We start from the raw sequence: 133,853 nt of genomic DNA on the forward strand, positions 1-133,853 counted from the left end.
ACACCAACTCTGATATTATTGCAAAAATTGCTGCTTCTAACGATCAACTTGTTCTATTTTAACTCCCCTGCAACTTTTAATGTAGCTGTCCACTCCTTCTGAAATCTCCTTTCTTCCTTTGGGTCTGCACTCCACATTGAATTCTTCTTAAGATTCTGCCTAGACTGTCTCAACATTTCATCTGTTTTTTCTTTCTTCTTGCCCCCTAACTATTCACAGTTCCCAAATTCCATATTTTCACCTTTCCTTTCCTAACTCTACAAATCTCTCTGAGTGAACTTTTCTACCCTATAGATTTTACTAATGTATGCATTAAGGTCACTCGTCACTTATAGACTTATACAAACCCCTGGAGCGTTCTAGTGAAGATTCTGTCATGTGATACTAACCTATCCAAACGTGCTTTTCGCCTATTTCACTACCATTCAAACTGATTACTCAAATTCTGACTCTTCTACCTCCCAAATGTCTTTTTAATCTATTTTTCCTCTCCTAACTCCTCCGCTCTTGCCTAAGTTCAGAATCTTTTAATCTTTTACCTAAACAGTGACCACATATAAATTGGAATGCATAGCTTTTAATCAACTTTAAATGGACTTCCCACTTTGCCATTTCTAGCTTTCCCACTATGCCCTTCATTTTCTCAGCAAATACAGATTTCAGGTACACAATTTCATTTTGTTACTTCATTTCACTAAAACTTTTATTATCTCTTTATGGCAGTAGGCTTAAGTTCAAGTGGCTGAAATATGTATACAAAACCTTCCATAATCTGATTCCAGATTACCCTACTTATATTTTTTGCTATTTCTTTTTAAGATCTCTCTTGTTGCTGATGTTTCAGATCTTTACCCAATATACCACTTCCATTCCAGACTTTATGACTTTGCACCAAAGAACTTTTCTTCCAGCCATGTACTTCTCCCTTTTATTCTGACCAATGAAATATCACTCAAACTTCCAAACTGAGCCCAATTACCATACCCTTTAAAGACTATTTCCGACTTCTATAAGAATTGTTATGCTCATCTTTATTGTATGTAATTTATTAGCATATCTATATATTTATAAAAATTGGATTATTTATTGCATTATGAAGTTCTTTCTGGTTCATGTTGTTTACTTCTCATACCGCAAAACAAATTCTTCCAAGAATCTGGTCTGTGTTTCAGTTATCTTACAGTCCCAGTGGATAGCTTATTGCTAGACCCATAAGCACCCTCTATGATGTTTAGTTAATGAAACAATTAAAATATTTAATATTAGAAAAACGCTTTATATTTTCTCAATAATTTTATATATTATTTCAATTGATTTAATTAGTACCTTTCTGAAAGTTTATCTCCATTTTACAAATGGGAATATCAAGGCATGCAAATGTTCAATTGTTTCATATTGTTCATACCAGTAGGCTAGGTCATGCAAGTCAACACTCATGCTGAAAAATAAAATCTAAAAATAATGAATGAAATATTTTAATAAAATACTTTTAATTTTGTAAGGGATGACAAAACAGGAAACAATTATTAGAGGCCATGTAAAAGGAAGAATAAAACAGAGAGGTAACAAACTTGTCAGTGATCTACCCTTAAGAGAAATTAGCACCTTTATATTGACAGTCTTTGAAGTTTTAATTATTTAAAAAAAAAGAAAAAAAAAAAAGACACTACTCAAATCAGGTGGATAAAGGGGCAAAGTCTCACAGCAGACCATGCCCATAAAAATAAGATACCAAATGGCTGCTCTCACAGGATCAGAGTAAGTCAGAAAAAAAAAAGCCCTTGTGAAATTACTGTCTGGTATTAATCTCCTGTGTATATTGCCTAATTCTAATCCAGTAGAGATCATCCAGGGAATTTCAGTCTTTGAACTTGTTTTAAGGTAATCTCGTTCAATTATAGGCCTGTTGCCCAAACTAGAAAAACATAATTCTCTCTTAAATAATATATATCCAATATAGTTCTGAAATAAATTATTTGTATGTGTAGTTATATTTGTATTAGTAGCTATATACAGCTATTAAAGTATAATATCCAGCACACAGTCAAAGATAGCTATAGGGAAAAGAAAATTGAACTACAAGATTAAGACCTAACAAAACTGGCTGGACACGGTGGCTCACGCCCGTAATCCCAGCACTTTGGGAGGCCAAGGTGGGCAGATCACCTGAGGTCAGGAGTTTGAGAGCAGCCTGACCAACATGGAGAAACTTCATCTCTACTAAAAATACAAAATTAGCCAAGTGTGGAGGTACATGCCTGTAATTCCAGCTACTTAGGAGGCTGAGGCAGGAGAATCACTTGAACACAGGAGGCGGATGTTGCAGTGAGCCTAGGTTGCGCCATTGCACTCCAGCTGGGGAAGCAAGAGGGAAACTCCATCTAAAAAAAAAAAAAGCTTATCAAAATCAACAAACTGTAGAAATAGATCAGTGTTTTAATATTGACTAGAGACATGAAAACAACTGTCTTTACTGTGTTTAAAGGAACAAGAGACAGTCTTGAAGGTGGTAGCACTATTGAAGAATGAAATAAAATTTTTTAAATTAAAGAAATAATAAATAAAATTAAAAACTTGCTGAATGTTTCAAGCATGAAGATGTGGTATACTAGACTTGCTTCTCCAGGGAGAGAGAGAGAGAGAGAGGAAGAAAAAAAAAAAAAAACAGAGGAAAGAAAAGAAAGAGACAAGATATTTATATGCACTAAATTGTTGTGTCCTCTTAAAATTTATATATTAAATTCCTAACACACAGTATAATGCTATTAGTGGGTGGGGCCTTTGGGAGTTATAGAGGTCATGAGACTAGAGCGCTCCTGAATGGAACTAATGCCCTTATGAAAAGAATTTCAGAGACCTCTCTTGCTCTTTTTCTGCAAGTTGAGGATACAAAGAAAGGAGCAATCTGCAACATAGAAAAGGTCCCTCACCAGAACTGGACCATACTGGCACCCATTCTAGCCTCCAGAACTGTAAGAAATAAAATTCTGTAGTTTCTAAGCCACTCAGTCTATGGTACTTTGTTATAGTAGCCGGAACTAAGACAGTATTTGCCACACCGGTTTCGGAAATTAGGCAACAGCAACACAAATTTCCAGTTGCTGACAGAAGGAAAACAACCCAAGTGGACCCTAAAATGTCCCTGGTTTACTGACTTGAGTAATTTTCAGACACCAGGGAGAAGAACGTAAGTTCTGCACTGAAGAATCACTGAATTAAGAAGTCTCAGATCACAGCTCAAAGAAACAGAAGAAAGCTTGAATTTGCAAGGCAGAATAAAGAAGAAAAAATTATTCTGTAAGTGATTCCAGAAATTAGCATCTCTGACCGAACAGCTTAATCGAATGCCTTTGGTGGAGGATCTCTCGTAAGCCAAATAAAAGCCTAATAAAGATGTTAAATGAGGATGCAGTCATTTTAAGGTTCTCCTTGGGGAGGATATACTTCCAAGATCACTCACATAGGTGTTAGTAGGCTTCAGGTTCTCACTAGATGTTGCTTGGAGATATCAGTTTTTATACCATGTAGACTTCTCCATAGAAAGCTCTCAAAATTGAAGTGTGCTTTCTCTACAGAGAGGGTCGAGCGAGAGAGAGAGAGAGAGGGAGAGAGAGAGAGACAGGAGGGACAGAGACGGACACAGACATAGACACACACACACATACACACACACACTCGTCATGGTATTGTTGCAAACTAATCTTGGATATGGTATCCTGTCATTTTTGTTATATTATATTCCCTAGAGCCAGTCCACACTTAAGAAGAGAAGATTGCACATAGGCAGTCTTTTATATAAGGAAGTAGGGATCATTGGGAGTCTTTTTATAAGCTGTGTACCATGAGCTGTCCCCTGGTTTCTCAGTGATTCATTCCCTCCCACATGTAAATACATTCTGCCTTTTCCAAGTTCCCCAAAGTATCATCCATTATAGCATCAGCTCAGTGCCTGGACGCTCATCATCTAAATCAAATTCACGTGTAGATGAAAGTCATTTCGTGTGGTTCTTTAAGTACAGCTCCCCACATATGTTCTTTATAATCTTTAGACCTACGAAATTAAAGAGATGTGTTAACTGTTACCCACAAACCTAACATTCAGTGGAGGGACAGGCATATGTAAACCACTGTAGAGATTTCTTTTTAAAAGGAGGAAAAATGAGAGCCACAAAGAATCACATGGATTATACTTGTCTATGGAAAACATTCCTAGAAAAGGAAAACAATAGAATATTTACTTCATCCTAAGTTTTTAAATTTTGTGAAATTTTCAACACAGGAAAAATTTCATTATTTTTCTTCACTATGCCTAACACATACTTTCCAAAAACTCTTTCAAGTCACTAAAAACTACCATGTTTATTTATTGTTTTAGAGTACTTTGAGAACAAATTAATTACTAGAAGATATTCAAGAGATAATTATTCTAAGTTTATTTCTACCTAAGGCTGTAGGTATACCACAAAGTGATGGCATTCACGGCCGTGTGGATTGGCTGCTGGGAAGACGCCTGCTGCAGTGGGGAAGGCACAACCTGGACTGTGCACTCCGCGGAGCCCGCAGGAGCTGGGAATAGGTGGGAGCCCCACCCCCTTCCAAGTTGGCGGGGTGGAAGCCTCGCCCTTCTGGACACAGCTGCAGCTACCCAGCTGCTGTGAACCAAGGCATGTCTGCACTCTCCGAGTCTGGGGAAGTGCCCCCCGACCCCATGCCCCGTGCAGGCTCAGAAGTGTCTTCTTCCACTTCCTGGACTCTTACCAAGTCCTGGTGCATGCTCCAATTTCAGAGCAAAGTTGAGGCCGAGACCGGGTGCTGTCCCAGCCGGGTGTGCATGTGCTCGGGCTGTTGTTGACATGCCAGCCCCCTATCACCTTTGTGCCCTCTGGACTATGGGCACTGATGAACATGGAGGGGAGGCTGAGGGGAACTGAGGCCAGCTCGGTACAGGCCGGCAGGTGCCTGTTGGCATGAACAGCCTGGGAACCCTGGATGACATGATGGATGGTGGCAGGAGGCAGACAGGCTTCTAGGTGAAAAGGGGTGGGTCCCCAGTGAAGTCCCACCTTCAAGCCATGGACGGCCTGAACCCCACCTTCAAGCCATAAACGGCCAGAAGCATGCGGCCAGTCTGTCAGTTCTGGGTGGAGTCCGCAACTTACGGTGCTTTTTCTAGATCTGCCTCATGGCTGCCCATGGATCAATCAGAATGCACTTCTTCCGTTATGAAGCCTATAAAAACTCCGGACTCACCCAGACTCACAGAGAGACGTGGGAATGACCTGCTGTGGGAAGGATCTACCCAATTCAGGTCTCCTGGACGGCTCAGGATGACCTGCCTATTGAAAGGAGCTACCCACTTAGATCTCCTCTCCACTAAGAGCCAGACGCTCGTTGAGACGACCTGCTCCTGTGGAAAGGAGCTACCAGCTCTGGGTCTCCTGAGAGCTGTTCTGTCATTCAGTGAAGCTCCTCTCTGCCTTGCTCACCCTTCAGTTGTTCACATACCTCATTCTTCCTGGATGCAAGACAAGAACTTGGGACTTGTCTTGGCGGGACTGAAAAAGCTGTAACACAAGCAGGGCTGAAACCCCAACCCGGCTTCCCACGTTGCCGGTGACAAGAAGGATGGAAGAGCTGCAGCCCTTCAGGAAGCCGAGACCTAGGAGCTCACTGAGCTAGGGCTGTGACACCCTTTTTGGGGCTCTGCAGTTCCTGGCATCTCCAAGCTTCTGGGTACCACCATGTTTCCCTCCTCCACAGGTGTGCACAGTGGAAACCACCTGCGGTACATCTGGTCCAGCTACAGCCTCGCATGGAGCTGGCACCTGAGCCAGCACCTGTGCTGGTGCCTAGAGCTGCCTGCTCTGCCGCAGTAGCTACTGGCTATGCACAGTGGCCAGACCCCATGTTAACTCGCCCACATAACCCTTACCACTGCGCACCTGTCTCGCCCTTGGCAGGTGTGGGGTCCAGCATGGTAGTTCGAGCCGAGCGCAGCCTGCCAGGCGAGTAGGTGGAAGAAGCCCAGCATGCCTGAGCAACACCCGCTCGCCACAGAGGTTTCTGGCTGGCAAAGTGACACCTCAAGGATCCTGTGACAAAAACATTTCCTTAGAATTGTTAGACCTCTCAAATGACATGATATAATTTAGCATTTAATTGAATACATCGTTTGTTGTATTGTCATTGTTTCTTGATATATCTCCTGTCAAATTTTATGTTATTGATAATAGAGCATACATTTTTGCTATTTCTCCCCTCCCCCAAAACTCTGACAAAGTCCGTATGATTCAGTAATGAAAAAATATTAGGCACTCAACAACCATTTCCTCTGTTATTACTTGAGGCTGTTTATAATCAATTTGTAATGTGGTGAAAATGGCCCAGAAGGTTAAAAAATGTTGAAAACCTTGGTGAGGTCAAACCTCTGAGTGAAAGAAGAGGGAGTTTATCCTGGAACCTGATGAAAAGACCAGGAAAGAGAATGGAGTGTTTGCTGTCTCTGGGCCAAGCCTTAGCAGCCAGCTCTGTTGGAAAGCCTGAATCAGCAGCCTCATGGACCTAAATTAAACATTTTGCTAATATATAATTCTCTTCATTTTATCTAATTTTACTCGGGTATTAAGTAAATCAGATGTGGGCAAACCTTTTGCCAAATTAGTGAGTAGCTTTTGAATAACAAGAAAAATGATCATTTGCAATATTCATTGAATCTTGTTAACATGAATTATAGTGAATGAAGACCTGCAGCAAGATTTATTAAAAATTCAAACTTTTAACAATTGCAGCAAGGATTTGGCTATTGATACAGGAGAAGCAATACAAAAAGAACACTTTCAACTTTGCAAATTAACTTGGTTAATCACTGCACAAGGGAGCAGAAAAAAGATCCAAATGTTTTCTTCCACTTAATAAAAGATTTGCAAAATAATTGAGCCAGTACCTTGGAGCATTTTTTTTTTCTTTTTTTGGCATATGTAATTTCCACTTAAAAACCTAGCAATGTAGAAATGCTCACAATTTGAAAATTATTGATTTTTTTCAAAAAATTGGTGAGGGAACCAAGATTATTGTTATTGTTTTGAATGTCTGAGAAGAGATAAATCCAAGAGAGATAAATCCAGGTTGTATATGTGATACTTTTATTTTAATAGACTTTCTTTTTTAGAGCCATTTTGGGTTCACGGCAAACCTGAACAGAAAGTACATAGACATTAAGCAAAGGCATGCATGTATACATATGTATGTGTATACATGTGTGTTTGTGTGTGTGTGTGTGTATATATATATATGTATATGTATTTCTAAGGTCAAAAGTCAATTTTAGCCTTGCAGGTATGTGGGTATGTGGTCACTGTGGGGATTACAGGTTATTGTATTTCATATTGTGCTCAATTGCATTTGCAACTTCCCAGTCTGGTAAACAACTAATTCTCCCAACAGTGTTCGCAGTGAGTTGAAGCTGCTGCTCTTGCCTATTCAGCATCTCTTTTAATTTGTAAGCAGTTCTATAAATCTTTCTTGGCTTCTAGGGACATAAAGACTCCTATGATGAAGTGGCCCGCATGGTGGCTTAACAAGCTGAAGGCTAGCTTTTTCCTTCCATGCATCCTAGGGACTACTGTCTTATTCCTGGCAAAGTAGATCAGATTTTGAATTCCAGCCAGGGTAATTAGCACATTTTAGAATCTCAATACACAAAGCAGAATGGTCAGCATTAGCAAAGATGTCTTGAGAGTGTTTTCCGAGTGGTAGAAAAAAGGAATGTCCAGCTGCTACAAGTCTTTGGGACTCTAATGAAAGTGACCCACTACATGCATTTGCACCTTAGAAAGGTTGTGTATATCAACACATTAAACTGTGAGGCAGTGTCTTCATTACCTGTTTACAAATGCATTCTAAAAATTAGAAACAAAGCAAGACATGGGGGTGTCCCTAATATTCCCCAGAAAGCAAATTCTCACTGAGAAAGTTACACTCCCTAGAATAGAAATATCACAAAAATTAAGTTTAAATTTCTAATAAAAGCAATTTTCCTGGAAATCAATCAGTTTAACATATTCTGAAAATGCAAAATTGCAAACTATCCTAAAATAAGTTTAGTGGTGGAGCTAATATGGCTGGATTTTTGACATATTCATTATCGATTTGTTATAAATGTGGCATTGTCTAGGTTTTTTGCAGCAGTATTTTGGAAACTTGACAGCGGTGATGAAATATGTTGGAATTTTTTAGGGAGCTTCAAGACCTGTAAATAATATTCCAAGTTGTAAGTTTCATGTTAGAAGAAATTCTCTGGGAAGTAAAATCAAATATCTCACTGGATACACCATGCCTTTTTTCTTAGCCACTCAGGAGGCTGAGCAGAAGAAATGATTTGAACTCAGGACTTTTAAGCTATAGTACACGATGACTGTGCAAACCAAGTGAAGGGCCACTTCTCACTCTAGCCTGGACAACACAGCAAGACCCTGTCTCTTAAAAAAGAAATCATATGCTGTCTTCTACCAAGCTGTGCTTTGAGAGAGATAAATCCAAGTTGTATATGTGACACTTTTTATTTTAATAGACTTGCATTTTTAGAACCATTTTGGGTTCACAGCAAAATTGAACCGAAAGTACATAGACATCCCATACATTCCCTGTTCCCACATGTAGGTAGCCTTCCCAGTACCAACATCTCGCACCAGAGTGATACATTTGTACAACTGACGAACCTACATTGATGCATCATTATCATCCAAAGTCCATAGTTTATGGTGGGATTCTCACTTGATGTTGTTCAGTATGGGCTTTGATAAGTATATAACAAGTACCTACATTATGGCATCATGTAAAGTAGCTTCACTGCCCTCAAAATCCTCTGTGCTCTTTTTGTTCATCCCTCCCTTCCTCCAACCACTGGCATCCACTGATCATTTTACTCTCTCTAGATTTTTTATTTTCAAGAATGTCGTATATTTGGAATCACAGAGCATGCTGCTTTTCCAGATTGATTTCTTTCACTTAGTTATATGCATATAAGTTTCATGCCTTTTCATGGATTCATAGTATTTTTTAGCACTGAATAATATTTCACAATATGAAACAACATTTTTATATTGATTTTATTAAATATGGCAATATGTAACATAATATACCACATATTATGAATATTATACATGTTTAAGTGTGTACACTGTATGTATGTAGGTATCTGTGTATGTATATGTGTGTGTCTATGTGTGTTTATGTGTGTGCCACGACTTTAAGTCATAGCGTTCTTGAATATTTAGCCATACAAAATAAGACAGAAGATTAATTTTTTTTTTTCTGTCAATAAAAAGTACCTGGTTAAGTGCACATTGAAGAGAGAGAAACCTGTAATTCTATGGTATATTTGGCAATAGGTAACATACAAAGGGAGTTTCTAACAAAGCAATCTCATGATGGCTGTCTGTCATAAGTTATAAATGATTTTCTTCACACATTGGCATTTCGCATAGCTTATTCTCTTTCAAGAAAGTGCTTGATAGATGCTCCAAATTATTATTTTGGATGAGGAGAAACAGGACAAATCCTCTTGGTATATTTTTTGTTATTACTATCAATTTCTCATTAACCTCTTGGCTAAGTAGTGGGAGTTACTGATCCATGTAGTCAAGATTAGAAAAATGTCAGTCTATCAAATTAAAAATACACATAAAAATTAATTTGCAATGAAGGTTAGAGGAAGTCACACATTTTTAAATTCTTCGGACTCCTTGAAATGGTGATTTTCCCCCATTTTTCTCTTTTATAAGCAGTCAGAAGACTAAAATCACACATTAAGATTAAGGCAAAATAATTATTCAGCCATTCTTTTAAGTATGACTCTAAATGAAAATTAAATGCTTATTATGAGACCATACAAAGAATTATTGAAGGATAAAGGTAATAAACTCTAGGACTGGTTTATTTCTCTAGCTTAAATTCTACTGACTGCTTTTCATTAAAATAGACAGGGATGGTGCATTTCTGTGTGCATATGTGTGTATTATTTGGGATATTTGAGTTACTTCTAATATTCATTTTGTTAAGCGATACTCTCAGAAACATACAGCTAAACTTTAAAAAAATTTTAATTATCTCCATGGAATTATTATATTAAAAAAGCGATTTCTATAAACTTGATAGATACTTCAGAATACCATCTAGAAACATTATACCAATTTATACCAATTTTTACCAATACTCCAGCTGTGTATGAAAATGCCCAATAGTTCTATCATAGCTATACGGATAGTTAAGACACTTAAAAACTGATCTAGCTAGTTGGTAATACGGATGCATATAAAGAACTTCTCCAATTTCTCAACAAAGTCAGTGTCATTGGATAATCTGGAATTGACAAATATGGGTTTGATATAATCTTTAAGTTCTTGTGTGTGTGTGTGTTAAAGGTGGCTGATTTTCAGTTTTAATTCATCTTGCATTCTATTTAATACCCTATGTATTTTGTTTGCTTTATTCTGTTTCTTGTGACTTTCTTTCTATTTCAATACCTTATATTGATGATTCTTTAAATATTAAAATATTAATTTTTATTTGTATAAAAATTGTTTTTAAATTTTTTTTTTGTTTTTTATTGGTGATTCTCTAAATGTTAAAATATTAATTATTGTTTTATGCTTCCTTTCAGAAACACTGCTTGCTCCTGCTAGGTCAGAAACAGAGAACTGGTAATATTACATGCCCAAACCATATTCACCTCTGAGTGAAATTGGTTCTTAGCCTCCATTTTCGTAAGAAGACTGTATTTGATTTTGTCAAGTCCACAGTAGAGGCTCAGCAGGTTAGGCCAGGATACTGGGCTGATTACAGTCAGATGTATCATGTTATATGTTTGTTCTTTGGACACATCAGAATAAAGAGATTGGGCATGAATATTTGAATGATAGCTAGAAAAATAACAAGGCATTTTATGGGGTATACATTTATTAAAACAACATGTATGTGGAGGAAAATGTGGTAGTAATTTCACCACTACTGACAAATGCTGAAAGTGACGAATATGGTAAAGGAAAAGAAAAATTAAATCAATGATTGGGAATAAAAATAGCGTATGTGTAGGCATTTAGAGACCCCAATGAACTCATGTACATTGTCACTGTTGTTTTAATAACCCTTATTTTTTAATAGAATATATCATTATTTGGTCAATATACACCTGGGATGTTTTACACATCATTTCTTCTTTGACTATTATCTTACCTGTATTCTAGATACCTAATCTCTTCCTGTTTTCTCATAGGTTACTATTGTCTAATATTTGTATGCTCCAAAAATTCATATTTTGAAATCCTAATCTCCAGTGTAATGATTTCAGGGGACAGGGTCTTTGGGGTGTAATTATGTCATGAGGGAGGAGCCCTCGTGAGTAGGATGAATGCCTTTATTAAAGGGACCCCAGTGAGATGCCTTGCCCCTTCCATCATGTGAGAACACAGCAAGTAGGCACCATCTATGAGAAAGCTGTCCCTCACCCAATGTTCTAGAGTCTTGTTCTTGGATGTCCCAGTCTCAAAACTATGAGAAATACATTTATGATCTTTATAAGTTACCCAGTTTATGGTATTTCATTATAGCAGACAAAGATACAGATTTTTACACTGAAATATACATTCTCTCTCTTTAATCTTAACTTGTCCATTCTCTAATCTCTCTTCTGCAATCATTCAAACATAACGTGCAAATTTCTACCATCTAAAAAAATAGGAGGCTGGAAGAGGTGGCTCACGCCTATAATCCCAGCACTTTGGGAGGTCAAGGCAGGAGGATCACTTTAGCCCACAAGTTTTGAGACCAGCCTGGGCAATATAGCAATACCTCATCTCTACAAAAATTTAAAAAATAGCCAGGCATAATGGCACATGCCTGTAGTCCCAGCTACTTGGGAGACAGAGGCAGGGGTATGGTTTGAGCCCAAGAATTTGAGTCTGAAGTCAGCCATAATCACGCCACTGCGCTCTAGGCTGAGTAGAGCAAGACCTTGTTAAAAAAAAATAAATAAATAAAAAAGAAAGAAAAGAAACAAATATATCTGAGAAGTTTCACAAAATTCCTGATGACTGATGATATGCATTATCATTAACATTTCGTCAACGAAGTCAACAAGACTCAGAGATGGTAGATGCACAAAGTCACAAGTGGCACCATTGCCATTGAAACACTAGGCATGCAGAGACCATGTTCTTTCCAGTAGGTAACATGGTACATTGTCTCTCTTAAATGCAGTACTGTCCTACTGATCATATAAAACATAAGATTCCGAGGTGCTTGTTTTTCTAAGATAGTCCTGAAATTTGCCGAATATATTTACCTTTTCTTAAAGAGACTGTGCCAGTATGGCACTACCTGGTTCAATGAGCCATATTTTTCTGTAGTTCAGTGGAGAATTAAGCCAGCTGCAAATACATTGTGCTTGATTTTTGTGAATTAGCATGAAGACTAAAATTCCTAGAAAATTGATGGTTGGTAGAATTTACATAATTTTGGTCATATTAAGAACTTCCAGTTATTGAAATATAATTTGCCCCTTTTTGCTATAATATCATGCTTTTTTTGTGAAATGAAGATAACAGCTGAGGCCTAATTTATTTAAATTCTATTATACAGTCAGTGAGCAATATGATAAGTATCTCTTCCATAAAAAAGATCTTTTAAGCATGAGTCATCTATGCTAATGTAACTTATTAATGTATTCAATTTTTATAGACCACTCAAAATTTCTTCACACTTTTTTTTTCATAATAAATTAACTGTAGATTTTTTAGTCATTTGGATACATGCATTATTTCATTTTAGGCTCTAGTATATTCCTGTACACGTAACATACAGACACTTCCAATTATGCATTCCTGACTTTCTGAAATCTCATCAAAATTCGCTTCTGTACCTGCGATATTATCAACATCAAGGGGGTATAAATTATCTATATACACCCTCATTCTTACTATTTTTTCTCCAATTTTGGTGGAAACATTGTTTCTTCCACATAAACAAAACACTTCTACCAGTATTCTGCATCTCAACCCTTCCTCTATCTCAGGGACTTGGATCCATCGTTTTCTCTGACAACTGAATCTTTAAACTCTACCTGTCTATTTTTGTTTCTCTTCAATACACAGCCTGTTTCCTCATTTGAAGTAACACATGCACCAAGTCTACTCTTATAGAAAATTTCAATTATACAATACAGTATTATTAACTATAGCCCCCATGCTGTACATTAAATCTCCAGAACTCATTCATTCAGCATAACTGAAACTATGTGCCCTTTGACCAACAGCTCCTCATGTTCCCATGCCCTAGTTTCTGGAAGCCACCATTTTACTCTCTGATTCTGAGTTCAACATTTTTAGATTTCACATAAAACTTACATCATGCAGTGTTTGTCTTTCTGTGTCTGACTTATTTCACTTAATGTATACTTTTTAATTTATCAGCTATACTTTGTTAAAGTGCAAATAATTTAAAAATAAAGTAACAAATACACAAAAATCTCTATGTCCACTTTATATCTCTTTCTAGATATTACCCTATTTCTAGGCTTTTTTTTTCATTGTCACTTTCCCTATTTCCTTCTATATTCCTCCCCTATCTTTTTCTATGCATAATGGTCTAACTTCTTAAAATGTCATGCACAATTTACAATCTCTTCCTCTATTGTTTGTATTTTCTGTCTACTTCCATTACCCATCTTCCACCTATAACACTCCATTGAAAACATGCTCCATAGATTCACCAATGACAATTTAGTTACTAAATATTTCATATTGCTTAATCATTTTATTATTAAAAATATCTCTCTTTCTTTCCTTTGCTCCACATTCTCTTCCTTTCCCATTCCTGGTGTTTTCCTTTTGTGTCCCATATTGGCTCCCTTACTTCTGCCTGCTTTTTCATTCACACTTCCCAAAGTCCTTTCCTTGGCCCTCTTCCTACTCCTCACAGTCTCACTGAGGAATTTCTATGTGTTTCATAGTTTCAACTACCACCTATGGGCTGTTAGCTACCAAATGGATTTCCAGGCCAAATATTCCTTCTGAATTGCAGACCCATAGACTTATCCCAATATTTCTATTGGACACATTGATATATACATGTATTATGTTACATTTTTCTTTTCTTTTTCTTTTTTCTTTTTCTTTTCTTTTCTTCCTCCCCTCCCCTCACTTCCCCTTCCCTCCCCTCCCCTCCCCTTCACTTCCCTTCCCTTCTCTTCCCTTTTTCTTTTTTGAGACAGAGTCTCACTCTGTTGCCCAGGCTGGAGTTCAGTGGTACAATCTTGGCTCACTGCAACTTCCGCCTCCCCCTGGAAGGGAGGAGATTCAAGAGATTTTTCTGCCTCAGTCTCTGGAGTAGCTGGAATTACAGGTGCATGCTATCACGCCAGGCTAATTTTTGTATTTTTTAGTAGAGACAGGGTTTCACCATGTTGGTCAGGCTGGTCTTGAACTCCTGACCTCAGGTGATCCACTCACCTCTGTTTCGCAACGTGCTGGGGTTACAGGTGTTAAGCCACCCCACTTGGCCCAAATGTTTTATATATATATATATATATATATATATATATATACACACACACACACACACACACACACACACACACACACACATACCTCCTTTATATCTCCCACCAAATCTTTCTATTCTTTCTATGTTTCTATCTCTATAAATAAAATTAAAATCCATCCAGTAGCAAGAACGTGAATTTGTAAATCATCCTTGCCACTTCTTTTTCCCTTACCAGGTTGACTATCAAATTTAATTAGATCGAATTCCTTAGTTTCACCTGAATCTGGCTCTTGTTTCCATTCCCACTGTTAATTTCTTAAAGATTACATCATTTAATTTATTTTCTTATTTTTATTTTTTGGCATCGAAAGACTCCTAAATAGCATCTGTATTTCTAAATTTTGTGCCACATCCTCTCCCCTCAATCCATTATTTATATTGCTTTCAGTATGATCTTTTATCAAAGTAATTTTAGTGGATCATGTCAGTCTTCTACTTAAAACCTTTTAATACACCCCCCACCCCCAACCCCTTGGACAGCTAACATTTAGGAAATAGTTTACCTTTCTCAATGTGACTTTTTAATGACACACTTCAGCTTATCTCTGACCTGAATTCTCATCTCATCTCCCCCATAGTGTATTTTCAAGTCATTTTAAGGACTTGCATTTCTTCCATGTACCATTTTACTCTCTTTTTTTTTTTATTTTTTTATTTTTTTATTTTTTGAGACGGAGTCTCGCTCTGTCGCCCAGGCTGGAGTGCAGTGGCGCGATCTCGGCTCACTGCAAGCTCCGCCTCCCGGGTTCACGCCATTCTCCTGCCTCAGCCTCCCGAGTAGCTGGGACTACAGGCGCCCACAACCGCGCCCGGCTAATTTTTTGTATTTTTAGTAGAGACGGGGTTTCACCGTGGTCTCAATCTCCTGACCTTGTGATCCGCCCGCCTCGGCCTCCCAAAGTGCTGGGATTACAGGCGTGAGCCACCGCGCCCGGCCACCATTTTACTCTCTTATCACAGTGCCTTTGCAAATGTTACCCTCTCTGGTTTTATCAGCATCCTAAACTAAATTTTACCTGGCTAAATATATGTGTTCTTAGAAGAAGTCACTCAGGTATTGTATCTTCTAATAAGTATTGTGTGAGCCTTAAGTGTAGCTTTAGTTCTTCTCCTCCACACATGTTGTCATTCTTTCATTATTATTGGATATGCCTCTAATACGTATATTACTAGGTAAAATAATACTTAGTAATGACATATTTTCCTGTCTGTTTCCTCCATAAGAATGGAAGTCACTTGAAGTAGAAACCAGTCTTATTTATGTCTTAGCTATACTTCTTGTCACAGTTAATGCTATTAATAATAATAAATAGCAATGAAAAACCGATATTTATAAAATTTTACTTGCAAAGCTGACTTTACTTACATACACGAATCCATTTTATCCTCACAACAACATTATAAGATAGATATTATTGTTATTCCAGTTAGAAGATGAGAAAACTGAGGTCAGAGATGTGAAGTAATGGATACAGAGCTAAAAAATGTCAGAGCTGGTATTTCAAAAAAGGTAATAGGGTGTAAATGATAGGCTTTTGACTACTATACTCTACTAGTTCTCTAAATACAGAAAGACATTTTTAATAACAGAAGTGTGATATAATTGACCAACACAGGGAATGCATTAGATTTGGAAATAAATTATAAACTGGCTTTAGGACATATTGCTATTAAAAGAAATAGTAATGATACTGCTAAAACACAGCTACCACTTTGGACAAGTTACTTAACCTCTACAAGCCTTAGTTTTATCATCTGTACATTGAGAATAATGTACCAATTACGTTGGGTTGTCACACACATTTAAATAATGAATTAAAGGGCTTAGACAGACATAAATTATGACTTTAATAAATTTTAACTCCTTCATTATATCTTCACTGTCATTACTTATATTAGACAATATCCAGAGAATTACTAAAAGCTATTTCTAAGATCCTAGATTTGCTAATTCTAAACTGAATGCTACCTGACTGACTGACACAAAGGCAAGCAAGCTTGACAAAATTTTATTATTAAGTGGACACAATTTATAAAGATAAAGTCTTCAAAACATTCTAATGTCTTAATTAAATTCATGGATACCCTATTTGGGGTACCTTTTGTTGCTGTATCAATCTTTTTTTGGTACAAACAACAGCAGATTTTGCATAACTTTGGTTAAAAAGTAAATAAATTAGAAGGATACTTAATTACATTATAGAATGGAGTTCTAAATGACTAAGTCAGATGTAGGACAAATCACATGAGAAGTTTATAAACAATTGTTTGAGAAGTAAAACAAGTATGGAGGCTAAAGAATGCCCCCATAAATGTTTCTTTTGAAAGATCTGGATTTGTTAGCCTCTTTCTCTGGCCTCTCAGCTTCCTCGGATTTTGGGTATGTTTGCATAGACCTTCCCCCAGTGAATACAAGTAAAATCTTGTTTACCAGAGAAATGAGACATTCAGTTGCTTTCATGTTCTTATCCCTGAAGATACCTGTATATTCTCCCAACTGTTGGCACTTTGCTTGAAAAGAGAAGTGGCTTTGACTTAGAAATTACATGGATTCATAGTCAACGTTTAGTAATCTGGCAGAATGGAGTACGTTTGGTGAAATAATTTGGGGTAAGTCGTTTCTGGATAGATTACTCTGAATAGACCAAGATCTGAATATTATTATTTTCATGTAAAAATTGCCGCTGTTGATAATAGTCTTAAATACAGAGGATGACTTACCATTAATTTCGGTTATGGTTCTTCCTCTAAGGGCCTATTGCTTGATTAATGCATATACCATCAAAATGGTCATGGGGCAGGAATATAGACTATGGTAGACTTAACAAAATGGCATGTTACTCCACACAGATGACCTGAGTTATCTTTCTGAATTCTTAATTTACTAAGAATAGTCCCCAAATTAGCATTACAGCTCAAATTAACCACTGTAGAATATTCTAGAAAATTGATTACATGGGATCCTTTGCATCATAGGTGAGAGGCAGTAATTTGTTCTAAATGAAATAGACATTTATTCTGCATCTAGATTTGCCTTTCTCTCCCTCATGTTATTTGTCAATGCTACCATCTACGGGCATATCGAAGGTTTTATATGATGAACTCCTCAAGATCATCTTAGTACAAGGAATGTGCTACAAAGTAAAATAAGTAATCAGTGATTTTATTGCCTGTAGAAGTCCTCTTCCTGACTCAGGTTGTGAGCAAGTTAAAAAACATGTAAGCTAAAGCAACACTTAATTACCATTAGAGGTCAAATTGAAGATATAACTTTAGGCTGACTAAACAAATGAGCTTGCTAATACTGAATTCTACCCAGTCCGGGACACAAAAAATTAGAGCAGGGGGAATGATCTGTCCACATATGATATAAGGCATGGAAGAGCAAAAGAGAACTGTGATTTCTATAGGTACACTGACTCTCCAGAAACACAGACAGATTTTGGCTGCACATACACGGATATTACTCAAAATTTACAAAACTTGCCAAAGGCAGTGAAGAGAATCCTAGAGTTGCATTAATTGATGACTCTTCATAGGAAGAAACATCAGAAGTGCAGAATAATATTTTTTACTACCATTTGCTACTAATATATGAAACTTCATCTTCCATATCAAAGCTATGTTGATCAAAATTTAATAGACTGTTCTAATCACTGTAGAGAGAAGAAGTTATTCAGAGGGCTAGTTTGGAGCAGGGAGAAAAGTAATCTAGAGATGAGGTGATGATAGCTTTGAGTAAGCTAGTGTAAGCAGAGAGACAGAGAAAAAATCATTCCATTTGGGATATATTTTAGAAATAGGATCAACAGACTAGTGATGTGGAAGAAAGATACCAAGAAGGATTTCCAATGTACTAGTACTAGGAGGATGAAAGTGACTTTTATTAATAAAATCTCAGGAGAGCACATTTGTGGTAGAATATTAAGAATTTGCCTTTGTTCATTATAATTTTAAGATATCTAAGACAACTTCAAGAAGAATCACATTCTGAAACTCAGAAAAGAAATCATATGAGGGGTCATAGTTCATGGAAATATGCATTATGGAAAAACTATGAGTGAAGTTCCAGTTTTTTTGCATCACAATTAACTTACAATAACTTGTCATAACATGTCTGAATAAAATCTAGTTTAAGGCACTCAAAAGAATAAGATATTCGTTTTAAAGGAGCCCTTTAGAACAACATGAATTCTGCTAAAATTGAAGCAAGACAAACATGAAATTTGTAGTAAAGCTTCGGTAGAAGAATGGTGAAATCACTGATGCTTTATGATAAGCTTATGGAGAAAATGCCCTAAAGAAACCTAAAACAATACAAGTGGATAACTCATTTTAAGAAAGAACTAGACAATATTGAAGATGAAGCCCACAGCAGCAGGCCATTCACATCAATTTACAAGGAAAAAAATTCATCTTTTTCATGACCTCACTGAAGAGGAATGATGATTAATAGCACAAACAATAACCAACACCACAGACATCTCAGCTTGTTCAGCCTACACTGTTCTGGCTGAAAAAATAAAGTCAGGCAAACTTTCCACTTAATGGGTGCCAAAATCATTACACCCAGATTGGCTGCATACAAGAGCAGGGCTTTCAATGGAAATTTGAAGCAAGGGGGATCAAGATCCTGAACCATTTCTCCAAAAATTTGTAACAGAAGATGAAACATGGATTTGCCAGGACAATCTTGAAGACAAAGCACAATCAAAGCAATGGCTATCAAGAGGTGGAAGTGGTCTAGTCAAAGCAAAAGCAAAGGTCATGTCAACAGTTTTTGGGGGGATGTTCATGGCATTTTGCTTTTTGTGTTTCTGGAGGACAAAAGAAAGATAACATCTACTGATTGTGAGAGTGTTTTGAGAAAGTTAACTAGCGCTTCAAAAGAAAAGTGCCTGGAAAAGCTTTACCAGAGAGTCTTTCTTTACCACAACAATGCTCATGCTCATTTCTCTCATCAAACAAGGACAATTTTGTAATATTTTGATGGGAAATCACCAAACATCCACCTTACAGTCCTGGTTTGGCCCCCACTGACTTCTTTTTGTTTCCTAATCTTAAAAAATCTTTAAAGAGCACTCATTTTTCTATATTCAATAATATGAAAGATTGCATTGACATGGTTAAATTCTCAGGAACCTTGGGTTTTTAGGGATGAACCGAATGGCTTGTATCATCACTTAGAAGTCTTAAGCCTGATGGAGCTTATGTTGAGAAAATTTATATTTCTTATTTACATTTTTTAATTCTATTTGCCAAGTACTTCTTGAAGTCTCCTCAAATATTTGGGAGATGTGAGGACTGATATAGTTCTTAAATCTTGGAAATAGAATGGCTCCTTAAGGCAGAACATACTGAGTGAGAACAGAATTGGTCCTGGCACTGGTTCATGAGAACTTCTTCATTTATAATTTATGTTCTTGACATAATATTTATTTATTTCCATTTTATATTTATTTTGTGAGGGTTTTTTTTCTATTTTTGTTTTTGAGACAAGGTCTCACTCTATCACTAGCTTGGAGTACAGTGTTGTGATCATGGCTCACTGCAGCCTCAAATTCCTGGGCTCAAGCAATCCTCCCACTTTGGCCTCAGAAATAGCTGGGACCACAGGCATGTGCCAGCATGACCAGCTAATTTTTAAATTTTTCTGTAGAGGCAAGGTCTCACTATGTTTCCCAGGTTGGTACTGAACTCTTGAGTTCAAGTAATTCTCCCAACTCAGCCTCCCAAAGTGCTGGGATTATAAGTGTGAGCCACTGTACTTGTCCTATTTTGGTTTTAATATCAATTTATTTGAGACAAAAAATAAAAGCTCTTATTTGAAAAATGTCAAAAATTTATTTGGCCAATAAGTATATTAGACTAAAACCCTTCAGGTCATCCACTGGCCCTTTCCTTTCTCTCACACACCATATTCAATCCATCATTCAATTCTGCCAAGTCTCCTGTCATCCTCATTTCAACATCTTCACTGTTACCCTTGTCCAAACTACTATGACCTTTTCTCCAAGTAGAAGTCAGAGAGTCTTTTAGAATAGAAGTAAAATCAAGTTACTATTTTACTCAAAGTTCTAGAATGATCCCATCCCACTTAGATAAAATCTAGATTCTTTTGGAAGCCTGAAAATCGGTGCCACTCTTCCTGATTATGGCTCTGATTTCATCACCTGTGACTTCTTCATGCCTCGCTGCATTTCAGGCACACTGGCTTTGTAAGTATTTCTCTAAGTCTGTTGCTGCCTCTAGGCATTTATACTTGCAGTTCCTTCTGTCCCTAAAGCTCATCCCTCACATATGCCCAAGGCTTACTCTTCATTCCTGTTTCCGCTCAAATAACTTCTTAGAGACCTTTTCCATCCACCATATCTATAACAGTGCTTGTTCTTCTCTCTCTACTATGTATACGTTTACCAGGTTTTTATGTTTTCTGTATTTCTTATTAACTGGTTCCATATTTACATGTTTATCACCTCTTTCTCTCTTAGGAATATAAGCTTTGTAACATTAAGATTCTGTCTGTTTTGATCACTCTTACTTTCAGTGCTAGTATGTGTCTAACACACAGTAGGCATTCAAATATTTGTGCAGAAAAATACTATACGTATGTAAATGAATATATAGACTTTAAATTAAAGTCACTTATCTACTCAGTTAATAAATATTTATTCATCATTTACCTACAGTGTTTTCAACATGAGTTATAAAACAGAAGATTTTCAGCTTTCTTAAATCCAATGTGGGAAAAACAACTCAAAACATTCTTATTGACAAATAATTTAGTGATTTCACTAAATACTTCTCTCTAGTATTTCAGATGCTTGTCAAATCAACTGAGACAGGTTTATTTTTAATTGTTAAGAGATGAACTTCTGGGAATATGTGTTCTATTTTTCACAGATGTGTCTACATGTAGTTAAACTTACAATATTTACTATCTGTATTGGCCTGCACTTTCCTTTTGCATTAACAAGAATTTCTCCTTGGGAGGGTTTTGCTCCATTGGATAATTCAGATGTTCATTAAAATACAGTGAGATTTCGCTGAATCCATTGAACACTACTTATGTTTTAATGAGCATTAATGAGCTTTGTGATTGTCCTGTGGAGCAAAACTCATATCTCATTAGGTGGATTCCCAAAATGCCTAAAGGTGAGCAGACACAGCTTTAGATATATAAGGTAATTTCATACTTAATTAGTTCCTTACTTGCCACACCACAGATACACATTCAGAACTATGGTTTGAAATGGCAAACTTGTTGTTTGCTGTGACAAGTCAATGAAATGGTAGAATTCATGGAGAGCCTTTGTGAGTATTTTAAGGCCAATCTCTATTATGTTAATAAATTGGAATGTTATGATTCAATTCTCAGAAAATACACTATGAGGAAAAAATGTTAAATGATTCTAAACTTGACTTGACATTGCTTGGTATTTTATACAGAATATGGCATTGGGAAATACTTACATTTATATGTTCAGATGTATGTGGCAAGGAATTTACATATAGTATTTTTCCTTCTAATAAAAACTCTGAAAGTTGGATCTGTTATTTTCACTTTGTGAATAGGAAAACTGACATATGAAGTGTTTAAGTTACTTGCTGTATTAGTTTGCTAGGGCTATAAAAAAATACCATAGACTGTATCTCTTAAACAACAGAAATTTATTTTCTCAGTTCTAGAGTCTGGAAGTCCAAAATCAAGGTGACAGTAGGTTTGGTTGCTTTTGAGGTCCCTCTTCTTAGACTGTAGGTGGCCGCCTTTTCTCTGTCCTCCTATGACCTTCTCTCAATGAGTGAACATCCTTGCTATTTCTTCTTCTCCTTCTCCTTCTTCTATAAGCTCTTGCTCTGTCTCCCAGGCTAGAATGCAGCAGCCTTTACCTCCCGGGCTCAAACAATCCTCCCACCTCAGCTTCCCAAGTAGCTGAGAATACAGGCACATGCCACTATGTCTGGCTAATTTATTATTTTTGTAGAGATGAAGTCTCTCCATGTTGTCTAGGCTGGTCTCAAACTCCTGAGCTCAAGCAATCTTCCTCCCTCAGCCTCCTAATGTGTTGGGATTACAGGCATGAGCCACAGCACCTGACTTCTTCTTAGAAAGACACAAGTCCTATTGGATTAGGGTTATATTCTGTGACCTCATTTACCTTAAGTAACTCTTTGAAGGCCCTATCTCCAAATACAGTCACCCTCTGTAACACTAGCAGCTAAGGCTTCAACATACAAATTTTGAGGGAATGCAATTCAGTCTATAACATTTGTCAAATTTGTACTGGTAGTACATGGCAGATGTTGATTTGAATTCATCTCTCTGACTTCAAGGTCCAGGTTCCTTTCTACATATTCTGTAGCATAAATTTGCATAGGATTTAGAGTAATGGATGTTATGCTATAAAAGACTGATATTCATATGCTCGAGGTGTCAAAAAGTAGTTCATTGTGTCATTACCACAAATAAAAACAATTTTGCTTTATCCAATGGTTTTTAAGTTTTTCATTTACTTTCAATTTTTTGCTGTGTGTTATATTTTTAAAAACTTCAAACCAGAGCACACTGATAAATCCAAGTTGTTATACATAGATTATTTTTACTAAAGAAGATTAATCTTTAGTAAATTATTGAAGATCGTTGTTTTAGATTGGGTTATGTAATATGACTCCCAACACACATTTTCAAAGCTGATACTGTAGTTGCTATTATCTCTTGGAACGAATAAGAAGTAGAAAGTAGGAGTAAATCCTTTTATTTCAATGTTTATTGTAGCATGGCTGATAATATGGCAAACAGATTTTTGTAGAATTGTGCTACTCTCTTAGGGTAGGCTAATGGTGCATCTGATCTGATAAAGTAGAAAGATAGCCTCTTTCACTTTGACCTGTAGATTCTGACTGCATAGAGCCTGGATGTCATATTGTTGCACACACATGTGCTCTCACCTACTCACCAAATTAATAGTGAACATCAGTGAAATGTTTGGCAGAATTCAGGGAGTTTTGAGTTTGAATAACAACTTTCCAATCAAATATGAGGTTATGCCTATGGAGTTTATCTGAAAATTGAAAATGCCTTTTATGTTTTACTGTGGCATAATAATTAAGATGGACGTTTGGACTCAGAAAACTGTGGGTTTGAATACCTGTTCTGATGCTTACCACACTGTTTCCAGCTCAGCTACATAGCCTCCCTAAGCACTGGTCAATTCATATGAATAATGAGGAAAATATCTATTTGCCTAATAGGATATGACAATTAAATCATGGCTGGGCGTGGTGGCTCACACCTGTAATCCCATCACTTTGTGAGACCGAAGTGGGCAGATTAGGAGGTCAAGAGATCAAGACCAGCCTGGCCAACATGGTGAAACCCTGTTTCTACTAAAAATACAAAAATTAGCTGGGCATGATGGTAGGCACCTGCAGTCTCAGTTACTTGGGAGGCTGAGGCAGGAGAATCGCTTGAACCCGGGAGGCAGAGGTTGCAGTTAGCTGAGATTGTGCCACTGCACTCCAGCCTGGGTGACGGAGGGAGACACCATCTAAAAAAAAAAAAAAAAAAATTCATATAGTGTTTTTATGTCACCCAATGTGGTTTAAACATATTAAATGCCTGGCTTACTCAACGATAAAATAACTTAACCTTTATGACTATTTACAATTTAATTGTATAGTTATTTATTTAAAGTTTGTCTTTCCTTTTGGTGTAAGTTCCACAGAATTGTAGAATATGTTGTATTTTAAAATCTTTGTATAACTAATTCTGGATACATTGACATACAGAAGCCCCAGTAGATATCTATTGAACAAATGAATAAATTAGTAAATTGAGTTTTATGATTTTAATGCTATGTTCAGTTATCTTTGTAAAATTGCAAATCAAATGACTTAGAAAAGAAACAAAAAGAAACTGGATGCATATTGAATACTGTAATCAGTACCACACTATTCATTATATAAGCTACAAATTTTGCTTCTCTTTAGGGCAGTCCCTGTTCATTGCTGTGTTCCCCGTTGCATCTGCCATAGAGTAGGTGACATAAAACTTGGTTGAAGTAAGCCATTGGAACTGATTATGCAATTTTTGTACTAAACAAAAAAGATATTTCTAAAATGGATAAGCTAAAACATATAATATTTTGTTCAATTTATAGGTTCTTTTTGTACATGTTGATAGCTACATCTTTGTTATTTTTATAGGAAATATCTCAGAGATAGCTTGGCTGAAGTAATAGAGAAAAAATTTCCTATGAAGTAGAGAGAGAGAAAAGTGGGGTATTTTGTCAGTTGGTAGCATACATTTAGTGTTTTGTTGTATGAGTTTTCAAATTTCAAATTCCCAGAATTTAGAAACTTATTTACAATAACCTGTTTTTCATCTTCAAGTAGATTTGTAAAAATGATGTAACAACAGCAACAACAAAAAATAAACAGTCCAGTTTGTTGTATTCCTCAATCATCACCAGTATTTTATGCCCCCAAAGAAAATGGGAAAATTTCTTTTTCCATTACTAGATGCATATCCAGTGTCCACCACGACTAGGAAAAAAGACAACTGGTTATATATGTATATGTATTTGATGAATTGAAACAGATTATTGTGGTGTGGGAAAATATAATTTTTTGTCTAAATATAAAATACTCCTATAATGGCAAAATTCCTGGGACAAATTTAGTCATTTTCCTGTACATAGATAGTAATAGAAATTATATATTTATAAAAACAGATAAATTCTTCAATAAGTTTAATTCAACTTTATAATATTAGATGTTAAATTATAGAATACCTGAAAAAGCTTTTTCTATGAAATTAGATAATGTTAAGATGACTTGGGAATATTGCCATTTCAGAGTTTCTTTATACTTGATAGATTTCCTCAAATACGAAAGTAATATTTCTTTGCCAAAAGTTACCCTTTCCCTTAAGAAAAAATAGAAAACAAATGTCTACTTATTTCACATATGTATATACTTATGTGCTACAAAAATGTCACTTAAATGTGCATACATCTCTATGTTGCAGGACTTTTTCAGTTCAGCTAAGGATGGGGTCCTTGTCACAAGACCATGAAAGATTAGGCTCACAGACACTTAGAAGGGTGAGAAAAATGGAATTTATTAGGGGAAAAGGAAAAAAAAAAAAAAGAAACAGGAACTCTCAGCAAAGCAACAGCCTGCTAGCTGGTTTTCCCACCTCATGGCTTGAATCCCAGATACTACATTGGATCGGGAGAGGTCAGGCTCTCCCTCTCCCGCCCTCCCCCCAACAAAGGGTGCAAACTTTCATAACTCCACCCCATTCTCCAAGTACACAGGCTGGTTGGAGGTTCTCCAGTGACCCCTTTATACTTGGCTGTCTCATCTACATGTAAACTTTATAATTAAACCTCTACAATATACTCAAGATTATAATGTTTTCACCTCTGCACTGTGAGTACTATAAGACTAGAGATTACTACACTAATTATTCTTGTTCTTAAATAGTAAGATAATTACTGAAGCAATATTCTATTCAAAATGAAAATTGGATCCACCCCCTAGCACGCTTAAATTAGGTGTCTTTTTCTTTCATTTTGCAAAATGTTCTCCTTTTATCCTTTTCAAATGCATATAATAAAATTAGAAATAGAAGCTCCATTAACAGGAGAGTCCATGCTAGGTAAGAATGTCATCAATGTAGTTACTCTGCCTATGCTCCAATTCTAAAGGTATTCCTGTACAAACAATAGTTCTATTAGATACTGATTCTGCTGATTTCACCTGGCCAAACACACAAATTAGGCGAGGACAAAAAAATAGCATCAGTTAAGGTGTAAGTTATTAACACTTATTCAAAATATTGGATGAACTAAACCACAAAGGCAATTAATGTTTTGGTGAAAAAAATGTTTTGTTTTGTTTTGTTTTTAAATTAAGAGATTATTTTTCTGTACTAGAGGGTGACTCACACAATCCCAGGCATAAATGAATATTACCTACTTAGGGCCCCATTCTATGCTGAATGCATTTCAATAAAATGCCCTTAATATTTTATTTCAACTCATTTTGCTTATGTCTCCATCTGTCCTTGGAGATAGCATTACATATTACTTTTTTGGTATCACTAGTTTCAGAAAAATCATGGCACACAGAACGCATTCAACTAGTTTTTTGCATTAATAAATAATCTGTGTTTTAAATGTAAGTTACTTGTTTCTGTCCCAGACAAGTTAGCACATGATTATATGAGACTTTTTAATTAGTCAACATACCAATATTGTCATCCAAAAAGACAAATTCCAAAATCTCAGTGGGGATTCTCAGTGAAGAATTTTACACTCATGCAGACATATATGTATTATATGCTTAAGCCACAGTTAAATGCCCCTCTCCCACTTCTTTCAGTAAAGCCATCTAAGGTATTTGGTCCCAAGGGAACAGAGAGACAAAGAAGAGCCACAGGGGCTCCTAAACTGCCTTTAATTACTTTAGTCATGCTTCATTGGGAAGTACCAATCATAGACTGTCAATCTCACTGCAAGGGAGGTAAGGAATTATACAGCACTGAAGTAATATTCAGCGACCACACACTTTCTCTGGCAGTCTTTTTCTATAATGGTTTCAGAAATGTCTTTGCAAAGAGATTACAAGCATCAAGGGCAAAATACAGCACCTCATTTCATATATTTCTTAGTATAAGAGAATAGAAAGCGATATGTGGTAGGTACTCAACTTGCTGATACTTTGAAATTTATTTTTTGGAAACTATTATTCTTTTAACCAAACTGTAGTAGTCACTAGATAAATATCTACTTGTGTTTATCATTCCTGAAAAAAATAAGTTGGGAAATTAGAAGTTTCAAAATGGTTGTTACAACAACTATGGTGTTTGTTTGAGTAGAAGGGAGGGGTTGTTAAGATGTGGTTAAGATGTATGCATCATAATCATTTGAAGTGATTTCCAAAAGTAAGTGCTAGAGTTCCACCTCTGGAAAGTAATTTGTTTGAGATGTGCCACAGGAGAAACTTTTCCCGGAAAAAAGTTCTAACTATTGCTCAAACAACTTTTGTCTAAGAATAACTAGTAAGCCTAGTAAATTTTGCAGAATTAAACTGCTTCATAGTTTGGGAATTGCATTGACAGAACTACCAAGCTTTGGGAACACAGAAAATCATGGAAAGAAACACAATTCTCATCAACTTATTTATGTGAAAGGCTATTTTTGATATATTTTTGATGCTTTAGGTGAATTATAATTTTGCTGTCTCGATTTCGATATTTAAAAATGAAACAACTGTATTACTGTGTTCACTTTTTCAGGACATTTCTGAGAAGCAACATTGATTTATTTTCCACATAATATTTAGGATTAAGTGCCAGAAAATATGAGCTGAGCCCATTCCTGGACATAGAGCTTTAACACGTACCCCAGACTCTTTTTTGGTTAGTTATGAACATATTAAGTTGTGGTGAATGTGATGAAGGAAATAATGAATGCCACTTTTAGATCTTGCTCACAAACCAACCAACCAGCAAACACACCCAGGTTCCTTAAATCATGGATTTGGAGAGATTCTCACCAAGAGTGCTTGCATTGTTCTAGTATGTGAATAAGAAGATAACTTTTATGGTCTCATGTCCTTAAGACTTTGAATTATTTTGCTATCATTAATATTAGCTATTATCTTAACTAATTTGTTATTTTTATATTATTTAGGTGATTATTAATAAATCTTATTAGCCTCAAACCATATCATTTAAAACATATGTCTATTCCTTCAAATATTCTATTCCATATCATTTAAAATCATATGTCTATTCCTTCTCAGAGGCTTTCTGGCATCAAATTTTATTAGGTTTCCATTTCTAAATTTTTCTTGGGAACTTTCTGGTATCTGAGTACGTGTTACCAAAATGACATTATATTTTTAGTTACAAATTTTATCTCAGTTTATATTTCTGGGGAATACATATATATTTATTCCCACACAATATACACACACATACACACACAAACACACATGTACACACATGCACACTTGCACACAACTGATTCTGTTTTTCATTACATAATTAATTAGAAAATGATCGAAGATACTATACTGCTTGTGCATGAGTCGATATGTAAGCATTTGTATCAAATAGCAATTCTTACACTTTTAAATTGGACATACATGTCAAATAAAATCCGCAGAAATCTTATGTTCCTAATGGTTGTGGCATAACTGAGATACACTGTGGGTTATGCACATTTCTATAGCTGTAATTCCATCCATTTGCCTTCCTTTCAAGAAAGCATGTAAGTCAGTCTGACAGACCAATGGCCTCTGAAATGTTCTAATCCAATAAATCATTTATTTTTACATTTCTAAGTAAATTACTCAAAAGTTAGTTATCTTGATAACTAATGATTAATAACTAATTACTTACAGCACTTTTTGTAATGAGTCTCAGAAGAGGCCTGTTCCTGACTGTACCCTGGTTCCAATCATGGTTCTTCCCTCTACAAGCAAATATGGCCTATGGACCTCAGTTTTCTCAACTATAAAATATTAATAATTTCAGAGATAATCTACATAATTTACTTTTTGTAACGTCTGCTCATAGTAACCATTTAGAAAGCATTAGCTGTTGTAACAGTCAGGAATCAGTAGCAGGTAAGAAAAAGCAATAGAAATATTGTAAGCAGGAGCATATGTAACACAAGAGATTAGATGCTTACAAAATTTCATGAAGGGTTGGGAGAGCATGCTCAAATCTTGCAGAGCCACAACTCAAACTAAAACATCAAAGTTGCTATTCACACTATGCAGCTAGGAAGGTGTGGGGCCAGGAAGCCACTACTGCATCAGATGAGTCACAAGATCAAAGGACAGTAACAGCATTTGAAGGACCTGAAGACATTACTACCCTTCAGCTGGTAGGAAATGAATCACTGGGCATTCCAGAAAAACTCCAGGTCTCTACCAATCTTCTTTCAAACAGCACAAGCCAAAGTAACAAGGAACAATCCCATCTAACTCCTCATTTCCAAATCTTATACAAGTGCATGGAAACGGTGAAATAGATGCAAGGGTTTGATAAATTTAGTGATTTGTTTTCCATTGTCAGTAACCCAACAATGATTGTTGGAATACATGAGTGTGAAATCACAGCTATTGTAGTTATCATTAGTGTAGACATTGGTGCTCCATGCTGTTTTCTGAAGGCTGTATCACCCCCATCATGTGCAGTATTCTCATTAGTAAACCACAGCCATGCCATGTAAGATAGCCTGCTAGGTCCTTGAGGATACAAGCATACTGAACATACAGTATTTGCCCTTAAAGGGTATATAATGATGTGATTTATAAAACAGATCTAAAGAAAGATCTTAAACAAATTTTACCAAATCTTAAGCTAAATGTATGCTTAAAAGACCATTATGCCTATCAATGGGCATCTTTTCAAAGAAAACTTGCTTAGATAATAGCCCGTTTCTTCCAACAGCTCTGGTTATCTTAAGCAGGATTTTACTGCTTAAAATTGGGCAGTTGCTTTTAAAGTCTGATGAGAGATAAATTTGAAGTTTATTGCTTGTGATTACAACTTTCAAATAATAGCATTAATAACTGTCAGTATTAAATGCAGCAACCGCCATTGATGAATGCCATAGGGATAGAAGGCTTGTTAAAAAACACTTTTAAAACCCTCCTATATTTAATTTTTTTCTAAGTCACTCTTGGTTTCCATATCTTTCTTTACTAGAGAAGTCACTATGTCTTGTCCTGAGATAAAGCAAAGGAAACTAGGTTTGAAAAAAGCACCAAATATATAGCAAAAGAAGACACCAGGTTAACTTAATAGAGACATAAGCCTGACAGGCACTCACATTTGAGAGGATTTCTCTGCTCTAGGTCAATGTGCACAAATATCATTATACAGAATGGGAATTAGCTATTGCACTGAAGAAAGAGTAGCTTTATTTCTAGGTGGATTATTTTTCTATACAGGAAAACACATTTCCTTGTTTGATAAGCATCACTATTACCACTATGATATAATCACAGTCATATCTGTGCACACAACAGAAAGATTATGTCCCTGCATTGCAGGATGAATTTGTGAATTTTGTCATGATAAGCAAGGGCCTAGATATGCAGTATCTCTCTAACAATAGAACCAATGATTTTTACCAACACAGTGATGTTGGTAAGCATAAAGGCCAGAGAGTAGAGAGCATGAGAAGGTAGTTGCTATTTCCTTCATTTTGTTGTTGTTGTTGTTGAAAATATGTAACTGGCACTAGAGGTAAAAGTGTTAATAACATTAGTTTCTCATGGTCTCTTTAGGATTGACAAGTAAATTTGTATTAATAAAGCAATGTGCATTAGTTAAATTTTGTTTAAAGACATAGAGATAAATAATAATACATTTGACTAAAGGATATAAGACCTGTGACAGAAGACATTGTAATAAGCTTCAAATACAAATATTAAACATCCTCAGGAGATAAGTTAATCATTTTTCTAATGGAAAGACAAAGAAAACTTCATGAATGGGAACTAGAAGAAAGGTATCTGAAGGCCAAACAGAGAATTCTGAATAACGATAGTAGACTGAACCAGTAATTCATCTCTGCTACCTCCCAAACACCTATTAAAATCAGGATGTTTTTTAAAGAAATAAATTAAACATACAGTCTCAGAGAAAATAGGAAAAGAGACCACAGCAACAAAATCTTGTATGTTGGAAAGCAGATGGATGGGTTATAAATCACTTAGCCAAACCAAGAACACTCCATCTTAAAGTAACAGAGCGGAAAGTTGAGAGGCAAGCCTGATTTATACTGGAGATGCCCTCAAAGATGAAAAAACTATCTGCACAAGATACTTTTGAAAGGAGGATAAAGATGGAGCTAAAATCAGAAGAAATGGTAGGAAGTCAGAGAATCACTTAGGACCTAAAAACACAGAGATCAAGATGACAAATATCTGAGGAAACCAACCACTTCAAAAAATCCTAATAAATGAGAAAGGGAGTATCATTAGGTGCACCAGACAGTCAAATATGGACAAAAGTTTTTGAATTAGCATAATATACATGGAAAGTCAAGGAAAGTTATTAAAGAAAAACAAGTAATAAAAGAGATCAATTATACAATTTAAGAATGAAAACATACAAGTTTACACTTAAAAAATGAAAATATTTTGGAAAAATAACATAATGAATTCATGTATTTTAAGATCAATTTGAGTAATTCTCCAAGAAGAAAGCAGGGAGGAATACAGAAATAAGTAAATAATTTTAAAAGTTAAAAGATATGAAAGGAATAAAAGCACTGTCATGCATGTCCGTGTGAAGAGACCACCAAACAGGCTTTGTGTGAGCAACATGGCTGTTTATTTCACCTGGGTGCAGGAGGGCTGAGTCAGCAAAGGGAGATAAATAAGTGTGGGACCATTTTATAGGATTTGGGTAGGTGAAGGAAAATTACAGTCAAAGGGGGGTTGTTCTCTGGTGGGCAGGAGTGGGGGTAACAAGGTGCTCAGTGGGGGAGCTTTTTGAGCCAGGAAAAGGAATTTCACAAGATAATGTCATCGCTTAAGGCAAGGACCGGCCATTTTCACTTATTTTGTGGTGGAATGTCATCAGTTAAGGCGAGGCAGGGCATTTGCACTTCTTTTGTGATTCTTCAGTTACTTCAGGCCATCTGGGTGTATATACAGGCAAGTCACAGGGGATGTGATGGCTTGGCTTGGGCTCAGAGGCCTGACATTCCTGCCTTCTTATATTAATAAGAAAAATAAAACAAAACAGTGTGAAGTGTTGGGGCAGCGAAAATTTTTTTGGGGGGTGGTACAGAGAGAGAATGGGCGATGTTTCTCACGGCTGCTTTAAGTGGGATTAGGGGTGGTGTGGGAACCTAGAGTGGGAGAGATTAAGCTGAAGGAAGATTTTGTGGTAAGGGGTGATATTGTGGGGTCGTTAGAAGAAACATTTGTCGTATAGAATGATTGGTGATGGCCTGGATACGGTTTTGGATGAATAGAAAAACTAAACGGAAGACACAAGGTAAGAGTAGAAAAAAACACGTATTGAAGGACTAAGAATTGGGAGGACCTAGGACATCTAATTAGAGAGTGCCCAAGGAGGTTCAGCATAGCCTTGCCGGCAAAGATTATTTATTTACTTTAAGAGGGAATTTAGAGTGGCGGTTTGGGATAGCACTAGGAGATATCAGCTGTGATGGCTTGGAGAAACGGTGTAAACCGGCAGTGTAAACTCGAGCAGGGCATTTATGAGTAGTTGAGAACGGTGAATAGGAGTATGACTAGACAGAAGACCGTAGGGATGAAAGTTTTTTGGGGTGCAGTCTAAGTTGGGCTGGTGTCTGGAATGAGACTGGGAACTAATAAAAAGGAGTGTCCACACAGGATCTCAAATGGGCTGGAACCTGTAGCATTCCAAGGACAGGCCTGAATTCTGAGAAAGGAAAGTGGTAAAAGTATTGTCTAGTCCTTTTTAAGTTGGTGACTGAGCTTGATGAGGTATGTTTGTAAAAGGCTACTAGTCCATTCTACCTTTCTGAAGATTGAGGACAGTAAAGGATATAAAGTTTATACTGAATACCAAGAGCCTGAGAAACTGCTTGGGTGATTTGACTATTAAAGTCTGGTCTGTTATCAGACTGTATAGAGGTAGGAAGGCCAAACCAAGGAATTATGTCTAAAATGACCACCGTGGCCTTCTCAGACCCTGTGGGAAAGGCCTCTACCCATCCAGTGAAAGTGTCTACCCAGACTAAGAGATATTTTAGTTTTCTGACTCGGAGCATGTGAGTAAAGTCATTTGCCAGTCCTGGGCAGGGGCAAATCCTTGAGCTTGATGTGTAGGAAAGGGAGGGGGCCTGAACAATCCCCGAGGGGCAGTAGAATAGCAGATGGAGCACTGAGAAGTGATCTCCTTGAGGAGATGGAGAGGAGAGGACGGAAAGGAAATGAGAGGAGTGATCTCCTCCAGGAGATGGACGGAAAGGAAATGAGAGGTTCTAAGAGACGGGCTAGCGGCTTGTAACCTACATGGAAGAGGTTATGAAATGACGACAGAATAGAATGGGCCTGTGAGACTGGAAGGAGATAATTTCCTTGGTCTAAGAACTGTTTGCCTTGTGTAGGAAGAGATTAATAGGTGGAAGCTTCAGCCGGGGAGTAGGTGGGAGTGGCCGATGTGAAGGAGGAAAACTGCCATGAGGGATAGAAGTTGGAATGCTAGCTGCTTTTTTAGCTAATTTATCGGCATAAGCATTGTTCTGAGCGATGGTTGGGGGAAGAAAATAGATTTTGGAAGTTATGAGAACTGTAGAGAGTTGAGCATAGTTTGTGATTTTTAGGGCCTCTAACAGTATTAAAGCAGTGGCAGCTGCTGCGCACAGACATGAGGGCTAGGCTAAAACAGTAAGGGCAAGTTGATTGGACAGAAAGGCTGCAGGACACGGTCCTGGCTCTTGTGTAAGAATTTTGTCCACACTAACCATGCCTAGGAAGGAAAGGAGTGGTTTTATAGAAGGGATTGGGGTGTGGGAGATTAGCCGGACACAATCAGCAGGGAGAGCACGTGTGTTTTTATACAAGAATTATGTGGAGATAGGTAACAGATGAGGAAGAAATTTGGGCTTGACTGAAGTAATGGGGGCTGTCCGTGAGGCCTTTCAGCAGTACAGCCCAGGTAATTTGCTGAGCCTGATGGGTGTCAGGGTCAGTCTAAATGAAAGCAAAAGAGAGGTTGGGATGAAGGGTGTAAAGGAATAGTAAAGTATGTTTGAGATCCAGAACAGAATAATGGGTTGTGGAGGGAGGTATTGAAGATAGGAGAGTATATGGGTTTGGCACCACGGGGTGGATAGACAATTTGGTTGATAAAGTGCAGATCTTGAACTAACCTGTAAGCCTTGTCTGGTTTTAGGACAGGTAAAATGGGCGAATTGTAAAGGGAGTTTACAGGCTTTAAAAGGCCATGCTGTAGCATGTGAGTGATAACAGGCTTTAATCCTTTTAAAGCATGCTGTGGGATGGGATATTGGCGTTGAGCAGGGTAAGGGTGATTAGGTTTTAATGAGATGGTAAGGGGCACATGGTCACCAAGGAGAGGTATCTTATACTTGTGGGTTAAGGTGGGGGGGTGGCATGAGAGGAAGACACAAAGGAGGCTTTGAACTGGGGGAAAAGGCAGCAAGGAGGTGTGGCTGTAGCCTAGTCAGGGAAGCACATAATTTAGTTAAAATGTCTTGGCCTAATAAGGGAACTGGGCAGGTGGGGATAACTAAAAAGGAATGTTGTCCAAATTGGCACCAGAGTTGGGGAGTTTTAAGAGGTTTAGAAGTCTGGCCATCAATACCCACAACAGTTATGAAGGCAAGGGAAACAGGCCCTTGAAAAGAAGGTAGCCTCCGTATTGATTAAGAAGGGGACTGACTTACCGTCCACTGTAAGAGTTACTCAAAGCATCTGTGATGGTCCAGGAGGCTTCTGAGGCGATGGGGCAGCGTCAGTCTTCAGCCGCTAAGCTGAGAAGGTCTGGAAAAGAGTCAGTGAGACAGCCTTGGGCCAGAGCTCCAGGGGCTCTTGGAGTGGCTGCCAGGCGAGTTGGACAGTCTGATTTCCAGTGGGGTCCTGCACAGATGGGACATGGCTTAGGAGGAATCCCGGGCTGCGGGCATTCCTTGGCCCAATGGCCAGATTTCCGGCCCTTGTAGCAAGCTCCTGGGGGAGGAGGTGCTGGAGGAACCCCTGGCAGCTGCAGTGCAGGTGTTTGGAGTTGTGTGCTGGAGATGTGGCTGGGGTTTGTCTCACAGTGGAGGCAAGTGTTATGCCCTGTCCGTTTATTCCCCGAAGAAGACCACCAGAGTCCAGAGTCAAAGCTAAGCAGCAAGGATCTTTATTACAGGTTCGAACCTGGAGCTCTCACTCGCTCGCGAAACGAGACGGGCAGGAGAGCTCCCCCACTGAGTTCCAAACAGTGTTATATAGTCTAAGGAAAGTGGGCATAGAATTATTATACAAATCAGATGTATGATTGGCTAGTGTTTGAACAAGGCGATTTGGCTAACTATGATTGGTTCCCGCCATTTCTGATATTTCAGTTCAACCCTTGAGGCGGAAGAGCAGTTTTACACAAAGGCAGTTAATTATATTGCGTCAGATTGCACAACCGGTTTATGGCAGCATGAGTGTATCTTACTTAAACACGTCTTGTGACCTAGCCTCAGAAAGAAAAACAGGTACTTACAGAACTTACGAAATCTCTGGTACGTGCAGAGATTAGAGAGCAGAACAAAGGGTTTAGCAATAGGGTGTAGTGGGGGAGTGGGTACGCATTTTTGTGTTTTTGTGTCCTTTCACAAGGAATTGCAACTCAGAAATAAATTGCTACTTGGCTGCCTCTACTCTTTTATTGTACACCTTGAAGGCGAAGTTCATTAAGTCCTGTTGTGGGGTTTGAGGGCTGGAATTTAATTTTTGGGATTTTATTTAACATCAAGAGCAGATTGGGTAATAAAACGAAATGTATATTGAGAATAAGACTGCCTTCTGACCTTTCAGGGTCGAGGGCTGAAATCGTCTCGGGGTTGCTGCTAAACAGGCCATGAACTGGGCTGGGTTTTTCATATTTGATGAAAAAGAGCCTAAACGCTAACTGATTTGGGAGCGGTCGAATAAAGAAAAAGGATCATTAACCTTGACTATGCCTTTAGCTCTAGCCACTTTTTTAAGAGGAAATCGCTGGACAGGTTGGGGAGGGCTAGTCTCAGAACAAAACTGTAAGTTAGGGAGGGCTAGTCTCAGAACAAAACTGTAAGCCAGACTGGGTGTGAGGAGGGGAGGTGATAACAGGATTATAGGGTGGGGGAGCAAAGACTGAGGAAAAATTGGGACCTGGCTCGGCCTTGCGAGGAGGGGAGAGGTCCGATGGGTCTGTAGAAAACGAAGATTAGAAAGATTCAGTGACGCTTGGGGTTGGGACTGAGGGGACAGGCGGGAGGGAAAGAAGGAAGATTTGGGATGAGTTGCATTGGGAACAGAGACTAGGGAGGGACCGATGTGTAAAAGAATGCCTGGACATCAGGCACTTGAGACTGTTTACCCATTTTACGACAAGAATTATTTAGATCTTGTAGGAGGGAAAAATCGAAAGTGCCATTTTCTGGCTATTTGGAATTACTGGCGAGTTTGTATTGGGGTCAAGCGGCATTGTAGAAGAAAATAAGGTATTTAGGTTTTAGATCAGGTGTGAGTTGAAGAGGTTTTAAGTTCTTGAGAACACAGGCTACGGAGAAGAAGGAAGAATGGAGGGTGGAAGGTTGCCCATGGTGAAGGAGGCAAGCCCAGAGAAAACAGAGAGTAGAGACACAGAGAGAAGGAGTTCGGGGGTTCTCCCCCTCCAGAAAAGCAGGAAAGGGGTGGGGGAGCAGAAATAAGGTATTAGGGCACAAAAATAAGAGATCGGGGCACAAAAATAAGAGGGGGCACAAAAGTAAGAGGTTGGGGTTCTTGCTCTTCTCCCAGAAAAGCACAGAAGGGGTAGAGACAGGGAGAGAAGGGGTCAGAGTTCTTGCCCCTCCCCCACAAAAGCACAGAAGCGGTAGAGACAGGGAGAGAAGGGGTCGGGGTGCTTGCCCCTCCCCCAGAAAAGCGGGGCTTGGCACTAAAGGTGAAGGACCAAGGCAGGTGTCCCTGCAGCGTGGTCAGACACCTCTGTGAGTAATGAGAGGCGTCCCTTCAATGATTAAACAGCAAGGGAAGGCTGCCTTCCCCAGTCCGTGACCAGCGCCGGGGTTTTGGGTCCATGGATAAAACGTGTCTCCTTCGTCTCTACCAAAAAATGAAATGAATTGAAATTAAGAGAAGGGAGAAATTGAAGAGTGGCGCCAAGATTGAAAGGAGAAAGAGGTTGAGGGATAGTGAGAGAGGTTGGAGAAGAGAGTAACAAAGGGGCCGCTTACCCGATTTAAAATTGGTGAGATGTTCCTTGGGCTGATGGGTCTGAGGACCAGAGGTCGTAGGTGGATCTTTCTTAGGGAGCAAAGAGCAGGAGGACAGCGGATTGATCTCCCAAGGGAGGTCCCCTGATCCGAGTCACGGCACCAAAATGTCATGCGCGTCCGTGTGAACAGACCACTAAACAGGCTTTGTGTGAGCAACATGGCTGTTTATTTCACCTGGGTGCAGGCGGGCTGAGTCTGAAAAGAGAGTCAGCAAAGGGAGATGAGTGTGGGGCCATTTTATAGGATTTGGGTAGGTAAAGGAAAATTACAGTCAAAGGGGGGTTGTTCTCTGGTGGGCAGGGGTGGGGGTAACAAGGTGCTCAGTGGGGGAGCTTTTTGAGCCAGGAAAAGGAATTTCACAAGATAATATCGTCGCTCAAGGCAAGGACTGGCCATTTTCACTTATTTTGTGGTGGAATGTCATCAGTTAAGGCGAGGCAGGGCATTTGCACTTCTTTTGTGATTCTTCAGTTACTTCAGGCCATCTGGGTGTATATACAGGCAAGTCACAGGGGATGTGATGGCTTGGCTTGGGCTCAGAGGCCTGATAAGCACCATCAGGAGTCCCAATAAAGGGAAAATGTTAATGTAAAGAATTAATTATTTAAAGAAATAATAGAGATAAATTTATCAGAATGAGAAGAAGATGAAATACATCGTCGGCCGGGCGTGGTGGCTCAAGCCTGTAATCCCAGCACTTGGGGAGTCGGTGATGGGCTGGATCACGCAGGTCAGGAGATCGAGATCCTGGCTGACACGGTGAACCCTGTCTCTACTAAAATACAAAACTTAGCCGGATGAGGTATGGCTCGTAGTCCCAGCTACTCGGGAGGCTGAGGCAGGAGAACATGCGAACCCGAGGTGAGCTTGCAGTGAGCTGAGATCCGCCACTGCACTCCAGCCTGGCTACAGAGCGAGACTCCATCTCAAAAAAAAAAAAAAAAAAAAAAAAAAAAAAAGAAATACATCAGACTGAAAGGGTGCCTGGAGAACTATTTAAAAAACAGAAAAAACAGAGTTTTTAGAGAAAAAGAGGACATCACTTACAAAATAATTAGTATTTGACTAACAGCAAATGCATCAAGAGCAATATTTAGATACAAGAAACAAAGGAGTAGACTTTTTAACATATTGAAGAAAAATAACTGAGTCTAGCTTTTATAACTAGCAAAAAACACCAAAACAGCAGTCCCATAATATTCTTGACTTAAAATATCTCAGAAGCTTAGGCACACAGAAATCCCACAACAAGGCTTTTGAAAACTGTACTGTGCCAGGCACAGTCTTCACTCCTGTAATCCCAGCACTTTCGGAGGCCAAAGTGTGAGGATTGCTTGGGACCAAACTTCAAGATCAGCCTCGGCAACATAATGAGACCTCATCTCTACAAAACTATAAAAAATTAGATGGGTGTGGTCGTGCATGCCTGTAGAATTCCAGCTATTCGGGAGGCTGAGGCACAAAAAATCAATTGAGCCTGGAAAGTCAAGGTTGTAATGAGCCATGATTGCATCACTGCATTCAGCCTGACCAACAGACTGAGACCTTGTCATTAATAATAATAATAATAATAATAGAAAATTACTTAAAAAATACAAAAGATGTATAAGATACATGTGAGTTAAATATAATAAAATATAAAATTTGTTACTGTCAGCAAAAAGAGTCACAATCTGTAAAGTATTTGAAGAGATTAATTCTGAGCCAAATATGGGACCAGTGACCTCTGACACAACCCCAGGAAGTCCTAAGAATATGTTGCTAAGGTGCTTGGGCTACAGCTTGGTTTTATGTATTTTAGAAGACATAAGATGTCAATCAGTACACATAAGGTGTACATTGGTTCCATCCAGAAAGTGGGACAACTGGGAGCAAGGGGGCAGGGCGTTCCAGGTCATAGGTGGATTCAAAGATTTTCTAATTAGCAAGTGGTTGAAAGAGTTATTATTTGAAGACATAGAGTCAATGGAAGAGAATATCTGAGTTAAGACTGGGGATTGTGGAGACCCAGGTTCTTATTATGCAGATGACGCCTCCAGGAAGCAGGCTTCAGAGACAATTGATTGTAAATGTTTCTTATAAGACACAAAAAGGTGCCAGACTCTTAGTTAATTCTCTCCTGGCTCAGGGAAAATACCTGGAAAGGGAAGGGGATTCCAAACAGAATGTAGATTTTGCCCACAAGAGACAGCTTTAAAGGGCTACTTCAAAATATGTCAAAAAATATATTTTGGGAGAAAAATAATTCAATTTTATTCATGGCCTGCTATATGTCATGTGATGCTATGCTAGAATCAGGTTGGAATTTGGTGTCTTATTGATACAAAGAGTCTGTATCTCAGTCTTCTCTGTTTTAATGTTGATGTTAATACTGGTCAGTTGTGCATGAATTTCAATGGGAGGAGGGTATAATGAGGCATTTCTGACTTTTCTGTCCTATCATGGCCTGAACTAGATTTCAGGTTAACTTTGGAAAACCCTAGGTCAAAAGGAGTGGTCCCATTCAGTTGGTGAGGCGGCTTAGAATTTTATTTTTGGTCTTCATTTTCTAAAGCAAAAAAACAAGCAAACAAATCTTTCATTTTAGAAAAACAAAACATTTACAAAAGGGAAAAATTAATGTATATACTACACATGATAGCCCCAAATTAAAATTCCATCCCATATCAATGTGATGGGAGTTGGGCAGAGGAAAATCAATCTGGACAGAAGATGTTAAGGGGTAGAAACAGATAGTAACTAAAATGTATACATATATAACAAGTATTTGACATTTTGTTTCAGTCTATCTGTTTGAAAATGGCAAAATGACTGAAATAAAAATTAATTAGTTTATTAAGAATTCACAAAACGAAATTATGTAAAAAATTTCAAATGGTTAAACGTTCAAAATATGTATTTAAAAAAATTTGTAACATTTGTTTCTCAAGTTAATGCTTTAAATGAGTCTTAAGACTTTTAGAGACATACTATTTTATGTATGTGTGTGTGTATGTGTGTGTATGTGTGTATGTGAAATGATCTGAGTGATTCCAGTGAAACTGAAGAAGAAATTTTAGATGGAAAATAAAATTGAAGGCCTGTGGGCAAACCTGAGACAGTACCGGGAAGATATTCAGTCTGGTAGACATGATACGTGGTGATTGAGATCCTAGTGGTCTTCACATGTCTGGGCATATTTCTTCCTTTACCTTCTTGCCTCCCTTAACGAGTTGATCCAATTCATGTAGCAGAAAGCTGCCCCCTTCCAACATAGCTGACCAAGATGAATTCCCAACCATAAAAGGAAAAATCTAACTATTAATCTTCTTCAGTTACTTCTTCCAAGATTACTGAAGTGGGAATGTGGCATTCCTGATTAAAAATCTGACCAGACCCAGCTAGCTAAAGACAAGATAGACTCTAGTGCTAACTTTTCACTGAGTATTTCCCTCATTATAATTTCATTATAATACTAGAAATTACACACCCAGTGGATTTAGCATGCTAACGAAACACAGACGCTTGAAGAAACATGTTAACAAACTGAGTAGGTGCTAAAAGTTCCCCACCTCTACGTGTCTACATGTCACACCATTTCTCACCTCAGCTCCCTTAAAATGACAAGAGCCAGGCCCTTGAGAGAGCTACTCCCTTGCTTTTCTCAAGCTGCAAGCCTATTAAACCTTGCCTAAGAAACATTTCCGTTTGGACTGGTGTTAATTTCTATTTACCCAAGAGCCAAGAACTCTGAGTCTAAGCTGCAGCAACAAAACTAATTATAGAAATAAATATAAATGGATGTTTTAATGTCACATGCATATACAACCACAATAAATACACATACTTGTACGCATATGCATTATTTATGATCAAGCACAATGTAAACTTGTAAGTAAAGCCAAATATTTTAACTCTCCCTTTGCCTCTGGTGATATTCATTGAAACAGGGAAAATTATAAAGGTAGTACAATTAATATCAATTTGGAAATATAAGAAACAATCTTCTTAACCAAATTCAGGTAGAACATGTTTCAAGGCTGGTTGTTAGTCTATGTGTATGCATAAATATGCATTTGTGTGTAAGAACATGTGTGTATAGTTTTGCCCTCTATAAATATTAAAGTTCAGCATTCAAACCTCTGCTTTGGAGTTGTACATTGCTCTTTGCAATAAATTAATTTGGTAAAGGGGCCTTAGCATGTGTTTAAAAACATTTTTAGGAAAAGCTAAAAACAAATACGTATTTTGAAAGAAAACGTTTCCACTGTGCTTTTCAACTAGTCTACAACAGAATAGTTGAACACAGCTTCTCACGACTTCCTTGGCTTCAAAAAGAGCTTTTCCAGAGTTCTCCTTTGTGTTTGAAAAAATAATGAATCAATCAATTAAAAACACCTCAAATGCAATCTATGAAATATACTTCTCTATTCTGCAATCAGCAATACTGATCAATAAATGAATTCTCTTTTTCTTTGGGCTTCATCAAAAACTATTTTTTCCATGAGAAAGAAAGTGAAGGAATAAAAAGAAATCCAAAATTACCGTGGAAAATATCTAACCTTTTTACAGCAGGAGGGAGGTTAACTGTGCAAACACGTTATTTAAAATGACTAAGAGCTGGCTTTCATCTGCACCCCTTGAATGAAGGGACGATTATTTACAAAGCAGCTTTGCCTCTGGCATGGACCTCTTTGGATGGCTGCTAAGGAGACCTGAGGTGGCTATGAAAGGCCCTTTATTAACATCAAAATGATAATTTTCAAACAAGTGGTCAATTCTGGAACAAAGGACAAGCATAGCATTTACTGATAATGCAATGCCCAGACCCTGGCCAGCATTATAAGGCCAAGATCACAGGATGCATTTTATTTGCATATTATTTCATTAGTATTTACATTGTCTAAGCAAATAGAGGCTACATATGGAGCCCAGAGGAAGTCACCACCCTTGCATGAAAGGTTTTTGACTTAATCTAGCCAGACTCAGGAACCAGTAAAAAGAGGAATGTGAACACACACACATCTTGGCTAAATTCCAATGGTGCAATTACCTTCTGCCTATGTAAAATTGCTCATGCCACTCTCACTTGAGAAGTTATTTTTCCAGCTCCCTTCCTGAATGCTGTTGTGCTGTGGAGCTGCTGTCATATTCAATCCCATAGGTGCTTGTATATCAGTGGTGGGTGAGCAATCTCTAGATAAAACCAGGAAGACATTTGAAGGTGTTCTATGTGAAAAGTGTAATATACGTATGAAACATTGTTCATCTCCTTTGGGATGGGAGGCTCAGTTAACATTGACATGTAGTACTAATCGGTAAAACAGCCTGGTAAATTCACTCTATTATCGGGACTTGGTTTTGCTTTAAGAGGAAATTTCAAAGTGTATCTCTGATTGTTCAAATACCATATAATGCCAATACTTAGGACCTCAAATGTACCTTTGCTTGAGAATGTTAAGATGTCACAGGAACTTTGTGCTTTCCTTTGCAGATTTTACGTGTAGGCAGTAATTGAGGTGATACAACCAATGAACAGGGAATTATTTTAAACTTCTTCTGCTGAGGTAAAAAAAAAATCTCTGATCAAGTCAGAGTATTTACAGTATCCACCGTCTGAGTATTTATTATTTATTATTTCTACGTATTGAATACATTTTAAGTCCTCTCTTGTAGGTATTTTGAAAAATACTATACATTTTTAACTATAATCACCATACTCTGCTATTTCTTCTATCTATCTATATGTTTGTACCTATCTAACTATCTCTCTTTATATCTAATCCCCATATGCCGTTCCTAGTTTCTGATATCTATGATTCCACCTTCAATGTGCTCAACTTTTCTGGCTCCCACATATGAGTGAGAAAATGTGACATTTATCTTTCCGTTACTGGCTTATTTCACTTAGCAAAATGACCTCCAGTTCTACCTATGTTGCTTCAAATGACATTATTTTATTTTGTTTTATTTTATTTTATTGAGATGGGGTCTCGCTCTGTCACCAGGCTGGAGTGCACTGGCAGAATCTCGCCTCCCTGCAAGCTCCGCTTCCCAGGTTCAAGCAATTCCCCTGCCTCAGCCTCCCGAGTAGCTGGGACTACAGGCACATGCCACCATGCCCAGCTAATTTTTTTTGTATTTTAGTAGAGATGAGGTTTCACCATGTTGGCCAGGATGGTTTCGATCTCCTGACCTTGTGATCCGCCAGCCTCAGCCTCCCAAAGTACTGGGATTAGAGGCATGAGACACCGCGCCCAGCCAATTTTATTCTGTTTTATAGCCAGACAGTATTCCACTGTGTGTGTGTGTGTGTGTGTGTGTGTGTGTATACACACATACACCAGTTTCTAAATTCATTCATCTGGTGATAGACTCTGAAGTTGATTCCATATCTTTGCTATTGTGAATAGTGCTGAAAATAGGCCATGAGTGACTAAGAAAAACACCCAATGTTTCTGGAATTCGAATTCAAACAGAAAAACAATTCCAGGAACACCCCCCCCCCCCTCCCCCGCGCATACAAACCCCGACCAATCAGAGTGAGACACCTTGCTCAGGCCATGACTAGCCCCAATCATCTCGCGCCTCAAGCTTTGTTTGAATTTCGCGCCTAAAGCTTTGTCTGGGTTTCGCGCCTCAGGAGTTGCCTTTATAAGTGGCCTGTAACCAGCACTCGGGGTCCCTTGGCCATCCCGATGCACGGGGGACTCTAGCGCGCTAGAAATAAAAGCGTCTCTCCGCTGTGATCTCGGAGTTGAGTGGTCTCTCGCGGCGACCCCTGCCCAAAGTGGAACTTTAACTTAGGTTCCAACAGTGCTACAATAAACATGGAATACATGTAGTCCTTTGATATAGTTTTTACATTGGTATTGAAATTTTGGATTTGGGTGAATCCTTGAATGTAGTCAGATAAGTTGAATCAGCCTATTGATCCATTGTAATGACAAAGCTGACTCTGTTAGGGATAGTGATTTACCATTTATCCAATCTGTAACTTATCACAAGTGTGCAGAAATATATTAGACATACCAAAACTTCAGTTCATTCTCTGAGTATTTCAGAATGGTTGTTGTCATAATTAAATGAGATTAACTTATTAAATATATATAGCATATGAAATGTAAAATAGATGACATATAGTAACACTGATTATAAGTTTTGAAATGAATTAGTAATGAGTTACAATTTCTATTTATTTCCTTATAAGATGCACAGATGATATGACTATATGCATAAAGTATTTTTAAAGATATGAGAAAATAATTAGAAACTACAGAAAGAAAAGAGGGAAATGATGACATCAGAAACTCAGGACTGACAGTTAAATTTGATTTTCAATTTTTTAAGCAGCAAAGGCAGACAAATGGAAACATGGAAAAAATATAGAAACAAGAAAAGTTTAAACAGTTTTTCTTGTCTGATAAAATAAGCATGTCAGATTATTAGTAGAATCAAACACTTTGTAATGTTAAATGTAGATTGACTTAAAGTTACTGGTTTCATAAAATCTAATATATTTATCAACTTTAATGCAACTGTGCTATCTAGTACCTAGTAGGCAATTTTGATTCTAGGAGTTTGACTTTGTGCAAAGTTTCATTTGCACCAAGCACTGTCCAATGGAAATATAATGTGAATCACATATGTCATTTAACATTTTCCAACACATACATTAAGAAAGGTTAAAATTTTAAAAAGTAAATTTAATTTTATGATACATTTTATTTGATCTAATATATTCAAAATATTGGTACTTTTGTGTATAATCAATTAAAAGGTTATCAATAAAATATTTTAGTTTATTTTCTATATTATTTCTTCAAAATTTGTTGTGCATTTTACACTTACAGCACATCTGCATTTGTACTAGGCACATTTTAAATTCTTAATAATGTTGTGATAGTATGCCATGTTAGATAGCATGGCTCAACATTAACTCCACACGGACATAAATAATTGACTTTGAAACGTGAGCACAGATATGGATGAACTGGCATGATAATGTTACAGATGTTAAGAAACACTCTCATGATGACATGATGGTGACTACTACGTTAAACTTGCATTAATTTTTTATTTATTCTTACATTTGACAAATATTTTCTACCTATTATATTTCTGAATATGCAGTGAAAATGCTTAACCTTTCCACAGTAGACAGTTTATTAACTAGGAAAACCATTAGCCCAAAGAGTGTAGGAAGTCTTTTAGTCTCTGAGGAAATAATGTGAAGCAAAATTAAATTTCTGCTTATCGAGCTTAAATTTTAGTAGGGGCAGACAGATAATAAAAAGTAAACAAATACGTATCATCAGCTGGTGATATTTTCTGTGAAGAAAAATAAACAGAGTAACAGTGAGGAGGTGGAATTCTGGAATGGTACTTTAGGCAGAGTGGTCAGAAGGCTATTCTATCTAAAGATAGAATAGAGAAATGGCCCCTTGATGAAGTAAAATCAAAGCAAAAACCTGAATCAAGGGAGGCTACGAACCAAGAGGATTCTGGAGAGAAAGAATTCTGGAGAGAGAGATTGCCAAGAGACTTTCAGAAGAGAATTTAAAATATGGAGACTGGCCGGCACGGTGGCTCACGCCTGTAATCCCTGCACTTTGGGAGGCCGAGGTGGGCGGATCACAAGGTCAGGAGATCAAGACAATCCTGGCTAACATGATGAAACCCCGTCTCTACTAAAAACACAAAAATTTAGCTGAGCTTGGTGGCAGGCACCTGTAGTCCCAGCTACTCGGGAGGCTGGGGCAGGAAAATGGCATGAACCCGGGAGGCGGAGGTTGCAGTGAGCCGAGATTGTGCAACTGCACTCCAGCCTGGGTGACAGAGGGGGAATCCTTAAAAAAAAAAAAAAGTAAAATAAATAACAAAATATGGAGATTAACAGATACAAGGAACAATGTGAAAGCCAGTGTGACTGGAGAGCAGCTAGTGAGGTGGATCTTGTTGGGATATGATGCCAGGTAAGAACTTCGGATGTTGTTTCTGAGACAGCTGGGAAACAAATGGAGGGACATAAGCAGAGAAAGATGTGATGCCTTCTATAATAGTTACTGAAAGCATATTTACCTGTGCTGTTGTGTGGCAAAGAGAGTAGCAGGAGATGAGCAGAAGCAGGGACAGCCCAGATGACATGCTGGGTAGTCTTGGCCCAGGATGTTAAAGGCAGTATATGATCTTAATGAAAATCAAAATCACCTATTAAATACATAATGCCAATAGCTTTGTTTTACTTTCAGTTAAAACCATTATTGGATAAACCATTCTATCAATAGGGCAAGTCTATTCATTTCATGCTAATTTAGTTTTCTATGTGGTATTATGTATAAATTTCCAAATTGAAATTCAATAAATTGTTCTTTCACAGTGTTCTTTCAATGTTCTTTGTCACAGTGCATTGTGCCAAGCTGAGAAGAAAACAATTCACATGCCTCCTGTCTCCTTTCTTGTTCCCTATCCAGAGGCTTGTGGTGTAGTCAGGAAGGTACAGTTACCAGCACAGATTTGTAGGGAAAAAGTCAGACACTGGTAAAGTATTGTCAAGATGGGCAAATCAAAGTAAAATGAAGAAACAAACAAAATGATTAAATTAAACTGAAAGATTCATTAATTCATGCATCCATTCATGCAATGACTATTGATTTTGTCAGAGACTGTGTGTTTTAGCAATTCAAAGATGAGTAAGATTATAGATCTTGAGAATGGTTCATGGACTAAGATTCAAGAGTTGTTTCCCTGTTGTATAAAGTCATAGAGATGGGTAGGCTGATTGGAATATTTACCCAGGAGAGTATCAAGTAGTATAGCTTTGAAAAAGATTCTGAAAGGAGGCTGCTGAGAACAACAAAAAGTAAAATCCAGAGGAGCAGTATCAAATACCAGACCCAAAGGAAAGATGGAACAGAAAGTCAGAAGCTCTGCCAATCAGGAACTGATTTAAGGCAGAACATGAGATAGTTCAAGGTAAGCAGCTTAGTTAATGCAAAGACCATGTGCCTGAGGCTCAGAGAAAATAATGTTGTGTGGATCAGGGGCAGTCCTTAAGGTTTAAAGGAGCTGATACCACCAGAGAGATTTGTGCCTTTGGTATTTAAGCTGGAATTGACAATGTGGAAAGGCACTGATAGAAGGATTTGAGTAGAAAGAGATTTCTTCCAGAAATAAAATTTGAACAGTGGTATGCAGGTTGGAAATTGCAGAGTATTACCAGGGAACAGTACATATTCAGCAAGGGTATAACATGTCAAGAATTTGTGGAAAGAGAAGTGAAGTGAAACTGAGCCAAAACAATATTATGGAGGGTTTTGAATGTTAGTACTTACATTTATTCCATGTGTCTTGGTGAACAATCGAAGGTTTCATTAAAAGCATGAGTTACGTATGCAAATTTTTATTTAGGAATACGTTTTAGAGTTCAAAATATAACAGCAGCGAATCTATATGAGTCAGCAGCAACCTCAATTTTTGCCTCCTCAGAAGAAAGAATTCAACTGAGGGACATGAGGAACAAGGAGAGACCGAGGCAAGTTTTAGAGCTGGAATGAAAGTTTATGATATGGTTTGGCTGTGTCGCCACCCAAATTTCATCTTGAATTGTAGTTCCCATAATCCCCATGTGTCGTGGGAGGAACCCATGGAAGGTAATTGAATTACAGGGTGGTTACCCCCATGCTGCTGTCCTCATGACAGTGAATGAGTTCTCACGACATCAGATGGTTTCATAAGGGGCTTTTCCCCCTTTTGCTCTGAATGTCTCCTTGCTGCCACCATGTGAAGAAGGGAGGGTTTGCTTTCCCTTCTGTCATAACTACATTTCCTGAAGTCTCCCCTGTACCCGTTACTGAACTGTGAGTCAATTAAAACTTTTTCCTTTAAAAATTACCCTCAGCTGTATCTTTTTGTTTTTTGAGACGGAGTCTCGCCCTGTCGCCCAGGCTGGAATGCAGTGGCGTGATCTCAGCTCACTGCAAGCTCTGCCTCCTGGGTTCACACCATTCTCCTGCCTCAGCCTGCTGAGTAGCGGGAACTACAGGCACCCACCACCACTCCCGGCTAATTTTTTTGTATTTTTAGTAGAGACGGGATTTCACCCTGTTAGCCGCGATGGTCTTGATCCCTGACCTTGTGATCCACCTGCGCTGGCCTTCCAAAGTGCTGGGATTACAGGTGTGAGCCACCGCATCTGGCCTCAGGTATATCCTTATTAGTAGCATAAGAACAGACTCACATGGTTAATAATACGGTTTCTATTTGTGTCCCCATGCAAATCTCATGTCAAATTGTAATCCCCAGTGTTAGAGGATTGGCCTGCTAGTAGGTGATTTTATTATGGGGGCAGATTTACCCTTGGCTGTTCTTGTGATAGTGAATGAGTTCTCATGAGACCTGGTTGTTTAACAGTGTGTGGCACCTTCCCCTTCACTCTCTTCTTCCTGCTCCAGCCACGCAAGTCATACCTACTTCCTCTTCTGCCATAATTGCAATGTTTCTGAGGTCTCCCAAAAACCATGCACCTGTGGAACCATGAGCCAATTAAACCATTTTCTTTATGAATTACCCAGTCTCAGGTAGTTCTTTATAGCAATGCAAACATGGACTAATATGGTTTATTAAAAAGCTTTGGAGAAGGAAAAGGAAAAGGAAATAAAGTACTCTTAGAAGAGGACCAAGCAGGTGACTTGTGAAAGCAAGTGCATGGTTTGAAATTTCATGTAGGGTTTTATATGTTAGCATAATTTTGGAGTCTTGTGTCTGTCCCTTCTCCCCTGATTTTTCCCTTAGGAAGTTATACACATGCTGTATTAGCCAGTTTTCATGCTACTGATAAAGTCATACTCAAGACTGGGCAATTTACAAAAGAAAAATGTTTACTTGGACTTACAGTTCCATGTGGCCAGGGATGCCTCACAATCATGGTGGAAGGCAAGGAAGAGCAAGTCACATATTACATGGATGGCAACAGGCAAAGAGAGAGAGAACTTGTGCAGGGAACAGGGAACTCCTCTTTTTAAAACCATCAGATCTTGTGAGACTTATTCACTATCATGAGAATAGCATGGGAAAGACTTGCCACCCTGATTCAATTACCTTTCACCAGGTCCCTCACACAACAGGTGGGAATTCAAGATGAGATTCAGGAGGGGGACACAGCCCAATTACATCATTTCGCCCCTGGCCCCTGCCAAATCTCATGACCTTGTCCTCACATTTTGAAGACAATCATGCCTGCCCAAGAATCCCTCTGAGCCTTAACTCATTTCAGCATTAATTCAAAAGTTCAGTCCAAAGTCTCATCCAAAACAAGGCAAGTCCCTTCTACCTATGAGCCTGTAAAATAAAAAGCAGATTAGTTACTTCCTAGATACAGTGGAGGTACAGGAATTGGGTAAATACAGCCATTCAAAATGGGAGAAATTGGCCAAAACAAAGGGGCTACAGGCCCCATGCAAGTCCAAACTCCAGCAAGGCAGTCAAATCGTAAAGCTCCAAAATGATCTTTGATTCCATGCCTCACATCTAGGTCATAGGTGGGTTCCCATGTCTTGGGTAGCTCTGTCCTTGTGTCTTTGCAGGGTACAGCCTCCTTCCCTGCTGCTTTCATGGACTGGCATTGAGTGTCTGTCGGTTTTCCAGGCATATGCTGCAAGCTGTTGGTGAATCTACCATTCTGGGGTCTGGAGTATGGTGGCCCTATTCTCACAGCTCCACTAGGTGACACCCCAATAGGTACTCTTTGTGGGCCCTCCCACCCTACATTTCTGTTCTGCACTGCCCTAGCAGAGGTTCTCCATGAGGGCCCAGCCCCTTCAGCAAACTTCTTCTTGGACATCCAGGCATTTCCATACATCTTTTGAAATCTAGACAAAGGTTCCCAAACCTCAATTCTTGGCTTCTGTGCACTAGCAGACTCAGCACCATGTCGAAGCTGCCAAGGCTTTGGGCTTGCACCCTCTCAAACCACAGACTGAACTCTATGTTGGTCCCTTTCAACCAAGGCTGGAGTGGCTGGGACACAAGGCACCAAGTCAAGGCACCAAGTTCCTAGGCTACACAACACAGGAGACCCCTGTGGCCGGCTCATTAAACCATTTTACCCTTCTAGGCCGCATTTTGGAGCTTTAAGATTTGACTGCTCTGATGGATTTTGGACAAGCATGGAGCCTGTGGCCCCTTTGTTTTGGCCAATTTCTCCCATTTGGAATGGGTTTATTTACCCAATTCTTGTATTCTCAATTTATCTCGGAAGTAACTAGCTTGTTTTTTATTTTACTGACTCATAGGCAGAAGGGACTTGTCATGTCTCAGATGAGACTTTGGACTGTGGACTTTTGAGCTAATGCTGAAATAAGACTGGGGGGCTGTTGGGAAGGCATGATTGGCTTTGAAATGTGAGGACATGATATTTGGGAGGGCACAGTGTTAGAATGATATGGTTTGGCTGTGTTCTCACCCAAATCTCATCTTGAATTGTAGCTCCCATAATTCCCATGTGTTGTGGGAAGGGGTGAATCTTTCCCATGCTGTTCTCATGATAGTAAATAAGTCTCACAAGATCTGATGATTTTATAAAGAGGAGTTCCCTTGCACATGCTCTCTTTTTTTGCCTGCTGCCATCCATGTAAGATGTAACTTGCTCTTCCTTGCCTTCTGCATGATTGTGAGGGCTCCCCAACCATTTGGAACTGTAAGTCTATCAAAACTCTCACTTTTGTAAATTGCCCGGTCTTGGGTATGTCTTTATCAGCAGCATGAAAAGGAACTAATACAGTCATATACTAGTTAAATGCTGCCATTTTGCCTCTTAATGTACATGCTTGAATCTACTCGACTAACTCCTGAGGTCTTATCAGGAAGCTACTAATCACTAGTTTCAGTTTTATACTATCTATCAGAAGACTGCATTTCCCTGGAGACACCTGTGACCAATTATTATTTTGAGAAACAGTGTAACAACCACCTGACCATCACTTAATGGTTGTCTGACATTCTTGACTGCGGATGGGGAAAGACTTTTCCTGCTCTCTTTATGTCTAAATAGCTACCTACTGTAATATTCCCCCCACTGAAGAGTCCAATACCACAATATTTATGGGAAAATGAATGAAAGTCATCTTTCTGAAATTGCTTCCTGCTGATAGAGAAGTGGTAGTGGTGGTTCTGTGGGTCTCGGCCTCTTGCTAGCTGTCAGGGATGAATTGGCTCCATGACTTGGTGAAAGTGATATCCAACCAGGTCCAAGGGAGATCATGCAAGATCTTACCTTTCTCATGTCCCACTGTTGGGCAGTCTGAGGGTCCCCTGTAGAAAGCTGATTCTTAATATTTAGAGGACTGTATTCTTCAGTGAGGATAAATTGGAGCTTGATGGCCTGAAGACTAGAGGAGACAAATCATGTTATTAGATTTAGAAGAATGTCAAAACAAAATAGGAGTGAAGACAGCTTTAAAAAATTGCAAGGCTGCTGACATGTTCACATAGCTGGTGGTTACAGTAATGCCTGCTAAGATTTTGGTTTATGGTGTTCCTAGCCAAGTTCAATATGTGTCCAGAGTTAGAATTTTGATCCAGATTTTTACATTACCCATCCCTTTGTTTTTTACTGAGCTGCAGCCAGAGATTACTTGTTGGTTCACAGGAATAAACAGGGATAGTCTAAATTGCAGACAAAAACTCAAAACAACCAATGAGACTAGAATCTAGTGACAAGTATACCATAGCTCTTGAAACATATTTTTTCTCTCCCTATTCCTGATTTTTGTTAAATACAAATAATTATAGCACTAATTTGTTTGCAAAATAAACTTTAGTCTTATTATACTTGGCCTGATTATTGCATAAAGCACAGCAAGAATAATTATTTGTCAAGTAGGCTCCTTTTTAAATTGGCTTTCATGGAACTTTGTTCCATAAGGAATCTCAGATAAGACTTTTTTTTTAAGCCTTGGGCATGTGCATGAGTTTGTGTCATCAAATATCTGTATGCATTGAGTAAATTTCTCTCCTCTTGAGGTGCCAAAATAACTTGGGGCTCCTGGGCCTGTCAGAAAATAACATTCTTTACTTACCACAGTAAGGAACCTTGTATAGGATCTATGTGGATAAGGTATGAGGTCAGTTCCTGAAAGACTTTTATTGGCTCTGTAAGCCAAATTGGGTGCCTTTAAGGAAAGCTTGCCATTCCAGTCACAGTCTTGCTAAAATAACCAAGTTCTCCAGTTGTTTCTTGTTGGAAAACAAAACAGATTCTTACTGTATTGCCATAATTTAAGAATACTCACATATAGTTTCCAAATTTGGGGGAAATCCAATAGAGAAAAATATGCTACAAATTTTGTTTATATATAGAAGTGTACTTTACACAATTGTTAAAAATTATAAATAGCTAAAAAGTAAAGTTTTCTCAGCTTTTAATAACAAAGGATTAATAACATTCTAAATAAAAAGTCATAAAAGGATTATTTTCATCTTTAATTAGTACAGTCCAGGCAGTTAACTACTGTTCTGTTTGATATTCATGAACATTTTAGCTCCCCATGAAAGTCCTGAAATATTTTTTTCTCTATTCTAATGTCACAATCTCCACAGTTATCAGAAACGTGCATTTAGGAGCACCTGTTAGATTCCTATAGTGGATTAAAAAAACCACCTTCTAAAACAATGCTTTAACCCTCTAAACTACAGAACAAATCCATTCTCATGACTTCTTATATTTTTTTACTGAAAGCACATCATTCTAGTTTCCTTACATGCCTTGCATGTAAAACTATTGTTCTAGTAGTCCCATGTACATGTTACACTGTTAACTGTTAGCAACTATTATTTTGGTGAAAAGTCTGGTAAATAAGTTATTTTAATTATGTACTATGTGTGGAGCCAAGACACCAGACAAAAGTGCAGATAAGGTCTGACATTTTCCAGCATAGCTAGAAGGTATGAGTAACTCTGTATGTCTCCAGGCCTTACCTAGCTTTAAAGCAGGGAAGTTGTACAGTTAAAATCATAATCACAGTTTATGAAGTATTTAGTAGGCCTAATAACATTTAAAATTGTATAACATTTCTTTTATAAATTCCCTTTCATGAGTTTTTTTTAAAACTTACACAGAGCAATTATGACATGCTTGGACTTTCTGACTTGTCCTAAACATTTTTCTTTTTAAACAATGAGTCATTTTACTTTAGGACAATAATTTATCATATAAGATTCTTTTCTTACACAAAAATCTTTGTTCTTTATAACTTTATGTATCAGAAATACCTATACTTTACAAAGTTTGAATTAGTCAAAAGTAATTTTCCTTGTTTAGAAGTTATGGTTTGTACAACATATTGCCCTGTGAGTCCTGTGAAGGAGGAGCAGATAAGGATGCTGTAGAAATGCTGTACAAATTGTCTACATACTATAGAAATTATCCCTTCTCAAGAGGTTGCTCTGTTACATTTTTGCTAAAGCTTCTCTAAGTAAGTGTGGGCTATTTCTAAACCCCTGAGGCAGGAGTATCAAGGTTCAAGTTATTGGTTGAAGATTTAGGTAGCTTTTCCAGGAGAAATAATGAAAAAGATGAATTTAGAGGTTGGGTAAATATTAAGCAAGCACCCATCTTGGAAAAGTATATTTTTGCACCAAGGAGGTGTGAATCTTTTCTTTTGGAGGGAGGAGGTGCCATTTGTTCCCATTACCCAACAGGTTTTGTAGAAGAGTTGCTCAGAGAAGAAGATAAGCATAATGTAGGCAGCTCTTGAACCCCAAAGGGAAATTTATAATTTTACTTGTCACCTCCAAAGTTTCCCTTGTCATGTTGATTATGATGTCTGATTTGGAAGTCAGCCAGAACAGAAAGCCCCTTCAGCTCAAGAATAATTGATGTTGGGATTTTGTCCTGGGGGTCCTTTGGCACTCAGGGCAGTCGTGTTTCCAGTGGCCTAGCTTGTGGTAGAGGGGGTGAGCCATCCAGGGTTTTTCCCATTTACACCATTAGGGTGGTTTGCCTTCTAGTGGCCTGGCTTCCACACCAATGGCAGTTACCTGAGACTGTATTCTCAGGGAAACCTGAAGAGGGGGTTGGAGGGTTTGTAAAACAGCCAATAATTGAGCCTGCCTCTTGTCCCTGCATTTCTCCTTTTTATTAGCTCTGTGCTCTATCCTCCCAATTCTACCCTCAGTTATAAAACAAACAAACAAACAAAAACAAAACAAAACAAAACAAAAAGCCAGAAAGCTAATATAAGGACCTCCTGTACAGGGGCACTGGGTTCCAAGGTTGACTTATGTAATTTACTCTCAGTTTATTTTTATGCCAAACAGCTTTACAAAGGAAAGCTAGTTTGTGTGTGTCTGAGTGTGTGTGTGTGTATGTATTTGTGTGTGTATGTATGCACGTGTGTGTGTATGTATGCGTGTGTGCATGTATTTGTGTGTGTGTGTGTTTAAGGTTTGGAAGATTCAAACTTTTCAGTTTTGGGGGGATGCGTCCACGTGGCATGTCCTGTGGTATGTAGACTTGGTTATGTGTATGCAAAGAGAGGACAAATAATACAAATAAAAAGAAAAAAGAAGGCATTTCCTCTTACTTTTCTATTATCCTGAATAGGGCATTCCCCATTTGTCCTTAGTGTTCTGGAATTAACCAGTCTTACCATGTACCGTTAACCTTGGTCTCACCTTGTCACAATTACCCACTTGGGATCAGAGGAGATAACAGAGTGAACAGTGAGCCCCTGTTCATCTTTGGGGTGCTGGAATGAACCAGTCTTAGCATGTACCCTTAACCTTGCATTCATCTCTGTTATAATGGTAATATGTTAATCTAAGACCAGCCATCTTCTCTGTCCTATGTGTCTCCTGCACCTGCAGCCTTGGGTTGGCCTATGTCCTTTTCTCCAGGACCTTATAGTGACTCTTGCTCAGAGCATTTTAGCCACAAATTGATTATCTCTTTTCTTAGATTCCCATTTCCCGTGTTCTTTAAAGACGAAAAGTAGTAGTAGATGAGAAGCCTGTTTTTCAGCTAACTGCCACAATAGGTTTGGACTTCCCACCCTTCAAATATGACGTTGAAGGTGTTGATGCATGTTGAGAAGGTGTGGAACTGATCAGAGAAATGCAGGCTACAGGAGGAAGTAGGAGGAAGCTAGAGGAATATTCATGTAATCCCTTCATATGATCACAAAAACAGCAGCCCTGGGATTTAAGTGATCATTCCTTTGCACTCTTGACATACAGTAGTAACCTCTGGAGGACATGGGGATAAAAAATTGCAAATGGCAAAGAGAATTTCCCCTCCTCCAAAAGTGGTATTAACTCAAAAAAAAAAAAAAAAAAAAAAAGCAAGCAGCTGATGTCCACAAAGGGTCACAGAGTGAGGCATTATGCAGGCAGAAAAGCCTATGAAAATATTAACCTAGAGCACCATAGGGAAAAAAAAAGTGTAAGTAAGTCATAAAGAGCTGGCAAAGTCAGGATCCCAGATAGTGTCTGTCCTGGAAATATGCCAGCAGACAGGGGGAGGGTTAGAGGTATCTAAGCTGGTAAGGTAAAAGCAAGTATAAATCTCAGAGGGTAGCAACGAGACAGCCCATGTCTTTGCAGCCAAGCAAATGCAGCAAGAGCCTGAATAACAGGGAGTGTATGTTTAAGGAGTATATGTTTAAGAAGTCATGTGGAATGCAAAGTGCAGCCAGAGAAGAGGCAGACTTGCCCCTGAGGCAGACAATTTGGCAGGTATGCGAGGCCATTTCAGAACACATACAGAGAAAAACAGAATAATAGGTAGTGCAAGTTCTTGAGAAAGCTGATTTTAGTTGGAAAAGCAGAAGAAACCCCAGATATTGCAGGGTGTTAGGCTTTAGTCCTACCACTCTCATGAGTCTTCTGTCAGGAGGGCCATTAAATATCTCAGTTCTACTAGGTGCAGACCCCAAGGTCCTTTCTGCCCCCCATGAGCCACCTGTCACGGTGAGCTGAAAGATCAGCCTGGGTGAACAGAGCCACTTTTGGCCAAGATGAATCATTCTGATGGTTAGTAAGCAGGAGAGTGAAAGGTGAGAAGAAAACCACATAAAGGGGTTTAATACCCCTGGAAAAAAGAAGGTGAGATGTGGAGGTGTCTTACCACTTAGGGAATGTATCAGAGTCATGTGGACCAAAGTATGTTAGCAGTGGAACATATATGAGTCATGCAGCACCAAAGTATGTTACTGCTGGTGAATTCATATGGGGCTACAAGCAACCTCAGTTCTTGCCTTCTCAGAAGAAAGAATTTGGCAGAGGGGCACAAGGCAGGAGAGACCAAGTTTTTGAGCAGAAGTGAAAGTTTGTTACAAACTGTAATGCCAGAATTAAAGAAAACAAAGTATACTTGGAAGAGGGCCAAACAGGTGACTTAAGATATCAAGTGATAGTATGATCTTTAACTTAGGATTTTAGAAGTTGGCATACTTCTGAGCCTTGTGTCCCTTCTTCCCTGATTCTTCTCTTGGGGTGAGCTGTCCACATGCACAGAGGCCTGCTAGCACCTGGGAGGAGAGCATGCAAACATGCACAGTGTGTTTATTGGTGTTATATGCGTGCTCACTTGAGGCATTCTTCCCTTAACAGTTGAATATCCCTAGAAGGCCATATACCAGTCTGCCATTTTGCCTTTTTAATGTTCGTGCTTGACCCTACTTGCCTAATTCCTGAAGTCTTATTGGGAAACTGCTGATTACTAGTTTCAGTTTTATTCTATCTATTGGGAGATTGCCTCTCCCTGGCGCTGGCTGTGACTGATTATTATTTTGAGAAACAATGTAACAACCACCTGATCATCACCTGGTGGTCACCTGACATTTCTGGTTGGGGGCTGGGGATCCCTTTCCTGCTCTGCCCATGTCTGAAAACCTACCCACTGTAACAATATCAGATGAAAAATGTAGAAAGAATGAGTTCTTATGAATGTTCAAGAATGGGTAATTGAGTACAGAACCAGGGTAGAATGTGAGAAAGGGCAAAATGGTAAAAGGAAAAACACAAAAGAGGCAGAGTCAGTATTGGCTAACAAATGTAGAGCAATGCAATTGTATAGTTTTCACCTGGTTATGATTTCAAGACTTTGCCTGATTTATATAAGCTAAATGAAAGAGTTCCTATGTGGTGACAATTTTAGACCTTCAGGGAATGTAAATTATGTCAACAAAAGAGTCACATTCTGTAAAATATTTGAAGCGATTTATTCTGAGATAAATGTAAGAACCATGACTCATGATATAGCCCCAGGAGACCTTGAGAACATGTGCCCAAGGTGGTTGGGTTACATTTTTGTTTTAAACATTTTAGGGGGACAGAAGTTACAGGCAGAGACATAAATAAATAAATATAAGATATACATTGGTTCATTCCATAAAGGCAGGACATCTCAAAGTAGTGATGTGGGGGGCTTCCACCTTATAGATGGATTTAAAGTTTTCCTGAATTGTAATTGGTTGAAAGGGTTAAACTCCACCTGAAGGAGTAAAGTTAGCAGAAAGAAATGTTTGTTCTTAAGATAAGGGGGCTTGTGGAAGCCAAGGTTCTTGTTGTGTAGATGAAGCCCCCAGGTAGCAGGCATCAGATAGAATAAACGATAAATGCTTCTTATCAGACTCTAAAAGGTGCCACACTCTTAGTTAAATCTCTCCTGGATAAGGAAAAGACCAGGAAAACAAATCTGATTATTCTACAGAATATAGATTTTCCCTACAAGAGACAGCTTTGTGAGGCCATATCAAAATATGTCATGAAATATATGTTGGGGTAAAATACTTCAATTTCTTTCAGGGCTTGGTCTCTGCCATGTGACGTTATACTGGAGGCAGGTTGGAATTTGATATCTTATTGCTACAAAGAATTTGTTTTGTTTGTTTTAAGATATCTGTTTTAATGTTAATGTGGTTAGTTGTGTCTGAATTCCAAAGAGAGGAGATTTTAATGAGATTTGTCTGACCCCCTCTTAATATCATGGATTTAACTGTTTTTTTTCATGTTTAACTTGTAATTTAACTGTTTTTTCAAGTTTAGCTTACTATACCTGCTCCTGTTCTACCCATCCATTTCTTCTTGTTTATTTTCATTCCTTGGCAAGAACCATGTTACATTCATTAGTGTAGTTTAGAATTATTGGTTGAGCATCCACTATTGCCAGCCACTGTATTGTATACTTGAATATAGCTTTGAACAATCTTCTTGGACCCTCTTGATAAAATTTAGTTGAAGACACGGACAATAACTAATAAACAAATAAATGCAAACTTGAAAAATTATGGGAGAAATAAAATGCTCTGTGAAGAAATAATACTGTTAATTTAGGGCATGAATACCTAATATAGATAGAGTGGGTAGGGAAACCGTATCTCTTGTCCGTTCCCTCACTTTTCCACTCTTTCTAAATATCCTCGCTGATCAGAAGACTGGTATAAGGAAAGGCACATAAAGAACACAAGTAAAGAAGAATAAAGAAGTTGGGAGAAACCAAGTTGGTCAAAGACGCTTCAAGTTGAGTAAGATAGTAATACAGATGTAACCATTGACTGTGGTCACCTAGAGGTCATTAGGGGGTAAATCATTAATGTAAAACTCTAAATATGTAAAACCACATTAGTCTACATCTGCACACTCTTTATGGTTTTTAACTATTGCAGTGGATGGAATGTTTATCATTCTTTTAAAAACTAATCTTGACAGAATCAACTTTCTTCTTTTATCATCTCTTTTCTATTGAAGTGTGATCTTTAGCAAACAATTATGTTCCACTATCTTCTATCTTTAAAATTAAGTACACAGGTAAACAAAACTATGATTCCAGTCCAGTATGGTGGCATATTATTTTGTACTTTTTATGCTCCCAGATAAATTAGCAAAATAGTGTTTGTTTTCTCAGTGAACCATGGGGGTAGGCCATCAACAGAGAATGAGGATTTGGTGAAGCTTTGGAAATCTTAAGAATGAGAAGGTGGAAAATAGAGTGGGATGGCAAAGATTTTAGGAAGTAATAATATGATGGCTGACAGAGAGATTACCTTGGGAAATGCTCAGATTTTCTCTCTTACTGAAATTTGTGATACTCATGAAAGAAGGAAACATAACTTTTCTCTTTTCCAGTATCTTTGCAAAAATATTCAAGACATATGTGTAAGTGTGTGTGTGTTTTCATGAGTTCTATTTTTCTCAGCAATCTGAGAAGTTAAGTTCTCCCTCTTTTTTTCCAATAATCAAAAGAGAGAACAATAAAATGTACCCATCATATTCAACTAGTAATTAAAATAGAGTTGCCTAAAAGGGCATGGCAAATTGGAGGCACAATTCCAAAGAAAATTCAGATAGCCCCAATAATATGCATAATAAGAAGGCATACTATTAAATTCTAATTAAAATTCACTATATGTATAAATTGGCTAAATAAATAAATACATGAAAAGATTTCACCTTTTCCCTATGTTCAGAATGAAGAACAGGCCTCATGGCTTCAACATGAAATAACCATTAATGATCAGGGTTTAGACCATAAATTTTATTTTTAAAAATGTTACTATTATCATCATATTGTTTTATTTTCAGGATTCTTTCTTTCATTTGGCACATGAAATATAGATAACCTGGATTCTTCAATAATGCAGTGTTGAACTTGATCCCAGTTGGCATCTGAAAATACTGATGACATCAGACAGAAGGTAAGTACAAGAAGTGGGATTTTTAAACTTATTATTAAAATAAGAAAATACTGCCTGTCTTTCATTTGACCTATTTACCCACTCTGTACCCTTCTCCAACAACTTTGGGTACCAAAAAGCTGACTACTTCTATGACCTTCCTTGATTTCTGTCTTTGTCTTTGTTCAGCCAATGAAAGGTTCTAGTCGGAAATCTGAAAGTGGAAGGAGACAGTGGTCAAAAGAATGGGTTGACTTTATTGAGCTTGCTGCATTCTTCTTCAGAACCTTTCCACATACAGCTATTTTCTCCAGGTTTTGGTAACCACTCTCTCCAGTGGTGTTAAAGGCTTAGAATAATAGCTTCCTATTTTTACTAGGTCTAGAGCATTGCATTATACCTTACTAAACCCTGTATGGGTAGAGGGTGTTTTTGTGTATATGTGTTAACACCCTCTACCCATTCCAAGGGGTTGAGGGGATAGCAAGCTATTCCCACTATCAAAATCTCTTCAAATGACAAGATTGAGCATGATAACATGTTTCATTCTAAGATCCTGACAGATAGAAAAGGTTCTCATGAGAAAGCAGACATTTGAACTGGGAGGAAATTAAATATAATAAAATGACATTACAGTTATGAGAACTTTGAGTCAGGCTTAGAATGGTGCATATATGGTTTGACTTAAGATTCAGTGAGACAAAAAGCTTGCAAAAATTCTCTTGGTGACCTCAAGATATTAGGAGTCCACAGCTTCTTAAGGAGATGGAGCCTAGATGTCTACTAAATTATTTTCAGAAATTAAAAGTGAAGTCAATCCTGGGTCTGTGGTGGGAAAATTGAACAATAAGTCTGGAGCATTTTGTAGTAACAGAAAGTAAGAAAGTGTTCTAGGAATAAAAGGATGAGGGCATGTCAAATGGACACAAGGCTCCAACCTGAGAGAGCTCCCATAAGGACATGGTAGAACAATTTAGCAACAGAATACACAATGAACAAATAGCATAGTATTAAATTATAATTAAAAAATTAATATTCATGAATCCATACTGATATAAATAAAATATTAAATCAATAAGAGAGTAGAAACAAATCTTCGGAGAAAAATCCCACATAATATAGACAGATACTCTTTTTTTTTTTTTTTTTTTTTCAGGAAGTAGAGCTTAGTTTCCCTTCCTTCTCTTGAAAGTGGGCTACATTTCAGTATATCTAAGCTCCTTAGCTATGCAGTTTGATTATTCACTGAGAACATTGTGATGGATTTTCCAAAGACTGAAAGCTTCTTATCCCTGATAAACTTACAGCCTCATATGATTTTGATTTATACAAATGCTACTTATTATACTGGTGGTAGCAAAAAACAAACGGACCCAAATGAAGTTTGAAACACACATATATGCAAGAACACCCTCTACCCAACATTTTTTCCCCAAGGGATTGAAGGGATAGCAAGCTGTAGTTTCCTGTGTTCCACTAATTTCTATAGACAAAGAAAAATGTACCTAATAGTTTATCTGCAAAGATGCATTGACTATGATTTCATCCTCTGACTTCAGGAGGGTAACAGGAATGTATCTTTCTGGACATGGAAATGAGAAAACGTTCCTTCTGCTACTCTCTGGTTGGTTCAAACTCAAATCGTGATCTGACTGAAGAGAGTCATTCCTAAGAAAATCACAGAGGCCCAATTTTCCCTTTTGCTCTCAAAGAACTATAGAGATTAGTTATTACAAATACTGTTCAACTGAAAAGAGTAATAAATCACACAAATTTATTGGATATCTGCCTTTTCAAGGAAATTTACTAGAAACCATTTGACATTAGGTGGGGGAATATTATATATTTCTAGTGTTGCACTATATATTTTTGAAAGAAGAAAGTTCAAAATATTTTATGAAAAGTATAAATTTCTTTTTGAAATATATGTAGAAATAGCTAAATGGATTGAGAAGAGCTGTTAAATATGAACATACAGCATGATCATAAACAGCTATTTTGGTGCACTAAACAATGTATTCCCTCACTGTTAGGGCAGGCATGCACAGACTAACATAGAAAGAATCATTGTTACTAATAGGAACTTCAAGGGACTTATTTCTAAAGAAAATTGATTTTAGAAGAAAACATGTCAAATTCTTTTACTTTGAGAAACTTAATACTCTAGCAAACCTAGGCAGAACAATCAAGAGAAAATATGGTCTGAGAATGCTGATATAACTTCAGAACTCAGGTTTGCACTCACATAAAGAGCATTAAACAAATTTTTGATGAAGCAAATCTTCGTTTGAGTCATAGGTTGAATGCAAGATAGCAAAATGTTGGAAATGTTAAAACTTCAGAAAAAGTTTCATAAAATTGTTAAATTACTAGAAATCCTTACCTAAGATTATTTATTTATTTATTAGTTATTTTATTTGATTAAAAATGAATGAAAAGAAATATGCTTTAGCATTTTGGATTTAGCTGAAGCTCCATATATCCTGGTGGACACAAATTCTTTGAATAAGTAGCCACAGTTATTCCAAATGTTAGCAACATTTCTAATGAAACAAGAAAGCTAAGTAAAATAACCTTAGCTAAAACCTACAGTTCAAATACAATGGAGTTTATCAACAGAGAAAGAAAATTGAGTTTATCATTAGTCTTCAAAAATGTTGCAATTTTTACAAGTGTCTTTCTCTTTATATATTTGTCTCTATCCCTCTAATATTGTACAACTACCCTTTCATATGGAAAAATCCTGATAATTCTTTAAAACTGTGCTCATGTATATTGATTCTCGAATGGTTTTCTAAAGTACCTTTGCCTCCGCTGGTATAGATTTTCAACATTTATTCATTTGACATCTATCTATTTTCATCTAGAAAGTATAGTTACTTTTTATTATATATTTTGTTTACCCAGATTTGAAATTTTTTTCCCTTGGGGGCAGAGGGAGGAATCCCCATCTTCTATACCAAAAGTCTTGTCCCAGCGAATAAGACTGGAATTTAAAATCTGTAATTTTAAATAACTGGTTGGATGTAGCAATGCCACAAGAAGTGATGTTTTAAGTAGCATATAATTTAATGACTAAGGCCAGGCATGGTGGGTTATGCCCGTAATACCAAGGCTATGGGAGACCAGGCGAGAGGATTGCTTGAGGCCAGCAGTTCAAGATCAGCCTGGGCAACATAAGGAGACTCCCATCTAAAAAAAAAAAAAAAAAAAAAAGCCAGGTGCGGTTGCACGGGCCTGTAGTCCCAGCTACTTGGGAGGCTAAGGCAGGATTGCTTGAGCCCAGGAGGTCGAAGCTGCAGTTTGCCATGGTTAGACCCCTGCACTCCAGCCTGGGTGACAGAGCAAGATCCTGTCTCTAAAAATAAATAAATAATAAAGTAATAATTCAATATATTTCAATACCTCAACAATCTACTGATGAGTTGGCGTGTATCAGTGACTGTTCACGTCCTTAGCTGCTTAGCTGCATGGACAGAGCTTTTACTTTAAAGAAAGCAGACATTTTTCTCCAGAGGAAAGAGAAGTGCTTGGGAGACAAAAGCAATATAAGGAGGTGATTAATGGTAAAGGCTGGAAGTTAGATAGATGGGATGGAATTCTAGCTTTACCACTTACTAGTTGTGTGAATTTGGACAATTTGCTGATAAAATTGACAGTGAATTTACCTTTTGAGACTACTGAATTCTCTTTAAAGAAAATCTCACCAAGTCAATGTATAAATGATAATCCCAACTTACAACAAAGTTTTGAAGAAAATGACAGCCCTTTCCTGTAATATTTGGGAGACACTGCTAGATATATTATATCCCAAAACATCCTAAAAATCCTGTTGGACTATGACTACCTTTTTGTCAAAACTTCCACCCTTTATTGTTACTCACACCTGGATGGGTATTCTCACACCTCTTTCAGTTTCCCTCAATGTATCTCTTTTTCAAAGGGTTGCAACACTGTTCTTTCCAACCCTCTGCATTCCCTCTTTCCCACTCATCTGTGTTTCTCTGTCTCATGTAAAGCAACTTATCCTTCTTTTGGCTTCCCAAATTCTCTTCCTCAGACTTCACCTTAGCGCTCAGCAGAGCAAAGCTGAGTCAAGCACCTTGTGAGATATATTAAAGAAGCAGGGAAACCATCCTCCTTAGAAAGCAGAAGAGGGCAATGTAAATGTTTACCTATTTTGTGTCCCGTTACATTTAATCCCTGTTAGTGTAATTTACCTCGTCTATAATGATAATAGTAGGACAGTAAACACCTCCTAAAAATGTTATCAGTGTTTTAAATGTGATAGTACATATAAGGCACCTTATAATTATTACACAAAAGAAATCAATACATTAGCTATATAATATTTTGTTCAATGGCTTTCATTGATTTAATGGACATTTCCAATCCATTACAGCATGTGTTTACCTGGCCTACTAAGATTACCCCACTAACAAATCCCTTTAAATTTGTGGAAGTCATCTTCATCTTTTGTCTATACCTTACTTCCACATCTCTAGGTTCTTTTTTTTTTTTTAATTGAAGGGCACCTGGAAATAGAGCAGAAACCAAATGATTTTCTATGCCAAGCAGAATGCCATAAATTTTCAAATAAAATTGTCACATTCTCAGAAAAATTCAATACACTTGTACCTCCCTTCTATAATCAGAATTTTCTTACAATCAAAAATAACTCTTTTAACACAAAGTAAAAACATCTTCTCAAACACAAATATCTTCTTTTGGAAAGTACATGAGGTTTGAACCTTCATCATGATGTTGGTTAGCTATGAATTTTTAGAGGACTTGTTTAACCTCTTCCTCTATTTGATTAACATAATGAATCCTATTTTTAAAAAATCTTGGGTTGCCCCAAGCTTTGTGTATATGTCAATTGGATATCTAGAGAAACGCTTCCATTCATAGATTGCTAGCATGCTTCAAGTACAAAACTTATTCCAGTGTATTGACCTAGATTGCATATCGAAGGCAACCTAATTTCTATGCATTTCAGTTGAATAAAAATGGTTAACAAAGTATATTTCTGTAGATTCAGTGACCATAGTTTCAGATCTTTTGATAAGGTGAACTAAGATTAAAGTACACTGAAATACGTAGAAAAGCCCAGAATTAACAAGACCTTCTCTACATTGCACATGTGCCAATATAAATATGTAATATATAAGAATAGTTCTATATTTCTTTTTCTATTTCAGAAGACAGATTTACTCCAATTTCATGGCTTGTATAGCTTGGTGATTCTGCTTGATAGATGATATATTTGATTATATTGCAAATACAGTTTCTCTACATTGATAATCTGAAATGAAATATCATTTCCTTCTAAGTGAAAGAAACTAAATGTATCTTCTATTCTAATTGCTAAAATTCTTTAAGAAGGCATGAAATCTGTTATCCAGGTACTCTAAAGGAATGGCTCAATGTGAAAATACTTCACACCTCAATATTTTATTGCTTAAGCAATATTGTACAATTGTATCTCTAAAAATATAATTTGAAATGTTGATTTTATTTTTTATTTTGGTTGAGATGTATATTGACTTTATTCAAATAAAATGTACTCTACAATTGAGAAATTGTACTATCTAACAAAATAAATGTTGCTTAATTAACTCTTTTTGAGTTAGAATATTTTTTCTATTTTTTCAAGTACTTGCTCTAGATAATAGTAAACTTTTACATATTAAATGGAAACCCATAACGTTTAGATATATTTGTTTCAAATAAACCAAAAGCACTGAGACAAAGAAAAGGAAATATTGTTCACTCTGTCTTTCCATATTATTGGTACACATTATGAGTTAGTTATCTTTTAATTAGAAAAGACAAATCAAAGAAATATGAAAAATGATCTGAGTCTAAGCTTATTTTTATTGATTAAATCTTGATTACATTGCTCAGACATACAAAACTTATGCAAATTTTCTTAGAACTTTTCAAAATTAGCTTGAATCATATCTGAAAATGTTAAGGAGAAAATTTTGTCTTTTTTCACTTGTGATTGACTTGATTAATATATTCTCCCAACATTAATCATTTATTTATATGTCTTCTACCAATAATATTCTCTATCTCTAAACCTTGAACTCTCTGAAGAGTGACCACTAATAATTCAACACATTGAACTGTGCATTGTGAAATCTTGTCTTCACCAAACAAGCAAAGTGCTCCAGAACCCAAATTATAGACTAGCATATGAAAACTTATTAGCAAATATCTTCTGCTACTGGTCAGATGTGTGACCAGAATTGTTCTAATCAACTCTGGACTTTTAGCCAACAACTTAAGAAAGGAATGTAGCATGGAAAGTATCCATGTTATAAGTTCATTTCTCAAATCAGAAGCAGAATTATAGATTCTGGGCTTGCAATTGGAGAAAGCCTACTTTCCAAGAGAAAAAAAAAAAGAAAAAAGCAGAATTGTAGATTTTGCTTCTGATTTGAGATCTGGGATAGTACCTATAGAAGTGGTGAAATAAATGGTTTTGCAATTAAACTTAATTGGTTTAATCTTGATTCTGCCATTTACTGGCTATTTGATCTTGAACAAGTTGTTTAAACTTCCTAAGCATTAATTGTCTTCATCTGTAAAACTGATAAATAATGATGCCTATGTATAAGGTTGCTATGTAGGTTAAGTTAGATAATGCAAGTAAACCGTGCAGTATAATGCACATACAAAAAGCTCAGAAGTAATGGAATTAAGGTGTTTAGTATTAGCATGTAAAGCATTTAGTGTTAACAGGAAAAATATTTAGTATGATGCACATCATAAATTGAAGAGCTAGTAGAATCAAGTAGCTACTATTTAGGTATTATTACATTTTTGTTTACTTAAAAAAATATATATATATATGCTTTTCTCGGCTCACTGCAACCTCTGCCTCCCAGGTTCAAGCAATTCTCCTGCCTCAGCCTCACAAGTAGCTGGGATTATAGGTATGTGCCACCACACCTGGCTGATTTTTTGTATTCTTAGTGGAGATGGGGTTTCACCATGTTGACCAGGCTGGTCTTGAACTGCTGACTTCTGGTGATCTTCCTGCCTTGGCCTCCCAAAGTGTGGGGATTACAGTCATGAGTCATCAGTGCCTGACCATGCTTTTCTCAATCTTTTTCTTCTAGGTATTTGTTGCAGGTTGGATTCTGTGGAAGCAGATTCTGAGAAAGAGATTAAAATGCTAGGAGTTTATTAGGAAGTACAGTCAGAGTCAGCACCTACAGAAGAAAGAGATAGAGATAGGACTGCGAGGTGAGAGAAGCTCTTGCAGGCATGCAGTCTCAACAAGGTTTCAACCAATTATATGAGAGCCCTGGAGCCATTAATAGATAGATGGCCCTTCAGTGGCCTTTTGTTGTTGAGAGGAGGCTGGGTGTCCAAACTTTTATATTAACCAGGCATTGGATGTAGGTTTCTTCAGGAAGGAGATGTGACCTTGAGCAATGCAGGGCTCTTCAACTAAGGGCAATTTTCTGAGATTTCCTGGAACATATAGTTGAGCATTATCTTCCAGGAGCACTCCTCGCAGACAGGAGCACAAGTTCTTCTGTCCTGCAGGGGGATCTACGCAGCCAAATACAACAATTACAATTACATACTTCCTCATAAGTTGTCTTTTCTGGGGAAGCTAAATTTGCTTTTTTGTTTTGTATTTAATAACTATCAATGGCTGTTCTTTTGAAGTCAATTAATAAAAGGAAAGTTTGCTAGTAGGAGATGTCACAGAATTCATGAAAGCCCTTTCACAATTTGCTATGCCTCTTGGATGTACTGGGATTGGATATAGTGATATGCACTATATCCAACAGTGGATATTTCCTTCCTTCCTCCCTTTCTTCCTTCCTTCCTTCCTTCCTTCCTTCCTTCCTTCCTTCCTTCCTTCCTTCCTTCCTCCCTCCCTTCCTGCCTCCTTCCTTCCCTCCATTCTCCTTCCTTCCTTCCTTCTTTACTTCCTTCCTTCCTTCCTTCCTTCCTTCCTTCCTTCCTTCCTTCTTTCTCTCTTTCTCTCTTTCTTTCTCTCTTTCTTTCTTTTTCTTCTTTCTCATATTAGACATCTAAAACTCTTGGTATTGACAGACTAGCAAGACTGAACTAAAATGGAACTTATAAAGTAAATAGTAAAGAAAACTTGGGGGTAAGTAAATAATTAATTTTTTAAAAGGAACTATCATCATTTAGCCCAGAGAAGAAACTTTTTGTAGGGTTGGAGGACAGAGATGTGCCATCTTCCTTACAGGCAGGAAGGATAAATAATTTGATTTTTGTTTAATAACAGGTGGAACTTTAGTAAGAATAAGGTAGGTGGTGTGTGCATAGAGCAAAATAATGGAACAAACCAGAAACCCAATTGTTTGATTTGAATGTATTTCGTTACAATGTTTTGGTAACATAAAGAGAAAAGGGAATTTATTAGAAAGATACTTGTTTAAAACCTATCACCATAATACAAAAAGGAGTTGGAAAATCAAGTCACACAGCATCTTTCAGGGTTTCTATAGAAGTTTAACTTTCACTCAAGAGAAAAGCCATTAAAGCAATTTGGCTATGACTCAACATATATTTCTTACTCTCAAATCTGCATTCACTGGGAGAAATTGTGACTGACTCAGATTCAGTGAAGTGTCTATTTCTAGATTAAATAAGGGTAGCAGGTGGGTGGGATCATGTTAAGCTCATGGAGAAGCTTTCTTGTGGGCAATGGAGGGCTCCATCTTAGCAATCAATTCTTCTGTTTACTACTACTTGGCAAATAGGGAGACTATTTTACTTAGCATACATAGGCAAATATCAAGGGTGTGTGTGTGTGTTGTAAAATGGAAGTAACTAAAGGGAAAACATTTTAGATATATGTTATTATAAAATAAGATAAATTCCCATGCATTTGGGATGATTTAAATATGTTTCCTTACAAAATCAGGAAAATTGGCTGATTTATGATTTGCTTCAATATACTGGGTTTACAATTGGAGAAGGCCTGCTTTCCAAGAAAAAAATTGTGTGAGTATATATTTATTTATACATACGTATGTGCATGTATTTCTATACAGTTTTTTAAATCTCAGAATAACATTGCTTATCACTTATTCAAGATACAATAAGGCTTAGTATTTTTCTTTAATTTACATGATAAAGTATCCATATCCTTCATTATTTTGATGCCTACTATATTGGTCAAGTAGCTGTGCTATGTTATTTGAGAATTAATATGGACTTATTTTAGAAAAATAATACCTAAAAGTTTGGCAGTTGGCTGACTACCAGTCAATGAGAACCTATCTAAAATATAAATGTATTTTTAAAGTAGCTGTTGAACTTTTTGACCTATAACAAATGTCTGACTATAAACTCTGGCTCAAAAATAAATTCACAGATTTTAGTAGGCTTTTGAGCTATAGAAAAATTATATGACAGAATTTTTTTAATTAGTGTGTCAATTAGACATTGATTAGAACACTGTAGCACCCATGCCAGTTTTATTATCACCATTCAGGCTTAGCAAGCTTGTATGTTCCTTATATTTTGCAGCAGTTCTATTTGGTTTAATATTTGGAATTAATTTCTGAAATAGCTTAGACAGGCTGAGCATTCAGTCTGTCATTTTTCTAAATCTGATAGGATGGAATAATAAGTAGCTGAAATATTCTAGAGCTATATTACAGGCTTCAGTGATCACAAGGGTCTATGATTCATTCTCAAAGCAAAGTTTCTTTTCTAATATGTCTGATATATTGGTTTTTATTGGCAATTTTCATATCTGAGTTGGTGACCCTGCCATTTGTCTTTATTGTTATTATTCTCTTTTTGTGGCAATGATAAGAAAACTGGTTCAGGCTCTCTGGTTGTTTATGTCTGCATTCAGTTATTCTTGAGACGGCTCTGCTTTGCTGGGTTCCTTTCTTGCCAATCTTTTTCTTTCTTTCTTTCTTTTTTATGGATAACTGATTTCTGAGCAGATGCTCTTTTTAATCTCATCTCATGTTAATTTTAATTACTTATTTATCAAATATTTCCAGTCAGTACATCAGGAATCCGTTCCTGTGTTACATTCATGGCACTCATTAAATTGTGATCTCATGATTAACATACTTGTCTCCTTTAAAGGACTGTTAGCTTAAATAGGGGAGGAATTGCGTTTTTGTCATCTCTAGAACCAGAGTCTAAGCACAAGACTGAATACATTCTAAACACCCAGGAGTTTTTGATTGAAGGAGTAAGCAGTAATAGAACATCAGTGCAGAACTGGAAACTTAATGGGTGGGAGGAAAATAAAGTAAAGGAAGCAAAGAATAAATTGGTACTTACATATTGTTGGTTTGGAAAAATCCATAGAAAAGATAACTATTGTTTTGAATTATTGAAGTTGCCTACTTATTATCTGTATTCTTAAATGGATGTTCCATTATGAATACATAGAACAATTAAAGTCGCAAAGGTCAGCCTTCCTTTCTTTTTAGTACTTCAAGAATGTCTATCCACATGCAAGTTTGACCTAACATTTTATGCTCTTTCCCATGGTTCTTTCTCTTCTTCTGACTCTGTACTCAGCTCTATATCTTATTCAAGCCTATATCCTTCTTTTGGTGATTATTTTAATATCTTTTTTCAGCTTCCTGAACTTGCTTCTTATTCTACTCCCACCCCATTCTAGCTTATTTTACATTTTCTTTCCATTCTTTTGGTTTCAGTAAATGTACAACTCATTTGTAAATTTGGGAAGATATCTCTGAAGACAGTATATAATTATGCTATTATAGCTTGACACCTAGATTCTTGTGAAATAAACTCAATATACGGATCTTTTCCAGAACCCCAGTACATGTGATCTGTGTTAATTAACTGTGTTCAGCCTCCAATATTTTGTGCCAATCCTAGAAAATCTACAAAATTGCTACAAAAAGTAAGGTGTTTAAGTTCTGTCTATCTCAGTTGCTTCATAGAATTATGGGGATCAAATATGTAAACACATGTAAATTTCCTTGCTACTACACAGTAATACTCGATTAAATGTGAGCATTTACCACTGCTGTTTTTCTTTTTATTGTTACAAAATATTATTGATATGTTCATACTCTTTGTGCTTAAGCAAATTTTGCAGCCAACTGTAATCAGACTTGCAAGATATACTTCTATCTCCAAAAGAAAAATCCTAAGCTACAACTTAACAATGGTGCTCTCATATACTTGGATGAATATTAATGTTTTTAAAATGGGGGGTCTTCAAAAGCAATCAGAGATACCCAGTGATTAACGGAGGTTTCCTTCTTTTCCAAACTGCTTTGAAAATTCACCTGTTGAAACCTGTTTTTCTGTTCTGTGGTCATAATCAGAACTTTTAGCATCTCTAAAATATTCTGTTTTACTTTATCTCTACTCTATACTAATATAGCTCAATCCTATACCATCATAACTGACAGCTCCACAACAGGGGTAGAGCCCATTCATTCCAAGGAGGACTCAAATGCTAGTGATCTTCAACCTCTCTTCCACTTGTGAGGATGAAAGCTGGAGTCTATTGAGTCTGCTTTCTAGATATGAATAGACTGAATGAAGACATCTTGGCACTGGTGAATTTTATTTCTTTATTTTTGTCATCTTCTCAGCACCCATTCTATTCTTTCCCATCTGTATCTGCTTTGATTAGGGTGATATTAGTTTCACTTCTGTCACAATAAGTAGACTCCCTGTTGTTTAAATCAATCAGGGCTATCCCATCCCTCTTTCCGCAATATTTCATGTAGCTCAAGTCTCGACCAGTCATAACATGACACTCCCCTGAACACAGGGACCTGTTCACAGTGTTTCAATTAGTAGGAAAGTCAGATATTTATTTGATGTCCTCTGTGCCGTTGGATGGGAATGTACCATGTTGCCCACCTGCTGGCAGCCACATTAGGACTTACAGGGAAGCCAGAGGTAGAGTGAAGCCAGATTTTTTTATGGCACAACAGAGAATCTGAAAGAAATTGAGTTCTTGATGACATTACTGAACCGTTGGACCTTCAAGTTACATGAGCCAGTGATTCCCCTTTACTGTTTAAGCCACTTGGAATACAGGTGTACTTTATAATCCAAGCAATCAAACTGATGTAGTTTCTATTTTTTTTTTTTTTTTTTGAGACGGAGTCTTGCTCTTTTTTTTGGGTTCGGAGTGTATTGGCCGGATCTCAGCTCACTGCAAGCTCCGTCTCCCGGGTTTACGCCATTCTCCTGCCTCAGCCTCCGGAGTAGCTGGCGCCCGCCACCTGGCCCGGCCAGTTTTTTTTTGTTTTTGTTTTTGTTTTTGTATTTTTAGTAGAGACGGGGTTTCACCGTGTTAGCCAGGATGATCTCGATCTCCTGACCTTGTGATTCGCCCGTCTCGGCCTCCCAAAGTGCTAGGATTACAGGCTTGAGCCACCGCGCCCGGCCCCTCAAACTGATGTACTTTCATTGAGTGACTTGTGAATAAACTCTTCACTCAAGATCCCAGCACACTCACTGTCCTTTAAATTAAAAAACGAAATAACCATAGAATCCCCCCTATGGAAAATGTTCTCATACCTGAGAATGTAGAAGTTATTTTACTAAAGCAAAAGTTAACTGGCACAATTTAGCTTCGGCAGCTGGCCAATGATTGCACAGAATATTCCTTGATTGAGATCCAGAGATGTCCAGAGGCAGGCCCAAACTGCTCCGAGATCAGCGAGGCATATTACCTCAAGACAGCCTTGTGGTATACAGCCAGTCAGGTAAGTTTCCTCCAAACACAAAAGCTTTGCAACTCCACCACATTCACAGGATTCAAGTTTGTTTCAGAATCCTAAATCTGGTTCTCAAGGACTTTTTGTGTCACATGAAAGCCAGACATAGTAAAATATCTGTACTCAAGGCCCTCTGCTGGCTTCCTATTATGCTCTAAGAAAGCAACGGATTCTTGCAAGTGATGGAAATGTTACCCAATCTGATCTTCACTTATACCTGTAAATTCATTTCCTAACACTCTCTCTTTCATTTAGGTCTGGTCTCACTGGCCACCTCACTTTCCTACCAACATGCTATATGTATTCCTGCCACATACCTTTTGTACTGGCTACTACTCTGTCTTAGAAGGCCCTTCCTGCCAATATCTGCATGGCTCACTCTCTTAACGTTCTTCTAAGAACGTTTTCACAGTGGAACTTACATTGCATGATTTTTCAAGAATATCAAATGCTTCTTTTACCATGTTCTTTGCTCCCCCACCATACCTATACAACCTTCCTTATCCATGCTTCTGCTTTATTTTCTTCTTAATCTTTAGTACCTAACATAGAAGGTTTAAAAGTAATTATCGTGTTTACTATATATTTCCCCATTAAAGTGTGATTTTCGTATGCACAAAAGAATAATTGGTATTGGAGTTACCCTACCTTACTCACAATTATAAAACTAAATAATATATATACGAGCAATGAACTTCAGGCATTGGATACAGGCAGCACAGGATTGTGAAAGAAAGAAAACATAGGAAAGGAAGTGCGTAGTATTTTCCTCAGGTTTTTTTTTTTTTTTTCCCCTGCAAGGCCTTTTCCTGAACAGTCAGGGAGGTAGGAGCCCTCAAATGAATAGAGGAGTTGGGGAATGCTGAGGTAGCTGAGAGTTGCAGGGCATAGTCCTGGAGAGAAGAGAGCCATGTATAACAGAAAAAGAAGTCAGAAAAATTAAAAGAAAGTATGGATCCTTATGTACAATGGCACAACTATAAGAATTGATGGCTGAATTTTTTAACAGATAGAGTAGACATTAGAAGACAAGAGAACCTCCTCATTAAAAGGCAAAAAAAAAAAAAAAAAAAAAAATTAAAAATCAGCCAAAAATTGTGTATCCCATGAAGCTGTGCTTCATTAATGAGGTTCCAGTAAGAATATTTCAATTAAAGAAACCAACAAAGAATGTACATTTTGGCCATAAGTAGAAAGCTGAAACTGGATCCTTTCCTTACTCCTTATATGAAAATTAATTCAAGATTGATTAGAGACTTAAATGTTAGACCTAATACCATAAAAATCCTAGAAGAAAACCTAGGTAATACCATTCAGGACATAGGCATGGGCAAGGACTTCATGTCTAAAACACCAAAAGCAACGGCAACAAAAGCCAAAATTGACAAATGGGATCTAATTAAACTAAAGAGCTTCTGCACAGCAAAAGAAACTACCATCAGAGTGAACAGGCAACCTACAGAATGGGAGAAAATTTTTGCAATCTACTCATCTGACAAAGGGCTAATATCCAGAACCTACAAAGAAGTCAAACAAATTTACAAGAAAAAAAACAAACAACCCCATCAAAAAGTGGGCAAAGGATATGAACAGACATTTCTCAAAAGAAGACATTCATACAGCCAACAGACACATGAAAAAATGCTCATCATCACTGGCCATCAGAGAAATGCAAATCAAAACCACAATGAGATACCATCTCACACCAGTTAGAATGGCAATCATTAAAAAGTCAGGAAACAACAGGTGCTGGAGAGGATGTGGAGAAATAGGAACACTTTTACACTGTTGATGGGATTGTAAACTAGTTCAACCATTATGGAAAACAGTATGGCGATTCCTCAAGGATCTAGAACTAGAAATACCATTTGACCCAGCCATCCCATTATTGGGTATATACCCAAAGGATTATAAATCATGCTGCTATAAAGACACATGCACACGTATGTTCATTGCGGCACTATTCACAACAGCAAAGACTTGGAATCAACCCAAATGTCCATCAGTGACAGACTGGATTAAGAAAATGTGGCACATATACACCATGGAATACTATGCAGCCATAAAAAAGGATGAGTTTGTGTCTTTTGTAGGGACATGGATGCAGCTGGAAACCATCATTCTCAGCACACTATTGCAAGAACAGAAAACCAAACACTGCGTGTTCTCACTCACAGGTGGGAACTGAACAATGAGATCACTTGGACTCGGGAAGGGGAACATCACACACTGGGGCCTATTATGGGGAGGGGGGGAGGGGAGAGGGATTGCATTGGGAGTTATACCTGATGTAAATGATGAGTTGATGGGTGCTGATGAGTTGATGGTTGCAGCACACCAACATGGCACAAGTATATATATGTAACAAACCTGCACGTTATGCACGTGTACCCTAGAACTTAAAGTATAATAATAAAAAAAAGAACGTACGTTTTTTATATGTATTGTCTTTGATACCTATTGTAATAAATCAGGGAAGTTAGCATATTTATCACCTCAAACACATGTCCTTTCTTTGTGGTGAGGACATGCCAAATCCTCACTTTCAGCCATTTGGAAATATATAATACATGATTGTTAACTGTAGTCATCCTGCTGTGCAATAAAACACGAACTTATTTCTCCTATCTTACTATAACTGTATGCCTGCTGACTAACCTGTCCCTTTAACACTTCTTCCTCCCTCCCCTCCTCCACCTCTGGCAATTACTATTCTACTCTATTTCTAAAAATCAATTTTTAAAAAATTTCCAGTAGAAGTGAGATCATGCAGTATTTGTCCTTGTGTGCTTGGCTTAATTCACTTAACATTGTCTATAAGTTTCATCCATTTTGTCACAAATGACAGGTTTTCATTTCTTTTTATGGTTGAATTGTATTCCATTGTGTATATGTGCCACATTTTAAAAATCCAGTCATCTATTGATGAACACTTAGGTGTTGATTCCATGTCTGAGCTGTTGTGAATAGTGCTGCAGTAAACCTGGGAGTGCAGGTATTTCTTTGGCATATTGATTTTATTTTCATTAATGTATACCCAGTAGTAGTATTGTTGGATCATATGGTAGTCCCATGTTATTCTACTTTTTAAAGGAACTTCCCTACTGTTATCCATAATGACTGTACTAATTTACATTCCTGCCAGCAATATATAAGATTTCCCCTTTCTTCACATCTTCATCAGCATTTCAATGGATTACAGACTTAAATGTAAGACCCAAAATAATAAAACTATTAGAAGAAAATGTAGGGTGAATGCTTTATGACATTGGTTTGGGCAAAGATTTTTAGAATAAGGCCTCAAAAACACAGACAATTAAAGTAAAAATAGATGAATGAGATTACATCAAACTAAAAAGCTTCTGCAGAGAAAGAAAACAATCAACAGAGTGAAGAGACTACCTACAAAATGGAAGAAAATATGCACAAACTGAATCTGACAATGAGTTAATATTCAGAACATGTAAGGAACTCTAAAATCTCAATAGCCAAACAACAGATATTTGATTTAAAAATGAGCAAAATATACGATTAGACATTTATCAAAAGTAGACATACAAATGGTTGACATGTACATGAAAAATACTCAACATCCCTTATATTGTGGAAATGCAAATCAAAACCACAGTGAGTTACCACCTCACCTTATTTGGAATAACTATTACAAAAAAAAAAAAAGTAGTTATAGAATATGTTTTGAGCACCATGGAATTAATTAAAAATCAAGTAATTAAGATATCTAGAAAATCCCCAATTATTTGGAAATTTAAAAAAGTACATCTTTTTTGTTTTTTGTACAAATTTTATTTAGGTTTGGGGGTACATGTGAAGGTTTGTTATATAGGTAAACTCATGTCATGGGGGTTTGTTGTACAGGGATTATTTGATCACCCCAGGTATTAAGCCTAGCATCGAATAGTTATTTTTTTCTGCTCCGCTTCCTCCTCCCAAGTAGATCCCAGTGTCTGTTATTTCCTTCTTTGTATTAACGAGTTCTCATCCTTTAGCACCCACTTATAAGAGAGAACATGTGGTATTTAGTTTTCAATTTCTGTATTAGTTTGCTAAGAATAATAGCCTCCACCTACATCCATGTTTCCACAAAAGACATGATCTTTTTTTTTTATAACTGCATAGCATTTCATAGTGAACATGTACCACATTTACTTCATTCACTCTACCATTGATAGGGATTTAAGTTGATTCCATGTCTTGCTATTGTTACTGATGCTGCAGTGAACATTCCCGTGTGTGTGTGTTTATGGTAGAATTATTTATATTCTTCTGAGTATATACCCAGTAATGGGATTGCTGGATCAAATGGTAGTTCTGCCTTTAGGTCTTTAAGGAATAATCATACTGCTTTCTACAATGATTGAACTAATTTGCACTCTCACCAACAATGAGAGTGAAAGTGTTCCCGTTTCTCCACAATCTTTCAGGTATCTGTTATTTTTTCAATTTTTTAGTAATAGCCATTCTGATTGGTGTGAGGTGGTATATCATTGTGGTTTTGACTTGCATTTCTCTAATCATCAGTGATATTGAGCTTTTTTTTCCGTACGCTTGTTGGCTGCATGTATGTCTTCTTTTGAGAAGTGTCTGTTCATGTACTTTGCTCACTTTTTAATGTTTTTTTTTTTTTCTCTTATAAATTTGTTTTGGTTCCTTTTAGATGTTGGATGTTAGACCTTTGTTAGGTATTTGCAAAAATTTTGTCCCATTCTGTAGGTTGTCTGTTTATTCTGTTGATAGTTCCTTTTGCTGTGCAAAAGCTCTAATTAGAAGTTTAATTAGATCTCATTTGTCAATTTTTTGCTTTTGTTGTGATTGCTTTTGGTATTTTTTGTCATAAACTCTTTGCCTGTTGCTACGTGCAGGAAGGTATTACCTTGGTTGTCTTTCAGGATTTTACAGTTTTGGGTTTTACGTTTGAGTCTTTACTCCATCGTGACTTGATTTTTGTATATGGTGTAAGGAACAGGTCCAGCTTCAATCTTCAGCATATGGCTAGCCGATTATCCCAACAACATTTATTGAATTGGGAGTCTTCTCCCCATTGCTTGTTTTTCTCAGCCATGTCAAAGATCAGATGGTCATAGATGCATGGCCCTATTTCTGCACTCTCTATTCTGTTCCATTGGCCTAGGTGTCTGTTTTTGTACCAGTACTATGCTGTATTGGTTACTGTATCTCTGTAGTATAGTGTGAAGTCAGGTAGCATGATGCCTCCAGGTTTGTACTTTTTGATTAGGATTGCTTTGGCTATTCTGGCTCTTTTGTGGTTCCATGTGGATTTTAAATTATTTTATTTAATTTTTTTATTATTTTATTTTATTTTATTTAGTTTTGTGAAGAATATCATTGGTAGTTTAATAGAGTCATATTGAATCTGTACATTGCTTTAGTCAATATGGCCATTTTAATGATATTGATTCTATCCATGAGCATGGGATGTTTTTCCATTTGCTTGTGTCTTCTCTAATTTCTTTGAGCAGTGTTTTGTAATTCTCACTGTAGAGATCCTTCACGTCCCTGGTTATCTGTATTCTTATTTTATTCTTTTTGTGGCAATTGTAATGGGATTGTGTTACTAATTTGGCTCTCAGCTTGGCTGTTGGTGGTGTATACAAATGCTAATGATTTTCATACATTGATTTTTGTATCCTGAAACTTTGTTGAAGACTTTTATCAGCTGAAGGAGCTTTTGAGGTTAAGACTATGGGGTTTTCTAGATACAGAATCATGTCTGCAAACAGAGAGTTTGACTTTTTCCCTTTCTGTTTGGATGCCTTTATTTTTTTTATTGCCTGATTGCTCTGGCTAGGACTTCCAATACTGTGTTGAATAGAAGTGGTGAGAGAGGGCATCCTTGTCTTATGCCTGTTTTCAAGGTGAATGCGTTCAGCTTTTGCCCATTCAGTTTGATGTTGGCTGTGGGTTTGTGATAGATGGCTCTTATTATTTTGAGGTATGTTCCTTCAATACCTAGTTTATTAAGAGTTTTTAACATGAAGCAGTGTTAAATTTGATCAAAAGGCTTTTCTGCATTTATTGAGAGAATCGTGTGGTTTTTGTCTTTAGTTTTGTTTATGCGATGGATCACATTTATTGATTTGCATATTTTAAATCAACATTGCATCCTGGAGATGAAGCCTACTTAATTGTGGTAGCTTAATTTTTTATGTGCTGCTGGATTCACTTACCAAGTAGTTTGCTGAGGATTTTTTGAATCCATGTTCTTCATGGATATTGGTGTGAAATTTTCTTTTCTTCCTATATCTCTGCCAGGTTTTGGTATCAGGATAATGCTGGGGAGGAATCTCTCCTCAATTTTTTGGAATAGTGTCCATAAGAATGGTAGTGGCTCTTCTTTGTACATCTGGTAGAATTTGCCTGTGAAGCCGTCAGGTCCTGGGTGTTTCTTTTTTTTGGTTTCTGATGGTTGTTTGTACTTCTGGGAGGTCAGTGGTAACATCCCCTTCATCATTCATAATTGTGTTTATTTGGATTTTCTCTCTATTCTTCCTCATTAATCTGCTTAGCAGCCTATTTTATTATTTTTTTTTCCAAAAAGAAACCCAACTCCTATATTTGTTTATCTTTTGAATGGTTTTTTTGTATCTCAATTTACTTCAGTTCAGCTCTGATTTGGGTTATTTTTTGTCTTCTGTTAGCTTTGGATTTGATTTGTTCTTCTCTAATTCTTTCAGTTGTGATGTTAGGTTGTTAATTTGAGATCTTTCTAAGTTTATGAAGCAGGTATTTAATGCTATGAATTTTCCTCTTGATGCTACCTTAGCTCTGTGTCACAGAGATTCTAATATGCTATATCTTTGTTCTCATTATTTTCAAAGAACCTCTTGATTTCTTCTTTAATGTCATTATTTACCCAAAAGTCATTCAGGAGTATGTTATTTAATTTCCATGTAATTCATTAGTTTTGATTGACTTCTATTTTTAATTGTACTGTGGTTTGAGAGTGTGTTTGGTATGGTTTCAGGTTTTTTTTTTTTTTTTTTTGCATTTGCTGAGGATTGTTTTATGTCCAATTATGTGACCAATTTTAGAGCATGTGCCATGTAGCAATAAGAAGAATGTATAGTCTGTTGGTTTTCAGTGGAAAGTTCTGCAGAGGCCTGCCAGATCCATTTGTTCCAAGGTTGACTTGAGTTCCTAAATATCTTTATTTTCTGCACCTATTATCTGTCTAGTACTGTCAGTGGAGTGTTGGAGTCTTGCACTATTATTGTGTGACAGTCTATGTTTCTTTGCAGGTTATCTAAGAACTTGTTTTATGAATCTGGGTGTTACCGTGTTGAGTACATACATATTTAGGATAGTTAGGTCTTCTTGTCGAATTGAACCTTTTAACATTATGTAATGCCCTTCTTTGTCTTTTTTTGATCTTTGTTGGTTTAACCTTTGTTTTGTCTGACATTAGGATTTCAACCCCTGCGTTTTTCTATTTCCCATTTGCTTGGTAGATTTTCCTCCATCCTTTTATTCTAAGCCTCTGGGTGTCATTACATGTGAGATGGGTCCCTTGAAGACACCATAACAAAAGTTCTTGATTTTTCATCTAGCTTGCCACTCTGTGCCTTTTAAGTCATTATGCTAGCCTGTTTGCGCAGTTGCATTATAGTATCACTGGTATCTATAATTAAGTGTGTTTTTGTATTAGCTGGCAGTGATCTTTCTATATTTACTGCTTCTTTCAAGATCTCTTGTAAGGCAGGTCTGATCATAACAAACTCTCTCAACATCTGCTGATCTGAAAAGAATTTTATTTCCCCTTCACTTAGAAATCTTAGTTTGGCTGGATATGAAATTGTATGTTGAAGATTTTTTTCTTTAAGAATGTTGAATATAGGTCCTCAATGTTTTCTGGCTTCTTGGGTTTCTGCTGAGAGGTCCACTATTAGCCTGATGGACTTCCCCTTGTAGGTGGCCTACCCTTTCTCTCTAGCTGCCTTTCACATTGTTTCTTTCATTTTGACTTTGGAATATCTGATGATTATATGTCTTACAAAGAGTCTTCTTGTGTAGAATCCTGTAGGTTTTCTCTGTATTTCTTGAATTGACTGTTGGCTTCTCTAGCAAGGTTTGAGAAATTTTCATGGACAATGTTTCCTATACCCTGGATATCCTATATTGATATCTGATATCATAGACAAAACATTGAAATATGTTCTCCAAGTTGTTTGCTTTCTTCCCCTCCCTTTCAGTGATGCCAATGATTCACATAGATTTGGCCTCTTTACATAATCCCATATTTTTCAGAGGTTTTATTAATTCATGATGATTAGTTTCCTTTATTTTTGTCTGACTGTCTTATTTCAGAGTGCCATTATTCATGTTCTGAGATTATTTCCTTTGCTTGATCTATTCTACTGTTAATACTTGTGATTACATTGTGAAATTCTTGCATTGTGTTATTCAGTTCTGTCAGATCTATTAGGTTCTTTTTTATACTGGCTCTTTCATCCTTAAGCTCCTATATGATTTTATTGTGAAAAATTTGAAATGCTTCATGAATGTGCATGCCATCATTTCACAGGGGTCATGCTAATGATCTCTGTATCATTGCAGTTTTAGTATATATGCTGCCCAAGTGAGCAGTAAACAGCATACTTCTAAGTAACTCTTGGGTCAAATAAGAATTCACAAGGGAAATTAGAAAACATTTCTAAAAATGGTAAAACAAAGCATCAAAATTTGTGTGATGTATCTAAAGCAGTGTTTAAAAAGAAATTCATAAGTTCAGATCTATATAATTTAAAAATAAAAAGGTTGAAAATTAGTAATCTACACTTCCATTTGAGAAGCTAAGAAAAAAAGGGCAAATTAAATACAAATTAAGTAGAAGAATGCATACATTGAGCATAAGATCAGAAATTAACAAAATAGAAAAAATAGAGAGAATAACAAAGCCTACAGTTGATTATGTAAAAAAATTAATAATGCTGACCAATCTTATCATCAGCAAGATTAAGACAAAAAAGAGAAAACACAAACTACCAATAACTAGAATAAAAAATAGAATATCACTAAAGTTCCTACGGACATAAAAAATGATAAAGAAATATAACCAACCCGATGCCAATAGGTTTGACAATTATACAAAGGTGATTCTATGGAAAATACAAATTAGTGGAACTGACGAAAAAAAAACTACACATGTATCTATTAAAAAGGAATTAAATTTTATTACAATGTTTTCACAGAGAAGACTAGAGATCCTGCTGATTTCATGAATGAATTCTACTAAGCGTTTTAAGACGCAAGAACATCAATTGAATAAAAACTTTCAGATCATGGAGAAGCTAACACTTTTCTTCTGATTTTAAAAAAGCCGAGATAATCATGAAGCCAAAAGATATCTCAAATTACAGACTAATAGCCCAAAGGTGAAAAGATGTATAAATCCTATCACAAAATATTAACGAGTTGTAACCAGCAAAAAATAAATAAGTATACATCATGATTCTGTGGGTTGATTCCTACTCAAATCATGAATGCAATTCATCACCTTAAAAATAGAAACAAAACCAACTTTTCTTGTAAACTTTTCAATTAATGCAAAATAATCATTTAACACATTTCAATACATAGAATAGAAATACTCAGCAAAATAGACAAAACGGGCATCTCTAATAAGAAGCATCTGAGAAAAACCTTGAGCTAGCACCATATTTAAATGGTCAAACATTAGACATTTGAGGGAATAAATAGTTCATCCATGATTTTTTTTCTGATTTTGTTATATCTTTATGTATAAAATTTCTATAAATAGAATTCACATGTTTTAAGTGCAGGATTTAATTATTTTTGATAAATGAATAGAATGATATGAGAACCATCACAATCAAGTTTTAGTACACCTCCATCACCTCAAAGAAATTTCTCATACTCCTTTGCATTACATCTGTGCCCCAATCCCCCAAATCCTGTTAACTGCTAACTTTCTTTTACTGTTTCCCCTTTTTCTAGGATTTCATATAATCATACAGTATGTACTCTTGTGTATGACTTAATTCACTTAGTGTACTATTTTTGAGATTCTCTCATGGTGGATGCTATTTGTATCAGTAGTTGATTTCTTATTATTGCTGAATAACATTCTGATGTATAGGTATACTACATTTTCTTTACTCATTAATCAGATGAAGGATATTTGAATGGTTTACAAGTTTATAGCTATAGTAGACAATACTTTTAAGACATTAAAATACACATCTGTGTTTGACATCTGTTTTAATTTTTCTCAGTGGATAACTAAAATGGGAGGTGCTTGGTCAGTGGTGTACCTTTTTAAGAAGTTATAAATTGCTTTTAAAGTGACTCTACCATTTTGCATTCCCATCAGCCAATATACAAAGATTCTAGTTTCTCTACATCTTCATGGTATTGTCAGGATTCTTCGCTTTTAGTTATTTTAGGGAATGTATAATAGAATCTCCTTGTGGTTATAGTTGGCATTTTCCTAATGACTGATGATGTAGACCATCTTTTTATGTGTGCTGGTCATTCATATATCTTCTTTTGGGAAGTGTTTCTTTAAATATTTGACCATTATTTATTGAGCCATTTTTTCTTATTGTTAAATTGTAAGTATTCTTTCTTTATACTGATGTAATATATTGTTAGATGTATGCTTTGCAAATATTTTAAACCACTCTGTGGCTGCTGTTTCATTATCTTGTATCTTTTTGTAAGCAAAGTTTTTTATTGCTTCTAAAATCTCGTTTTTAAATTGTTTTTATGATTTTTGCATAAAAGAAATATACTAAATTATTTTTAAATATATATAAAATAAAAGGAATTTAAAGAGTTTAAATATACATTTTAGAATAATCTTGTTAATTTCCACAAAACAATGCCAGGGATTTCACTGGTATTGTGTCAAATCTCTATATCACTTTGGGAAATTTGATGTTTTACCTATATTGAGTCTCCAAATTGATGATCATGGTGTATTCCTCCATTCATTTAAGTCTTCTGTAATTGATCTTAGCTATATTTTATGATTTTTAGTGTGTAGGTCTTGAATATATTTTCTTAAACTTATTATTATTTCCATTTTTTTCTGAAGCTATTTTCAATACAATCTATTTAATTTTCTAATTTAATTTTCAGATTGTTGTTGTTGCTGATAGAAATAAAACTGATTTTTATATTGATCTTGTTAAAATCATGTATTAATTTCCATAGCTATATGCATGATCATGTTCTACATCCTTTACTCAAATATGAGTGAGTATATTTTTTATCTGTTTTTATTATACTGTCTAGAATGTCCAATATTCTTAAGTGGAATTGGTGTAAGCAGACAACTTTGCTTTTCAGAAGGGAAGACAGTAGAGGGCATCAGTCTTACTATGAAGTAAAATGATAGCTTAAGTTTTTAATATGTCCTTTGTCAGGAAGAAGAAGGTGATTTATATTGTTTTTAGGAGTTTCCACGCTAAATATGTGAGTTTGTCAAATGTTTTTGTGTCTGTGATATTATCTAATGTTTAATTTATTCAGTTAACATAGTGTATTCTATTGCTTTTCAGATTTTAAATCAACCTTGCATATACTTGGTAATACTTTAATTCTTGCTGAGTTAGATTTACTGACATTTTGTTAAAGATTTTCACATCTTTGAGAGTCTGTGATATTGTTTCATAGTTATTTTGTTATTTGCTTGTTCTATTGTTGTGTGATGTCTTTTTCTGCCTTTGGTGACAAAGTGGTACTGAACTAACAAAATTAGTCAGAAAGTACACTTTTTTCTCTATTTTGTAAAAAAGGGTGTCCAGGTTTGACATTAGTACTTTCATCATAGTTTTATAAAATTCAACAATGAAGTCACCAGGCCTAGACTTTTCTTTCAAGGAATATTTTTAATTAGTAATGAAATATTTTACTTGATATATAGACATTTACATTTTTGTGTTGTTTTTTGAATCAATTTGGTAAAATAATTCAATGCCCACTAAGATAAGGTAAGGTACAAGTGTTTTAAACATAAAAGAATTATATGTATAATATATATATATATATATGAGTATATGTATATATACCTATATGTACCTACATATATACCTATATATGTATACCTATATATACACATATGTAAACCTGTATATACGCATATGTATACATATATATACACACACATGCCTATGTTCTTATAGGTATATATGAATAAAAATACCTAATGTTTTAAAAATTGTACCTCCATATTTGCCATTTCCAGTAGTTTTAGTTTCTTCCTCTATATATGAATTATGATCTAATGTAACCTTTTTCACACTGAAGTTCATTTAGCTTTTTTATTAAGTAGAATTCTACTACCAATGAATTATATCAGTATTTTTTATATTTGAATTGTCTTTATTCCACAACCACCTGTAAAAAAAGAGTTCTGCTAAATATGGGACTTTTGCTGACAGCTTTTATGTTTTTGTTTGTTTCCTCAGTTTTTAACAACCTGAATAAGTCATTGCAAGGTTTTCTGCTTTCTGTCATTTCTGATAAGAATTTAACTGTTAATCATATCGTTGTTTTTCTGCAATTGAGTTTTAATTTTTCTTTTCCTTTGGCCAAGCTTTTCATTTTTATGTTAGTATGTCTAGCTCTGTGGGTGTTGTTTTTTCCTTCTTTTTCTTTTTAGTGTGTTTATCATGTTTCAGACTGGATAAGTTTCTTGGGATCAGTATGGTTTTTGGTTTGTATTTTTAACTAAACTTCTTTTCAAATGATTTTCTGCCTTCTCCCCACCCCATCTTTTACTGGAAAGCTATTAAAATGTGTGCTAAAATATCTGATATTTTCCCACACATCTATGACTTAATTTTATGTGAATTCTTTTTCTTTTTATAATTTGAAATGAGTATCTACTGATCTATTTTAATCAATTACTGATTTATTTTGCCTTATCAATTCTGCTGTTGAGTCATTTAGTGAAATTTTCATTTCAATTATTGTGTATTTTATCTCAGAATTAAAAAAATGTTGATATACAATGAGTATATGTATTTATGAGTTACATGTGTTATATTGATGCATGCATACAATATGTAATGATCAAATCAGGGTAATTGGTATATTCATTGTCTCAAACATTTGTTATTCCTTTGTAATGTGAATATTTCAATTCTTCTAGCTATTTTGAAATATACAATAAATTATTGTTAGCTGTAGTTATCCTACTGTGCTACTGAACACTCAAATTTATTACCTCTATCTAATTCTGTTTTTTTACTCATTAACCAACCTCTTTTCATCCCTCTCCTCCCTGAAACTTTCTCAGCCTCTGGTAATCATTATTATATTCTCTACTTCCATGAAATCAACCTTTAGCTCCTACATATCAATGAGAACCACTGAAATTTGTCATTTTTTGCCTGATTTATTTCACTTAATATGACTTCCAATTCCATCCATGTTGCTGAAAATGACAGAATTTCATTTTTTTGTGGTTGAATTATATTGCATGTATAATACATTCTCTTTATTCATTTGTCTGTTAATGGATACTGATGTTAATTTCATGTCTTTGTTGTGAAAAATATTACTATAAACATCAAAATGAAGACATCTCTTTAACATGCTGATTTTTTATTTCTGTATATATATACAAATACATTTGAGGTATATATATATTTGTGTGTATATATATACACACATTTGAGATATATACATATATATATATGGCAGTGTGAGTTCTGGTTCACATGGCAAATATATTTTTAATTTTTTGATGAAAACGCCATACTTCTTTCTATACTGACTGTACTAATTTTCATTTCCACCAATACCTGAGTTCTCCTTTTTCCATATCCTCATAAGCATCTGTTATTTTTTGTCTTTTTGATAATAGCCATTTACTATCTCCTTTGATATCTCATTGTGATTTTTATTTGCATTTTGCTGATAGTTAATTATGTTAAGCATTTTTTCAAGTGCCTATTAGCCATATACATGTCTTCTTTTGGTAAATGTCTATTCAGATCCTCTGACCATTTTTTAAAACAGATTAGGTGTTTTTTTTTTTCCTATTGAGTTGTTTGATTTGTTAAAATACGTTTTGGTCATTAATCTATTGTCAGATAAATCTTTTCTCTCATTCTGTAGGCTGTATCTTTATTCCATTGATTGTTTCTTTGCTGTTCAGAATATTTTTGGCATGATGAAATTCAGAAGTTTCTGATGAAGTTCAGGAATATTTTGGCATGATGAAATTCTATTTGTCTATTATTTGATTTTTGTTGCCTTACTCAAAATATCCTTGTGTAAATCAATGTCCTGAACCATTTCCAATTTTCTTATACTACTTCCAATATTTCCATTATTCCATTCCATTTCCAATATTTCTTTTACATTTCCAATGTTTTATTCTACCATTTTCATAATTCCAGGTCTTACATTTAAGTCTTACTTAAGTTTTGGTGTGATTTTTGCATATGGCAAGAGATAGGAGTCTAGTTTCATTCTTCTACATGTGGATATCCAGCTTTCTTAGCACCATTTATTGAAGAGGCTATTCTTTCCCCAATGTATGTTCTTGGCACTGTTGTCAAATATTAGTTGGTTGTAAGCGTGGGAATTTATATCTGTGTTCTCTATTCAGTTCAACTGGGTTATGTGTCTGTTTTTTTGCAAATATTATGCTGCTTTTGTTACCATAGTTTTGTAGTATACCTTGAAATCAGATAGTGTGATGCCTCCAGTTTTATTATTTTTGCTGAAAATTCCTAGGTGATTCAGGGTTCCCTGTGACTTCATATAAATTTGAATATTGCTTTTCTATTTTTGTGAAGATTGTCATTGGTATTTTCATAGGTATTGCATTCGATCTGTAGATCACTTTTGGTAGTGTGAAAGTTATGAACAATATTAATTCTTCCAACCCATGAACATGGGATATCTCTCCTTTTTTTGTGTTCTTTTCACTTTTTTAATCAGTATTTAATAGTTTTATTGTATAGATTTTCACTCCTTTTATTACATTTATTCTTAGTTTATTTAGTTATTTTTGGAGCTATTTGTAAATTGAATTGTTTTTTTGATTTTTTTTTTCAGATTAATTGCTGTTGGTGTATACAAATGTTACCGATTTTGTAAGTTGATTTTATAATCGGAAAGTTTACTTTTTAAAAATTCTTTCTTTCTTTCTATTTTATTATTTATTTATTTATTTATTTATTTATTGAGACAAAGTCTTGCTCTGTCACCCAGGCTGGAGTGCAGTGGCACGATCTCTGCTCCACGATCTCCATCTCCTTGGTTCAAGAGAATCTCCTGCCTCAGCCTTCTGAGTAGCTGGGACTACAGGTGCACACCACCAAGCCCGGCTAATTTTTGTATTTTTAGTAGAGACAGGATTTCGCCCCATGTTGGTCTGGAACTCCTGACCTCGTGATCTGCCCGCCTCGGTCTCCCAGAGTGCTGGGATTACAGGCGTGCACCATTGCTCCCGGCCTAAAAATTATTTCTACCAGACTTTGATGGAATCCTTAGGTTTTTCTAAATATAAGATTAAGTCATAAATATTCCAATGAGACTAGAAGAATGGATGAATTCTTCTAGCAAGGAGAACTAGCAAGGTGCTACCTGCTCTCGCTACAGGCCTCTGGAATGCAGGAAGGGGACCTGTCTGCACCAGGGACACAGAGTTGGAAGGGAATACTGCTTACAGGAATGGAAGGCAGCTGATGTGGAGCCCCGCGGGTTTGGAGCCAGAGCATCTGCAGTGGAGCACAGCCAGGGATGGAGATTCCCCTAGGCTCCCCTGGCTCCCTTAAGAGACTTTAGCTCTAGGGGAGCTATTGCAACTGAACTCTGGAGGGCAGTCTTGCCCATCAGATGGGGCCAGTCTGACCTGAGTACCCCTGGGTCTGCTTGCCTCTCCGATGGCCCCTGCCTAGTTGCCTGCTTGCAGAGCAGCTCGGGTGCCCTGGGAGCCTGCATCATAGCTTCTGTGCCAGGGGACCATGCCTAACTAGCAGAGAGCTTCAGTAAGCGACCCTCACAGCCATTCACAAGCCCACCCACACCCTCCCTACGCAGCAGCTTCCCCGGGCCCACAGCAGCCACCATATAGCTTTGCCAGCGCATGTGCACGTGAGTGGGTTTTGCTTTCCTTGACCTGTCAGCGCATGTGTGTGAGCACTCTGCCCTGCCACTGCTGCAGTGGGAGTGTAGTCCACCTCCCCGCCCCAGCACCACACCATCACACTCAGAGCTTTGGCAGGCACAGTGCCAGCCAGCCCTGTTCCGTTCTTGCCAGTGCCCCTTCCAGCCGTGGGAGTGAAACTATGCACAGAGAACAGCGGACCTTCCCCGGACCTGAGTGACCACCTGTGCCGGTGGCACACAGAAAAAGCACACAGACCTGCACCATTCAGTGGACTGCCTGGTGCCAAAACCATCACCACCATGACTGTGCACGCAGTTCCCAGGAGGGGCCCCCACCACATTGCTTCTGCTGAGGTGAATGTCGCCATGGAGACAGGCCCCCCCTCCCCCGGTACCCATTAGCACCCTGCCACAGCCAAGGAGCATGCACCCTGCCATGTGTAAAGGTTGCTGCTGGCAAATGCAAATGAGTAGGAGTCCTGTTGTCACCACACTATAAATGCTTTGGCTGAGACCACCCATTGGAGTATAGTTCAGGAGCAGATCAGCGCCCCTAGCACTGTGCATTCCTAACCTTGAGAAGCCAGAGAACAAAGTCGAGGCACAATACAAGTCCCAGAGTTAGAGCACGCAGTTCAAGAGATAGGAATCGAGCCCCGGTCACCTAGAATCTTCCAGAAACAAAGCCATTTGACTAAATCCACCTTATACCACAATCAAACCTGTGAGGTCATCAAATAGGAATAGGATATATATAGCAAAGTTCAGCAACTGTAAAGATGGAAGGAACGTAAGCCCACAAAGATGAGAAAGAATGACCACAAGAACCCTGATAACTCAAAAAGCCAGAATGCCTTCCTTCCTGCAAAAAACTGCATCACCTCTCCAGCAAGGGCTCTGAACCAGGCTGAGATGGCTGAAATGACAGAAATAGAATTCAGAATATGGTTAGGAACAAAGATCGTTGAGATGCATCAGTATGTCAAAAGCCAATCCAAGAACGCTAAAAATCACAATAAAACAATGCAGGAGCTGACGGACAAAATAGCCAGCATAGAAAATAATGCAACCAACCTCATAGAAATGAAAAACAAACTGCAAGAATTTCATAATACAATCACAAGTATTAATAGCAGAATAGACCACATGAAGGAAAGAATCTCAGAGCTTAAAGACTAGCTTACTGCAATAAGACCATCAGACAAGAATACAGAAAAAGTAATGAAAATGAATGAACAAAAGCTCTGATAAATATGGGATTACGTAGAGAACGAATCTGTGACTCACTGATATACTTGAAAGAGACAGGGAGAGTGTAAGCAACTTGGAAAACATATTTTAGAATATCATTCATGAGAACTTCCCCAACCTAGCTAGAGAGGCCAACATTCAAATTCAGGAAATTCAGAGAACACCAGCAAGACACTTCACAAGAAGATCAACCTCAAGACACATACATCAGATTCTTCAATGTTGAAATGAAAGAAAAAATGTTAAAGGCAGCTAGAAAGAAAGGTCAGGTCATCTACAAAGGGAAGCCCACCTGGCTAACAGCAAATCCCTCAGCAGAAACCCTACAAACCAGAAAAGATTGGGGCAAATATTCAACATTCTTATTAAAAAAAAATTCCAACCCAGAATTTCATATCTGGATGAACTTAGCTTCATAAATGAAGGAGAAATAAGATACATTTTAGATAAGCAAATATTGAGGGAATTCATTACCCCCAAATATGCCTTACAAGAGCTCCAGAGACTAAATTCTAAGACCTCAATCTACGAAACTACCACCAGAAAATATTGGGAAAATATTCATGATATTGGTCTGGGCAAACATTTTTTGGGTAATACTGCACAAGCACAGGCAACAAAAGCACACATGGACAAATGGGATCACATCTAGTTAAGACGCTTTTGCACAACAAAAGATACAGTCAACAAAAGGGAGAGACAGCCCACAAAATGGGAGAAAATATTTGCAAACTACAACTACCGCTCTGACAATGGGTTAATAGCAAGAATATGTAGAAGGAACTCAAACAACTCTATTGGGAAGAAAAATCTATTAGTCTGATCAAAACATTGTCAAAAGGTTTACATAGATATTTCTCAAAAGTAGACATACAAAAGCCAAACAGGCATATGAAAAGGTGCTCAACATCATGGGTAATGAGAGAAATGCAAATCAAAACTACAATGAGTTCTCATCTCACCCTAGTTAAAATGATTTTATTCAAAAGACGAGCAATAACAAATGCTGGTGAGGATGTGGAGAAAAGAGAACTCTCCTACACTGTTCATGGGAATATAAATTAGTACAACCACTATGGAGAACAGTTTGGAGGTTCCTCAAAAAATTAAAACTTAAGCTATCATATGATCTACCAATTCCACTACTGGGTATATACCCCAAATAATTTTTTAAAAATCAGTTTATCAAAGAGATGACTACACTCCTATGTAAGTTGCAGCACTGTTAACAATAGAGAAGATTTAGAAACAACCTAAGTGTCCATTGACAGATGAATGTCTAAAGGAAATGTGGTTCATATACACAATGGAGTACTATTCAGCAATAAAAAATGAATGAGATCCAGTCATTAGCAACAACATGGATGGACCTGGAGATCGTTACGTTAGGTGAGATAAACCAGACACAAAAAGATAAAGACTGAATGATCTCATATATTTGTGGGATCTAAAAATAAAATCAATTAAACTCATGGTCATAGAGAGTAGAAGGATAGTTACGAGAGGCTGGGAAGGGTAGTGGTTTGTTGGGAGGGACACAGGGATAGTTAATGGGTCAAAAAAATAGAAAGAATGAATAAGACCTACTATTTGATAGCACAATAGGGTGGTTATACTCAAGAATAACATAATTGTATATTAATCCCACAATTTTGGAGGCTAAGGCGAGTAGATCACCTGAGGTCATGAGTTCGAAACCAGGCTGGCCAACATGGTGAAACTCTGTCTCTACTAAAAATACAAAAATTAACCAGGCATGGTGGCAGGTGCCTGTAATCCCAGCTACTCAGGAGGCTGAGGCACGAGAATCACTTGAACCCAGGAGGCAGAGGTTGCAGTGAGCTGAGATTGTGCCATTGAACTACAGTCTGGGTGACACAGTGAGACTTCATCTCAAAAAAAAAAAAAAAAAAAAAGTAGAAACATCTCAACTTAACAACCTTACATCATAACTAAAAGAACACATATCTAGCAGAAGACAAGATATAATCAAAATCAGAGCTGAACTGAAGGAGATTGGAAAACAAAATACCATTCAAAAGATCAATGGATCCAGGAGTTAGTTTTTTGAAAAAATTAATGAAATAGACTGCTAACTAGACTAATAAAGAATAAAAGAAAATAAACACAATTAGAAACAACAAAGGATACTACCACTGACCTCACAGAAATATAAATAACTATCAGGGAATATTATGAACACTTCTATGCACATAAACTGGAAATTCTAGAAAAATGAATAAATTTCTGGACACATATCCCCTCTCAAGACTGAACCAGGAAGAAATGGATTCCGTAAACAGACCAACAACAAGCTTCAAAATGGAATCAGTTATAAATGGCCAATCAACCAAAAAAGCTGAGAAAAATCTCCATCTATATCCATGTTGCTGCAAGGGACATGATTTTTGTTTTTTATTGTTGTTGTTTGTTTGTTTGTTTTAATGGCTGCCTAATATTTTATGGTGTATATGTAACTCATTTTCTTTATCCAATCCACTGTTGATGGGTACCTTGATTTATCCCATGTCTTTGCTATTGTGAAGAGCACTGCAATGAACACATATGTCGTGTGTGTGTGTGTGTGTCTCTTTGATAAAATGAATTATTTTTGGGGAGTATATACGCAGTAGTGAGATTTTTGGATCAAATATTAGTTCTGTTTTAAATTATTTGAGAAATCTCCAAACTGCTTTCCACGATGGCTGAAGTAGTTTGTGGTTTCACCTTTCTTGATAAAGTCTATTTTATCTGATATAAGTATAACCATTTCTGCTCTTTTTCCCTTTCCATTTGCATTGAATAACTTTTGCCATCCCTACATTTTTTGGCTTTGTATGTCTTTATAGAAGGAGTGATATTCTTGAAGACAGCAACTGTTGGGTCTTATTTTTTTAATCCTTTCAGCCACTCTATAACTTTTAATTGGTTAATATCATCCACTTTTATTCAAGGTTCTTATTGATAGATAAGAGTTTACTACTGCCATCCTGTAATTTGTTTTCTGTGGGAATTTTTTGGTAGATTCTTTATTCATTTTTTTCTCTATTATTATCCTCCTTTGTGGCAAAGGTTAAGTGATTTTCTCCAGTAATATGTTTGATTCCATGCTATTTATTTTTACTTTATCTATTATAGGTATCTTTCATGGTTATCAGGCAGCTTACAAAAAATTTCTTATAACATGTTATTTGAATCTATCAACAACTTTGATCTCAGAGAAAAGTGTCAAAAGCAAATCCTATGCTTTAATACTACAGCCCTATATTTTGACTTTTGATGCTTCATTTTACTTTTTTCACATTGCCTATCTCTTAACAAATCATTGCAGTTATGTTGTTTTCAATAGTTTTGCTTTTGGTCTTTATAGTTTGATATGTGTTTTACTTACCAAAATTACAGTATTAGAGTATTCTGAATGTCTCTGCTTTCTTATTTTACTAGTGAGTTTTATACCTTCAGATGTTTTTTGTGTTACCTGGTAGCATCCATTTTTTATTTTTTATTTTTTAGATTGAAGACGTCCCTTTAAATGTATTGTATGATATATATATATAGTTTGATCGATTCCTTCAGCTTTTGTTTATCTAGAAAAGCACTTATCTGTCCTTCATGTTTAAATAACAGCTTTGCTGGGCTGCAGTATTCTTGGTATGCAGGTTTTATTTTCCTTCAACAGTTAGAATACTACATCTTACTCTCCTCTGGTCTGCAAGTCTTCTGCTGAGTAGTCTGTTGAAAGCCATATAATGACTCCATTTCTTGTGTTATATTTCCTGCTGCCCACTGAATATTTTTTTTTAGTATTTGGATTTGCTAATTTGATTATGATATAACTTGGATAATTCCTCTTTGTGCTGAAAGTAATTGGTGATTTCTGAGATCCCTATAAGTGGATGATCTTGTCTTCCTCTTCTTTTTCTAGATTTAAAATATTTTCATTATTTCCTTAAATATGCTTTTTAAGCCTTTTCTATTTTAATCTCCTTAAGGAATTCCAATTATATGGGAATTAGTTTACTTGATGGTGTCTCATAAATTTTGTATGCCTTTTTCACTGTTTTTAAATCTTTTTTTCTCCTCTGATTAGATAATTTTATACGCTTTGTCTATAAGCTTGCTAATTAATTCCTGTGTGATCAAGTCTCCTGCTGAACCTTTCTAAAGAGGTTTTTATTTAAGCTGTTGTATTACTTATTTCTAAGATTTTGTTTTGTTTTGTTTTTAACTTATTTCTCTGTTGAATTTCTCACCTTCATCCTGAATTGGTTTTCAAATTTTATTTACTTTTTCATCCATTTTTAAAAATGATTCTTTGATCTTCTTTCAGAGGATGATTCTGATTTCACTGTCAGAAACTTCACAGATTTTCAGCTCTTCTGAGTTCATTACTGGAGCTCTTTGTGGCATTCCTTGTTTCTTTTGGTGGTCTCACATTTCCCTGACTTTTCACAATTCTTGCATTTTGACATTCATGACAGCCCATTTGTGGAGACAGTCATCTCTTTCAGTTTTTGCAAGTGTTCTTTGGTGGTGTTAGACATTTACTTTCTAGTATCAGAGCATAAATGCTGGCCTTTACTGTTTTCCATTCTGGAAAAAACTTACAGTGATCACCAGAACTAAATCACAGCCCTGGAGCTAAATCATTGTCTTGTCATCGTATCTTTGTTTGGGGAAGACTTAAAGTGAGCACCACAGCTTAATTATTGTCCTGAACTATATTGCTTCCTTGCTGTTGTTTCCCAGTCTGGAGAAGTGTTAAGCAAGCACCGGAACTTAATTCCAAAATTTTGTTTCCAAACCAAGGGAAGGCTCCACCAGAGCTTCTGAGATTTGTGAAAAATCTAGCTAGGGGTTTGGGCCTCCATTTAAATTGTGCCCGCTGAAGTGCCTTGACATCAGCTAGTATTTTCAACATGGTTTCCCTGCTGATTGAAGTGTTGAGTAACCACCAAGGTCTGCATACCAGTCACTGTGATCAACATCCTGCTCTTTGTCCCCAATTCATCCCAGGTAGTCTAGACCTCCTTCATTCCCAGTGGTTCCTGTGGGATGGTATCCGAGTGACCTTCCCATGAAGATTCCTAAACAAGCAGGGAGATGGAACATCCCCTCCAATTTCCTCCTCTCACCTTGGCAACCGTAAGTCTAAGAAAATTATCTGTGAATGGCATTATGCCAGGTTACAGGAGGGGTTGGCACAGACTGAAATTATTATTGTTTTTTTTTACTGGTTGTAACTTCTCTCAATTAGGCTTCTCTTTAAAGTTCTGGTGTATTTAGGCTGGTATTCTTGTTTTTGAATCGTTTCTAGTTGTATTCTTTGAGGTTAGTAATACTGGGTGACTCTTCTAATTGGCCATCTCACTGACATTACTTTTATATCCACAGCTTCTGTTTGTTTTTTTTATGTTGAGATTCCTAACTTGATTATTTCTTGTATATTTACCATTAATTCTTTGAAGTATTAATAAAAGCTGCTTCAAAGGATTTTTCTGCCAACTCTAAGTTGGAATAAATTTTGATTGACTTTTTAAAACTCTTGCATATGTATCAATTTTTTTTGATTGTCTAGTCATCTCTTGGTAAAATTACTAGTTATTAAGTATTGTATGAGCATTGTAGATAATACATTGTAACAACTCTTAATTTTGTTTTGTTCTTCAGAAGTTTGTTTATTTTTTGCTTTAGAAGGGAATCAGCTTGTCTCAACTCAAACTGTTAACATTATCTCCATCATGGGATGCATAGTTTAGTGTAGTTCTCTGGAAATATCTCTTCTTCTCAGTTTATCTGTAAGCCAATGCTTTGTTTGAGTGGAGGTTATAGTTAGATACTAGAATCCAGTAAAGCTTATTCTTTACTGTATGGCTTGTGTTTAGGTGGAAGGAAACTTTTGAAGTTGTTACAAATTCAAAAATATGGCTAGTATTTTAATTTTTTCAGGCTCTCTAGGATCTTCTGGTGGCATATATATTTTAGCAGAGAGAAATGTGTGGGGAGTTTCTTAACTCAGCCTAAGTGCTTTTTTTTTTTTTTCCCTCAAAATTGTCCCTTTAAATTTCCAACTGTTCTTCTCTCTGAACTAAGTCCCCTACCTCTATCACTAAAATCGTAGGTCTTTGTTGCCTATTTTCTAAGGGGTGAGAGTGTCCCTGGGCAAGAATATCACAAACTCACTTTCTGATCTGATGCAGCAGTGCACGATGAATAAACAGTTATAAAATTCTTGCCTGCTCGGGTTGATTTCCTAGTGGCCTAAAACTCATGTTTTTATTTTAAAAATTTTATCCCATCTTACCTAAGTTTTATGCTGAGAAGGCATTAATGCCAACATCTTTTCATGTGGCTATAACCAATGTAATATTTTAATTAAACTACCTCTAAATCTCTGCAAATGCCATTCTCTAATCTCTAGCAAAAAACTTCAGTTTTGCTTTTTAAAAAATATTTTTTCTCTACAAAAATATTTTTTTAAAAGCAAAACCATATATGCTTTATATTATCTATCCTTTGAAATAAAACATATTTACATATGCTTTATATCTTTTAAGATCTGATATAAATGTTGCTTCTTCTGGGAAGCCTTACTGTATTTCCTTGGAAATATTTACTTGGCTCCTCATCTGGACTTTCACAGAAATTCATTTATTGTTTGTTTTAACAGATTCCATTCCTCATTATAATTATTATTATGGTTACCTATTATATGTATTTAACCACTAATAATGTAGATAATTCCTTGTAGAGGGACATGTGACTTGTACATCATATGCATTTAATATATGATTGCAGAATTTATGGTTACATGCAACTAATTCCTGACATCTTACAAAGGATATTTCAGTTGCCATGTTTTCTTTAAAACTAATAACTATATGGTTTTTAGTAAATTATTGAAATGCTTTTTCTGGATAATCTTTCCCTGTACCCTTTGGATCCATGTATACTCATATTTACTTCCCATTTCTCTCTATTATTAATTGTATAACTTCATGCATGTTACTTATTTTTTGTACTTTATTTTCTTCACCCAAAATGGAAAATTGATACATCACAGAATTTTTGGAAGGATCGTGGAAATATCGTGTACAACAGTCACTATATATGCCAGGGACATGATTGGTGCTGTTTAATTTGAACTGTTTTCTGCAATTCAGTGCTGATCATGTTTCTTTCCCAGGAATAGAAAAAGAGAAACTTTAAACTCTCAGCAATGTCATGTTGATGTATGGGAAACACAAGGATCCCAAATTATCTGCCAGGTATCTACTACTGCTGAAGTTCTTTGAAGTATATGTATAGTGAACTCATTGCAGAAAAAATACAGACTCTATGGCACACTTCTTGTCCTTATACTAGTTATCTAAGATTGAACATACGTGTTTATGTTTTGTCAGTGACATGTTTAATTACATTATTAACAGACACAATGTCAATGGTAATTTTCTCCAAGATTCCTCAAAGCTCAAAAGCATTGGAAAGAGATTTTAGTATTTCTGTTCCTACTCTGGAAAGATAACCTATAATTTTACATTGTAAACAAATTGTGCATCTCAAAGATCACTATTATTGCCTTGTTTTCTGATAGTTTTCTCCTCCCATGAACTTGTGTGGGAGGGAAAAGAAGTAGTGAACCTGAAATTCCACCAAATGTGACAGTATGTGGCCAGTAATGTGCCTAATCATATTTGCTTTAACCCTCACAATAAATCTGAAAGACAAATATTATTGTCCATTTTATAGCAGGGAAAATGGTACAGAGAAGTTAGTCCGTTGCTTAAAGTTACACAGCTTTGAAGAACAGAATTAGGGTTCAGAGTCAAGCCTTTTAAATCTGAAGTTTATGACTCTTCCTCCTAAAACACCACTTATATGAAGGACTTTGAACAAATGATACCATATTGCAGTAGACCCAGCAATAACACTTTGTTTCATGCTGTGCCAAATGACTATCTTTGCAATATATAAAACAACCTGACATAACTGTGACATAGTCATTTAAAAATATTTGTAAAGCCACCACAAAAATGCTTTTTATAATTTAAATTGTGAATAATGCCAAGAATGTTAACTCTTGAAATGTTAACTTGTGTGTATACTCATGCTGTGTGCATATTAATATAAGCTTATTTTACATAGATAGATCTAGTACTTTTCAAACACCATTGTTTTCACTAGATTGAACTGTCATCTACTTTAATAACATGAAATTCTTATTTCATTGCAGTATCACAAACAGCTACACTATGTTTTTTTTGACAAGCTGTATTTTTACTTTACGCTTTATTCTTGAAGCTTCAAAAATTGATACCAGTTCTTTTCAAGACAATGTGTTCAACACAGTGGGGTAAAAATACTTTTTCTTCTTATATTATCGAGTAAAATTCTAGGTGATAGAGTTCAAATATAAACTTTGTCTCCGCTCATAACTCAGAAGCTTGTGGAATGCCTTGATAGTTAGGCAAACATGTTAGATTTCATGTAAACAGTCATCCTATGTATTCACAAATGCATTCTTACTTTAAACATGTCTTTTCTTGCTTGTGTTTCTGGTTTTTAAATATTGTGATTCCTGATTCAAGTGTCTGATAAAAACTTTTCATTTTTTAAGTGTATGATAACGTTTTTAACTCTATGTCTTTTCACATAAAAAAGGCATAGAAATTTTTCACAGAGTGCAAAGACAGAAAGTTAAGACACATCATCTATGCCTCTAGAACTTAAGTATAGGCTACATGAATTAAAAATGAATGCTTCCAAAAATGTACATTTTTTCATTAACATCTCTAAATACATAAAAATGTGAAATCATCTATATATTTGCATGCTCATACATACAATATAATAGCTTATAGGTATATAATAGTTATGAATACTCACATTTATCAAGTGATTACTACATGACAGATACAAATCCAGATTTTGTGTGGTAAGAAGTTTAAATAATTTAGAAAATCTTCTGTAGGTAAAAATAAAATACAAAATGAGACATACAAAATTAAGTATGAATGTGAATATTTACTTGGAATAAGAAAATAAATCATTTACAGTTACATAGTTTCAAAAGTCTAACAAATCTAAAACATGGACTATTCTAGAAAACTAATACATTTTATTAAAATAGCTCTAAAAATCTACTTTTTTGGTTTTATGTTCTTTGATTATTTCTTCACATGACAATTATTTTGTTATTTTTTTCTCAAAGGGAGAAAGGTAATTCCATCTTTCCATTAGGATTACTGGTTTTATTTAATGATAGTTTAGAAAAGATTCTCTCAGCCTAATAATTCATCTTTGGTAATGCCATGTAACTTTTCAGATTGTTGTCAACTTTGGAAAAACTTTTACAAAATTTCTTTCATATATTATTGTAAGATTGAGGAGTATTTTAGGTATTTTTGTGCAGTTACTCATCTTCAATATTCTTTGAATTAACAATACCTATGAAATAATTTGTCATCTCTGTTTCCTTACTGCAGTGGCTTATATCAGCATTTTGTGTTGAATTTATAAAAAAAAAAAAAACAAAAACAATTTTTTTTTTTTTGCTATGAAAAAAGCTTCGTTAATTAATTGGACTCTTAAATTAATCAAGCCTATATATTACTTGTAGTAAAATCTTTTGCTTAATAAATTGCTGACTTTGGAATGGCCTGAAAATTATTTTAATTCACTTCTCATTGCTACAGTAATTTCTACTGAATTTATATAACAACACAAGCAAACATTGTTTTATTTTGTATTTCACCTAATAAAAGTATATCTTGCTTTGTCAAATATATTTCTGGCAGAAGAACAAAATCCATTTTCACTTAGCATTTAGGAAAAGTGAATTTTTTGCTTTTACCATTTCACATATTATTAGAAGAATTGCTTGCTGGTTTGCTTTTGGTTCCCTAACTTTGTTTTTTCTCCACTATCCACATACTTCTGTTGTCATGGGCCAGAGGACACTTTCTCGTATTATGACTCAACCTCTGGTCCCTCTTCTAGAGGTCAAAATTCTGGGTTAGTTTGCAGAGTGAGCCGTAGCAAGAATTTTTCTGGAAGCCACAATTTCATGGCTTACATATCTACCATGAATTCCATGACTAACTATATCTAACCATAAAGAAAATGACTTCTAATCACAAGAGTATACCCCAAGAAATCCAGACAAATTATTGTCCTAACCAAAATTCCCCTTAGCAAAATTTCCCATATAGTAGATATCACTCCAATGGTATCATAGAAAAGGGAAAGTATAATGAATGAGAAGAGTAAGTGAAAAAAGTTATAGGTCTTTATTAACTCTAAATAACCCACTTATTTCTTTTCAAAATTTTGCAAAAATCCTAACCGCTTGCCAGGACTTCTCTAGGGCACTTGAAATATATATTATCTTCATGATAAACTTACCCTATTTATAGTTCACATAGAGTATTTTCTCATATTCGACATAGAATATATTCTACATATTCCACATAGATTATTTTGTCCAATCCTCATACACATTTTTTGAGGATAAACCACTTTAGTCTTACAAACAAGCATATTGAGGAAGAGAAAGAGAGACCGCATGACTTTCAAAATTATAGCTAGAACCCTGGCAATTTGATTCTGAAGTCTATTTTCTTGTCCCTGCCAGGCATTTTTAATTGCATGAGGAAAAGTGACTTCAGAGCATGTCAGTGGTGATGATTTGCTTTGCATCTGATCAACTTAACCATTGATTGTGTTAAGCTTCATTTAGATTTAGATTCTCTTCACTCACACAAAACTGAAGTGTGTAACAACCTGAACTTGCCTTAACCTAGGCAGTCCTTTTGTCCATAACAAGCATGAGGACTAGGAAAAATGCAAATACAGAGCTAATTGAATGAAGAGCAGATTCAATGTTGAGATGCATTTTGCTATATACTAATGAAAATCAATAAATTACAGCTGCATCCATCTTCATAGATAAACATAATGAAGAAAATGTTTACCATTAAGAGGAAGTTGTTGAAGTTTGTAAAAAGTATGCTTCCATTTATATAAAGTTTGAAATATAGGCTGTGTGTGTCTGTGTGAGAATAGAGCATGGAAATGAAAATGATAATCACAAAATTCAGGATAGTGGTTGTAGGGTTGGTGGGGAAAGGAGAATAGAATCATAGAAATGAACAAAGGAAACTTCAAAGGTATTGGTGCTGTTTATTTTATTGTTATTTCATAAGGCTTAGAGACATGTTGTAAATATCTTAGATGTTAAATATTTAATTGAAACAATCAACACATTTCAATGGGATTTGAAATAATTAGGTGGTAGTGGGACAGTTTTGGGCTGAGAAAGACCAAGCCAAAGAAATGTAGGCATAAGTAACATAATTGGGTGAAATTGGGAGCTTGACAAAAAGTTTTCTGGCTTGGAGATTCCTATTCTGAGGATATATTCATGAAAAAGCACATCTAAGTGTAGGTCAGAATTTGAGAGAATGGACTCATTGAAATGGCCAAGTGAGGTAGAAACATCAATGTCCATTGTTCAAGTTGAGTCATATATCCCTAACAGAAAATATATTAGTTTGTTTTCAAGCTGCTGATACAGATATACCCGAAACTGGGAACAAAAAGAGGTTTAATTGGACTTATGGTTCCACATGGCTGGGGAGGCCTCTGAATCATGGCGGGAGGCAAAAGGCACTTCATACATGGCAGTGGCAAGAGAAAAAAATGAGGAAGAAGCAAAAGCAGAAACCCCTGATAAACCCATCAGATCTCATGAAACCCATTCACTCTCAAGAGAACAGCACCTGAAAAACTGGCCCCCATGATTCAACTACCTTCCCATGGGTCCCTCCCACAACACATAGGAATTCTGGGAGACACTATTAAAGTTGAGATTTGGGTGGGGCCACAGCTAAACCATATCAGAGAATAAAATAAGAATAGCTTTACAATTACCACGGTGCAAGTGGCAAGTATTTGGGGGCAATTTAGGGAACTAGTGAGCAGACATTGCAATGTTTGGCAACATTTCATTTGCTGTCAGAAGATACATCTAAAATGTTTACTATATATCAGAAATAATGCCAGGTCCTGTAGTAAGATATTGAGGAAACAGCCACACAGATCCTGTGATTTTTCAGGGGCATGAATTGTGTTGCCTTTCAGAAAACATGCTCCTTAGGAGATGAAAAATAAGACAAAAGCCTAGTTACTGAATTACTGGCACAAATAACAATACCTGGTTTGACAAATTTGTTTTAGGAACTAGAGATCCCTATTACAAGGGGAGCTATTGTTACAAACTCAAAAATTGAGGAACTAGAATTTAAGCTAGAATTCTAGTCATTGGTGAACTGGGGTAAGAAAATTAGAGAAGGAACAATAGCAATATGATAACTGAAGAAGGAAAGCTTCAATATTGAATTTGTAAACAAAAGGCTGGGATTATTTTGTCTAGGATTAAAACAAAGTAGAACAGGTTGTCATGAAAGACAGGGAGGACGTAAGTTCTTTTCATTGCTGAGGTTAGTTACATATACATATGCATATACGTGTGTGTGTGTGTGTGTGTGTTTATTAATTAGTGTAGGGATGGGGGATTAAAATAATATTGCAACAATGCATTGAAACTAAGTTGGTTCAAAGAAAGGTAAAACTTTGAATTATTCATAAAACAATGAAATAATGCCCACAGTGTCAGTAGATACACACACCTCTTCCAGCCCATAGATTTTTTTACTTGTAACTGTTAAAATAGGCACACTTTTTGTTTATGTTTGGTGATATATGTTCACCTTTTTACATAGTCCATGAAGCAATTATAACAATGTGTCATAGTTTCCAGTACATAGCATGCTAATATTCACTTGCACTTTTTAAATTTTGTCCACTCTTCACCTCTCTCTACCTTGTTCTGTGGCCAGGGAAGCTAATATGAATGGACTGCATCAGTGAGCATTTTTGCTTCTGGCTTGTCATTGTGTTTGACTAATAAAAGCCATTGACAGGAGATCAAAAGGCAGAAAGAGAATGCAAACAGGGCATTTAGTTTTTAGTTCCCTCCAGCTGGGCCATTTTGGTCTTTACCAAAGCCACAGCTCCTGCCAAGCTACACTATCCAGCAACTACAACTGCGATCATTGGGTGACAGTAATTTCTCCTTCCTCTTTCCCCTTCAGGCCTAGAGGAGGCAAGATGTCTTCTGTTGCAAGCCCCAGAGTGCTTCACCAATTCTTGTTGGTCATCTGTAATTTTGCCCACAGTTTTTAACAGTTTCTTAACAAAACTCTCTTAAATTACTCATTTGAGGTTAACATCTCTTTTTAGGATACAATCTGATACACAAAATATCCAAATGTTAGTATTTGAATGAAAGTTTTCTTTTCAGATTCAATGAGATAACAGTCCTGCTTTATTGACCATAGTTAAACCATCTGAGATAGCTGAGATAATTATTTGGCTCTGGGGTTGATTTCAACAGGAATGAAGTATAGAATGGGGGTAAAAGCATGGACCCCAGAGCCCCTGACTGACACATCAAAGCACAGGCAAAATTTTACCATTTTTATTTATATTTCACTCAATAAAAGGTGAAATGTTTTTAATGTCCATAATTATCCAGGGATAAAATAGCATCCTTTGGAGATAATGCATACGTTTTTGTTGGAAATGTTCAAGCAGAGGCCCAATGAACATCATCAAGGCTTTCTGAGGAATAGTGCCATATTTGGTAGAATTTGAACTTCATTTGTTCTCAGGTATCTTCTTGTTCTGTTTTTATTGTTTTAAGGGACTATTTGCATGTCTTTCTAGAACAGGTTACTAAAATGTCAGGAAATGCCTGTAATAATCCTAATCATGGCATGATATAAATTGAGCCTTTTGAGAATAAAAATCCAATTCTAAAGGAACACATTTGCAAATTTAGAGATAGTGTAATACCTATTTTTAGTACCATTTTTATTTTTTCAAAACAAGTAAGTTATAGCACACCTTATTGAAAAATAATAAAGGTCACAAGGTAGAAGATACTTGAAACTTTGCAGGTATTATGGGAGAAGAGAGAAAAGAAACTCATATTTTCGTTTCACTAGTACAAAGTCAGTAACTTCATATATCATTTTAATGTATTTATCAGATTAAAAGTAATTTAATATAATTTGTATTTTAATTATATGTAGTTCTTCTTTTCTTTAAAATATGAACTTACTTGATCTTTTATCAACTCTTAAAATTTATATGCCAAATCTAAGAAACATAGAATACAATATATGTTTTGAACAAGTATATTTCTAACTTAATGATTTAGGAAGGAAATGTGCCTTCTCCTGCTGTCAAAACCAGCATTCTTTTTCTAGGTTTATGCAGTGAACCTATGCAAGAATCCAATATCACCTAAATCACTTGGGCATGCTGCCATCAAGTTGAAAATCATATTTTACACAATGGTGCTTTCTTTCAAAAAACGAGAAAACGATAAATTTTTATATTATGGGGAGAGTCTTAAGAAATACTATCAATGAAAGAAGTCAGGGTCTGTTCTAGTTGCAGTTGTAAAACTTATCAGCATCTTAACCATTCCAAATTTCCAAAATCAAGAACAGGTATACAGCTTTCCTTTCGGAGACAGGTTGAAATTTCTCACTGGGTGATTCCCTTTGCTTTCATTAAATGCATCTCTGATATCTCTGGAATTGCAACCTTTTTAAACTAAAGTATCTCTGTTCATTATTTAACTCTGAGTCCCTGAAAAGACAGTCTCATGTGATATGTTCTCTGTAGGTGCTAATTTATGATTGGCGTTTTGATGGAGAGCTGTCAGATGGCCTTCTTTCTCCCCTCCTCTTCTACGTTGATTTATTGGTAGGAGGAAGCTGCAATTGCAGTGGCAACTTTTTCCATTTAGACTTCACAGATATAGTGCACACCATTTCCAATGATTAAACAGAATGCAGCGGACAGACAGGTTTTCATTACTGAATCATAGAGAGGAGATGACACACTTTTTAATGGCATTATTTTTTTCTTTCTTGGATATTTAAGTCACAAGTGAGTACAATTTTGGCATCTCCATTCTTATCCCCATTTGGACATAGAAAAATCTTCCAATTTGGCACCCTAAGTGCCAAATATTGAATGGCAGCTTTAGTTTCAGAGTGATGGATGATCAAAATGAGAGGCCCATTATAAGTCAAGTGCATTCTGAGAGATATGGAAGGAAAGCTTCAAGTACTTGCTCAAAGTCTACCTGATACTTACTGGAATAAATATTGTCTTTAATGACTTTTTACAGAAGAAAATAGGTCAGACATATTTTAACACACAGATAAGCAGGGTAGGATTGACAATAGATCTTATGTCAACCCCAACCCCTATTCTTCAGTCTATTTTTGTTTCTGCTTAAGTGCTTTTAGCCACTGGCAGAGCTAACAAATGTTTTGACCTAAGATGGAGAAATGCAGAATTTAGTAGTACATGTCTATGGCATTCAATTGATTTGACTCAAGTCAAGTTAATGGAATATGATCTAAGATCATGAGAATTGAATTCGACGAAAGTGATCCCTGGGTTTCCGTTGATGGCTGGAGTGTCATTGCTCAGCAGACCTATACAACGAGATTTGATATATCTAACTTTAAGGGGCTGTTCTTGAAAAACAACCTGTTATCTTTAACCAGCTGCAGCTTCCAAATGATTTTCTTAGACAGCTATTTTTCCAGATTGATTTCACAAGTAGGCCTTCTTATTTTTTATATCAAGATTGGAATAGTAAAAGGCCACTGACAAAAGTTTTAATGCAAAAATTTCAGAAATTATAATTCATCAATACAATTACACTGAACCTCCCGAAGCATCTGCTATGGGCAAATTGTCTGCTATGTACTGAAATGAAAGATAACAATTTGAACTGGATAAACAGCTTCTTTACTAAAGGAGAAAATTAATAATGTAGTATTAAAAACAATAAGATGCATAATAAAGGTATAACCCACAAACTATATTATCCCACAGGAAAAAAAAGTGGTTTTCACATATCCACAAACCAACTCTCCCAAACTCACCCCTTTCTGTGAGGGTCAGAGAAAATTTCACAAAGAAAAGAGCCTTGACCTAAGCCCAAAGATATAAGAACATGTAGGTTCACAAAGGTAATTTTAATTTATGTGAAGGTAACCAAGTTGCAGTGATTAACTGGAATACTTTAATAGTAATATGCATGAATATGGGTTTTTATAAGAAAAATTTGCCCACATCAGTCCATCCAGAGATGTACACAAATATTGCAGCTATTTCCTTACAAGAGCTGAGTCATATAAGAAGATAGTAAACAAAGTTTTGTCCTTTCTAGAATATCTTAAGCCAAATAATATAATCAGATTTAGTTGCAGTGGTATTTATAATTTCAAGCCTAGTTTTCAAAAAGATAAGTAAATGGCTGAACAATATTTTCAGTGAAAAATGGGATTTGGGTTCACGTTTTTAGGTCACATATAATTACAACAAAAACAAAATCTATGACTCAAAATTAACTCATCTATTTTCCATATTATATGTGGTTCATAAAAAGTGAGTTATTCTGAGACATACTAGGATTCTGTCTGGGAGGGAATGAAGCCACAGACAATCACAAGCATGGCTTAGCTGTAAGGCATTTTTGGTCTTTTATTGCCCAGTTAAGCTATTGCAGCCGAGAGATACTATGTACAAAGAAGTTTAACTTAGAACCAACTTGATGGTTAGGAAGAGGTGTTTACACAAATACCCCTGTGCCTATTTTCATGTTAGCTTTGTTAGACTGAACACTTGTACAATACTGAGAACAGAACTAACCAGAGATGCTTAGCACCAGTCAGTTCACATGTAAATAGGCACTGACCCAATAAGTTTAAATGCAGAGATGATCCCTCAGCAGATAATCACATTGTATCACCCCGTAGAGCTAGGATTTAATAAATTAGTCCTATGTCAATCCTACTACTAAAAAGACTGTTTAGACTTGAAGCTGGCATTGACCTCAAATTGAGAGTAAGGAGAGCTTAAAGAAGTTGCCCAAACTCCACTCCAAGTTGGAGCGGGAGGACTGGGTTGAAGATATTAAGGCACAGAACAGAATGAGGCCCAATACTTGGCTCTTCATATTAAAAAAAAACTCGATCTAAATTAAAGTCAAATGCTAAATAATTTGTGTGAAGGAGAATTAGCTTACGTAGCATTTGTTTTGAAACTGCTTCCAAGACTTCCCCTCACTGGATAAAACTATTCAAATACGGATAAATGGATAAGTTTTGGAAATGAAATATTAGACCCAGATATGTGTAGGAAGAATAACTTCAAAGAAGCTTTATTGGATTCCATGCCATAGTTAGATGAGAGAAAGACGGCTCATGGGACATTCAGGAGTCCCATTGTGAGGATAAGGTTATATCATAACAGAGGAGGCTGAGAAGCATCAGTTAGAAGAGGACTGTCAGCAGTGAACTCACCAATACAGAGTAATTATCCTCAAAGACCAGATTAATGCCAGACACTCTCTCCATCACCATGAGCCTGCATTGGGCCAAATGCCACATCCTGAGTAAATAATATGGACAGGAGAGAAATCCTGAATGGGATTGTTTTTAACTGAAATGCCCAATAAATAATGCAAATGACTGAGTTCTCCCAGAAGTTAGTATTTGACATACAAATTGAGGTTTATGAAAAAAAGTTTTATGTTTTGCATACCTTAGTTAGCATGGAATGCATATCTCCTTTCCTGGCCTTTTGCTGGGATTCCTGACCCATACAGACTCAAAGAGAAAATGCCATTCATTACTCAGCAGCACTTCTGCCAATCAGATAAACCCAAGTTTCTGTATTTTGATTAAGGATAGCTGAATCTATAAACACCCACTGGAGGTATTAAATGTTTATTTATATCCACTTATATGAATTAAACACATATTCACATCCACTTATATTCCCATGAGTATCAGGTACTACAGTTAGCATCATTTTTGTTTCAAGGGTTGATTTCACTTTTTGTCTATTTTAGAAATTATTTTCAAGGTTTTTGTTTTGCAATGATACACTTTTTCATTTCCAATTAATTCAATACTATGACTCAGCTCAACCTATCTAAGAATCTCCTGTGTGCAAGTTGTCTGATAGCATTTAATATGTGCTAGAGTTTATGCAAGGCACTAAAGATCAAAAGATAAAAGCTTTCCTCCTTAAGGGACTTCCATTCTAAAATGTGCTTCTTTCCTAATAGAAGCACTGTAAATTACAAGAGAGTCAATGGATAGAGAGGTGGGAAGAGGGAGTGATTATAAGGGCCTCTCTATTATGGAACAACAGGCAAAGGTTTACTAGGTCTTGTCTTTTCTCTGCTTCCACTAATCAAGTAACTGGCGTTCTTCCCTGGGTCTGTTGCTTTTTGAGTATTTTCTGTACTCTCAAAACAATTCAACTTGAGACATCTTCTTGAATGCCCCAGTAACTTATGAATGATGTGAGAGTAATATACATATAAGATAGCCAAAGATTAACCAATTTATTATAAGTTAACAAATTAACTGTGGTTGAAAGAATTTTTGAATTTTTAATAAAAAATCCATGAATTATGATACTGGCTTGATTCCTCGTAAACCAAATGTGATGGGTAGATATCTAAAGATGGCATCTGCTAGATTCCCATCCCCTAGTTATTAAGTGAGACACTCATCTAAGCACTACAGTAAATAAATTTTTGCTGAGGTTATTAAAGTACCAATAGAACTGAACCTTAAGATACAAAGATTTACTTTGTAGGCCTGACCCAATCAAGTGAGCCCATTAAAAGCAAAGAGTTTTATCTGGCTGGTGGCAACAGAGGAAATCAGAGATATTTGAAGCACGAGAAGCATTCAGCCATGTAATTGTTAACTTCAAAAATGGGGGAGTCTATATGCCAATAAATGTAGCAGCTCGAGGAGTTGAGAGCTGCTCTGAGCTGACAGCTAGCAAGAAAACAAAGACCTCAGGCGACAACTGCAAAACACTGAATTCTGTCAACGATTTGAATAAGCTTAGAAGTGGATTCTCCATCAGAGCGTTACAGTTAAGACACATACCAGCAAATACCTTGATATCAGAAGCAGATTATCCACCCATATCATGCCAGGCTCTGACTTACAGAACTTAGAGTTAATAAATAGATGTTGTTTTATGCCAATAAGTTTGTGGAAATTTGTTATGCAACAGTAGAAAACTAATACATCAAGCAACTTTATTCAATTAAATTAGAAGTTCTGGAAGTCAGTTTCATCCTCTACCAATTACTAATGGAAGTAATTATAATACATGTAGGTATTTTTCTGATACTTGAATAAGTTGAAGGAAAATGCTTCTTGAACAGTAAAATCTAATGCAAAGGTTATTGTCATTATTAATAGAACATCAACAGATTATATACTATTGTATTTATAATCCAGTTTTGGATAAGCCTGCTGCTAATTTTCCCACCGCATAGTCCTATATTCCATTCTATCCTTGTTCTGGGGTCTTTAATGCAATCCTGTAAAATTCCCATATGTCTCCTGTAGCCTTCCAATTAGAGTTTCTATTTCTTTAAGTGCATAACAAGTATGTATGTTAAACATTTCAATATCCTTTCTGTTTCCTTTAAAAAAAATTGCATCGCGTTTTTCTCCATCTATATTTCTACTCATGTAGTTAACCACACAGTCTTGGTAACAGACATCTTTAACAGACTGATTCAGCTTATTCAGCCATAAATAAATCAATTTACCCCTGAGAATTCCCATATTTCTGCCATGAAATGGGGCCGGTTCCCCTTATATCTCCACATAGAAACCGACCATGCTCACAGCTGATTTGTAGAGCTTTCCCCCACGATTGGACATTCAAACTCTTCAAGAGTCTCTGGATGAGAGTGGGATGTTGATTATCTGTTATAGGAAATACTATACTTGAATGTAATTGGAATATTGGGTCTCTTGCCTTTGTGTAAAAAGTCCAACATTTGGTAACCTTAGAATTTTTATTATTCTGGCATTATTATATAAATATTATATTACACTTTTTCCTCACAAAACAGCATATGAGTTGTATTATTGGAAATATTTACTCAATCTGTCTTAGTATAAAATTGGAAAACTGGGAAGTTGTAGACATATGGATACAACTATGTTCATATTGAGCCAAAAGTGTTGATCTTGCTTCTTGAAATGAAATGAAACTATTCTCTATGAGGATCCCATTCAGGATAGCTAATTGACTTTACTCATGTTTAACAAATGTTTTTATTAGAATCCGTTATTTCTAACAGACTAATTTCCCTTAATCCAAAAAAATTATTTGAAATCATGTTTCTGAATTTATATCCCAAATATGAATAATATATCCATTTATAAATTATGCACCAGAAATATCCTCTAGAGAATGAGAAAAAATGTTGGACCTTTTGTAATTCTCTGCTTAAGTAAAGCTTGCATCTGTAACATTAAATTGTTTCTAAGTGAGAACAAAAATATCTGAGTGCTTTTAGAATGTTAAATTTTAGGCAAAATATTCATATCTATTCCCAAAAGTATCTCTATATTTTCAGAAGCTTTGTCTGAGGAGATGGAGACCTATTTTCAAAAACTCTGTGACCTATAGGGCTGTTAGTTCTTTCAAAGATTGTAAAGTTATACCACAAAGAAGCAGAAACATATCAAGAATGCATAGACAGCTGCCTTGCACTATTTGCCAATTACTGTGTCTGAGATTGCAGTCTGGCCTTCATGTACAGCTATGCTGTGCTTGATATTATCTTTGATAGTGTGACAGTTTTGAAAAAGTTGGCTTAATAGTCAATTAAATTTCCAACTGTGAAAACTCATTGATTTGACTAACTTATATTATACCATCGAGCTTATTCCCTGATTTATTTCAGTTTCTCATTGATTGACAATCATTAATTCCATATATTATTAAATTCCCTCTTGCCACAGACTCAATTTTCAGATTTGGAGGAGTCTAACTAACCCACAAAACCTAGGACTCAGGATCCTATCAGTTGATATTTAATGGTAGTACATGATTATGATGTGAAAAATGTGAAAAAAAGAGAAAGTAGTAGAAACAGTCCTCTTTTAACATTTAGGTAGTTCAGTGGAGAAAAGGATATAGTAACCATTTCTTGAACATTATAACACAGTATGTCTTTTGTGTGACTGAAACTCCATAGTGATTTGTACTTTTTAGGATTATTTTACTAGTTGCTTCTATCTTGTGGTTTTTTGTTGCTGTTTATACAGATGAAGCAAAGCATATGCAAATATATTCAAAATATCAATTGCTGATGACCCTGAAATTATGAAAGGCAATGCTACATTTGATTTTTCAAATATTTCAGCTGCACTGACTGCTGGGGATGAATGCAGGAGAAATATTAGCTCAAAAGTTCTCCAATTACTGTCCATATTTCCTACTATTTAAAATGTAAATGGTAGATTAATTACATCTATTATAAGAGAGAAGAAGGGTGTCTGTTATCTCTTTGTGTTGTCCCTTCATAGCTGAGTGGCTGCTTACATTTTATTTTGAAAGAAGGAAGCACTTTCCACACCACAGAATATTTCTCTGATAAAGGGAAATCACATATAATAAAACATCAAGAAGCACTCCCTTTGACCATGGCTGATACCACGTAGAATATATCAACCCTAGGTGATTTCATAGACTGCATTTCATTTCACTTGTTTGTTAAAAGTTCGTTGTCTGTCAGGTAAAGTACAAATTCTCTTTATGACATTAAAGGTCTAGTCACAAGATAGTCCAACCTATCATAGTTCTTTTTCCAGGATTTTATCAGCCACTTACTCCCTTCTCCGACCCATCATTTTCTTGCTATCCACCAAAAGCCTCATTTACTCTGCACCCCATCCCCCATGCCTTTGTTGATGGTGTTCTTTTTATCTGTAGAGTCTTTTCTACCTGTCATTCCCTGTTTCTTCATGTAATGATCTTAAATCACTATTTCAAGATCAATTTAAATGCCACTACTTATCTGAAGCCTTATTTAATTTCTCAAGGCAGAATTTCTTCGGTGACCACATCTTTTCTACAGACATCCATCATGATAGTGATTTTGCATTATATACAGTTGCCCATTTTTTTTCTGGCTGATTCATTAGATTAGAGTATCCGTTAGGCCAAAGACTATGTTTTATTTTTCTTTTGTACTTATCAATATTGGTTAGCGTTCAAATAAATCCATTCTAACAACAAGACAGGAGACCCATAGGTACAATTGAATGAATATGATAGGAGTTTATTTGTCTCACAAAAACATAGTTCAGCTGGCCAGGAGGCTGTCCTCTGTAAAGTCATTAAAGGACTCAGGATTTTCCCACTGGATTTTCTCAGGGAATGGTGGCCCCATCTTCACTACTATCTGCAGAATGGAAAAAGACGCAGTGCTGGGAAAATAGATTTAGTTTTAAAGAGATGACCAAGAAGTTGTACACAATTTGGACACAATATTTATGCTTACATCTGTTGGTTTAAATTCAATCTCAGGGCAGTACTTACTTAAATACCTAGCTGCAAAACAGTCTAGGAAATGTCTCTGTCTTGGGTGGTCAGATGCCAAACACAATTTTAATGGCGGCAGGAGCAGGGAAAGGGGTGCTGTATTTCACTCCTAAAAAGAAAATAAGGATAATGGATATAGGGAAATGATTAACAGTGTCTCCCATTGTACGTATATAGAAAATTTGGAACAGATCAAGGGGCTAATGAACAGCATTGAATGAGGGAATCAATGAAATGTATATAGAAATTGGCACAAAAAGGAAATCATATTTTCTAGGTATTTAGAGAACTGTTAACACAGGAGCAGACTGCAGTTCTATTGCTTAGAGTTTTCAGTATTTTAGTTGAACACAATTATTATTATGATCCATTACACTGGGACTCATGTTTATCACCAAAACTTAATTGGTGCACAATAAGATCTCTCAAAACCAAAAGTGTTAGTAAAACTAATTGTATCTGGTTTTAAAATTATATAACACTTCATAGCATTGTAGGCATTTTGTGGTTGGCATTTTGAATGCCATTGTAATTAACTTCAGTGGAAACTTAGAAACTGAGAATTTCATAGACGAATTGAAGGTAAGCAACACTGCAAAAATTTAGAGCTTTCTGAACATGAACTAATAAGCAAATAATTTAGTTTCTTCTGATAATAAAGCAGTAGTGTATAATATTAATTACGCATTAATTGTACTTTTTGGTTATAATTACCTAAGCATTTATAAACCTACTCTAGTTTATAATAGAAATAGCAAGATTTTTATCATCGTTTGATAATCCTTTAAAATATTTCACTTTTCTGTTTTAATAGGGCTGAATGGGTAAATATGGTTAATTAATAACATTTATTCCTGAAATGATTTTTTAATTAAATAAGAATCAAAACACAAATTTACCTATGATTTAGAATACCTGTAAACACTAGATGGAGCTCTATTACTAATGCCAATACTAATACTAATGTATAACATATGTGCGTTTGTGCATGGGTGTGTGTGCACACACACACATACGAAGGAAGCTACCTTACAATTTTTTTTTTTTTTTTTTTTTTTTTTTTTTTTTACGGAGTCTTGCTCTGTCCCCCAGGCTGGAATGCAGTGGTTCAATCTCGGCTCACTGCAACCTTGGTCTCCCAGGTTCAAGTGATTCTCCAGCCTCAGCCTCCTGAGTAGCTGGGGCTACAGGCACATGCCACCACAGCTGGCTAATATTTTTTGTATTTTTGGTAAAGACTGGATATCATCATGTTGGCCAGGATGGCCTCGATCTCCTGACCTCGTGATCCACTTGCCTCGGCTTCCCAAAGTGCTGGGATTACAGGCATGAGCCACCGCGCTCAGACTCTACAGATACTTTTAAAGTCAAAATGCAAATATAGAATCTTGGTATTAAGCAGCATTGTCATCTAAGCACAATTTCTTGTTATGATTACATTAACAACTATCTAAAGCTATTTTTTCTAACCACTCCCACCTGCTTCAACCTCATGATTGCTTATGTGTCACAACACAAGAATATACAAGTAAGAAAAATTAACTTTTCTTCAAATCCCTGATTTTGTTGTTCAAATGACCTGTGTACTTTTATGACAGAGCAGGGGAATTTAAGATGACCTAAAACACCATAGTACATTTGACCCTTGAACAACACAGGTCTGGACTACATGCATCCACTTATGAGTGGATTTTTTTTTTCAGTAAATATATTGGAAACTTGTTTTGGAGATTTGTAACAACTTGAAAAAAATTACAGATGAATTGTGTAGCCTAGAAATACTGAAAAAAATAGTTATGTCATGAATGCATAAAACATGTGTAGATACTAGTCTGTAATATTATTTACCATCATTAAATATACATAAATCTATTATAGTTAAAATTTATAAAAACTTATGCACACAAACACTTACAGACCATACACGGTGCTATTTCAGTCCAAAGAAATATAAAGATGCACTGTTAAATCATAACTGCATAAAATTAGCTTTAATACATGCTATACTATTGTACTAACTTTGTAGCCACCTTTTGTTGCTATTGTGGTGAGTTCAAGTGTTGAATCTGGTTAAAACATTTTGTGAAGGTAATTCTCTTCATGTTTATAGTTCCTCTCTTTAGTAAAATGCGCATCACGGTAAAAATGATCCCTCAGGGTTCTCACATATTTTTTATTGTGTTTAGTGCAATATGGTAAACTGCCAACAACAGGATGAGACCCATATGAAGTGCCAGTCATGATGCTGGATGTATCCCCAAGAAACAGAGATAAATCATGACATTACAAGAAAAAACTGAATTCCTTGACATGTACCATAAAGTGAGGTCTGAAGCTGAGGTTTTTCACTGTTTCAGGTTAAAATATACCAAGCCTAAATCAAAAAAGACCCTGCATTGCCAAGACAATCCTAAGCCAAAAGAACAAAGCTGGAGGCATCACGCTACCTGACTTCAAACTATACTACAAGGCTACAGTAACCAACACAGTATGGTACTGGTACCAAAACAGAGATATAGACCAATGGAACAGAACAGAGCCCTCAGAAATAATACCACACATCTACAGCCATCTGATCTTTGACAAACCTGAGAAAAACAAGAAATGGGGAAAGGATTCCCTATTTAATAAATAGTGCTTGGAAAATTGGCTAGCCATAAGTAGAAAGCTGAAACTGGATCCTTTCCTTACTCCTTATATGAAAATTAATTCAAGATGGATTAGAGACTTAAATGTTAGACCTAAAACCATAAAATCTCTAGAATAAAACCTAGGTAATATCATTCAGGACATAGGCATGGGCAAGGATTTCATGTCTAAAACACCAAAAGCAATGGCAACAAAAGCCAAAATTGACAAATGGAATCTAATTAAACTAAAGAGCTTCTGCACAGCAAAAGAAACTACCATTAGAGAAAACAGGCAACCTACAGAATGGGAGAAAATTTTTGCAATCTACTCATCTGCCAAAGGACTAATATGCAGAACCTATAAAGAACTCAATCAAATTTACAAGAAGAAAACAAACAACCCCATCAAAAAGTGGGCAAAGGATATGAACAGACACTTCTCAAAAGAAGACATTCATACAGCCAACAGACACATGAAAAAATGCTCATCATCACTTGCTATCAGAGAAATGCAAATCAAAACTACAATGAGATAACATCTCACACCAGTTAGAATAGCAATCATTAAAAAATTAGGAAACAACAGGTGCTGGAGAGGATGTGGAGAAATAGGAACACTTCTACACTGTTGGTGGGACTGTAAATTAGTTCAATCATTGTGGAAAACAGTGTGGCAATTCCTCAAGGATCTAGAACTAGAAATACCATTTGACCCAGCCATCTCATTACTGGGGATATACCCAAAGGATTATAAATCATGCTACTATAAAGACACATGCACACGTATGTTTATTGTGGCACTATTAACAATAGCAAAGACTTGGAATCAACCCAAATGTCCATCAGTGACAGACTGGATTAAGAAAATGTGGCACATATACACCATGGAATACTATGCAGCCATAAAAAAGGATGAGTTTGTATCCTTCGTAGGGACACAGATGCAGCTGGAAACCATCATTCTCAGCAAACTATTGCAAGAACAGAAAACCAAATACTGCATGTTCTTACTCATAGGTGGGAATTGAACAATGAGATCACTTGGACACAGGAAGGGGAGCATCACACACCAGGTTCTATTGTGGGGAGGGGGTAGGAGGAAGGGATAGCATTGGGAGATATCCCTAATGTAAAGACGAGTTAATGGGTGCAGCACACCAACATGGCACATGTATACATATGTAACAAACCTGCACGTTTTGCACATGTACCCTAGAACTTAAAGTATAATAAAAAAAGAAAAAAAAAAAAAAGAAAATTTGTGAAACCATCATTGTAGCTTCTGCCAGCAGGCATGATAACCTTGCACTTTTAGCAAAATGCCTTTCATCTCATAGTGGAAAATACAGCTTTCACATGAGGGCAAAATTGCTATAAGAAAAGCATACCTAACAATGCTAATATATTTGAAAAAAAAAGCAAAGTCATTATATGACAACTGAAAGCGAAACAACCGTGAAATATCTAATGCTAGAGAATTTAATGGCAGTAAAGGATGGTTTGGTAATTTTAGAAAGAGGTTAGGTTAAAAAAATTTAAGAATACAGAAGAGGCTTCTGCAGGCCAAAAGTATGAAAACAATTTCTCACATACCATAAAGAAAATCATCAAGGAGAAAGGATATCTGTGTAAAAAGTTTTTTAACCAAGACAAATGTGCACTATTCTGGAAAAATATGTTATGAATGATATTTATTAGTAAGAAATTGAAGCAAGCACCAGAATTTTAGGCAGGAAGAGATAGGCTAACTCTACTGTTTTTTGCAAATGAAATTGGGTTTATAATCAGGATTGGTCTTATCTATAAAGCCGTAAAACTTGGAGCTTTGAAGGGAAAAGACAAACACCAGCTGCCAGTTTTTCAGTTGTGCAAAAGGATATCGGGACAATGAAAATTATTTTTCTGGGTTGATTTAAATGATGCTTTGTCCCTGAAGTCAAGAAGAAGCTTACTAGTAAGGAACTGGCTTTTAAAGTCCTTTTGATATTGGACAATGACCCTGTAACCCAGAATCTCATGAGTTCAAAATGGTCTACTTGCCCCAAAACACGATGTCTCTAATTTGTTCAGGGTCTTGAGACCTGATCATAAAGACCTTTAAGGCTTATTACACATAACCTTAATTGAAAGAATTGTCAATGTTACGGAAGAGAACCCCAAAAGAGAGAGTACCATGAAAATCTGGCGGAATTACACCATGGATGTCATTGATGTTACAAAAAATGCTGTGAAAGGCATTAAACTCCAAATAATAAATTCCTGCTGGAGAAAATTGTGTCCAGAAGTTGTACATGACTTCATAAGATTTATGACAAATCCAATAAGGAAAATCATGAAAGAGATTGTGGATATGGCAAAAAGGGGGGCAAGTGAAGCATTTTGAGATATGGATCTTGAAAAAATTCAAGACCTAACAGACACCACAGCAGAGCAATTAACAAAAGTTGATTTGATGGAGATGAGTCCTTCCAAACCAGTGTCAGATGATGAAGAAAGAGCTGTAGAAGAAGTAGTGCTGGAAAACAGATTGATATTAGATAATTTGCCAGAAGGATTCTGATAATTCAAAATTACTCTTGATTTTTTTTATTATAATGTGGACCCTTTTATGATGTGGGCACTGAAACTAAAGCAGATGATGGAATTAAGGATTGGTATTTTAAATAAATTTAAGAGAAGATAATTCAGACATATTTTAAAGGAAAATTACACCAAGTTTCTCTGCCTCTCCTTTCACTCCCTCCATCTTTTCTGCCTCTGTCACCCCTGAGGCAGCAAGAACAATCCCTCCACTTCCTCCTCCTCTTCTGTTTACTCATGCTAAGATGATGAGGATGTGTATATATATATATTCCCTCACTTATGATTTTCTTAATAATATTTTCTTTTCTCTAGCTTACTTTATTGTACGAATACAGGGTATAATACATATTAAGTAGTCTTTAATCAGTCATACATGGTATCAGTAAGGTTTTTGGTTAATAGTAGGCTATTAGTAGCTATGGTTTTTGAAAGTTAAAAGTTAGAAGTGGATTTTTTTTAACTGCAAATGGGGTTGGCACTCTTAACTCTTGCATTGCTCAGGAATCAACTGTGCATACAAAGTAAATATTTTGATTTATATGCAAAGACGTCAATTAAATAGGCAAAATACTTATATATTTTGTCACCCAAGATATAGTTTAAAACTAACCAGTGAACTCCAATATTAAACAACAAAAAATTCCAGAATGAAAAGTTAATGCCCCAAGTCCCTCCACCCTTACCCCATGGCATAGTAGTTAACATTAAAATTTTTTAGCGTAACGTAAAAAATTATTTGAATGATCCTGAACAAAATGTATTTTCTCTGATGTTTTCCTTTGTTATTTCTTCTAGGTATGCCTCATCTACCTTATCAAGTCGAAGAACTGTGGGACAATTTTGGTTGTGGATTGTACTGTGTATTGACTATCCAAATAAATAAGACGTTTCCTTAGGTTGTCATCCTATATCCAATTTTCTCTTTCTGTGTTTGTGTTTATCAGGGTTCTCCAGAGAGACAGAACTAACATAAAGGATAAATTAAATAGACAGATAGCTAGCTAGCTAGCTAGATAGATAGATAGATAGATGAGATGAGACTTATTAGGTGAATTGGCTCACATAGTTATGGAGGTTGAGAAGTCCCATGATAGGCTGTCAGCAAGCAGAAGAACCTGGAACCCAGCAGCATGGCTGATCAAGTCTGAAAGTTTCAGGATCAGCTAAACCGAATTTGCCTTTCTCCTGAGTTTTTATTCTCTCCTTGCCCTCCCATATAAAGAGTAGAACTTGCGCATTCAGTCCACCAACTCACACACCAATCTTCTGCTGAAGCACCCTCACGAACACATCCATAAATAAAGCTTTACCAACTCTCTAGGTATCACTTAATTTAGTCAAATTCAGATAAGAATAAACTTCATGAGGAGTAGTTCTAAAAAAATGATTGTTACTTAAAGTAGAAAAGAAATAAGGGAAAATATGAGAAATGCATATTTGACAGATTTTGGGTGTGTATGCAATTTTTAACAAAGTTTTATAATAATATAACATGATATTTTTCAATTCTTGTTTGACAATATGATTATAAAGAAAATCGTTCTTAAAAAATGAGTGTTAATAGTTCTGGTAAACAAAGCAACAACAAGAACAAACTATAAGAGCAAGGAAAGGCTGAAAATAATTATTATAGTATATTGAGAAAAATGTAAAAATAAATTCATCCTATAAAATCATAGAAAATACAGAACATCAATAGCTTTATTATTAAGAAAAAAACAAAAAATAGTAACACATCCTTCAAATTCAAAAAAGTCAGAAAAAGATGTTCTACACTGCTACCCTTTAGGAAAATGCAAATTAAAACCACAGTAAGATACTGCTGTACACCTACAAGAATGGCTAAAATGAAAAACACTGATGACACCAAATGCTGGGCAAGGAAGCAGAAAAACTGGATTTCTCATACATTGCTGATGTGAGTGTAAAATGGTACAACCACTGTGAAAAACAGTTCAGCAGTTTCTTTAGAACTAAACGTAAAACTTGTATAGAACCCAGCAATTGCACTCCCGGACATTTACCTAGAGGTATGCAAACTTATTTTCACATGAAAACCTGTGCACGAATGTTTATATAGCTGTGTTTTAATCATGATAGCCAAAAACTGGCAACAACCTAGATGTCCTTCACCAAGTGAGTGTCTAAACAAATCATGGTACACCCATATCAAGAAATACTACTTGGTGATTAAAAAAAGAATAAACTTATAAACACAGAAACCTGAATGAATCTCCAGGATAGTATCTTGAGAAAAAAAAAAAGCCAATCTCCAAAGGTTATATACTGTATGGTTCCATTTATGTAATATTCTTGAATTGACAAAATAACAGAAATGGAAGATTAGTGGTTGTCAGGGGTTTAGGGTTACGAAGTTGTGGGGGAATAGAGGCAGCTATATAAGAACACAGTGAAGCTTCCTTGTGGGGAGAAAATGTACCTTGACTGTATCAATGTCAATATCCTGGTTGTGATATTGTCCTACAAATTTGAAAGATGTTACCACTAGAAGAAAACTGGATAAAGGGCATGCAATATCTCTCTGTATTATTTATTACAACTGCATGTGAACCAACAGTTATCTAAATATTTAAAAATTCAATTAAAATGAAGAAAAATCAAAACCCGACTGATCTAAGGAAAGCAACATTCATCAAATATGAGGGTAGTGATAGATTTGAAAACATAAAAATAAAACAAAGAATTAATCCAGGTTCTGTTTTATACACACACACACACACACACACACAGAGAGAGAGAGAGAGAGAGAGAGAGAGAGAGAGAGATAACAAAGCCCTACGCATCAAATTGAAAAGAAAAAATATAGAATAAAAAAAAAGTAAAAAATAGTGGCTGTAATTGCTCACTCTGAGTTGGTGCGACAAGTCAGTTGTTAACTCTGGGCTCCCACCCTCTCCCATCAGGAGAGGCTGCTTTCAAAATTAACCTAATCTATTGAATGTTTATTATTTGGTTGGAAGGTACCAAGATACACACTTTACTTACACACATTCATATAATTTTCTCAACAACTACATTAATCTGTTGATGTTATTAACATCAACCTCACTTTCCTATTAAAAGAAACTGAGAGTGGAAAAGATTAACGAATGTCATGAATGCCCAAGGTCAAAAGGCTAGTATATCATTTGTAGCTAAGATAATCTGACTGCTAAATCTACCTCCTCTAGAATATCTTATTTATATGGAATACCTTCACACAACTTTCAACTTAGATGGGCATGAAAGAGACAGACAGAGGGAGAACATCTGCTTTTATATATTTGTAGAGATTTAGGAAAGCTTTTGGTATAAATTTAATAATATGTCAATTTTACTATAATTAATTCTCTTTTTAATATTATATTCATGTCAATCATATCCTCCTGTATGCAAAATCACTATTATTAATTTGTGGAGATATTTCAAGAGCATTGAAGGTAGAGAGCGGTATGAGGTATTGTTGTTATTCTAATATTTATTATTTAGAATGTTCTCATATTTTGAAGATAAGTTCCAGTCATTAATTATTCCCTGTCATGTTGCCTTGGTTACAATTACTCATAGTAACTGAAGCTGTTGGATGTTGCAAGCTGCAAATGAAGAGTATTGGGTCAGATTACCACTGAGTTACATAAAATGAAAATCTAGTCATCTTCCTGTTTAAAGCTTTCTAAATTCTCCTAAAATATCTTATTAGAAACATATTGCATAAGTAAAATATATATTTGAGTAATTTCCTTGTTAAAAATTTCATTTCAAAATGGTGCCATGTATTCTACGCTAGAGTATCTTGCCTTTTATAAATTCAGCCTCTTATTTAAATACTTTACACGGTACATGTGTTTAAAATGAGTTTCAATTAGTGTGTAATTGCTTAGTAAGTAAGTATTCAGAAAACAGAGTATAAGAAGCAAATATACCACATCATTCCATCATAAATAACCTGGATATGCAATGCTAGCAAATTATACCTAGCTTGGAGAATAAGTGTCGTTTTGTATTTTCTCCCTCAAGGATGTGGGCTACAAACCATTTTAAAATCCCTAATGTCTATTGAAAAATTATGCATGTATGCCCAGAGGAAATGTAATTAAAGAAAAAAAAAAACTATGAAAACACTGTTCATTTTTATGTATGTTGAGAAACTTTAACTTTCGTTATTTTTTTCCTCTTAAGTCCTCTTATCCAAAGAAATGCAAAACAGTGGTTTACACGTGTTAGTTAGATCTGTCTCCAATCACCAGCATTATAAGGAGCATTATAAAACAATGTTCTATCCCCATTGTTTTCATGAAATTATTTTTACTCTATAGCTAGAATACTTTTTTGTGTTTGTGCCACTGCTCACCTCTCATTTAGTAATGATAGTACCACATAATCTACCTCATAAATTTGTTATAATAATGAAATAATCATGAAAACTATATTACACAAAATTTTAATTGTTTCTCAGTAGGAATTCATAGTACACATACACTATAAGAATATAATCTGGAAACATGCTTCAGAAAATTTTAGATATCAGGATAGAAAGATTTAATATCATAAGAGCTCAATCAAGGCTGCTGGATAAAAATTGTGGAAAAGATATTTGAATTGAAAATCCTATTATGTGGATACCCAATTGTACAGCCATATGGAAATGGAGGGGTATCATTTCCACATCTTATTTTAGAGGTGAGCCTCTGGGTACTTGAACAGAGAACTGACTTGTAGCAGAATGCTGACCAGGCTTTGTTTTGTTCTGAGTCTGATCAGTGGTTTGTGAAAAGATTATTGTCCAAAGTCCATCCAACATGTTTCTTGTGAACCCTAACCAAAAACATACATTCACTGATAAAAAAGTCCACTTATTCAAAGTCAAGAGTCATGGTAAAATTATCAAAAAATGCCAGCAAATGGACTGTGGAAGATTATGGTACAATATGTGCATCCTTAGATTTCAGGGCGAGGAAGGGAGTTGTTGACTATCTTTACCTCATGTAGAAGCTCTGACAATGGAAACTAGTTTTGAAATTTTGCTAAAGGTAGTAAGATTTCAGCACTTTGCATCTGGGTATGCCATTAGAGTTGCTATCTCAATCATGCACACTACATGCTGTAGTATTCTGTCTTAGTCTGTTTTCTGTTACTATAAAAGAATACCACAGACTGGATAACTTATAAGTAAATTTACTTGGCTCATGATTTGGGAGACTGGGAAGTCCAAGAACATGGCACCAGCATCTGGTGAAAGTCTTCTTACTGCATCTTAACATGGCAAAAGGATATCACACGGTAAGAGGAAAAAGTGTGTTTGTCACCTCAGGTCTCTTCTTCTTTTTATAAAGCCCTAAGTCGCATTATGAGTGCCCCATCCCGATGACCTTATCTAATTCTAATTACCTCTCAAAGGCTGAAATTCCAATCAACATATTAATGTAGGGATTAAGTTTCCAGCACATAAAATTTGGGAGTCACATTCAAACCATAACATTCCACTCTTGACCCCCCAAATTAATCTCCTTCTGATGTGCAAAATACATTAATCCATCCCAACAGCCCCAGTCTTAATTCAATCCAGCAGCAGCTCAAAGTCCAAAGTCCAGAGTTTCATCTAAATCAGTTATGGGTGTGCTTCAGGCATGATTAATCCTGAGGAAAATTTTCTTCAGCTATCAACCTGTGAAATCAAAACAAGTTACGTACTTTACAAAATACAATGATGTGGCAGGCATAGGATAGATATTTCCATTTCAAAAGAGGGAAGGAGGCTAGAAGAAAGGGGTAACTGATCCCAGGTAAGATCAAAACGAAACAGGGAGCACACATTAAGTTGAAAAACTAAAGAATAATCTTCGCTCTATGTGCCACCTCTCAGATACACGGAGGTGAAAGTTGTGTTCCCAAGTCCTTGGGCAGCCTGACACATGGCTTTACTCAGCTCAACCCACACTTCAGTTCTCCCAGTCTGGCACTGCACACTGGTAGCTCTGCAGTTCTGAGGTCCCAATAGTGGTCCACTAGGCATGGCCTGGTGGGCCTAGTGGCAGCTCTGACCCCACATTTATTTTTTGTTTACATTTTTTATTTCAATAGCTTTGGGGGTACAAGTGGATTTTTTGACATGGATAAATTACACAGTGTTGAATTTTGAGGTTTTACTGCACCTGTCACCCAAGTAATGTACATTCTACCTAATGTGTAATTTTTTATCCCTAACCTCCCTGCCACTCTCCTTCTTCTGAGTCTTTAATGTCCATTATATCACTCTGTATGCCTTTGCATATTCATAACTTAGCTCCCACTTATAAGACATCATTTCATTCCTTTTAATGGGTGAATAGTAGTCCATGGTGTGTGTGTGTATATATTTATATATACACACACATACACATATATACACATACACACACACACATATATAGAGAGAGTACATTTTTAAATCAACTTTAGTTGATGGCCACATATGTTGGTTCCACATTGTTGTAGTTGTGAATTGTGCTGCTATAAACATATGTGTACCAGTGTCTTACTCATATAACAACTTCTTTTATTTTGGGTAGATATCCAGTAGTGGGATTGCTAGATTGAATGGTAGATTTACTTTTAGTTCTTTAAGGAATCCCCATAATGTTTTCTATAGAGGTAGTACTAACTCACATTCACACAAGTAGTGAAAAAGTGTTCCTTTTCCTCCATATCCACACCCATGTCTATTGTTTGACAGTTTTTTAATAATGGCCATTCTTGCAGAAGTAAGGTGATCTCATTGTGGTTTTAATTTGCATTTCACTGATGATTAGTGATGTTGAGCATTTTTTCATATGTGTCTTGGTCATTTTATTGTACATCTTTTTTCGAGAAATGTTTATTTTTGTCATTTGCTCACTTTTTGATGGGATTATTTGTTTTTGTCCTACTGATTTGTTTGAATTCCTTGTATTTTCTGGATAGTAGTTCTTTGTTGGCTTTGTAATTTGGAAAAATATTTTCTCCCATTCTGTGGGTTGTCTATTTACTCTGCTGCTTTTATTTCTTTTGCTGTGCAGAAGCTTTTTAGTTTAATTAGGTCCCATTTATTTATTTTTGTTTTTGTTGCATTTGCTTTTGGTGACTATTGGGGGAACCTGCCCCTGATAGTTAACGTGGGTTCTTTCCTATTTTGTTAAGCATCGGCTGGTCTGAGAAACAAAGGGAAAGAATAAAAAAGAGAGAAATTTTAAAGCTGGGTGTCTGGGGGAGACATCACATGTCGGCAGGTTCCGTGATGCCCCCGAGCCGTAAAACCAGCAAGTTTTTATTAGCGATTTTCAAAAGCAGGAGGGAGTGTATGAATAGGGTGTGGGTCACAGAGATCACATGCTTCACAAGGTAATAAAATATCACAAAGCAAATGGAGGCAGGGCAAGATCACGGGACCACAGGATGGGGTGAAATTAAAATTGCTAGTGAAGTTTCGGGCATGCATTGTCATTGATAAAATCTTATCAGGAGACAGGGTTTGAGAACAGACAACCAGTCTGACCAAAATTTATTAGGCAGGAATTTCCTCATCCTAATAAGCCTGGGAGCGCTGCAGGAGACCGGGGCTTATTTCATCCCTTTGTCTTCGACTGTAAAAGACAGTCATCCCCAAAGCGGCCATTTTAGAGGCCTATCCTCAGGGGTGCATTCTCTCTCTCAGGGATGTTCCTTGCTGAGAAAAAGAATTCAGTGATATTTCTCCTATTTGCTTTTAAAAGAAGATAAATATGACTCTGTTCCACCCGGCTCACCAATAGTCAGAGTTTAAGGTATCTCCCTTGTTCCCTGAACATTGCTGTTATCCTGTTCTTTTTACAAGGTGCCCAGATTTCATATTGTTCAAACACACATGCTCTACAAACAATTTGTGGATTCCCAAGAGCATAGTGCCAGCAATTGGTGATGACCTCCTCACCACATCATAACATAGCAGGGGGCATCGCATGGTGAGAGGGCAGGAACATGCCTGTCAGCTCAGATCTCTCTTTCTCTTCTGATGAAGCCCCACTCTAATGATCTTATTGAATCCTATTTACCCCCTGAAGACCCTACCTCCAATCAGCATATGAATTTGGGGATTAAGTGTCCAGCACATGAAATTTGGGGGGCATATTCAAATCATAGCACAGTTCTTTGTGCTTATCTGCACTCAATTCTAAGCTAAAGGATTTTCTGGAATCAGGACCAAAATAGTCTCAACCACCTATCATTGTAATGTAATCAGAGATTGTACCACAAGTTTTTCTGATTCCACCCATTCTTCTTCCTATTTTCCAAACCATCTCCTTTTCATTTCACAAAAGACCCTTACCAACTGGTCTGGGAAACTCAGCCCCCATTGGATCCAAATATTCAGTAGGAAAGGATATAATGACTTTGGGGTTAGTTTTGAAGGGTTTCTTTCCAAGACTTAAATAAGTTTTAGACCCTCAAGGAAATGGCTACTCCCTTGCTCATCTCTCCATGTGGTGGTGGGAATAAACAGTTTTTGTTACATGTGTTTTGTATTCTGTACTGTATCATCTATTTTTTTTTTTTTTTTTGACAGAGTTTTACTCTTGTTGCCTGTGCTGGAGTGCAATGACTTGATCTTGGCTCACTGCAACCTCCGCCTCCTGGGTTCAAGTGAGTCTACTGCCTCAACACCCTGAGTAGCTGGGATTACAGGCATGTGCCACTAAGCCCAAATTTTTTGTATTTTTAGTAAAGACGACTTTGACCATCTTGGTCAGGCTGGTCTTGAACTCCTGATCTCAGGTGATCTGCCCGCCTCAGCCTCCCAAAGTTCTGAGATTACAGGCATGAACCCCTGTGCCCAGCCATCATTTATTTTTTATAACATTTCTACAAGAGAGATATTTCCTATTGCTTATGTTGCATAAGTAAAATGAAACTCAGAGAAATTTAATTATTTGCCTCAAATTGCACAAACAAGACTTTAGATGTTATAATGGCAAATCAACGAGAATTTCTATGGCATACATGTGTTTTTTTATTCTAAAAATGATAACAGAAAATAATGAAAGCAAAAACTACCTATAAGATAACAATAAAATTTTTATTCCAAATTATATTTAAACTATGTTTAACACTCTCACTGAACACTGTAGATTTGATGAAGTGCTTTACAATATTGTACTATCAGTTTTTCATATTATTCTCCCTGAGTGAAACCTTTGTTTCATATCATTGTCCCCCTTTAAACAGTATATGTGACTTAGCAAGACCTTTTTAAAAAAAATCTTTATTCCTAAAATGTATTAAAAAAAAAGTTTATCTCCTTCCTTTCTCATCCCAAGAACATTTAAAATAAATTAATTTTCTTTAATTTGCTTCAAAGAACAAAGTTTTTTGAGACAGAGTCTCGCTCTGTCGCCCAGGCTGGAGCGCAGTGGTGCTATCTCAGCTCACTGCAAGCTCCGCCTCCCGGGTTCCCGCCATTCTCTGGCCTCAGCCTCCGAATAGCTGGCACCACAGGCGCCCGCCACCACGCCCGGCTATTTTTTTGTATTTTTTAGTAGAGACGGGGTTTCACCGTGTTAGCCAGGATGATCTCGATCTCCTGACCTCGTGATCCACCCACCTCCGCCTCCCAAAGTGCTGGGATTACAGGCTTGAGCCACTGCGCCTGGCCAGAACAAAGGGTCTTTATGATAAGATCAGATTAACTTTCATTGAATCTCTATTTCTAACCAGGTATCCAGAGATTTAAAGGAAATAGAGATAAAACAAAGAAGTCCTAAAATTTCTGTCTAGTAGGGGGAATGTTCTCTATAGTAATAGATTTTTTCATATTCTTGTAAATAGAATTGGAGAAAAAAAGTGTAAATATAGAGCATTTCATTTGAGTATTAATAGATGTCAAAAGAAAATGGTAACTGACTTCCCTTTATAGTGCCACTCCAAAAGCTGTCACTTGAGTAAACTTCAGGAAAAAAGAAAGAAAAAAGGAAGAAAACTTTCTCATCCAAGAAACAAGCATGTTCACCCTAAACTAACTTGATCTTTCTTATTAACCAAATGATTTTAGAAATGTTAAAAAGAAGAAAGAGGCAGGACTTCTGGCTATGGACAAATGAGGAGATTGGCAAATTTTCCCTTCCAAAAAGCAATGATAAAATGGAATAAAGTTAATGAAAACATCTATTTTTATGCTCTTTTAATTGATCAAAGGTGAATTTTGAGAAGCTCTTCTGCTTTAGAACTCCTTCACTTTGGGTAGTGACTGCGAATTTGTAGTGCTCATGCCTGTGGCTACTCCTCACAGTTCTATTTGGAGTGATAAAGAATTCTCCTAGGCAATGGCATTGTTGATGAAATAGACAATCTTTGTGGTTTAGAAGTGGGGAGGAATAGTGATTCTACTTGCTTGAGGTTGTGGTCATTGTTGAGGCGTAGATATGCTTGTTTAAGGCATGCAAGGTAGAAACTATAGAGGGCCCAAGCTCTCCATGTACTCTTACTCAACTCGGTGTGCAGTCATGAAGGATACTTGAAAAGAACCAATGGAAAGTAAAAGAGATATCAGATTGTAAAAAAATACCCTGAAGTTTGAATGTATATCTCTAAATACAAATAGATGTACGAAAAGCTTTACTGGCTCAAGACTCTTGAGAACAATTTCTCTCAAATCATTAGCTTGCCACCTAATTATACAGACACAGAAGTGACTTTTAGAACATTCGGCTTACATTTAAGCATGAATTAAAAACAGAACAAAACGTGGATAGACAAACAAAAACTTAACATGGACATTAGGGAGTACAAACGATAGAGAAGACAGATCTCATAGATTTAGCTCAGGTAAATCTAAACCCTAAAACAAACAAACAAAAAATACAACAAACAAACAAACAATCCTAGCAAATTTATAAAAAGGTAAAACAAAACATCAATTTATAAGGAGAAAAATAGAATTCAGAGTTGCTATGATATGCTGTCTATAAAAAATTGAGACATTCGAAGATATAGGACAGTTAAGGAGGGAGAAACAGTCAGTAGATATCAGTTTTATCAAATAAAGACTTCAGAAAAGCTATGAAAAGTAAGTTTAAAAATAGAAGAAAATCATATCTAAAAAGTTAATAGTGTAATTACAGTGAATCAACAAACATAAAACAAAATAAGGACAGATAAATTATTTGAAGAGGACCAAATGGAAATCATAAAATTTAGAAAAATGAAATTGAAATTTAGAAAATTCAGAAGAGCTCAGCAGCAGATTTGAGGTGGCAGAAAAACTAGTGAGTCTGAAGGTAGATCAATACAAACTATTCAACTGAAGAAAAAACACAGAAGATAAATTAAAGAAAAATGAGCAACCCTTAGAAATCAGTGTAACACCATAAAGTATATCAATATATGTATAAAGAAAATCTCAAAGCAGGAGAAGAAACAAAAAATTGAAAAAATAATAGCTGACACATTTCCAAATTGATGAAGACATTTCTGTATACTTTTGAATATAAAAAATAAACCCTAACTCTTTGGTAGAATAAATACACAGAGAGACATACTTAGATGTATCAACCTGTTCAAAACAAAACGTCAGGTCTTGAAAGCACCAACAATAAAACAGCCCATTACTTATACATTAGATTACCATCTGAAACAATGGAGCACACAAAACAGTGAAATGACATATTCAAAGTTCGAAAAGCAAAACAAACCCACTTTGAAAATAAAGAATTCTCTCTCTAGCAAAACTCTTCTTTAAAAATGAAGGCAAGGTAAGGATACTTGGAAATAAACAAAGGCTAAGATAGTTCATAGCAGACCTTCCTTTGAATACTAAAGTCCACGAGACCTAAAAGAATTGATATCAGATAGTAATTTGAACTCACAGAAATGAATAAAAAATCTCAGAAGTGTTAAATATGTAGATTAACAAAAAGCAGTACATATGTGTTTGTTTATTCCTTCTCTTAACTTCTTTAAAATATGACTGACTAAAGAAATATTTACAATACTGTATTATGTGGCTAATAATTAAAGAAAGTAAAACCAGAGCAAGGTGAAGAGAGGAAATAATAGAGATTAGAGTAGATATCCATGAAATTAAGAAAATACAATATATAAAGTTAATTAAACAAAAATTTGTTCTTGGAATATGTCGACAGTACTCACAAACCTTAGCTAGACTAAGAAGAAAAGAGTGAAAACACAAACTACCAAAAGGAGAAACAAAACTAGAGACATCACTACCAACCCTACACAACTGAAAAGGATATAGGTAGATATAATTAACAACTTTATGACAATAAATTGGACAACCTGGATAAAATAGACACATTCCTATGAAGGTAGCAACTACTAAAATGACTCAACACAAAGCACAAAATCTGTTAGACCCATATAATATGTAACAAAATTAAACTTGTAATTAGAAATAGTCCCCTTCAAATAAGCCAAGTTCAAGGTAGCTTCATGGGTAAATTTTATGAAATATTTAAAGAATAAACAATACACAATTAGTCTTCAAGTTTTTGAAGAAGGGGGACTACTTTCCAACTTATTCTAGGAGGTCGGTATTATTCTGAGACCAAATCTAGACAAAAGACATGACAGAAAATGAAACTAAAGGTAAGTATTCATCATAAAACTTATGCAAAAATTCTTAACAAGGACCAGGTTGGCACTTCACGCCAGTAATCCCAGCACTTTTAAGGCAGAGGTAAGAAGATAGCTTGAGGCCGAGAGTTTGAGACGAGCCTAGCCAACATAGAAAGATCCTATCCTACAGAAACATTAAAAACAAAACAAAACAAAACAAAACAAAAAATCAGGCATGGTGGTGTGTTCCTGTGGTCCCATATACTTGAAAGGCTGAGGTGGGAGATTTGCTTAAGCCCAGGATGTCGTCTGCAGTTAGTTATGATGGCACCACTGCACTCCAGCCTCTGTGAGAATGTGAGACCCTCTCTAAAAAAAAATACAAACATTAAAAGTAAAGAAAACTAAAATTCTTAATATAATATCAGCAAAATATCAATTAATTGTTAAAAAGATTGTACACTATGATGTGGTGATTTGTCTCAGAGATGGACGTTTGACTAACATCTGAAAACTAATTAATGACTTCATCATATTAATATAATAAATCATGTTTGGTAAATTTTTTTCTATAATAAACCAAATAGTAAATACTTTAGACTTTGCAGTCCATATGACAGCTGTTAGAAATTATTCAGCTATGCTGAGGCAGTAAATGGGCACGTCTGTGTTCCAGTAAATATTTGTTTACAAAAGTATTTACTCACAGGTGGAAGGCAGAACTTGGAACATGATTTGTGTTTGCCAATCCTAGGAGAAAGAAGGAAGGAAAACAACATAATTATCTCAATAGAAAAAAAAAAATGTCAAAATCCATTATCTTGTCATGATAAAAACTCACAAGAATTTAGGAAGATGAGTGGGACCCATTGGCACAATGGATAACATGTCTGACTATGGATCAGAAGATTCCAGAAATTAGGAAGAGAAAGGAACTCCATCAACCAGCTAAAACATGAAAAATCCACAGTTAACACCGTGGTAAATGGTGAAAACCTGAATGTTTTCCCCTTAAGGTCAGGAACGGGACAGTAATGACCACCCTCACCACCTTTATTCACCAAGGCACTGCTAGTTCTTGCCAGTAAAATAATGTATCCCCTAACCCTTATCTGCCTCAAAAACCAAAAAGCTATCCATATTGGGAGGTAAAATTATCTTTATTCACAGTCATATAAACTAACATAAAACTTAGTATACAAGTTTAAATTTAAAGTTAAACTTTAAATCACAAGGTAGAAAATATTTGAAAAGTAAAAGTGTTTATATCACAATAAAAGAAATAAGTAGTATCAGAACAACGTGTCCAAATGGTGACTACTTTTGTGCTCACTCTTATCCATGATTGCAGAGGAAGCAAGGGTGTCCTGACAATGAGGCATAAATACTGCAGCCTAGTCAGAAACAACGTAGTTGTAGATGCTGGGTCAAGAGAACTCCAAAGCTGAAATAAATAGTGTTTTGAAAATATTAGAAGTTCATTTTGTTGATCCTCAAATAAGCAATTACTCAAAATTGAAACTGAATGCAAAGCTTTGCTCACTGGTGTGGAGTAATCGTTTCTCCTTTGCACCCTAATTTCTCTCTTCCCTCTAGTCCAAAATTAGCTGCTTGAAGAAAAAAGATCAAGGGTTTAGCCAAAATCCCTGTTTTCCCAATAGGACTGACAGCCATACACATCCATCAGAGTAAGCTGGGGAATTTGGGGGAGGTGAGACACTCAAACACATATGGCCCTGTTGATGTAGGCACACACATCCCCATCTTGTGCAGCAGAGGTGCCTGAATTCAACTGATAGGATTTGAACAAATTTCGCAGCACAGAAAGAAAGCAAAGAGGATGTTGTCAGTACAGCCAACTTTCAGCCAACTTAATGTACTATTGTTGTAACTTCCTCTGCTAAATGCACATTTGGCTTTGGCTTACATACTTTTACTATGAATACTCAAAACCCCAGAGGGGATTATCCTGATCTGGAAAGGTTGCATGGAGAATAGTACTAATAATATCAGCACATCACATCCCAAATGACCTTTGAGATAAAGGACTCTGTGATGGATGATTTTGCTGATTGGAACCTATGACCAAGTGAGGCAAACCTGGAAGCACTCATTAATTTAATACTGCTTAAACATGGCTACAATGTATACAGCAACTGAAAAGTACCTATTAGTGCTCTACTGAAGTAAAACTGAAGTAGAAGTAGTAGTTCTACTACTGAAGTAGAAGCGAAGAACACTAATAAAGCAATAATTACAATACTATATTATATGGCTAATACTTAAAGAAAGCAGAATCCCTAACTTACATAAGTTTCATGAGTCTGTGACCTGATATTGTCCATTTAGGGAGGGCCAACTGAAATTCAGTGACTAACAAGATAAGACGAGACAAAAATACTTCTCATGTCAAATGGAAGTTCAGGAATAAACAGGCCTCCAGTAGCATGACAGCATTACATGAAAAAGTAATGGTTAGGTCTTTGTGGGACAATGTTAGACCATTCTGCCATCTGAAGCACCAGTGCCAGTTCAGTAAAACCACCAATTCACAGAAGTCTCCTTAATTGTTTGGAGCTGGTTCACTGATGCATTAGCTAAGCTGAAAACTGATTACATGTAGTAAGTTACTGTAGCTGTAACTCAGCGCTTGCTATGTGGTAACTTCATTCAGTGGGTAGAACTAAGTCATTTTTAATAACTCTTGCTGGTGCTTCCCCTGATGGAGATTGCTTGTTTTACTTATTCCTGGGATATTTCTTGCAACTGGTTTTGTTTTAAATTTAGAAAACTACGAACTAGCAGATTAAAAACAGATAAAACTATCTGAATGACTCATGCAGTTGCTCATGGTAAGTGTCCATTCTCTGATGAGACTAACTGAAGTCAAGCTGCTGATGGAGACTGCAATACCTAGAATGCCACCATTGTTGCCTGGATCCATCATCATACGGCACATGGAAATATCTCCACAATTATAGACTAGGGAAAAAGTAAAAGATTCTGTTTCTGATGCAGGGGCAACCATTACATACCAGATTTGTGAGTCTTGCCAAAGTTCGCCGAGTCCACCTCACTTAGTATTCCAGGTCCATACACCGTTGTAAGGAAGTTTGGCCACTGAATGAGTATGTCTCCAGAAAAAGATCATTT

The 133,853-nt window shown here is 36.3% G+C and overlaps 1 long non-coding RNA gene and 1 other non-coding gene across 5 annotated transcripts; one reads left to right on the forward strand and one right to left on the reverse strand.

Annotated features, from left to right (window-relative positions):
- Positions 1-20,348: 20,348 nt before the first annotated feature.
- LOC110744057 lies at positions 20,349-120,883 on the forward strand. Of its 4 annotated transcripts, none has more exons than XR_004185980.1 (8): positions 20,349-20,816; positions 60,168-60,280; positions 67,390-67,516; positions 69,183-69,262; positions 71,071-71,162; positions 71,652-71,829; positions 72,859-72,993; positions 118,935-120,883. It is a non-coding gene; the product is annotated as an uncharacterized LOC110744057 (long non-coding RNA). The 4 variants fall into 4 exon arrangements; XR_004185983.1 differs by lacking the exons at positions 71,071-71,162; positions 71,652-71,829; positions 72,859-72,993; positions 118,935-120,883 and adding exons at positions 88,081-88,118; positions 95,404-95,532; positions 97,451-97,655; positions 98,621-104,057; XR_004185982.1 differs by lacking the exons at positions 71,071-71,162; positions 71,652-71,829; positions 72,859-72,993; positions 118,935-120,883 and adding exons at positions 88,081-88,118; positions 95,404-95,532; positions 97,451-104,057.
- LOC116272020 lies at positions 81,521-81,627 on the reverse strand. Its single transcript, XR_004180748.1, has one exon. It is a non-coding gene; the product is annotated as a U6 spliceosomal RNA (small nuclear RNA).
- Positions 120,884-133,853: the final 12,970 nt, after the last annotated feature.

The sequence above is a fragment of the Papio anubis genome, chromosome 1, assembly GCF_008728515.1.
Source record: "Papio anubis isolate 15944 chromosome 1, Panubis1.0, whole genome shotgun sequence".
NCBI lineage: Eukaryota > Metazoa > Chordata > Mammalia > Primates > Cercopithecidae > Papio > Papio anubis.